The sequence below is a fragment of the Glycine soja genome, chromosome 9, assembly GCF_004193775.1.
Source record: "Glycine soja cultivar W05 chromosome 9, ASM419377v2, whole genome shotgun sequence".
In the NCBI taxonomy this organism is placed as follows: Eukaryota; Viridiplantae; Streptophyta; class Magnoliopsida; order Fabales; family Fabaceae; genus Glycine; species Glycine soja.
In genome coordinates, this window is record NC_041010.1 from 40,643,141 (window position 1) to 40,783,549 (window position 140,409).

General features: G+C 32.2%; 13 protein-coding genes across 23 annotated transcripts; 7 read left to right on the top strand and 6 right to left on the bottom strand.

The window, feature by feature from the left end:
- Positions 1–2,820: 2,820 nt before the first annotated feature.
- LOC114425760 (amino acid transporter AVT3B-like) lies at positions 2,821–4,439 on the bottom strand. Its single transcript, XM_028392716.1, has one exon. It carries the CDS (start codon positions 4,195–4,197, stop codon positions 2,914–2,916), a length of 1,284 nt encoding a protein of 427 aa, XP_028248517.1. The 5' UTR covers positions 4,198–4,439; the 3' UTR covers positions 2,821–2,913.
- Positions 4,440–7,634: 3,195 nt separating this feature from the next.
- LOC114368916 (cyclin-dependent kinase 13-like) lies at positions 7,635–10,301 on the bottom strand. Of its 2 annotated transcripts, none has more exons than XM_028326208.1 (2): positions 9,893–10,301; positions 7,635–9,417 (listed from the first exon to the last, which is right to left on the bottom strand). In XM_028326208.1, the coding sequence occupies exon 2, from the start codon at positions 9,109–9,111 to the stop codon at positions 8,044–8,046; it is 1,068 nt and encodes a 355-aa protein (XP_028182009.1). In that variant the 5' UTR covers positions 9,112–9,417; positions 9,893–10,301; the 3' UTR covers positions 7,635–8,043. The 2 variants fall into 2 exon arrangements, with proteins under 2 accessions (XP_028182009.1, XP_028182010.1); XM_028326209.1 differs by lacking the exon at positions 9,893–10,301 and adding an exon at positions 9,587–9,815.
- Positions 10,302–20,129: 9,828 nt separating this feature from the next.
- LOC114366938 lies at positions 20,130–25,358 on the bottom strand. 2 transcript variants are annotated; one of them, XM_028323976.1, is made up of 6 exons: positions 24,958–25,358; positions 24,019–24,196; positions 23,534–23,610; positions 21,802–23,418; positions 21,515–21,683; positions 20,130–20,946 (listed from the first exon to the last, which is right to left on the bottom strand). In XM_028323976.1, exons 2-6 carry the CDS (start codon positions 24,035–24,037, stop codon positions 20,312–20,314), a joined length of 2,517 nt encoding a protein of 838 aa, XP_028179777.1. In that variant the 5' UTR covers positions 24,038–24,196; positions 24,958–25,358; the 3' UTR covers positions 20,130–20,311. The 2 variants fall into 2 exon arrangements, with proteins under 2 accessions (XP_028179777.1, XP_028179779.1); XM_028323978.1 differs by lacking the exon at positions 24,019–24,196 and having other exon boundaries at positions 24,958–25,357.
- A 7,664-nt stretch (positions 25,359–33,022) lies between these two features.
- Positions 33,023–44,960, top strand: LOC114368917. 3 transcript variants are annotated; one of them, XM_028326210.1, is made up of 24 exons: positions 33,024–33,275; positions 35,705–35,838; positions 36,075–36,159; positions 36,283–36,336; positions 36,503–36,594; positions 36,678–36,784; positions 37,392–37,461; positions 37,582–37,972; positions 38,340–38,663; positions 38,769–38,972; positions 39,438–39,533; positions 39,635–39,695; positions 39,785–39,912; positions 40,492–40,738; positions 40,902–41,056; positions 41,140–41,264; positions 41,707–41,830; positions 41,911–41,969; positions 42,145–42,241; positions 42,337–42,526; positions 42,990–43,091; positions 43,931–44,049; positions 44,577–44,636; positions 44,716–44,960. In XM_028326210.1, exons 1-24 carry the CDS (start codon positions 33,234–33,236, stop codon positions 44,815–44,817), a joined length of 3,168 nt encoding a protein of 1,055 aa, XP_028182011.1. In that variant the 5' UTR covers positions 33,024–33,233; the 3' UTR covers positions 44,818–44,960. The 3 variants fall into 3 exon arrangements, 2 of the variants coding, with proteins under 2 accessions (XP_028182011.1, XP_028182012.1); XR_003657447.1 differs by lacking the exons at positions 44,577–44,636; positions 44,716–44,960 and adding an exon at positions 43,506–43,593 and having other exon boundaries at positions 33,023–33,275; positions 43,931–44,050; XM_028326211.1 differs by lacking the exons at positions 33,024–33,275; positions 36,075–36,159; positions 36,283–36,336 and having other exon boundaries at positions 35,712–35,838.
- A 569-nt stretch (positions 44,961–45,529) lies between these two features.
- On the bottom strand, positions 45,530–47,038 carry LOC114368919 (HMG1/2-like protein). Its single transcript, XM_028326212.1, has 7 exons — positions 46,877–47,038; positions 46,613–46,714; positions 46,448–46,505; positions 46,312–46,356; positions 46,108–46,188; positions 45,941–46,012; positions 45,530–45,833 (listed from the first exon to the last, which is right to left on the bottom strand). The coding sequence occupies exons 1-7, from the start codon at positions 46,915–46,917 to the stop codon at positions 45,804–45,806; spliced, it is 429 nt and encodes a 142-aa protein (XP_028182013.1). The 5' UTR covers positions 46,918–47,038; the 3' UTR covers positions 45,530–45,803.
- Positions 47,039–49,939: 2,901 nt separating this feature from the next.
- On the top strand, positions 49,940–58,528 carry LOC114368920. Of its 4 annotated transcripts, XM_028326215.1 has the most exons (9): positions 49,940–50,174; positions 51,066–51,079; positions 51,220–51,405; positions 52,650–52,729; positions 53,650–53,720; positions 55,862–55,920; positions 56,006–56,087; positions 56,787–56,836; positions 58,005–58,513. In XM_028326215.1, exons 3-9 carry the CDS (start codon positions 51,295–51,297, stop codon positions 58,077–58,079), a joined length of 528 nt encoding a protein of 175 aa, XP_028182016.1. In that variant the 5' UTR covers positions 49,940–50,174; positions 51,066–51,079; positions 51,220–51,294; the 3' UTR covers positions 58,080–58,513. The 4 variants fall into 4 exon arrangements, with proteins under 4 accessions (XP_028182016.1, XP_028182014.1, XP_028182015.1 ...); XM_028326213.1 differs by having other exon boundaries at positions 51,066–51,405; XM_028326214.1 differs by lacking the exon at positions 51,066–51,079.
- A 970-nt stretch (positions 58,529–59,498) lies between these two features.
- LOC114368921 (heterogeneous nuclear ribonucleoprotein H3-like) lies at positions 59,499–61,731 on the top strand. Of its 2 annotated transcripts, none has more exons than XM_028326217.1 (2): positions 59,499–59,759; positions 60,498–61,731. In XM_028326217.1, the coding sequence occupies exons 1-2, from the start codon at positions 59,743–59,745 to the stop codon at positions 61,273–61,275; spliced, it is 795 nt and encodes a 264-aa protein (XP_028182018.1). In that variant the 5' UTR covers positions 59,499–59,742; the 3' UTR covers positions 61,276–61,731. The 2 variants fall into 2 exon arrangements, with proteins under 2 accessions (XP_028182018.1, XP_028182019.1); XM_028326218.1 differs by having other exon boundaries at positions 59,500–59,759; positions 60,587–61,731.
- A 10,087-nt stretch (positions 61,732–71,818) lies between these two features.
- Positions 71,819–76,386, top strand: LOC114368923 (probable serine/threonine-protein kinase PIX13). The gene is made up of 6 exons (XM_028326219.1): positions 71,819–72,185; positions 72,272–72,633; positions 74,369–74,504; positions 74,599–74,741; positions 75,093–75,216; positions 75,747–76,386. Exons 1-6 carry the CDS (start codon positions 72,134–72,136, stop codon positions 76,121–76,123), a joined length of 1,194 nt encoding a protein of 397 aa, XP_028182020.1. The 5' UTR covers positions 71,819–72,133; the 3' UTR covers positions 76,124–76,386.
- An 8,796-nt stretch (positions 76,387–85,182) lies between these two features.
- On the top strand, positions 85,183–87,822 carry LOC114425608 (rubber cis-polyprenyltransferase HRT2-like). The gene is made up of 2 exons (XM_028392548.1): positions 85,183–85,384; positions 86,606–87,822. The coding sequence occupies exon 2, from the start codon at positions 86,647–86,649 to the stop codon at positions 87,733–87,735; it is 1,089 nt and encodes a 362-aa protein (XP_028248349.1). The 5' UTR covers positions 85,183–85,384; positions 86,606–86,646; the 3' UTR covers positions 87,736–87,822.
- A 5,436-nt stretch (positions 87,823–93,258) lies between these two features.
- On the top strand, positions 93,259–94,140 carry LOC114425660 (dirigent protein 19-like). The gene has a single exon (XM_028392606.1). It carries the CDS (start codon positions 93,302–93,304, stop codon positions 93,860–93,862), a length of 561 nt encoding a protein of 186 aa, XP_028248407.1. The 5' UTR covers positions 93,259–93,301; the 3' UTR covers positions 93,863–94,140.
- Positions 94,141–109,412: 15,272 nt separating this feature from the next.
- LOC114368924 (O-fucosyltransferase 39-like) lies at positions 109,413–114,507 on the top strand. Of its 2 annotated transcripts, none has more exons than XM_028326220.1 (10): positions 109,413–109,992; positions 111,220–111,282; positions 111,382–111,460; positions 111,588–111,661; positions 111,762–111,850; positions 111,935–112,138; positions 112,376–112,646; positions 112,811–113,038; positions 113,166–113,363; positions 113,993–114,507. In XM_028326220.1, exons 1-10 carry the CDS (start codon positions 109,858–109,860, stop codon positions 114,200–114,202), a joined length of 1,551 nt encoding a protein of 516 aa, XP_028182021.1. In that variant the 5' UTR covers positions 109,413–109,857; the 3' UTR covers positions 114,203–114,507. The 2 variants fall into 2 exon arrangements, with proteins under 2 accessions (XP_028182021.1, XP_028182022.1); XM_028326221.1 differs by having other exon boundaries at positions 111,591–111,661.
- A 7,628-nt stretch (positions 114,508–122,135) lies between these two features.
- LOC114368925 (mechanosensitive ion channel protein 2, chloroplastic-like) lies at positions 122,136–129,697 on the bottom strand. 2 transcript variants are annotated; one of them, XM_028326223.1, is made up of 14 exons: positions 129,589–129,697; positions 128,456–128,693; positions 128,305–128,364; positions 127,063–127,220; positions 126,548–126,671; positions 126,372–126,469; positions 126,160–126,273; positions 125,763–125,823; positions 125,063–125,212; positions 124,851–124,961; positions 124,516–124,683; positions 124,298–124,411; positions 123,500–123,556; positions 122,136–123,364 (listed from the first exon to the last, which is right to left on the bottom strand). In XM_028326223.1, exons 2-14 carry the CDS (start codon positions 128,528–128,530, stop codon positions 122,495–122,497), a joined length of 2,160 nt encoding a protein of 719 aa, XP_028182024.1. In that variant the 5' UTR covers positions 128,531–128,693; positions 129,589–129,697; the 3' UTR covers positions 122,136–122,494. The 2 variants fall into 2 exon arrangements, with proteins under 2 accessions (XP_028182024.1, XP_028182023.1); XM_028326222.1 differs by having other exon boundaries at positions 128,456–128,682; positions 129,589–129,691.
- A 1,578-nt stretch (positions 129,698–131,275) lies between these two features.
- Positions 131,276–132,651, bottom strand: LOC114368495 (uncharacterized protein At4g38062-like). The gene is made up of 3 exons (XM_028325741.1): positions 132,238–132,651; positions 131,617–132,126; positions 131,276–131,533 (listed from the first exon to the last, which is right to left on the bottom strand). Exons 1-3 carry the CDS (start codon positions 132,649–132,651, stop codon positions 131,276–131,278), a joined length of 1,182 nt encoding a protein of 393 aa, XP_028181542.1.
- Positions 132,652–140,409: the final 7,758 nt, after the last annotated feature.

A 140,409-nucleotide genomic window follows, 5' to 3' on the forward strand; every position in this document is an offset into this window, starting at 1 on the left:
CCGTGAACCCAACCTGCAAATTGCCAATAGAACTCTTTATGTTAATCAAAACATAAGTATTTTAAGTTCTTAAGAAATATCGAATTCTTACAATCATTATAAATATATGTTCGAAAATATATTCTCTATTTCAAAAGCATTCTCTTGCTCAAAAGCATTCTCACCTTTATGTTGCCTCATTTCAAACACTGCACAATTGAGAAAATGATAAATCGATTTTTCATAAACAAATTTTCTCAACTACCCCAACATAACTTTAATAAGAAATTGCATTTGCATAATAAATAAGTATGTTTTTTTATACAATAAAGAGGTATAAGAAGAGATGTTAAAAAAGTATGAGATAAAAAAAAGGGTAACGTGATATGGATAAAAAAAAGTTGCAATGCAAAAAAAAAAGTGTGTGTATGAATAGGACTCCTATAACTCAAATATACGGAAATTCATTGGTGCAAGTTGCTTAACACTAAGTCTTTTAACAAAGATTTGGGCTCGACTTATTAGACATGAAGTCGCTCGAGGTACCACTTCACTCGAAATGGGTGGATCAAGTGGAAGAAGATTAATTGAGTACCAAGTAAAAGCATCAAATATCTCCCGGCCGGTTACAAATAAAATATAACTCAAAAATAAAATTGCATTTAATGACTTATGTATGTAATTTTAAAAAAATTATACCGTTATAGTTTTATTAATATTTTAAATAATTTTGACTAAATCTTTATAGTTTTAAAAATATTTAAATCATGCTTTATTTACTATTGGTCATTAATTTTTAACTATATAAAAACATTTAAAATTCAAATATATTCGAGAAACCTTTCTACTTAATTTTTTTTCACATCTCTCCTTCCAAGTATTTCACAAAGCTAAATACTCAAGATTCAAACTGAAGTCACTGGTATTCAGTTGAAAAATCTTATGGATCTACACAACTGATGATGCCTTTCTCCTTATACTATTTTATCAAATATATATTTATAGTTTATTTAACATTTTAAAATATATTTTTTATAATTTAACAAAAATTATAATATTAACATCTGTGTACCCATAGGTTAGGAGGGGAGAATATACTAAAAATAATTAGTCAAATTTCCTAACGTTGGAGATCAGTCATTGACAAAATTAATGGATACATCATATCTAACATGGTGACTCAAAAAAAATCTTAACAATTATTCCCTTTGCTTTTTTTTTTATATCCACTTAGGTGGATAATAGAAATATTAAAAAATATAATTAATATCATGATTTACTTAAATATTATTGTTAATTTTTTTAATATATTCTCATATATTGTTTCCTTTGCATTTATGTTAAGTGTATAATTTCTGTTAAAAAAAATGTTAAGTGTATAAAGTATTTATTAATTAAGTAAAAATAAGAATAGAATTAAAAAAGATAGTAATTAATATTTTATTGAGTTTTAAAATAAAATAAATAGAAAATAAATTCATTCAAAAGTGGATAGATAAAAGGAAATAGAAATTGATTTTTTTAGGAATATAAGTCAATGTATTTTCTTAAATTATAAATATGTATATAAAAATTAGCGAGTTTCCTATGAATTAAATGAACAATAATTTTACATAATTATAAAAATAAAAATATCATTATTATTCAACCATATTAATGAATATTTTATCTTGAAAATAAATAAAGTTTAAAGAGTCAATATTTTCGTTAATAATATTAAACATTTTATTTTATTAAATAGAAATAAATTAGTTAAGAGATAAGACTTTTGAATCTAGAGAAGAAATTGTAAAAATAAGTTATTTAAATCAAAATAAATTATTTATTTATTTAATAATTCAACATGGTGCTTCAAAATCCAAAATTTTGAAGAAAAAAGTATATAATGTGTAGAGATTTAAAATTTCAAATTCAAATGATACTTTTCAAAATAGATGATTGTTACCACAAATGATATTTTTCATAATAGGCTATATTCAAATGTGGGCTATAGGTTCAAATATAGACATGACAAAATGGGTTAGGTTCTAGGATGACTCAAAATTGTCAAATGAATTGTAAGCTTGAGTTTTGACTCTACTTGAACTCGAGTTTTTTTAGTTCAATCTAATCATAATTTGAAATATGAAAACACTAAACTTTCACCAAGTTTGAGTCTTATTTTAGAAGTTTAAATTAAATTCAGAGTTTTTTTTTTGGTAATCTTACCAAAAGTAATGATACAAGGTGTGTATTTTCCTTTTCACACAATTAATTTATTCTATACCTAAAAGCACAAGCCGTTATCGCTTGAGTCAATCGTTATTATAATTTTTTTACTCATTACAACCCATAACTCAAATGTAATTAAGTTGCTAGTCTTGTTAAATCCAAAAAAAAATTGAGACAAACAATGAGGATTTTTCAAATACCTAATGCTACTATTTATAATAATTAAGAAAATAGTTTTTGAAAGGAATAAAAAATATAGATAAAAAATAGAATAAGGTATTTAATGAAAGAGAAGTCATGTGATTTAATAAGAAACAAAATATCCCTAGAAAAATAGTTTTATTTCAAAATGAAGATTAAAAATTACAAAATAGTTATGTACTAATGTTTCCTTACGTACTATTCACCCCATCTTACTCGTTTTTATCCATAATAATATAGCCACATAAGGTTTAGTTGTGTGATAGACATGATTCCTTTTTAGGATGATAGACATGATTAATTAAAATGTAAATTAATTTTAGGGAGAGAAAAAAAAGACTGTTATCCATCTTCCTTGGTAGCTAATTGCTCGTTGCACGAGCCATGCATGATTTGAACATTAATTGAATTTTCTTCATATAAGGGAATCCGAAAGGTTGCACGAAAGCAACCCCTAAATCCAATCATGTCAAACAAGACAAACGGAATTGTACACAGGAAGAGAATTTTTTTTTCGTCTGATCAAGCATTAGGGCCAAATATGTTCATTAACGAAGACCAGGTTCCTGTCACTGCAATAACCAACCCAAAAACCACAAGTAGCCCATCACACACCATTTTGCTCCAACCAATCTCTTCTCTGAACACCAAATAGTGAAACATAGCTGGCAACACAAAGCTAAGAATAACACATACACTACTACCCACCAATGACAAAAAATCTGCAAAATTAGGCACCATAAGTGCCACCAAACTCACCCCAAAAACCAACAACCACCTCATCCACAAGCAGAACTTATAGTCACACAACCTTCTCTCAACCACCTCATACACAGGATTCATCATTAGTGGGAAAGTAAAGAACAAGTTGATGCAAAGACCCAACTGCACCAAAGCACTTACCACTCCTTGTCCAAGATTGGTAGTGATAATCTCTTGAGTCCCTTCACCAAAAGCAAGGTAACCCAAAGCAGCAAATGATGCATACAACAAAGAAATAAGGAACATCCCTACACCCAAAACCCCACCAAACTTCTCCTTATCCTTGGCCTCTGCTTCCAAGGGCAAAACCAATCCAATCCCCTCAAATGCATACACAGCCACACCTAAACCATAGAGAAACACGGACCAGCCCCCAAAGGCTTTCAAAGGAGGCCTATTCTTCATGAACACAAAGACATCATCCACCATCACCACACTCTTGGCTACAATGTCAACAAAATCAGCAAAAATGCTCAAAGGAGCCAAATGGGTCAATGTTGGGATAGCATTCAGCCCTAATTGAAAGGGAAAACATCCCCACAGAAACAACACCTTTGGCGTGGCGAAACCCCAAAACAAGGAGGACCATGATGCTGATGAGGTGTCATCATCACCGGCGAGATAGGCCAACGTGGTGGAAATGAAAATAAGGTAGCTGACGCAGAAACCGCAATGAGAAAACACGATCATGACATCAACGAATAGCTTGCCAAGAGGGCCAACAATGGCGTGCCCTAAATCGCCAAAAGAGTTGATTTTGGGGAAGCCCACGTTAACGTCGTCGTTGGAATGTTCAAGCTTGCGGCGAGTGTGGACGAGGAGGATCATGCAGTGGTAAGTGAGGAACGCCACGAGGAAGAGCATGAGCATACCCGTGACCCAACCCGTTTTCTTGAAGCTGTAAGGGAGCCCTAGCACGCCAGAACCCACAATGGATATGAAGATGTTGGCCAGGGTCTTGAATTTTGAGGAGAGAGGGGGTGCGTTCGAGAGAAAAGGGGTTTCAACATTATTATTATTATTATTATTATTGTGAAAACCCATTGGGATATATGATGAATTAATCAAGGTGCTTCTTCTGCAAACCACAGGTCTCCTCTTTCACCTCTTGGACGCACACTCAGACATTAAATGTGACTATCTCTCACAGCAGAGATATTTAAACCTTAGTTGGTCACGTTGTGGGAGATTACTCTCTTCTGCTAAACCAAACCCCCCGTTGGCTGCAAAATGAAGGGTGATATGGGTGCAGAAGAAGCAACAACGTACACGCAGAGGGAGGAGAAGGTGCGTGATTATTGTGAAGGTTAATTGAAAATTATGAGAAATTTGTGTGATGATGTGTGGGGAAGAGGGTGTGGTGTGACCTTAAGTCAAGGTTTGGCAAATGCTAATAATAATACAGTAAATATATAGCAATGGGTTGTGGAATAATATATAAGATGGAAAAATGAGCATTGATTATCTAATGTGGTGTTGTTAGATTTAAATTTGTTGGGTGAAAAATAGAAAACATGGGGAAAAAATTGGAAGGAAGAATATTCATTCATCTTGCTCTCACACCGGAAGATAATCATTTGTGCCTTTGGGCACATGTCATGAAAAAACTTATTTATAAGGAAAAAAATCATTTTATCTTTTAATTTTGTGAAAGAAAAAAGGTTTTTTTAGGAATAAGAAAAAAGTTAATTATATATGTAATCTATTATACTGACAAATATCCACTTTTGTCTCCATATTTTTTTGGATTATTTTCTTCTTTAACTAACATCTTAACTATACTATTATTATGTTAAGTTATAGCTGCATATAAAAAACATCACTCTCACTCTACTAATTACATATAAAGTTTAACTAGTCCAGTAGTTCATACCTTGCACAGGTAAGTCTATAATATACAAAATTTATATGTTAAATTTTTTTAATATACAAAATATATAAATTCTTTCATACAAAATAATATATATATATATATATATTATGGTGTAATTCATTAAAAAAATTATTTAATCATGATTTTTATATTATTAAACATTTTAAAATAATATATTAGATGTGTATTCAAATATTTAAAATATAAATAAACAAGAAATAATATATTGATATATATATATATACATACATATATATATATATATATATGTATGTATATATTCAAATAATTGTATATTTTAAAAATATATATATATATATATATTATTTAAATAACTGTTTTGAAAATTTATTTTTTGTATTTATATATAAGTTACATTTATACACAATTTTAATAAGAAATATTTATAGTGAAAAATATTTAAAATTACAATTTATAATTTTTCTTCTTTAAAATGCATTCTTTCCTTATAGAAAGATTCATTGAAAAATATTAATTAAAAAATAAATACACCTAAATATTACATTTAAATTATATTAATTAGCAGTTATAAATAACGTGAGATCGACCTAGTGTAAATAACCTGTTTCTTTACATAGGTATAAGTTTATAGTTTATAGTTTTTATATTGTTAACTTTTTTTAATTTTAAAAAAAATATGTTGTGTAATGTATAGAAATACTTAAAAATATATATACAAATAATAATGAATTTATAAAATATTTATATATATATATATATATATATATATATATATATATATTATGGAAGAACATGCATTGGTATATATGTATAAAAATATTTAAAAGTATATACACAAATAATTGTGAATCTATTAAAATATATAAAAATGTAAATACATATATTTTATGGAATGTTCAAATACAATTTATTACCTTAGCTAAATATCTCATAATTAAATAAATAATTTTTTGTAACATTTTAATCACTTGGTAATTTATTACGTAGTGTAATTATTAATTATTTCATTAAATTTAATAAATTGGTTACCGTATTATATAAAAATCTAAATTCAAATAAGATTTAATGATTTAATTGATTGGCTTAACCAAAATATATACTCATTATAATGTCCTTAGTTTTATAATTGTATTTTTAATGAATTAATAAGTAAAATAAAAATTTCAACAAAATTAAGACAAGGAAAAGAATCGATAAGTAATATTGTTATATGACATCTCTGTGATATTATTTGAATGGTGAATGGATAACTAGTTTAATCAATTAGTCATTAGAGTCTGCTTATTTTTTCTATTTCACTAAATTGAGTTTTTTTATTTTTTAATTTACTATTAGAATCTTTCTATCTTTCAAAATTTATTATCTATCCCCAGACGAAAAATCAAATGTTGACTGTTAATTTATTTTACATATCTCACATTACTCAATTTGGGTTCATGTTACTAATTTTGGAAATTAGAGATTTTTGATAACTTAAAGGTTATGGATTTTAGGTGAGTAAAGTTTACGTTTTAAAGTTGGGGTAATTATTTATGAAATAATTGTTAATTACTTAATGAAGGTAGACTGGATATAACGTAAATAATTAATTATTGTAGTTATCAATAATGATATTTTTTAAACACGTAAATATCTCTTAAACGATCAATTATATGTGAATGTGTGACAATTAACCTTCTAAGCCAACCATTAATGTTTAATTTTTTCTCTGGAAAATCATATAGTAAATTTTGAAAAATAAAGGATCTCCATTAATAAATTAAAAAATAGGAACACCAATTTAATGAAATAAAAAAAGGAAAACACTTTTTGCAATTAAGCAAAAAATAAAAAGGTAAGTTGGTGTTTGATCGAAGTCAGAATGCATAAACCAACTAAAAGAGAATTGTCATTCCTGCTCTGTTCAACATTCTTAGTCAAACTGCACAGAACTTGATCATCAATGTCCATCAGCCTACTAATAATTATTATAAAAAAAAAATTCCTTCGTTAAAAAAGAAATTCCTTCGTTTCAAATTATCTATCACATTGAAAGTTTTAATTTGTTTTAATATATTGAGAATTGATACAGGTAAATCAATTTGTAAAACATTATATTTTGTTTCTATTTTTCTCTTTGGTCTTATCATTTATTTCATTTCAAATTTATCTTTCTTTTTTCTATTTCCCTCTCTTAGTTGTATATTTTAGTTGTATATTTTATTATACAAGTATAATTTCTCTAAAATATTTATCACTTTAATTTTTTAAAATGAATATTAATAATTTTTCCCAATAACATTCCATATTTATTGGTGTAACAGATCTTAACTAATTCATAACTATACTCTTACTCTTTCAATAAAGTTATTTTAGTTAAAGAAAGCTATTCTATCGTAGTAATTGATACAGCTAATGATTTTCTTTCATCTTAACAAATATACTAATTTGAAATGAAGGGAATAACAATTGTAACAGCTTACCCTATTTAATGCCAGGAAAGTAATAACTTACCTATTCAATAAGTAAGCTTCCTTCCAAAAAAACCTATTCAATAAGTAGATTATTTTGAGCAACTTCTAAATTTTTAATGCCTAGACAATCTATATTACAATATTAAAGCAGCAAATTCAAAACACAGTCAACAGAAAGTATAAATAGAAAACCAACAGGTCTTCTCTTTTTATTCTCAACACAAATGAGGAGTAGAAATAAGCAGGCAGCACAATGAAAAGGCTGCTATTCATTGTATCCTCCTATCTAAATTCAAGCTTTCCTGTCAATTGAAGTAACACAACTTTAATCTGAAAGAAGTATTGCAAGCAACTAAAATATCTAAATTTACATTTAATCACTGCAAATCCATTACAAAAACCAAAGATGAACAAAAAGATAAATTCCATGTTGTTAAAGAGAAACATCACGATTCCTACCTCGGCTATCAACATCTATCACAGTAGCACATGGGCATCCCATTGTAATATATGAGTTTATGACTGCACAGCTTTATTTTGTTTGATGCAAGCTGGTGCCTTGAAACCTTGGCATTTCCACATTTATGTAGCCTCAATAGGCATCACTCTGTCAGTGGATGACTCCACTGTAAACGAAGGCATACTATTAACAGGATTATTGCCTGTGTTCGTTCTAGTCAAGGGAGAACTTCTGGCTCTTATTTCTTCCTTTGGCTGCGCTCTATCTTTCGAGGTGCAAATGCTTAAGGGCAACTTTTTTAGCTTCACCCTTCCTCTTTTCTTACCTATAGGAGATAAATCTTCACAGTTTTTGCCTTTTGACTGACTCAACTCTGCTTCCCCGTTATCTATCTCTAATTGGCTAGGTCTATGATATTTAACCACCTTCTTATCTTTCTTACTTGAGCATACCTCTTGGATGGATCCTTCTGAATCAATCTTGCCTGCTATTGCATGTTCGTTGTTCAAAGATAAGCAATCTTGTCTGAGTGCCACACCAGATTCAGATCCCTCGGTCATTTCAAAACTTGAAGAGCTTCTAGGCTTCTTATGTTTACTACGTTTTGGGTCTGAGTTTGGAGAACTCTTAGAGATTCTTGGAGAACTGTTCATGGCTCGATGTAACTTACGAGCCAATTCTTCATCTGTCCTACAATTTTCAATTTGTTGGTTGTTTTTGTACAACAGCTGAACTGGGAGATGCTTCTTTGACTTGTTCTTTTTCAGATTTCTTTCCTTTCCAGCCACCTCCTCAGAGAAAGATGCAACCAAATCTAAAGCCCTTTTGGCTGCAGCTACTGCCTTCGCTGCTCTTGCAGCCTTTTCTTCAGCTGCTGCTCTTGCAGCCTCTGCAGCTTTAGTTGCAGAGATTGCGGCCACTTTTGAGGCTTCCACAACCTCCTCAGGTGTAATAAGGTTAGGGTTATTAGAATGGCAACTCAACAAATGCTTCAGTCGGGCTTCAAATTCACTTGAAAACAATGAGGATGAGGGGGAAGCAGCATTGGTAACACAAGAAGCAGCAACTGGAGACGGAGAGGCAGTAGCATCACTATCTGAACTCTGTTTCTTCAATCCCGCTAGAAGACGCTTCCGAGGTGGTAAAAGAACATCAGCATCCAACAGATTAACATCGCACACATTCTCCATGCTCCCCCAATAAATTCAAATTTAGGACTCCAAAATACAATGAATAAATCTACACGCGAATTATATAGCTACTCCACTGACAATCACACCATTGCAACATCGATCAATTCCTTCCCAATTCCACATCCCTCGTGATACCAAGATTTTAACAATCCTACAAGATCCTTAACAAAACCTACACAAAACTCGGAACAATTCAAAGACTATCCAAGCTGGTACCACTTTTTATTGCTAACAACCCTCCACGAGAAGAAGAAATTTGACTCATACCCAACATCGAATCCTTCCATTCCAACACTTTGATTCCTAGATAGAAAGAAAGAAAACAACAAATCAAACTCAAAACTAAATGCACTAAATACAATTCAATTCATCAGAACTAGTTTATCTATGAAAAATCGAAAACACAGCAGCAGCAAATCTCAATTCTCAAACATGACCAAATCCAACTATCCCTAGCAACCAAGAAACTCACCAAGGAAGCATAATTCAGCAACATAATCATAAGATCGAGGACCTGAATTCAATCTACCCAAGCAGCACAATACAGGATTTTTTTTGTTTTTTTTTTTCAACACCCCAATTGCCAAACGATTTGAATCAATCCGCAAAGCAATGAATCAAGAACACAAAACAATCCAACACAAGTTAAATCTGGATTCAGCAGAATCATGCAAAAATCAATGGAATGTTCACACCCCATGAGTCGAAATTCAAGAACACAAAAAAAAAGATCAAAAGAGAGTTGGGATCATTGAGAATGAAGGAGGTCCATGTGTACCTGATCCTGTTGTGGCAGAGAGAGAAAGAGGGGCAAAAGAAGATCCAGGATTAGGGTTTTCAGAGAGAGAAAGGAAGAAGAGGTTGTAATGGTGAAGAAGAAAAATCCAAGGCATGTAGAAAACCCAAGATCTTCCGATTTATAATAATAATAATAATAACATTTCTTTTATTATTATTATTATTATTATTTGAGAAAAGATGTGGATGCCGTAGAAAATTTCAGTTGGTTATGGTTGGAGAATGGTAAAGAAGCAGATCCCACAAAAACAACAATTAATTAGTTCTCTGCTTTTGAAGTAACCTCGTATAGCATTTCTTTTCATTTTTCGTTGTCAAACTGTGTCAATGACAACGTTGCAGTTGCTTTTCATAAGTTGCGGGATGGTGTCGAGAGGAAAAAATGTAATAATGTAATAAATGAAGATGAAGATTACGTACACAACTTCATCTAAAATTTAGCGTTCTAATGTTATATATCAAATTTAACGTTTCTTAGTAGATTTGGACAAGAGAGAAAGTAGATTTGGACAAAAGAAATTTTTTGTACAAATATTAAATAAATTTATTTGTCATGCGTTATTGGTATGAATTAAATTATTTTTAATAGTATATTTACATTTTTTTAATAAATTTAGTTTACATTGTAATTATTGATATGACTAGATTTACTAAATAAGTTATCAAGGAAAAAAAATTATGCTGAATTAACTTATCAAGGAATGAATAATACTAATTAATAATAATGTAAAATGCTTTTACAAATTTAAAATTAACCTAATTTTATATAAATATTTTTAAACTTCGGCTTTATTTCGAAATTATATTAAATTAACTCTTAAAGGTTAAAAGGTTCTATAAAATAAAATAAAAACTTATATGAAAGGTCAATTTCAATTCTTTTCTATGAAAAAAATTGTATAAAAAGACTTAAATTTATTTTTGTCCTTTATGATTGTGTAATTTTTGTTCCTAACAAAATTTGGAGTATATTTTTAAAAGTTAGTAATTTTGGTTTACCGTTGATTTGTGATAATAAAAAGAATTATCAGAAATTGATAACATGACATGTAAGTGATAGCATGACAGTAACATTTGACATGGCAGATGACCTCATAATCTCAAAGTTATGCCAATGTGGCTCTAGCTGTATATTGATGTCACAATAAAGATTAAAATTTGTATTATCATGTTAGCATATGTGTTAAACTAGCACATTACTTATTATGTCAATGTATCAATGCTAGGACATGACTTAATGCTACGTCAATAATTTCTATTAATAAATTATAGCAAAACAAATAATATATTAAAATTGTTAAATTTCAAAAATAAAGAGGATCAAATATGCAATACAAAAAAATTCAAAAACATGAGACTTAGAGAACAAAATTGAATTTAATGAAATTGTTATTCTCATCCACAAATTGTTATTTTCACCACCCATGTGATGATATTTTTGTTAAATTCCAAAAATACTCTACAAATATTTTTGGTAAGGAAATATGACTGTGTTCTACACATGTACAATAAAAATATATTTCTATTACATCGATTCACATAAAATAATGCAATTTTGTTTTTAAATAGCACCTAACAATTAATACATAACAATGGCCAAAATGTGTGAGAATTAATATGCCTCCTGATCAATATTAGAGGACTAAAATCAATACACATAACATAAAAATAGAAAGCAATAGCAGTATTTAATATAAGAGTAATTAATTATAATGAATCATTGATAATGTCAATTACATATTGAGATATTCTAGTTGAATGAAATGGTAGAGTTAAATTATTGTATGTGGTACAGACATAGTCTTTACCATGGACGAGCTTCTTTAGTGCAGTATCTACTCCATTTTGGTGCAATAAGAGATAAGGGACAATTATCCTTTTAAAAAATCTAATTAATGATAGAAAAAGATAGAGTTGAGTTAGTGAACAAATTTACATGCTTACATTACTAAATGGTCTCTTAAGTAGATTATGAATACCTACACAAAGTGGAAATTGTTAACAAATCCAACAACATTAATGCGTTGATGTGCAATAAATGATGGTACACTCCTAAGCAAAAAGAAAGTTCAATAAATAAGTGGACCAATTCAACATTACACCAACTAGCAATCACATAATCTATATCAGAAATGGACATCCACATCTCACGGGTTGCTATTAGGCCACTATCGACATATAAAGAGTTGATTAATTCAAACAGACTTTCTTTTGTGCCAAAGAGCTCAGCATAAAGAATGTGTCATGTCTAAAGTTTACAAATCAACTCTTGACAAACAAGCCCAAGATTCCTCACTCATACCTAGCAAAGCTACAATTGTCATGTAATTATGTAGAAACAAATAACACAAGAGGGGGGAGGGTTAAATTGTGTTTTTAGAAATTTAAAAACTTTTCTAAAACAAATAGTACATTTATTGTCTGATGTAAAAATACCTAAAATGCTTAGAGATCAGACTACGTCAAACGATGATAAAAAATAGTTTTCTTTGTAAAACAAAACAGGATATAAAATTTAACAACATATTCAAACCCTTTGTCAGTTAAAGCAAAAAAGAGAAGCACACAGAGAATTATATTGGTTCGTCTCAAATCCAAGACTACGTCCAGTTCTTGGCAATCACCAAGATTTCAGTAACTTATCAAAGTTACAAATATTACTCATTGACACTTTTGGCTCTTACACTTGCAAGTTTTATCCCAAGCTTGACTTAAACTTAGTATTCTTTGTTCTATCAAGCTACTACTAGCTTTAAACAATTCAACAAGATTTGTTGGAAGATTGCACATTGACTAAAATATATAATCGTCTTGCAAATGGATATATCACTCAATACTTTTAGTATTTTCTCTCAAGGTATACAAGGCGTTTTGAGAGCTTTGTATCTTTACAAGAATTTACAGAAAGAATAATTCATGTAGATTGTTCGTGTCTTTTATCTTCAAAGTTTTTTCTATATATAATTTTTTTCTCCAAGTATCCATTATCTCACAACAGTTGGATTTCTCACTCTAATCTTCATCTGAAGTCTTGAGTCTATTGGAGCATTTAATGCTTGTATCAAATGCACGTCCCTTCTTCATGCAAAGTTCATGTTGATAGGCTAGTGTGTCTTGTAATTCAACAGGGAAGTCACTTCTTTCATCATAATAGGTTTGTAACAACATAGTGCACCTTTTGATAAGGATGATCGTCTTTCAAACTGTGAACTTCATTTATTCTTCATAGGACTTTGACAAATTCTAGGAGAATGTTTTCTGCATGAAAGAATCTCAAAAATAGTATTAAATGAAAGTCTTAAATGGACTACTTAAATAATATATCAGATTGTCTTATGAGTGCATCATCTAAAACTTTAGACGCACAGATACATACTATGATCTAATAACATATCATACATAACTTTTATCGTTTCTATTTATTTGTATCTAATCAAAATAATTAGGAGTCTTAATTTGTCTTTAAGATATAAATATCTTTTGACTTAACAAACTACAATTTTCATCTGCTTTCAAAATAATACAAAGAATGAATTACTGCAACTCATTAGGAAATTCATCTACATAAGGCATTATTTATTCTGTTTATTGTCACGAGCTACTTAGCAAAGCACATTATGAGTTCTTAGGCTATCTACCATCATATGCATTGCATTGACTTGCTCCCACATTGAAGGTGCACATTTAGAGATTTCACATACTTTGGTGCTCCCTTTGTTTTCACATTTTCTAAAGGAAAACAATGAAGTGGTATCTAGAAACACAAATTCACAAACTTTAATCTTCATTGTGATTTTATCACACATATCAAGTTGTGAAAATATTTTTAACAATGCATCAACCTCATGTGTCAAAGTTAAGCCCCCCCAAGAATCACATGTGTCATCTTCAGTGATTCGATAACATCTTCCAAAGCACATGAATAGACCTCAAGGATATTGAACCAAATATGTTGGTATATTTAGCAAGTTCACATGCACATAATAGACCATAAGTAGTTTTAAGTGTGCAGCCACAAGAAGAATTGCTAATGCCAATGCTACTAACCCATTTAAACTCATTGATTTCGTTTTGTCATCCAACAGTATGGAATCATAATTCCATTGCTAAAAGATTGCAGTGGCTTTGTTATTAGTTATAACAGTTGTTGTTGGCTATATTAGTTGTTGCTTGGCTAAGTGCTCATGTATGGAGTGAGTTTTAGTTTTAGCTGTTGTTGACTTTGTCGGGGTTATCCTTTTGGGAGGCTTTGTATCAAGGGATTGTGTTCTTATTTATTTTTTTGTATTCCTTATTGGTTTGGTTCACATCTCATGGGCTAAATCAGTTTTAATAAATATTTTTTCTTTCAAAAAAATGCAAAAAAAACATCAAATCTTGAACACATAATGCACCAAATATAAAACCTAAAGCTAGGGAGAGGAAAAGGAGATCATAGGTGTCAAGGAAAAACAACAAAGGAGAAAGGGGTGGGGTGGCAACCAATGAGAGGATAGTCTGAGGGAGGAAGGGAAAGGAAATGGAGTGTAGAAATGGGAGGAGGATAAGTTGGTCAATTTGAACCAACAGGGAGTGATGATAGCAATTTTTGGGCTCATGCTATTTACAACTATTTTTTCTAAGTACACCACCATACTCCCTTTTCTACCAAGTGCCCAATTATTATTGCAAAGCCCATAAACACTAGTTCATTTTATTTTTCCTTCGGGGCATGTCTTTAGGCGTTAATTGTCCAAGAGTTTTCTCTGGGCTTGTCTCTCCCTAATATCAAGTAAAGTGCAGACAAATGGTATTTGAATCCCATATTCTCACTATTGGATCCTGCACCTCCTATTGTGAATTTGCATTCTGAAATATGGTCATTACATCGAAGAAGAGACCCTTCAGGCCTAGTACTTCTTGAGTTTGGTGCATGAACAATAATAATGGGTGACTCTTTTTTGTGAGTTTAGGTCTAATTCAACCCTAAAAATTAGCTTAAGAGATAAGGGTTGTCCCTCATTTATATATTTTAATTTTATTTTATTTTTAACCAATGTAGGACCTGAGTTTTTCCTAACATTAATTAAAATTTATTAGGTCTATTACTCAATTTTCCCTCTCATTTGAAGGCTTCTATAGTTAAATTATATAGCATTTTTTTTCTGCAATGACAATAATGAACATCAAACTAAAATTTTCATATATATCTACTCTGATATCTCACTAGGTCGATTCTAATGAATCTATTAAATTGTGCAGTATTGTGTAATAGTATATATAATACTATATCATGTCACCTTTTATTTGATGCTATACATAAGTTAATAAAATTAAACTCAAATAGCTAGTAATGGGATAAAAATAATAAACAAATCACAACTTAAATACTAATAAGCTAATTATTTATTTATATCCAGAAAAGTTAAATACGATGATATATATTTTGAGAAACTAAACAAAATTTTGTTTTTATTTTCATGGACACGTGATGATGATTGATTAATAGGTCCTGTTTCACGACTGGACAGCAACAAGCATCGATCACAAAACAGGCCTTTGAATAATGTACCGTATTCATGCTTGCTGCTTGCATGTGCTTGAGTACCTTATTACGTTCACTGTCTCCGAGAAAATCGATGGCCAAACGCCAAACTAGTGAACATCAATTTGTTCAGTTCAATCATATGGAGAAATAGAGACCCTCTAGATTCTTTTCGTGGACGAAGTGAAGTCTAAGAGTTCACGTTTTGTATATAAGAAAATTCTTAAATTAGAATAATTAACTTTATAAATAGGATTGTTTACTGTGTTAAGGATACTTGTATTTTCTATTAGAGAGGCGATATTGATAAACAAACTTCTCAGCGGAGCTGATTTAGCTCTTGATAGTCATGAATTATTGTAAGAAGTAAAGCAATACAAGTCAGTCTCATATATTAACAATTATGCGTGATTCTATGACTAAATCACAACAACGCTGTCAAACTTACACTTAAATTTTTCTAGTAAACGTCTGATGGGACCAAAGGCCACTTTGAGAGTCCCCATTCCTATATCATTATCTGATTTTTTAATTGAATTATACATGGACACATGACTCATTTTTACTCTTATCAATATAAGCACTTAAAAAATACTTATTCTCTCGGACCCAATACCTTAATTTTGGGTTCTTAGTTGGCTCTCACCATTAATATTTCTATTTTCTTAACAAAAAATGAACATGGACCCACCATTTTCAAATTGAGAACCGGTGCTAATTTGAGAAACTCCAAAGAAAACCAATACGGATGGCTTAATCCCTTATACTACTTTGGAATAATACATTTCTCCTCAAATACCGTGCACAAATTGGCGATGCAGATGGTCTTATATATAACCAAAGCAAATTGAGTTTGACAGAAGAAATTAATTTCCAATATAATTTTTACTCTTATACCCATGAATATTGGTTGTTTGGTAAAGAGAAAAAGTGAGAGAATATTGATTGTTTAGTAAGATGGAAGTATGATGATATATTTTTAAAAAAAAAGTGGACCATAGGAAAAAAAATTCACAGAAAGAGGTAATGATATATAAACGGTTTGAAAATGTACAACATAATTGATTTTTATGTTGCAAAGCATAACAAATAAATTATTTATGTTGAAAAACATAATAAATTATATTACAATATAGTTAATTATATTTTTTTTCTCTTTACTTCTCATCTTTTATTTCTTCTTTATTTCTCTTAAAAAATAAAGTTAATTTTCACTCTTTTTTTTCTCACCTACCTTTTCTTTCTTCTTCTTCGTCTATTTCTGTTCTTTCCATCGAACATAGTCACACACCTTTAAGTTAAGGACAACCTTAAGTCTAATTCATACATACTAATCTAAGTATTGAATTAGTCTAAGTCACAAGATGTGTATTAACCGAAATCAATACCAAAAACATAAGTTTTAATATATGTTAGTTGACTTTAAAAAAAGTTTATGAATAAACATTAGACTTGATCGAATGGCATGTGCTTTCTATATTTTTTCTTATCAGTAAATATTAATTTATTAATTTTATTAAAAATATCAGTAAAAAAAATTAATTATGACCTCTTGATTTACATTTGAACTCTCATTTCGAATCATCGATCCAACTTTATATCTGCCAAGTGCTATCTACATATATTACCACTCATCTCCACGTTGTCTCAACCAAATTCAGATCACCGACGTCAGTTTATTCAGAAGTTTACTTTCGCGATCATCCACTAGAACACGGTCTAGTAAACAGTTTCGGACACATCAATCGGAACCTTAGGAGTTAGGACATAATAAAGTTTGCATTGAACTTGCACAATGCACATGTAAGACTTTGTGTTGGATTTAAACACATATTAAGTACTGCATGTTTTGAAAACCGATAATTATTGTCTAGTACCATTTTTCCTTTCTTGGTCTAGCACTTGCCATATTTCCCTACTTGACATTCGTATCACATGCTTAAGGAACATAAATGCAGGAACTCACTAGTCATCCGTCAATTTAGGTGTTTTAGGTCCACTATATATTCTAGTTCAACCTACTGAATTTGACATATAGAAGGACCATGAAATTCAGACACGATAGTACATTTGAAAGTATTTATTTTTAAAGTATGAACAATTGAAATAAGTATTTCCAAAAGGGACAAGTTTGTGGAAAGTTTTTTTGTTGAATTTTACAATAATAATATTTTGCTTGATTTTATAGCCAAATACAGGAGCCATTAGAAATTTAATTCTATGGTACATGCATTACCATATTAATTCAAATATCTATTACCATATTATAAGTCTATGGATCTATTATATGTTATAATAATAAGTTCAAATATAATTTTGGTCTCATTTTTTTTAATTTGTAATTTTAGTTCCCTATAAAGAAATAGAAACATTTAGTCTTTCAATTTAAAAAAAAAAAAATTAGAGATTTAGTCCTATTATCTAAATTAGTGTGTTGACCATTAAGTTAGTAACATTGACCTTAAAGCCAACAAAGGCCCTGACCAAGGTCTACAAAAATACACTAATCGAGATCAACTAAGAATAGTCATGATCGAAGTCAACCAAAAATTGCTCCTGTTGACATCAACAGAAAATAACTTTGACTGGAGTCCGTCAAAAATTGTCTCATCCGGTGTTGGCCTAATATTGCCCCAGTCAAGGTCAATCGAAAACATCCTAGCCAAGATCGACAAGAAATTCCCAAGTTGAGATCGGTTGAAAACAACCTTGTCCAAGGTTGACTAAAAATTGTCCTTGTCGACATCAGATTAAACTACCCTAACTGAGGTTAGCTAAAAACAACCTTGGTCAAAGTAAAAAAAAAAAAAACCCAACTCTAACAAGGTCAATGAAAAACTGATTTACAGTCTAAAATTAAATTGATTTTGAACTATAAAGTAGTTTTAAAACCAATTTTAAACTAGTTTCAAAAAATCCAAATCAATTTTATCCAATTTAATGGATATGAATTTTAAATCCAATATGTTAGATATAAGGGAGCAACAACATGGAACAACCTAAGACTAAAGTTTGAAGCTCAAGGAAAAGTTTGAAAAAAATTTTAGAAAAAGTTTTAGCTTTTACATGTCCGACTCCTTTGAGTGACATGTAAACTTGTTGTTGCATCTTAGTACATTTTGATATATGGGTTACATTGTGCATCATCATAGTGTGAGTGAAGAAAATTTTCTATGTTAGAAAAATTTCTTCAAAGCAAAAACTTTTTATTTTAATCGATTACAACAAGTTGTCTGAAGCTCAAAGAGTTAAGTCTCATATCAGTTTAATCGATTACAGTAGTATTTTAATCGATTACACAGTTGTTTGAGACAATGACTGATTTTTTTTTAGGAGTCTGCTTTAATCGATTACCAGGTGGATTAATCGATTACTTCTCTCTCGTTCAAGTTGTTCAGAGGAGGTGAATAAGAACACTTTAATCGATTACTTAGGTCATATAATCGATTACATTGTTCTTGAGTTATTTTCCGATGTTGGATGAACACTTTAATCAATTACTTGGATAATCTAATAGATTAATTTATTGAAATGATCGATTACCTTATAGATTTAATCGATTATAAACGGTTATAATTATTTTCTCTATAAATAATCAGCTTGTGTTCACATCTACACATCAAGAGATCATTAGAGAATACTTAATACATCTCGAAAATTATTTTTTAGCATCAGAATGAGCAAGATTCCATGTTGTCATTAGGGAACAAGAGAAGAGAAGAAAAGAGCTTTATAGAAACTCACAACTTCGTAATCTTTTGATTTGGAAGATCTTTTCTTGAAAGTGAGTTTTTTTTTTAGTAGAAGAAGATCAACTTCTCAACACAGCAAGAATTTTGTGGAAAGATTGGTCATGAATTGCTTACAGCATGCTAGAGTAGGATTTTCTAGTTTGGACTAAGAGTAGGGTTCTCTTAGACTTATATTCACAAAGGGTCTTAGTGTTGGATGCCTTAGTCTCTTTTTCTAGGGTGGAAATTGTAGATTAATTGTGATTGTTTGTAAAAAAAAATTATGCATAGTAGAAATCTAATTTAGGTTGTAGATTAGATAACTGGATTAGTTTCTCTAGAAATAGAGAGTGAACCAGTATAAAAAAAATTGTGTTTTTTCTATTTTGTTCATATCTTTCTCTCATTCAAGGTTTAATTAGCTCATTCATATTTTACACATGTAAAGATTCAAGTTTTATGATTGTGAAAGAAAGGAAGTTAATAAAGGATCATGTGTAAGGAATGATTGATTAAGTTTGGTTCATATTTGTTTTATGATACGATCTGCATAGAATTTTTTTTTTTCGCAACTCTTTTTTTTCAAGTACATTGTGTTTGAAAATCAATTCACAACCCCCCCTCTCCCCCCCTTCCCTTCATGGTTTATTGAGTTTCATCATCTTTTTTCATAATCCACTTAATTGGATTTGGATTGGCATGCCCACCCTACTTTCTTCTACTCTAATTCACTAATTTTCATTCCTTTTTTTTTCACTTTCATTCTTTTTCTTTTTTCTCAATCAAACACAATGTAAAGATTATTTTCGATTAATTATATACAGTACAAATATAAGGGACTGTCATTAAAGTAACAACCTAGGGATAGCACACAGAAATTGTTAAATTATATAACCAATTGATTTTCTGTTTTGAAACAATAAACTGCATACCACTAGTGTACGTACACTATGTACTCCCCCTTTATCACACTCACAAAAATAAATATACACATTCATGCATTATTCCGTTATCACAAGTCACAACTATCATATAGAAAGTAATATTTCACTTTGGTTACTGTAGGATAATCATGTACATGCCTTGCTCCAATGCAAAGAAAACGTTATCTTAGCAAAGGGCATAATGATACTTCACACTACACCTAAAAGAGCATATCCTTTGTGAATTCTTCAACCAAATCATCAGTGATTAGACATGCCATCTCTCTTTCCAATGTATCAATCTGATCATTTGTTAGTCCAGACCAGGAAATAGATCCTAGATCTTGTGACAGCAAGCTATCAAGTGAATAAGGACATGTGTTAGATGTAGGATTTAAAGAAACATTGACAATGTCCCACACTAACTTCAGTAGTTCCTTTCCACATGGTGGAGGCTGCATGGAGGAATTGCTTAGTTTCCTTCTGAATCTAGACAACGTCAAATGTGACCTAAGAACAATGGAAAGTGCCTCATTTAACAAATCAAGCAAAACTTTGTGCTCTAACTTGTTCTTGTTCTGATCCTTTGTGGATCTTTCATCCTCCTTGATCAAATTGTTATGAGACTCTTCCACTTCTTCAAAAACTGAGTTGCCAATGGGCTTTGCAAATGTGTCCCCTCTTAATAGAGATTTATTCCATGAACCAAAGTACAAACCAGAGGCAACAAGCAGATCTCTTACATAAGATTCTGCTGGATCATCCAAGTGAACTAATTCAGACTCGAAAGGCTCCGGCTTTGTGGTGAAGTCGTCAGAGCCATCGGAATCAAGTTGACTGAGTTGCCTTTTTAGCTCTGCCAAATCAACAAGCAGATAACTGTCAGAAAGAATTTGGTCACCAAGCAGAATTGTTCAATTGTTTACAAGTTTGTAAGATTAATATGAACAATGCTTTACTAAGGAATTGGTCACCAAGCAGAAGAAGCAAAAAGCTTGAACTCTATTGTTAATTTCATTCTATTAAACACCAACTTAATGAATAGTCAGTTTCTAAATTAGTGTGAAGATTTCAGAAGCTATATTGAAATTGATCCGAACATAGAAGGCATGTTAAGGAGGATAATGAAAGGGGCAGAAACTTGTAGAAATATTAACGCATAACTTAAGTTTCTTATATAGTTTCTATGACAGAAAGTGTAGCCCTTGAAAGAAGTTATCTAGAGATAAAATTTGAAGTAAATTTAACATGATTTTTTCTTTCAAGCAGGGCCACAATTCATTTGAAGAACAGACTAAATGCTGTAAGTATATTTAAGTATATATGCACATGAAATAGAACAACAATGAAATGGCATTGACATTCTTTTTATGAACTTTCTGTGGTATCATTGCATCAAATTGAAAGTTGAAATTTTGTCTCACCATTCAAACCAGAGCTGATATCTCTGAAAACCTTGGGAATAAAAATATCATCTAATGAAGATGCATCTGGAGTTGATGTTAGACTTGAATATCCAGTCTTTCTCCAATCTTCTTCATGAACACAGCTGCACATAGATGCAGGACTAGGAGGTACCTCAGTGGAGTTCTCCTAAAGATCATGTAAGAATGAAACTTTGATGATTAGATAAAAACCATATATATATGCAACATAATTGAAAACAAAGGTCATTGAGGAGAATGCTGAAAAATGTATATAGCAAACTTACATGTCTCTCACCATATTTCATGAGAACAGTTGGTCCACTTCTGATATCTCTCAAAATTGGACCATGCTCACTGCCATGTGATTCTACTATTGACTGAACCCTTTTGCCAAACAGCTTCCCTCTGAGACCAAGAGTATATTTAAAATTGGAAAGTTTTTCTTTAATATTAAATCCATCTCTCTTCTTTTTTTTAACATCCACAGGCATTGCTTCAACAGCTTCAAGCTTCCTCTGAATAAGGGCGCCCGTTAATATGTGGCGGTCCTCTAGAAGAAGCCTTCCAAATGATGTTCCTGATGCAGGAGCAGACAAGGATCTTTCAAGGTTTCTAGGAGACAACTCCTTGTGGAACAATACATTGTCATCTAATTTGTGTCTGTAGGAACCTGTTTGTAATTCTTTTTTCTCTTTCAAAACTCCCCACTGACTCTTGTCATTTGCAAACTTTACAGTATCCTGCTTTAATCTAATCCTGCCATTGTCTAAATAACAAGCCACTTCAGGAATTTCCAAATGCAGTTCACTTTTTACAATATTTCCTAGCCTCTCTGACAAGAATCTCCTGGTATCTATGTTGAAAAATTCTGGGGAACTTGGTCCGTTGAACTGCAATTTACTTTTGTATGATCTTGTTGATTCCGAGCGGAGTAAATTTGGTTCAGCATCTCTAGTCACACTTTCTCTGACCTCTTTAGCATCAGATAGTTTTTCATTGTGAGGTGTCTCAGTTCCACTAGCTCTAATCCCTTGCAGTTCACATTTCAACTGCTCTCTCACTTCCTCAAGAAAATCTTCTATACCTTTTCTCCCGTGTAAAGTGCCTGATAAACTGATGCAATTCTGTTCATGGTTGCAATTGCAAATCCTATCAGAACCAGGCTTCAAGATAACTATCTGAGTGGAAGAAGCACATATATCTAATCTGCTTCTAGATTTCATCATTAAAGACTCCTCAAAGTCTCTACTTGGTGTTTTACTTCTTGAAGGAAAGGGTTCGTTTTTCTTAGTTGAGATTGGCTCCATCATATTACCATTAAGTAGCTTTGTCTTAAATGTGTGGCTATCTGTCTTTGAACTTGCAATCTGTAGCATCTTTTCCTTGCTCAGGTTCTCTTGAGAAAGCATTCTCCCAGAACCACTTCCAATTTCAACATTCTTTGACCCCTCCTTAAACCTTGACGCTTGATATGCTTCAAATTCTTTCTTGAATTTTTTTAGTTCCTCTTCCTGAGGATGTTCCCTAGGCCTTGGTTTTCCAAAATTCTGTCCGCATTGATCATCACCAACATCAATGTCTCGATAAAATGAATCAAATACCATATGGCTAGAAGAATTAAAGTTGGAGGAACCCCTGCCAACAGAACCCCTTGGATTCATTCCGTTTTTTGAAAACTTCCTCTCCATATTTCCATGTTTGCTTTCATCCAATGGAACAACAGATTTAGTGTCTAATGGTAATGGCATGGTGTCTATCCCCATCAACCTTGCCACAAGGTTTGGTGCATTATTTCTGGTGCCTGATTGTTTGGAAAAATCCTCTTTGTTCAATTTTTTCACTGAATACACATTTGAGTAACTATTTGTCTTTGACCAGCCATCTTCTACTTGACAAGAGTACTGAAAATTCACCACAGTACATTCCATTTAAGAAAGATAAGAGAAACATGATGTATAAGCATACGCCGGTGTCTTGAAACCCTTAACACATAAAGGTATGTGAAGAGAAACTTACTGGTAATTCTCCTTCTGAACAGTGGACCTGAGATGTTTCTACTTGCAGCTCCATGCCGTTTCCAGAAGTTTCCAGGTCTGCATGACACACAGAATGATAACAAATAAGAATTAACCTAACAAAATTAATCTAGTAGAGGAGGGATGAAAAAAAACTTAATACAAAATAACAACAACAATTAATAACAATAATCTGAGAAATATATCTTAGAAAATGCAACAAACTAATCAGCACCGATATTTACACTGCTTCACATTTAACACAATAACCTTTAAGTCATTAACTAATACAAAACTTGGCAAGCAAATAGTCACTTGAAGCTATCATTTTAGGAAAGGAATGCTCAGAAATTAGTGAACAAATGCTCAATTTAGCTTCCTTGAAGCTGTCTATCGTAGCAAGAGAGAAGTCTCTGTTCAAATATATAAAATAACACTTAACACCATTATTGTTTTTATGTGCATGAACTTTCTTGGCCATCCTACCCTGATTGAACTTAAACATTTGCAATAAGCCAATAAGCCTCCCATATATCAAAGGGTCTACCAGAACAATCTCATGTCATCAATTTCAGGATTCATGTCTCAACCAATAAAAATTTCAGGTCCTTTCCTTTCCCTCTATATGATGCGAAATGAACCAGCACTCTTCCTTTTCCACACCCTGGATTACCACAAGAGCATTTTATAACATAAAATTCAAAACACCTTAAACTTCAATTAAATCTGTTAATCTGTAAGATCCAAATTACATTTGACGCAAACAAGTTACTAATTTTTCACATAAATTAAGTGAAAGGAATAACCAATCAGTTCCTTCAAAGTAAAGCATATTTACATTTTGAATTGTGTAATAATTGAGCCACTAAACCTTGCTAATTTAAGGACTAATTTTTTTTAGATAGTATTGCATCCTATGTAAACCATAATAATGCAGAAATCTAATAAACAATAACATTGTAGTAAAGGGAGGAAAAGAAAACTGACCATGTTTTCCCTCTTTTAGATAAAAATGATAAAGAGATTGAAGATTGATATGGATAGGCCTATTAGAAAAATCAGAAAACATTGGCTTTCATGCCAACCCAGAAGAGAAAGAAGAACCTTAGCTTCTAAGCACCCCATAAATCAACAACTTCAGAATCCATTCACGGAAAATCAAATCAGAGTCAAAAGAAAACCCAACAACAGGCTTCTGAAAATGCAGGAAAAGCAAGAAGCAACAAAAACTCTGAACCTCAAAATTCCGATACCAGTTATTAGAGTTCACTGTAAACAAAATATCTTTCTAGAAAATTGTCCCATTTTTTTATCAAGACCATAAACATCGTACAGAACAAAGGATTCCTTCAATAAACACCTGAACGCCCAGTTAGAAAAAAGTGAGAAACGGAGAACATGTTACACCAACATATACATACATACCAATGAGAGGAACAAGAACAAACTCCGTATCCACCAACTGAAACTTCAGCTATGAATGAATTCAAAACAAGAATATGCGTGTGCTTGAAAAGCATCAAAGCTTCAAACTTGACATGAAAACTGAAAAGGGTGGAACAAAACTAGCAAATCCAAGATTGAGAGAGAGAGAAGTGTGTATATGTGTGGCATAAAAAGTAGAGAATTTCTGAACTGGGATTTTGTATTAAGAAAGAGAGCCAACGATGAAAACTTCATTGGAAAAAGTATTGATTGATCATAATGAGTTAATAATGATGACGACAAAGGAAAAAGCTACTATATAGTATTTCAAAGTGTAGCAAAAGGGAACAAGTCCTCTAATTCCATTGCTGGAAGTGAATGAATGAATGAAAGCGAAGGTTCCTTCCCTCTCTGCTATTTATTTAGTGAATTGGTTAATCATTCATTCTCGTATTTTTCATTCTTTCTTTTTTGATAATTCTGCTGTCACTCGTGCTGTACTATTGAGCAATTGCTCACCTTTTTTTTTTTGTTTTGGTCTAGTGATTAGACTCGTGGGTTCGTGTTTTTTCTTAATTCGTACTATCACTTTTCTTGTGAGTTTTGTGATTTCCATGTGAGTGAAACGTTTTTACCAAGTCATGAAAGTGAGTTTAGTTGAATTAAGCAGTTAGCTAGAATAAATAGTGTAAAGTTATTAGATATGTCGTTGATTGAGGGAGTGAAATCCGGAAGAAAAAAAAAAATGAACCCCAAGGACTACGTTGGAACTCAAATTCGTACATCTTCAAACAAAAAATTCATGTAAATAAAATATAGGACGGTTACTTATTAATAGAAGCCAAGTTCACAATCAAATAGGAGTCACTCGTGAGGTTTGTTTTTTATTGTATCATTATTAAAGTTTAATAATAATGCACTGATAATAAAATAATTATATTGTAATTTATTTATAAACTATCGTTGGTATAATTGTTAAAATAATTCATAGACAGGTAAGATTATTTTGCAGTGTATAATTTTTATTATTATTAAAAAAACAAATTTGTAGTTAAGAAATAAATCTCTATGCATAATGTTCAAGGAATGAAACATAGATTTTGGGGGGAAAATAATAGTTTAATCCTTATCAGCTAAGTTAAGTATCCATACCAGCCATAGCTTAATAACATAAGTAAAAGCGACCGCTTCATGAGAGGTGAAAGTCAAAGGAATAAAAGGTGTCAATAATGTAATACTATTACGTAACGATAAATATTCACATGACTTATAGTATATTATTATGGAATATAAATTGGCATCATATGATTGCATTTTCAGATCACGTAACCACCAGCTCAGAGGTTCTGTGGTTTTGCAGTTGTTCGCGCACGACGCCTCCATTTGGCCCTAGATAGTAGATATCATGGCACTTTGGAATTTTTGTTTTATTTATTTGTCTTGTGTTTCTCTTAGTTCTCGTTCTTATATGGTATGTTTGGTTTAGAAAGAAGAAAAAAAAGAGAGAAATAAATGAGAAAGAGAAGGGAAAGCAAAAAAAAATGAGAAAACTTTGTAAATTTTTTACGGGAAAATTTAAAAAAAAAAATTAGAGTTAGAGTATCTGTTTCTATTATTTAGATTTAGTTCACTATTAAATTTTTCTATTAAATTTTTCTATTTAGTTTTTTATTGGGAACCAATGGTATTTCATTAGTTTTTCTATTTATCACACATCAATAACAAGTGCCTTCCTTTAGCAATTTTTTATTTTATTTGCAGGCAGTAATCATCTTTTAGTTTCAAATGACTATAATGGATAAGCTACATGCAACATTCCACTATTTGATATCACTAATGGTATTTAAAATGATAATTTCATGTTTATATGTTTTATTTGTTCCAGAAGAAAAAATTTGGTGGCTCACACTTTACCTTCCAGCCTTTCCTTAAAAGCCTCACAGAAAAGTATCAAGAGGGAGGCATAGTTTCTGTAACTAACTGATATTATTTTTAATGCAGGAATCAATGAATATGTTTATGTCTTTTTTTTATTCAAGACGGGCCCAAAGGGCCTAAACCAAAAAATGCAAACTATCAACTGCCAGAAATAATGTCTTTTATTTTATGGCTTGTTAAAAGGAATCGGCTGTTTACTCTTGACAAAGTTGCTTTTTTGAACAAGAGTTCCCTCTGTCTTTTATGTTCAAATGAGTCTGAGTCAAATGCTCATTTGTTCTTTTCTTGCAGGAAATCTCTCCAAGTTGTTTGGGTTCACATTCGTGATTTGGCTCCTTTCCGCAGGCGTTTCACTTCTTTACAGCGCATTACTGACTCTTTAATTAGGGGCAGATCCACATCAGGTGTTCAAGGAAAATTACATTGTCTGGCTATAGCAATTACAATCTACTGCATTTGGTTGTCTAGGAACAAGCTGATTTTTGAAGATTATCAATTTTCTGTAATATGTTGCATTTGTTTTAGCATCTTGATATAGGTCTTCTTGTATTAGGGAGACTTTTGATTTTCTTTAACTGCGGGGTATGCCCCGTTTATTATTGTATCATTTTGTGTTTAATATAATTTACATTTTTTTCCCAAAGAAATAAAGGATGACAAAAATGCAACAACCCAAGAAATCTAGGCTTTTAGCATGATTGGCGAGGGCATCAGCCACTGCATTCGCCTCCATAAACGTGTGCTTCCATAGAAGGAGTGACCAAATTCCAGATTTGGTTTAAACTATGGGCCAAAGGGTGAATTGCCTCAACTCCCTTAACCAAAAAATTGAAGCATTTGAATCCTTGCATCTCCCAAAAATATTTGAAAAGGCTAAAATATTCTAACACCTCCCTCAGACCTAACACCCATGATGGCACTTCCCTCACAAGCATGCATACTCCATCGCAACGGCATCTTCTTCATCCGCGACAATAGCAACCTTGTCCTCCACATTGCACCACCTCCTTCACCCTTTCACGACTACAGCAACCTCATCCTCCACCCTCCTCAAGATGTCATGCCACCACCTTCCCCCTCCTTCCTTTGCATGTCCTCATCTTCAAGTTTGGATGAATTTCAGGTTTCTAATGTGGGGAGGGACATCTATTGTGGAACAACAATTTAGGAATGACCATTTTGAAAGTGAACTTTTGGCTCGTGGAAAGATCATTTCAGAATGACCAGGATAGAAACAAATGTTCTAAAACTATTTAAAATTACTTTCAAAATGACCATGTCTAACTAGGAACTCCTGATGAACCGGTTATTTTTGCTCACACGCATAAAATGGGAGGTGTAGGATTCAAATGCATGTTAGCAAATGTGATTCGACAATAATCTTCGTTAGGATTGGGGAATTGCTGCGATTCTCCTTGAATAGCATGGATTCTCCCGTCGAGAGTCACTTTGAAAGTCTTACCTAAACTCTTCCGAATGAATATGATGAAGCCTATAAAACAACGAGCTACTATCATTTCTTCATTATAGATTGAGATCTTCTTCAAACTTAATGCATAAATAGATGGAATAGCAGCAAATAGCATATTTCTAGCTTGCATATCCGTTTGAAAAATCTCTAGATACCACAATTTCGTTTCTAATAATCGTTTCATATCTATGCAAACAGTTGCATGCTCAAAATCTTATAAAGTCATACAAAGAGGTGATGTATCTTGCTGCTCCCATGAGCATACTTGTTTAGTTATCAGATTATCTCAAGGCAAACTATGCATGCTTAATGTCTTCTTCTTGACATTCCTTTAGAGTGGTTTTTTTATTTACTTTTTTAACCTTAAAGCTCCTATGACATTTTTTTTAATACGATCCTATGACATTTTTTTTAATACGATCCTATGACTTCATTTAATGCTACACAAATTTACTCGATGATGCCTTAAATCCTTCATAAATCAAGCAAATAAATCAAGTGCGAGGAAATTACTTAGTTGTTCATATAGGAATGACACAAACATTTAAATGTTAGACTCTTCACGGATCACAATATGATATAAAAAGCATAAATTACTCCATAAAATAGGGATATATTCATTATGTTGTAGTTTTGCACAACATGAAACATGTTCCGGATGAATGTTCCTTAATTGCTCATTTTCAATATTTTTTAACAATCTTACAATTTTTAAGATGTAAACAAAATTCCAAATAAAAATACAAAATTAATTTTTAAGCTCACACACTTTGTTCCTCCATGCACCGCGGGATCAAAATCTAGTATTCTTGATATAAAAAAATAGTCTACAAAAATTTAGTCATGCACAAAATTTAATTCAAATCTAGTATTCTTAATAAAATTGTAGTAGTATACAAGATATAATAAGCCTAAGCAAAAAATCCAACTTGCCAAAACCTATCATATTTGTCCTCAACCAATCCAATTTAAGTCCATTATATTGGACCACATTAATGATCCAAAATCCGCTGTATACTTGTATAAGGGATTACTATTGCCACTACCAAAAACATTTTATTGACACTACCAAACGTTTGCAATTACTTGGTTACCCTTAGTTTCATTTCCCCACACCCCTCCCCTCCCTTTTCCATGTTCAGCCACAACCCCAACCCCAACCCTAACTTTCCCTTTTGTTGGTGATGGGTGCGGGATGTGTGAGTTAAGGGAGGAAGAAGGAAGAGCGGAAAGGGGTGGAGGGTGGCAATGGACTCAACAAAAATGCAATTTTGTTTATTGGATTTCCACAAAACTCGAGACCGTAACATCCTAACTCTATTCTGGGCGCTTCTACGGTGAAGAAGCATTTAAATGGTCCACCATGGTGAAGAAGAAAAAAAGTTGACAAAGTGTTTTGTTTATATTAAAATATTATTTTATGTTTTATTAATTTAATTTCGGAAATTGAAGTTACCATTTGGCCCATTGTAAATATAATTGAAATGTTGTTTGTGCCCCGTAAAAGTGTCTGCATTGGTTTACTATGAATGAATGATCAAAAATAAAAAATAAATAAATAAATAAGAAGTTGTCTTAATATTTTTTTTTGGGGGTGCGTTTGATTTGTTAAAAAGACAGGACAAATAAAACACCATTGGACAAGTAACTAAGTCACAAGACAACTTTTTGTATCGTGTGTTATTTGGTGGTCGATGCACAGTACAAGTAATTTTGTATTGTATCTTATTTGATGTGCTTATATACTAAATAAAATAATATAAATTTTATTATAAAACCCTAGGTGCATTAACAGTACTTTGACGATGCAAAAAAGGAGAGGCACCTCCACGGAGGAAGCACGACCCCTAACGACACCGGATGCAGGGCCTGGCAGCGTGAGGCCACCATAGGATCAAGGCGATGCCAGCAACAACACGGTGGCGCGATGCGGCCTCGCCAGAGTTGGCCAAAAGAAGAAAAAACAACATAGTGAGATGGAGGAAGATGACAATGGGAATATTTGAATAAGTTAACAATAAAAAAAGAAATAATTAGCAAAAAAGGAATAGCAACAGTCCATACGACCCTCGCCCGCTGCCAAGGTACCCACATCGGCAGCCAAGGCGACCCTAACCGACGACTAAGATACAACATTCGGAGAGGGAGGTTTAGAGAAGGAGACGCATATGAAAAAAGATAAAATGTGTGGGATAATGAAAAGTCAAAAAATAGGAATAAAATTGTATTTTTACTTTTGTTAGACACCGAACAAAAAATTATACTGAGATTTAGTGAGTTACAAGTTTTTGGATATTTGTCTAATTCATCATTCTTTATTTTCATTTATTCCTAAGTCATTTTTTAAATCAAACGTTAGACAAATATCTTTGTGTTGTCCAGTGCCTTATTTTTTAGCGAATCACATGCACCCTTGGAGTTGTATTTGCGTCGATTTAGGAAGCACTAGGGCGATGATTTCATATACGAGGGTGTGGCCAGATCTATCATTAACGCCACCATTAGCACCGACGCACCAACCCATTGTAGAGTCATCACCATCTTCGACCCAAAAGTCACCCTATTTGAAGTTTGTGCCCACAATGATGGATGGGTTGGTTGTGCGCACGCACAACAATGGCAAAGGGGTTTTGTGCATCGGGGTTTGGTGGTAAGGGGTTTCGCTAAAGAAGCTTGCGACTTCAAGTCGGAGGTAGTGGGTCGTCGCTATTGTGGTTGTGTTTTGATGGGTCATAAGGTGTTTGGATAAGGATGGTGATGCGTTTTGGATTTTTGTTAATGACTTTAAGTAGGGACAACATAGTCTTTCAAGCATGTGACAAAAACATTCTCATTTTTTATTAATTTAAAAAATAAACATAATATATCACCATCATATGACCATCGGATGAGAGGGAGAGCATATGAGAGATAAAGCCACGTCTAGAGAGCGAGTCATCGAGAGAGAGAGAGATAACAATGTAAGGGGAACTGAGATTTAGAGTAATTTCACAACAAAACTCCATAAACCAATTTTTATTATTTTACCAACAAGAGTAAAATTGTTCTGAAAACAATTAAAAAAACCAACTCAACTCCAATTTTACCACAAGTTTTGGTTTTAAAATAGTATTTCAAAATCATAAATTACAAACTGACAATCATCCCAAACAAAAACTTAACTAATTGGATTTTTCGGTCCACGGCTGATTGACTTAACTGTACCAATGTAGCTAAAACTCAACTCTTTTTTATTGGGCCATAAACCCAAAAAGGTTCCCACATGGTGAAACCAATGTAGGGAATTGTTAATGTCACCTTCTTTTCTGCTAAGTATACTATTTCCTTTTGTTTAAACTTTTTCAAAAGAATAAATTTTATCTTAATTAATTCAGTTTCAATTAAAATTTTATTTACTGCGTATTGAATTACCTATTGAATTATTTAACCTTTTTTTCACATTACCCACCTTTTATGGTAAAAAGAACGAGAAAAAAATATCATTACTCAAGACATATGTATTTGCCGACTGAAAACATGCACCACGGTAGACAACAGGGATGCTTTTTGGGTCATGATATGTGTTTTTTTATATAAAGTATAAAGTTTAATGTTTATATACTGATGTAAAATTGTTTTGTATTATCATCTAATTATATGTTATTATTTAAATTATTTAAAATAATTATTTTAAAAATTAATAAATTTATCCTACACAATAAATTATGATTAAATAATTATATAAAACTGTATTACATCGAATTTATATTTTCCTTAAATTCTGCTAATCAATAAAGTGATTTTTGTTTGTTTCTTAGGTTATATAAATGAAGTGATTGATACGTCATATTTATTTAAAATGAAGAAGTAATTTAAAGAAAATAAAGTTTCTACAAATTAAAGTAAAGTTTCTACAAATTAAAGTAGGGAGGGTAAAGAAAATTCAAGCCCATGAAGCAAACTCCTTTTTGTGGTGCCACGTATCTTTCAATTATATCAGGGCCCATGAGTAGGGTCTTACACTGCAATTCACTCCTGACACGTGTTACTATCCACCTTGTCCAAAGAAGTGGCTAGCATTAAATGTTGCAGTAAAAAAAATAATTATCAACTACAGGTTCTTTTGCAGTAAAAAGATGATCTATAATGTTGCAGTAAAAAAAAATCTTTTATGTTTGTTCTTTTGTTGATCACAAAAGCAAGACAAATTGAGATTCTGGTCAAACAGTTGTCTATTGGACAAATCTTATCGACTACAGGTTTCTTAAGTTTTTCAATTTCTTTAATGATATAACAGAAGAAGAAAGAGGTTTTAATTAAATATGATTTTAATCCATAAATATTATTTATTAAATTAAATCTATTATCATTTAACAATATATTACTACATAATATAAAAGGTTTTTTTTAACCATATGATAGAAAAAAAATTTACTCTAAATTATATGCTATTATAATTATAATTAAATTATTTTAATAACATAACAATATATATCATTTGATGTTAATTTATATTTATGATACATAAAAAAAAATTGCATTCAATATTTGAAGGGAAAAAAAAGAAGAAGAGAGATTAAGATTTGAGATCTCATACTTTAAAAAAAGTATTATTAAATACACACAGCTTACCTTTGATTTTTTTCCCCTTATAAAAGACACTTTCTTGGTTGTCTCTTCTCACTACCGAACCATCATCAGATACAGAACAAAGTAAGAAACTGCAAGAAACTAAAGTAATTAGCAACTCTTTCTGAAAACATCAGTTATCACAAACTCAAAGCAAACAACATTCGTTCCCCAGTTTTCTCTCTTCTCTCTTCATCTCTCTGTTTGATTTCAGCAATTGAATCTCTGATTCTGAGTCTCAGATCCTCCAAAACAAGAAATGTTTGTGAAGAAACTCGTGGAGAAAGCTTCCATAAAGAAGGTACCCCAACATTCTCTTCTCTCTTCTCTTTTTTCTTTTTCTTTTTTTTGCTAATCAGAATTCTTCTCTTCCCTCATTGCTTCCATGCCATCATCATCATTACTTACTCTGCTTCATTAATTGCTTAAAACTGAAACACCCATCAGTTCTTTCTACCAATTTAAATTAAGTCTTCACTCAAAGTTTCAAACCATCATCTTTTGTCATCAATTCTCTTTCCAGTCTAGATTTTCATTTTCTTTCTTTTGATTCTGGACTTCGATATTCGGTTCTGATTTTGAAAATTTTAAATAAATTAAAAAAAGGCTTCGATCGTAGCAATACAATTTAAAAGACAAATTCGTGGATCCTATGATTGTCATAAGTAATATTTTATAGACCTTGTTTGGATGTCGCTGCTTGATTTCTTTTTTATCCATACTCTAACGTTAATTTTACTTATTAAAATTCTATAGCTCAACGTTTAAGAATGATGTAACGGATATGATGAGCATATTGGATACTAAAACTGGGTTTATCAAATATTTACATCATTTCTTATTGCTTCTTTTTTATTATGTGCGCATTTATTTTTTTGTCCAATTTAATTTACTTTTTACGATATTCCAGTTCTGGTTTTCAAAGAATCTGGATATTCTTTTATGGTGCAGAATCTTAAAGAAAACATGCCAACGTTTTTGGTCGGTTGAGTTCTTCAGTTGTGCATTTCAATACTTTTTTCATACTTGCATATTGTTTGAAATAAGAGAAAACCACTTATGCACCAATATTTTTATACGGTCTAAATATACGATAAATTACTTACTTTTATAATAATTATCTTAAAATTTATATTGTGATTTATAATTGATTAAGAGTGCACAGCCATTGAATTCATAAATTAAATGGTATTCAATTTTTAGTTTTTATAACCAAAAACTAAACGATATTATGGCAACAAACGTTAATTAGGTATAAATCGTTTTTGTACGGTATATTTTAAAATAGTAAGTTCATTTAAAATTCAATAATTTTTTTAGGACCTAAATCTTATTTATTTATTTATTATATGATAATGAAATATGATAACTTACAAATTAAGTTTCAATTCGAAAGTATTTCTTTAATCATGTGTTCTTGTACAGGGAAGGGGATGCACCTGATTAAAGAAATACTTGGTAATAAGTTATGTTGAGACTATTTATAAAATATAATTTTTTTAAAGAAAAAACCTCACTAAAAATTATAAAAATATTCGTTTTAAATCAAATTAATTCAAGCGCAAATTTTACTTGCTAATTTTCGCAAGCAGGGAAATGAGGATTTTTGCTTTTTCATAAATAAAAAATGGATATATCTTACAGAAAAGTGAAATGAGTATTTAATGCTGACCCGAGATAGGGGGGAACCAATTAAAAAGAAAGATACCTTATCTAGTTTTAAAGCAATGGATGTTTATGGTCGGTGATATATTAGTGAGTTGGTCCATGTTTGAATGCGTTAATGTTGGTTAAAATCAGTTAACCCACTGCGACTGCCACTAGAATCCAAAGCCTAGAGGGTAGTAGGGTACACGTTTTTGCAAAGGGTAAAAAATATGCATTGTCTTCTGCTGAATTAAACTCATCAAAGTCAGTGAACTGTTGCAAATAGGAAAGTGTCTGAAAACAAAGTAATTAGTTCGAGTAGAATTAGACTTAAATTTTTTAAATAAGTTTTCAATTTTGAATTTTATCTATAGAAAAACATTATTAAAAAAATCTTATTAAAAGTAATTAGTCAAAATTTTCAATTAAGATTAATAATCTTTTAAATTAGTAAATACGGAGTATTTCACAAGTTACCCAAAATAGGAAAGTGTCTCGAATGTTAATAGCCCTTTGAATTTTTAAGTTAACATTTACATATGCTTTAAATTAAATTAACAATGAATACATTTGATTTTAGTATTTTAACTGTTCATTGTAAAGAGATGTCGCTGATTTCGGAGGAATCGTACAAGTTGAGATCACTCACGGTTTTTTTTTTTTTTTAAGGGAGATCACTCATGGTTGCTAATTTGCTATGTGAATGTTTTATGTAAACGACCGAAACTAAACAGAATCAGAGTTGAAACATGTTCTAAAGTAACTAGTTTTTTATCCTAAAAAAAAAAGGTTTTAAGGTATTGTTACTTAGACGTGTAAATGGAAGAAGTGGGTGTTCTCTCTTCTTAGTTTGAGTCTGAATTTCAAATACGTAGAAACCAGAAAGTGAATAAATTTGCATGGTATATTTACGAAGATGACACGAACAAATAAAATACTTCAAATTCTTAGCTGCTTTTACTATCTTACTATAACAAAATAATATGCAAATAACGTCACTCATTTACAAAATATGAAAAAACAGGCACTGCCTTGGCAGGCAGCATTAAAATAAAAACATTGAATTTGTGAATTTTCATGCAGACTAGTGGAAACTCATCAGATGGATTAAAAGCTAGTGATGTAGATCCACGGTTGGTGTTTCATCATGGAGTGCCATCTGGTGGTGCCAAGTTCGCCTATGACACCACTCTGAGGATACTGGCTCTTGCTACCAAGTATGTTCCCCTTGCCGTTGCCATTTCTTGAGTTTTTTTATTAACTACACTGTGTCAAACTGTTAAATGAGTCAACATAAGATGTCATTATAGTGCATATCATGAATATATATACTCTCATAGTTGTTGTACTTTCTAATCAATTTTGTGTTGCACTCCTTCCTTTGTGACATCTAAATGGCAGAGAAATGAGCTTTTCATTCTTGAAACTGATTTTGTTGAGTTTTTTAAAAAAGGGATGGCCAGATTAAACTCTATGGAAAAGATAATGCTCAAGCCATGCTTGAATCTAGTGAGCCACTGCCTAGCAAGTTTCTACAGGTTAACTGCCTTATCCGTGAAAAAGAGACAATTAGCCTCTTGCTGTTGTGAAAAATGTTCCTTTGTTTAGGAATACCAAGTATGCCTGTGTACTAACAATGATAAGATATTTAATGAACGCAGTTCATCCAGAACCAAGGCGTCCTTATAAATGTCACTTCAAATAACCATATTGAGGCAAGTTATGGACTTGCTCTCATTTATTGTAATATTTCAATCTCAATTATTTTGTTTTATGTTATGTTCTTTTTTTTTCTGTGTAATGTGTCAATATGATTTTATTGTCATGTTTAAGATCAGTTTATTCAGATAATTGATTGTCCTAAAGAAATTTCACATTTAGGTTTGGGACATAGAGAAGAAACTGTTGTCTGATGTGTACATAGCTAAAGATGAAATCACTTCCTTTACAGTCATTCAGCATAGCCTCTATATGTAAGTAGTAAGTCAAATTCAGAACAAGCTATGAAGTAAAGCTCCGTAACTTATGACTTATGAGCATGTAACTGTGTTGGCAGGTACATTGGACATTCAAATGGTAATATTTCAGTTTTTAAGCTTGATCAAGAACCATCATGGCATTTGGCTCAGATGAAATACACCATACCTCTCTCAGCTTCCCATGGTGAGATATATTCTTTTTCTTTCACATGTTACATGTAAAACTTTAAACCCAAATTTGGACTTGAAAAAAATAGTACACAGGGATGATTCTATGTTATGCTGATACTTAATATGATCATTGATCAGTACTTCTGTAGCAAAAGTAAAACATGTCAGCACTGTGTAGGATGAACAATGTCCTCTTTTCATGTCTTTGGTTCTACAATAAGGAAAATTTCATTGTTAAGGATTACCTGAGGCATATTAATTCTCGTGATCTTTATGAAATTTTATACATTTTCATTGACTTGGTTCTGTTTGGCGTGTGTGGATCCAACAGGAGGAACGATTACAGCACTCAACAGTAACATACAAATGTTTTCTTTTATATAGGCATGTATTTGTAACATATGATGGATATTTTGAATTTGTATCTCATTACTCAAAATAGAAACCGCACAAGAAGTGTAAATTATCATTTGTTTGTCGATTGCATTATAGCATTATATGTATGCAAGCTAATTGTTATGATTGTCCTTAAGATTTCAACACACACACCTCCCCAGTCCCCAATTTTTCTCTTAAAGTACCTGGCTGTCAATGTAAGTTCTTTTATCATCTTTGTTTAGGGAACTCTGAAGCATCTGATGATACTGCTGTGACGCATATACTGCCTCAACCAGCAGCTGATAGCAAGAGGTTATCTCCACGAACACAGCCATCCTTTAGGATGTTTTTATATAAATAATTTGGTTCCTATTTTTTACACCATCATTTATTTGTAAACTCAAACTCTTTATCTTATGTGTTGCACTGCAGGGTTCTCATAGTCTTTAGAAATGGCCAAATGATATTATGGGATATTCGAGAAAGTAGATCTATTTTCAGAACTGGTGGAAATATGTTGCAGCCACTGCATACTGAAACAAAAAAAGTGACTTCTGCATGTTGGGTGTGTCCTTTCGGAAGTAAAGTGGTTGTAGGGTACAACAATGGAGAGCTCTTTATTTGGAGCATCCCTTCTCTAAATATAGGAAATGGTTCAGCATCTAAATCTAGTAATCAAAACACTCCTTTGCTCAAACTTAACTTAGGATACAAGTCAGACAAAATTTCCATAGGATCAATAAAATGGGTTTATGCTGGAGGAAAAGCTAGTCGATTATATGTTATGGGAGCTTCTGACTTTGCAACTTCAAACTTGCTGCAGGTATTTGAATGCTTTGCTCAAATCATTTAACAAAATATCTTGTTCTAGGACAAACTATTTGAACATTATATTTATAATGAGATATTCCGAAGTGTTAGCCCTTTTGACCTTTTCTAAAAGCATAAAGCCAGAATTCAAATTCACTATCACCACCTACATGAACTTGGGATTTTCAGAAAGCATACTGTGTCCTATGTTTATAGAGTTTGAGCTAGGTATAGTTTGCTAGTTTAACACGTACTATTTGTCACTATAAAGTTCTCTCATTTTGCTAAATGAGATGTCAAAGCAATTTGCCTTGTCCTTTAGATGTTGATTGCAGTTAGATCATGCTAGCTTATGAACCTTATGAGATTATACAAAGCAGGTAGTGTTGTTGAATGAACAAACAGAAGCTCGCACAATTAAGCTTGGACTTCATTTGTCTGAATGTTGTATTGACATGGAGATAATATCAACTTCAACTGAGCAAAGCAAGAATAAACAAGATTCTTTCATTTTGCTTGGGAAGTCAGGCCATCTATATCTGTATGACGATAGTTTGATTGAAAGGTATCTGATACAATGCCAATCTAAGTCCACACCTTCACTTCCAAAAGAAGTAATTGTGAAGTTACCACTGGCAGAATCAAGCATCACAACAGCAAAATTCATCTCCAACAATCCCAACATGTTAACTTCTGAAGATGAGGTAATAGGGTCATGAAACTGTAATTTTACTCTACCATGTTCATTCTGTTTGCAATCCACCTTTTCATAAATGTGTTGATTTGGTCCTTGTCTTTCTTTGTCACAGTATTACAGACAGCTGATAAAAAACTGTCCACTGTTTGTTCCAGTTGAAACAAACCAAAAAGATGGGATTAGCCTCAGTTCTGCAAAATTTACTGGATTTTCTAATGTTCAAAACTTGTACATAACTGGTCACAGCAATGGAACCATAACCTTCTGGGATGCTTCATGCCCCATTTTCACTCCAATTTTGCAATTGAAACAGCAGGTAATACTTTTATCAGTCACATTTTGTGCTCTCAAATTCTCTACATTGAGTGGAAAGAAACAATCAGTTTGTACAAAAAACTGCTTCATAAATGTCTTCTTTTAGAATATATTTCACACTTTCCAAAAGGAATCTGCTTTCATAAATGTAAAGCATCAGTCTACTTATTTGTCTTGGTAATTGATTTGTATTGGCTAATCATGGCAATGTTTTGCATTGAAGTGTCATTCAAGCAAGTATTGGATTAATAAATAAATTTTTAAATGTGCTTAGAAGTCCCTATAACTACATACATATTGTGTAACCAAGTATGTTAGACATCAAAACATTATTAACTTTAAGCTCAAGCAAGCTCTAGGTGAACTAAATTCATTTATTTTGTTTTCCATGTATTTAAAAAATTTACTTAGCATTTATTTTCTCTTCATGTAAATTTTATTATCTGTTCCCTTCATCTCATTGCAGAGCGAAAATGACTGTTCATTAAGTGGTATACCCTTGACGGCATTATACTTCAATAGCAACTCTCTGCTTCTTGTTTCTGGTGACCAGTGTGGAATGGTGAGGTTTCTCAATTTCGAATTTGGTAAAACATGATAATTTCCTTATTTCCCTCTCTCCTTTAATATTTATAGTATGTCTGACATAAACATGATTTACAGGTTTGCATCTTTAGATTCAAACCTGAACCATATGCCACCAACAGCTTCTTGTCTCTTACTGGTATGTTGCATAACTTTTGCTTGGTTATCAAAAGGCTAGTATGATTCATATTTTAGTCAATACTTCCCTTTTCCATTCCTTTTTTACAGGAGGTACAAAGAAAGGGACTGATCATATAATCCAAAGTGTGAAACGTGTAAAGAGTAATGGTGCCATTCTTTCTTTGAACATAGATCCCAGCTCAATGCATCTTGCTGTTGGTTCTGATCAGGGACATGTGAGATGATTTTCTAGCTTTTTCTAAAAAATTTAGAAATGTGTTTTTAGATTGCTATTCCAAGTATTCAAAGAATTGTATTTGAGGTACAAATTCCAGCTTTGAAGTTAGATTGAAAGAAATAGAAGTCATCTATTTATAGGCCAGTAGAAGAATATATTGGACTCCAGCAAGGGTATTCCACAATCATCATTGCCAGACTAATCCCTCGGGCACTAATGCAGCTAGGAGGGGCCGCCTATAAACACCATGGATCATTTGAGTTACAGAACTTCCATGAAACACATTTACAAATAATGAGGATCATTTAGCATAATAAAAAAGCATATTTTGTTTCTACTTTGAGCAACTTTCTAATAGATTTCCGAAAGTCTGAGAGTTACGTTCTATCCCTGATCATATGCTTGGGTGGTATTTTCTAAATGTGTTGTTACTTCAGCTCTGATGAATGATTATCAGATATTGAGTGGAACTAGATATTTTTGTGTTCCTTGTGCTTTGAGGTTATGGTTGTTTATTGTCTTTGCTAAATAATTTTCTGCAGTAATGTATATTAAATATTAATCCAATCTGTTGCAGGTTTCAGTTTTTAACATAGATGGCCCAACTTTGTTATACCAGAAACATATTGCAAGTGAAATTTCTGCTGGTATCATTTCTCTGCAGTTCCTAACCAGCAGTTTACATGGTTTTGGAACAAACATTTTAGCAGTTGGAACAAAAGATTCATCTGTTCTTGCACTAGATAAAGAAACTGGAAACACACTGGGCACGGGAACTATTCATCCTAAGAAGCCCTCTAAAGCTCTATTTATGCAGGTTTTGGGTAAGAGTTTGCATAGTTAGCACAACAACAAATTGTCAAAAAAAAACTGATATAAGCAATCCAAATACTCATTCTTCTGTTGAGGATCAAAATTTCAGTACTATTGTTGATTGATGTTGAAGGAAATTATTGAAAATGGTAACAGCGGTTTTGTGGTACACAGATGGACAAGGTGAACCGATCAATGGATCAATTACAGAAGATGGATTAGAGTTGAGTGAAAGGAATCATATTGAGGATGCAACAACAAAGCAACTGTACATTTTGCTTTGTTCTGAGAAAGCTTTATATGTCTATTCATTGGTGCATGCGATTCAGGTGATGCATGAATCCCTTACAGCCATAATCACGCGTCATGAATAACAAAAAAATCAGCTGATGCTTCCAATGATTTATTCTAGGGGGTTAAAAAGGTGCTATACAAGAAAAAGTTTCATTCCTCTACGTGTTGCTGGGCATCAACATTTTGCAGTCCTTCTGATGTTGGCCTTATACTCATTTTCACTAGTGGAAAAGTAGAATTAAGGTGGTGTTTTTCTCAGTCTGCACTTTATTTGAGAACATATGATGGTGCGAAACATATGAAAAGACTTAACATCATTTGTTAAAATAACGACTCAATGCCGATTTTGACTTTTGAGGATAGTATCAGTGACAAAAAAGAGGAAATTTTTATATCATTGTTTGTAATATAATGCTAATCTCCCACCATTTGCTGGCATAATCCCAGTGTGCTTTTCAAGTCAACCAAGCAAAATGCATAAATTTTATTTGAAGTTTTTTGTTACTTCTATTTGTCTTGGAGAAAAAGAAAGTAGTCCAACAAATAGCATGAGGTCAACCAAGAATGTGTTTTGCAGGGCAATCAAAGTCAGATTTCTAGTTTGTTAATTGCATGTCAAGTACTTTCATTTTTTTTCTCTCTTGTTATAAGAATTTAATACATAGACATATATTTTGAATGATAGGTCTTTGCCAGAGTTATACCTGATTGTGGAGACTTCAATTAGAGGTTTTAATTATTCTCCTCCAAAATTGAAGTCATTTTCTTACAGCCAGATATGCTGTTCATCCAAAGGAGATCTTGTTTTGGTATGAACATATTTTTCACTTGTACAAATTTCTTTAGATATTTGATTTGATTTTTGAATAAGCTCAACTTCCATTTGCAGGTGAATGGTGGCCAAGAAATTTTTGTCGTCTCCCTGTTGGTCCAAAGAAATATTTTCAGGTATATAACTATATACATAATGCACCTAGAGATTGCCATTGTGAATCTTGTTATCTGTCTCTTGCTCCTCTACTGAGAACTACTTAGATATTGGAATAATATTTCTCACAAGATGAAAAGTGGTAGTAATATTCAAGATAAGTAGCCTCATTTTTACATTTTGCTTGACTTATAGGCTTTTGGACTCTATTAGCTGCATCTACAGGAAAGAAATGAAGCTGTCACAAGAAGAGCTTGTCCCTAGCCCAGTCATCCATAAGGAAAAGAAAAAGGTAAATAGCAGTTTTTAGTAACTTCTTAATTCTTAAATTACATATCCGTTATCTTTGTGGCAAAAGGTGTTTGATCTTGTTTTTTGTCTTCTCAGGGTATATTCAGCTCTGTTATCAAAGATTTTACTGGCAGTAAAGAAAAGCATGCTCCCATTTTGGAAACAGAAGATACTAAAGAAAGCATCCTGGAACTCTCAGCTATCTTCTCAAATGAAAATTTTCCATGTGATGCTGATAATAATGATAATCTGACTGTTGATGAAGATGAGATTGAATTAAACATAGGTAAGAAAGTGCCTTAGATGTCTTCTACTGAATATTACATAGCCTTCAAGTAAGAAACATAAAATTTGTCTATTTGAGTTAATCTATACTAATGATAAAGGGAATACCCCCCATTTGGTGTCCACATTTCATTAGACAGTTTTACCTTACAGTAACTTCCCACTACTTCTATATTGTTAGTTTTTTTTATTATTTCCTTTTTTAATTAATTGCATTTAACTGTGTTTTTTTATTATTTAAAAATTTAGAGAGGCACCCTTCCCCTAGTGAATATGATGTCTTTTTATCAGTGGCCAGATTCTGCCACAAAACACAAATGCTATATAATATGACTGCTTCCTAAGACAGTTCTTCTGGTTTTCATATCTTAAGTGGGTATCTATCTGCATATATTACATTTTCTATCATATGGATAATTAAGTTTGAGACAATCAATTTGTGGTGTTCTACTCATCCTGTACAGATGACATTGACCTGGATGATCATGAAGAAAAACGCAAAGATCAAAGTATATTGGGAGCTCTTAATAAGAAGAAATTGACTGGGAAGTTTCAGGTTCTAAAAGGTTAGTGACTTTACTTTTGTAAGAGAATTAATTACTCATGGTCAATAGTTAAGCTAAAAGATAGGAACTTGAACTACTGGGATTGGGGTGAAGTATGAAATAAGATAATATTTGCTCATATGATCATTCATTTTAACATTTCATTTGTAACAAAAGGAAATAGGCTAAAATCGTCTCTCTATTTAGCATAAACATTACAGGTAATGCTTAATATACTTATCAGTAATGAGATTCTCTTACTCAACAGCACTATGTTCATATTGGAATAATGGAAAAATGCAATACCCTGCATTTAGTGTCCAAGACTTCTCATAGCTTGTCTTCTTCTAGACTGTTCTGGTTCTTTTTCTGCATGTGGACACTGCATTTTCCCTGCAAAAAGGAATAAACTTTTTTAATTTGGAAAAATTGCAGTGCTGGCTGAGGCTTGAAGCTATAACCTCCTACAAACTATTCAAACCCACTAGCAGACACCTATTATTGCCTTGCATAAAGGAATAGGGTAACATGATTGTGGCTGGACTTCAAAGTTGGACCCCAGTGCATAAAAATCAAGACAAAGAAAAATTCATAAAAAAATCCTTCATGCTGCTACCTTTCTCGATTCCCTTTTTTCAAACACCACCTTCCTACAACCAAGTAACTCTGGCAAATAAAACTGCATTCTTAAAATTTAGTGAACTACAACTGACGAGAAAATAGGAGCATGAAACTCTGCTTTATAAATTTTAACATTCAAGAACCTTTGATCTCCTATATGCTACCTGAATAGGCTGAAGATGATCAAAGTGCTTTCCCTAAATGCTGCCAGCTAAATTAGTAGCGTGTGCAATATACAGGTAGATTGAAAGAGATGAAGGGCAACATCCAGAAAACATCAAGCAAGGAAAAGCAACAAGATGAGCAAGCTGGTTCAGTCGATCAAATTAAGAAGAAATATGGATTTTCTTCTTCCAATGTAAGTATATATCCAATTATGCTTTCAGTATCATGCTTGACTTGCTTTCCATTATATAAAATTTCACAAGCATGGAACTATCCTTGCTGGTGTACAGGTGAAAGATGTTGCATAGGACCAAAACCGGCTTCTCTTACTTGGATTAGTTATGTCAAAAATAATTTCAGATTTAAGATTGATTTTCATCTAGGATCTTGAATCTACTACTCATTATCCGCTGATGTTACTTTCCAATTAGCATGCCATCTACTCAATGCCAGGAAATAAGAATTGACAGAGCAATTGCAGCACTGTAACGATCTTTTAAAAAAATGATATTCTAACACCCATTCATCATTTTATTTGTTCGAACATCAATTTTTAATTTCCATAAAAATAAAACGATACCACAGAATAGTAATAACTAATAATGCAGACTAGATACAATTTTGCAATTATTTAAAATTTTGACATTTTGTTAATTCATTTTTTGGAATCCATTATTTGTTTTTTAATGTGGTGAAACCATCCTTCAATCGTGAATGCAGGAAACAAGCGTCGCTAAATTGGCAGAAAGCAAGCTACAGGAGAACATGAAAAAACTGCAGGTATCCTTATTGATAAAACACTAGAGTTTGAGTTGGTATATTGTTTGTTTACCTACACATCATTCTTCGGATTTGGCAGGGTATCAACCTTCGAACCACAGAAATGCAAGATAAAGCAAAATCATTTTCAACATTGGCAAACCAAGTGCTGTGGACTGCAGAACAGGAAAGGCGAAATTAAGAAGCACCAACCTCATGGATTACACCAAAAATTACAAAGCCCCCCTTTTACCCCTCTTGTACTTATGCTTCTTTATTTTGTGACTGGATTCTCATCTCAGTTTTTGGGTTGATATTGAATGAAAGTAAATTAAGAACAATGTCTTCCCTTTTTTGCCAATTACATAATTCTACCGAGAATGAAGTGAAAAGCACTACTACAGAAGGGGTCAAGTATAAACATTAATCAACCATTTCCACCGTAATCATCAATCAAAATATAAAATGAGCCGCAAAAGACAAGTTCAAAATGACTAACGAAAGCATGAGGAATCGACTACATCTTCATTCGGAGTTCAAGATACACAAGCCCCCTGACAGATATATTAGCATAATCAACCACTTACTTTACGCTTACACTGCACGATGCTCGTAAATAAAAAAACCAAAGAAGAATGACGATAGAACAGTTGACCATACACATTGTTCAAAGTTAAAACACCAATGAAATTTCTTAAGGACAAAACACTCGAATCAAATTGCAATAGACAATTTACTCAGTGCACGCGCGAATCCCACAAGGTGGGGACATTGGTAACATTGCGTGAGTTCAACAAAAAGTTCAAACGCTTCCACATTTTAAAAAGTCAACAGAAGTTTAGATTCTTCGCTGTCGCAGAACCAAGAAACGATGCCACGTAAAAACATGTAACGACATCAAACAAACAAAATAATAAAGTTGAAAGAGGCTGTGGAATTTCTTCGAGAATAGAATTGAAACGTATCATAGCATTGACTTTTAAGTACATGATCATGATACTGAACCCTAATTACGATTGTGCGCTAATCTAACCCTAGTAAGGGAGGACAAAATAAAAATTCAGAAACTAATTATCATAAAGGGATGTGGGTTGGGAACCATCCTATGAAATTCTAAACCCAACAACTACTATGCAAAACAATTTTCTTTTCCCACATCCTCCTACGCTTCATCTTGTATCACCATCTTCACTCGTCGTCATCATCATCCTCCTCCTCCTACAGAATAAACAGCAAACAACACATTAATTATACAATTAGTTATACAAAGGAACAAACTAGTTAAACAAGACACAAATCATAACAACAGGTTAATCTCCATCTACCTCATCTTCCTCATCGTCATTGACTTCAGACTTTGACTTGTCAGACTCGTCTTCCTCTGAATTCTTCCCCTCCTAACACATCAAAATAACAAGCTCAATCAATTATTGCATTACATTACATTATACTATAAAATAAGAGTAAGTAGTATAGGGTAAAAAGTATTCACCAATTTCTTATTGTAAGCCAAAATAGTTTTCTCATACTCTTGTTTCTTCTTTTCGGCCGTGGCAACGAAGGGGGCCTTTTCCTGAAACATTAAATGAACGCAAACTAGGTTACAAAAAAGTAGATATGGTCAATAAATTAAATCATATAGAACCATACGCAAAAACTAATAATGAAAAAGAATTCTCAAAATCTTAATACTCACAGCATCAGACAGCGATTTCCATTTGTCACCACCAGCTTTACCGACCTAAAATATGTTCACAGTGAAATTCTATTAAGAACAAAAAAATAGCGTCAAATTTTCACGCGAACAGTGAAAGTAAGGCGAAATCACTCACAACAGCGACGGATTTGTTGTTAGGATGCTCCTTCTTAAACTGCTCTCTGAACTCGGACCTAAAAAAACAATCACAAAAACTTCAATCGCCAGAACACAAAAAAAAAAATCAAAACGAAACGAAACGAAAACAGATTCGGTATCAAAAGCAAACGAAAATCCGTACATGAAAACGAAGAAAGCGCTTGGAGGTCTCTTTGGCTTGTTAGGATCCTTAGCAGCTTTCTTCGATTGCTTCCTTCCAGCACCAGCGCCCTTGCGCTTCAACCTAAACGACACATCGCAAAAAAAAAAAAAAAACGTTAAGCGACAACCAAAAAACAAAAACGCAGAACACAAAACGACGAATGACAGATCGGAAAAACCAGATCTAAAAAATATATATTAATATTTAAATAGGTGATTTCGAGGAGAGATGGAAACACGGTACCGGCTATCGGCGGCTTTGGCGTCGGATTTGGCTTTCGGCATGGCGAGAATCGGCGAAACCGCGAAGAACGATAGGGTTTTTGTGTTAAGAGAGAAAAGAGAGAGTGCGCGTTGTGTTGCGTTGTGTTGTGAGGTTTGAGCGCGCGAGCGAGGGGATAAGAAGGGGTTGCGGGAAGGGCAGTGTAGAGAAAACGCAAACAAAAAATCGCTTCGCGAAAAAATTGAAGTTTCGGGTTTACGCGGGATTTCGACGATCTCGCGCCACGTCAGCGATCCGTGTGCTGAGAAAGCATTGGCTCTCGTGTGACCCCTCGATTCGCTTGTGTTTCCTCTGTGTGTGTGTTTCGTAGATGAGGCGGGTTCCTTTGGAGCGCCAGGACCTGTGCAATGTGTTTCGGGAAATTCTTGCCACGTGGCTGTGGGTGAGTAGGATGACTGTTTTGGCCTTGTGAGGGTTTGGGATTTTACCAAGATGCCACGAGACTATGAGCGACGCGCCACGCGAAGTTGGTGTGGATATATTTTGGACCTCGTAGGGGTATGTTCGTAAATTCCTGTTTCTTACTTTCTGAAGAATTTTTAACTTAATTTAATTATTTAATGGTCGTACTCACTCGCTTCTAGAATCTGGATCCTTTTTATTTAATTTAAAATGAAAATTATCAATAGAATTTATTTCAAAAAAAATCCATAAAATAATAACGATAACTGTTAATTTATATTTGAGTCACATTTTCCATATCTTATTATTCCCCTACATGAGCTTTTTTGACAAATTAATACGATTAGTATATTATTTAAGTTTGTATATTACACAAAATAAATATTTAAATATATAAATATGTTTAAAAAATGTGTACCAAATATTTTTTTAAACATATAAATTATATTATAGATTTATAATAAATAATTATATTCATATTGTGATACAATTTTATTTTTATTCAATGATAATTTCATTTTAAAAAATATTGAAATAAAACTTAATATGCTATAAATGATAGGTTGAAAAAAATAAGAGGTTTGAAAAAAACCCTAAAAATACTCTTGTAAAACAAAAATAACTAAAAATGTTCTTGTTGAATAATAGTGACTCAAGAACCTTGTTGTTTAAGATAATTATTCTAACTTTTATATAAAGAGAAATTTAAAGTTTATTATTTTTAATTAGAATTTTGAATTATTTATTAAATAATATGATAAAAAAATGTGTGCATTTTTTTAACTTTGATCATGTGAGAAATTAGATTTTAATTCATTCTCCATCTCTTCTCTCTTTTCCTCCATTCATCTTTTCCGTTCTTATTCATAGTTTTTTAAGGTGGTGAACTTGTTATTCACTTGTCTTCTTTTTAGAGTAGCTTCTCCAATCACCTTTCTTCATTCTCCATCCCGTTATCATTGATCTTTAAGAAGCAAAAGACTCAATTGGTGATAAAATTCAAGGCCTACAAGTTCTACATGGAGCTACATTAGTTTGTATGAGTTTTAAACTTAAAATTACAATTTTTAATCGAAACATGTGTTAATTATTTTAAAAAATAACATTATAATTTAGTATAAATGATTTTTATAATTTAAAAAAATATAACAAAAATTATACATTTCATGTATGGTTTACTTGTATGTTTAAACAATTAAAGTGCTAATGTATGCTATATAATTAATTTTCTTCTTATTTTGACCAATGTATCTTAGGATAATATATTTATGTATATTCCTGTAATACATGTGTGATTACTCGTGTAGTAGACTAAAACCCACAAATTGGGCCTCTAACAAACTCAAAGTGATGTCCTACCATGGGTTGTGTGACAAATTCATCAAAACATGTAGTATAAAACTTGTGATTTTGGTATCCCATTTTTTAAGATCTATGATTTTAGTCCAATCCTCAACTTTACATACATTTATTTCTTTTATCTTTTTACAATTTAATTAACATATATGAAGTTTAGATATGGGTTATGACATCAGTATAATACAACAATAATATATGGATATGACAATGCTAAGTGAAGTCGTCACATCTTCCACCTTTGCCACCGTACCACCAAGATAACTTCCCCCACGAGCCGCTCCCTTGCGGCCAAAGAAATCCCTTCGTCGCCCTTTCCCTTGAACCCTTGTGATTACTTCCTCTAGTGCAACCCCATTTGCAAGGCCATCCATATCCTTTTATCCTTTCCCTCCACTCTCTTAGACCCCTTATCCTCCCTCTCCCTCACTCATCTCGAAGTCTTTGAAATCCTCAAGGCTCTCAACACACCCCTTCTTCGCCCTTTCCATTTCCATCTCCTTTTTTAGATCTCAAAGGTCTCTTATTTCATGCATGATATTCCTTCGAGGATTCCATCCACAAACCACCACCAATGTCCTTCTTAAACATCATCATCAACTTGACATCTTAAACGACTGTATTGTTTTCGTGAAATATGGACTAACGTTGCCAATGATTTTGGATCAAGGTTGTCACTAGTGATACAAGATATGAGATTTTTTAATTTTTTGAATTGCTTTTCCTTTTGGGTTTGAGCTTAGATCTAACTATAGATTTGGATTTGATATGAATATGTTATGTGTTTCTATTTTTTTTTTTTTGAATTGAAAGCGAGTTTGATTTGAATGAATTTGTGGTGCATAGTGTTTGAGTTTTGTTGTTTATTCTTGGGTTTGTTTGGAAAGAACACAAATTTGATTGTCATAAAATGTTTTTTAATTTTTTTACAAGCAATTTTTATTATGAATAATTTTTTAAAAGTAATTTTTCTAATGACTTTTAGCTACCGAAAAATAAATCACATGATTTGCATTAAATAATTTAAAAAAGATTTGTGACGGTCACAACAACATATCATTTAACACACTGTAAGTCTTAATAATAGGGATTAAAAGTTATGAATGAAATTTTTTTAAAGAATTTTAAGGAGTCAACCATTTATTTAAAGATTAAAAGTAAAAAATTTAATGAATAAAAGCTCACTTATTTTTTTTTTAAATCTCAGCATTTTTAAAGTATTTATAATTTGTAATTATCTAAAAACTTATAATTGTAAATTCTACACACATCTAATCTAATCTAATAAGAAAGGAAATCTAAAATCCCCGTTCGATCTCACGGAGACGGACCTCTCTCTCGCGCGGACGCGTTGCTGTAGCTCGCTCACTCTCAGACTCTCGCGCAACCCCCCTCTCGTGGACGCGTTGTTGCAGATCCTCGTTCGTTCTCGCTCTCTCGCGTGAGTTTTTGAATTTGTTGGTCTATGTGCAGGACCAGCCCCGAACTCCTGCTCAATCCCGTAAGATCCATCTCATTTCACATCACTATATAGTAATTTCTGCTTGCTTTTGAATTTTTGAATTTTTTTATACTTGCTTTGCTAGTGCTAATTGGTGTGAGTTAAGATTATGTAACTAGGTTGTTCCTATGTGCTTGGAATTTTTTTATTATACCTGCTTTACTAGTATTAATTCATGTTAGTGGAGAAACACGCATTTTCTAATAGATCAGCAGCCAAAAGTATTATGATTGCATTTGAATGGAATTTTGTGTGAGCTATGAAGTTTTGTGTTATCCTGGGGAGAGGAAGTGAGGAAACATCTTTGATACCCACCTTGGACTGGTTAATTGAAATTTGTTTTGAGGATTGGCAAAGGGGAATATACTTCAAGATGCTTTTGTTTTCTATGTTTATTTTGTGTTAATCCAGAGATGTATAGAAGTTTGCTATCTAGAAATACCTTTTGTTGTGGGTTGTGAATGCCATGTTTTTAATCCTTTTGTATGACTAGCTAAATGCTGAAGTAAAAGTGTCTCTCCCGCAAAATCTAGAAATAGAATTTCAGTTGTCTAACAAGTACCTCGAGCTTTCAAATCGCAACGTCAAAGATCAAGCTGGAAATAAATTTTTGGGTTTCTTTATTACATCATGTGTATATGGCTGTTGTTTATTTTTTGTCAAAACAGATTCTTATGTCATAATATTCTTTTGTAACTTGATCTTTCATTCCTAGGATAAACACTAGGGGCATGATTTTGTGTCTTTGCATGTTGTCAATTTAAAGTGAAATAGCGAGTCTGTTTTATAATTTTTGCTTTGGGGCTTTTATAAGTTAAGTACGACGTAGTATAACTATTTGACACTAAATTGAATGTAAAATAACAATGACAAAGATTGTTGTGCTTGCAGTGTGGATCAGCTTGGTACTCATCCATAATGGAGCTTGGGCTTACCTTTACTTTTGACTGCTTGATGTTTTAATGTTACTCTATTTTGTTTTCCATTGTTTTTATTAGTTGACCCTGAAACTTTACCATTTTGTGGTTTGGTCTGGTTTTCATAGCATCGATTTATCCCTGGAAGAAAGTAAACAAAATCCTGTAGAATAGCTCTTTGTGGCTTTTAAATTGAATCGAGGATGGGAGACGAAGCAAGTGAAGAGCATCAAAGGTCGCTAGCAGCTCCTTTCATATTTTTCGTGGTTCTCGCATTTCAGTTTGCTTCTCATTGGATTGATCACTTTAAGAAGGTCATCTCCCTCTTCCATCTTTTCGTTTTTCAATATTCTAACAATTTAAACATGATTCAGATAATGCCTCTAATTATTGATTGGATGACTGGTCTGAGTCCTGAGATATATTTTATTTGGCTCACCTTGCTCAATTGGAACTTTGGTTATTGGATTTTTATGCTAATTTCTTTAAATGGTAAAGATATGTGGCATCCATTTCACATTTATAATAGGGAATTGGAAAACAGTTTACTTATATGCTCTTGGTATTTTTAAACAGAACATTTAAGGAAAATAGTTTTGACTTTTCAAAACTTGTCTAATTCCATGTTTTGTGCAGTTGTTTCCTTGAAAAAATAGATAGGATGGGTAACTGGGTTCTAAATTCCCATGTTTGGTTACCTTATTTAGTGAAAATGGATAATAGGTCACCAAACCAGAAAAAACTAAAAATAAAACCATAACACTCACACGGAAGATGCAGAAATCTAGTAAGATAGATAGGTGTCAGAAACAGGGAGCAAAGATACCTTCACCCCCGAAATACCCATGATTCCCTCTGTTATCCGCATCTCTCCTATGCACCCCTTTATCATTGATTCATTTCCTAGTAACAAATTCCTCAATGTGCGTAACCATCTGCTCCGCTGACTGGCTGCCACATGCCCCCTTCCCTCTTCTTGATATGCCCTCCAATCTCTTGGACCACAGTGATTCTGGTCCAGCATTTGCTCATGGGCCGTATCAGTGGAGTAGGATGACCTGACATTAGACTAAGATTCATCTTCATTTTGAAATTTCTACTTGTTTTCCCATGTCCAAGAATGAAGAAAACTTTCATGAAAGTAAATCCGTCAGTAGGACAGTTTTGAGGCTGTTGTAGGATTGCTGTCTTTAATTTCAGAATGCAATATAGCTATAACTAGGGAATGTTTTATTGCTTTCTAGACTAAGGGCATTAATGGTAAGTTTGTTAGGACTCCAATTTAAATTCACTACTTTCATCCAAATGTATGGTTTATAATTTCATCATTTTGCTGTGTCACCAAATCTTATGATAATGGCAAGCACACTTGGGCCAAGTGTTGTTAATCTATCCATTAAAAGATTGCTGGCTCTTCTTGCACAAAATTGACCCTTTGCATGGTGCCCAGTGATTTTGCACTCTGTTTCTATGATAATTTTCAATGTTCATTACCTTTTCTAACATATTGACTATTGATTATGACATTAAGTTTTTTAGTGTTATGCTTTTGCTTCAGAGTGGATCTGACAAAGAAAAAGAAACTAAGTTGCGTGGAGAAATAAAAGAGCTTTTGAAGGAGGCAAGCTCACTGTCACAGTAAGTTACTCATGCTTTGGCCAATTTCTCCTCCCTGAAAAAGAAATGTGTCTTACTTGGAATTACAAATTCAATTGTTTTTTTTTTCTATTTATGGTTAGAACCAATTCTGTCCTTCCATATTTTTGTCTCAACTACTCCTTACAGGGGTGGGCCTACAATACATTTTACATGAGGGGAGAAGCTAGTTACACCCCCTCAATCAAAAATTTGTTTTATACTTTTGGTTAGATGTACATTAAAAAGATTATAAATATATTACATAATTTTTAGAATATAGGAAAATATCTCATCATATCTTAGCTTATCCTCTTGGAATAGTTTTCTTATGTCTCCATTATATCTTAGAATTAGTTACCATGTTTCCTTATCATGATTTGCTTCCCTAATTAGTTAGGATTATTATTTGTATAAACAATGGTTTGTACTCTAGGTTTTTGAACTTATCAATACATTGTAATCCATCTCAGTTAATACTTAATATCAATTCAGTATTTTATTCTCTTTTATCTCTCTTCCTCCTTCTATACCTTAAAACCATAATTTCAACAATAATGATATGTTTTCTATTGACACACTGAAAGAATACATGTAATTTTCATGTTCAGGCCAAGGAACTCACTCTCCTAATGATTGATGTCAATCCATACTACAATCAACTAAGGATTCTTTTACCTTATTAGTTGCATCTTGAATCAAATTATTTGGTGAAACCTGAACCACCATTTATTTTGTTTTCTCTATGTTTTTGTGTCTACTTCCAGTTTTTAACTAAGGTTTCAGAGCAGATGTGATGCATTATGAAAATGTTTAAAGAGCAATGAAATATATTACATTTAAATCTAATATAAAATTTGAATATTATATGTTTATGTTTGTGAGAGAGATAGAGTACATGAGTCATTTCATTGTCCTCTCAGGCCATCAACCTTTGCACAAGCAGCGAAACTCAAGAGACTGGCAGCTGCAAAGGAGAGGGAACTGGCAAAGTGTTAGTTATTTACTTGAGTCATCTCATGTTGCATATTGCTTTCTGTGTAAATGTAGCCTAGACTGACATTGCAAATTTAAATTTTTGAGTTTGCTTTGAAAATAAATTTGTTGCCTGCTTAAATTAAAATGTAATAGTTGTTTGGACTTAGGAAGTAACAAATAGTAGTAACTAAGATGATTAGGCACTAATAATGTTTGCTGTTTAATTTAACTAGGTCATCCGAATTGTAGTGCTCTTTTCATAATTAATTTTAAAAGTGTTATTTTAAACTCATTATTTGTGTTTTCCCCCAGTATTACATAATTCTGAGCCAGAGAAAGTAATATCATTGAAAAGCCTGGGGAGTAGAAGCTCTTTTGAGCTGATCATCGTGCTTTTCTGTGTAATGTTTTCCTTATCAACCATGAAAAGGAAAAGAGAGTCCTCTTGAGCTGACTTTTGATGTTATTTGTCTCTTATCCTTTTGCTGTCTTGTTTTTTTTGTTTTTGTTTTGGGAGGATATCTTATCATCTGTCTCTGAGATGTTGGACAAACAGTACAACAAGGGAAAGGGAAAAAGAGTTGGGGAGAGAAAAATATAGACAGGAGAATAGAGGAAAAAAAATAGTTAACTGAACTCAACTCATGTCAACTCAAAATTCTAATTCTAAATTCTTATTTCTAAATAAATGGCAATTGGATAATTTGGATGTAAATAACAGGCCTTAAATAGACCAAGCCAATTAGATAACTAAGCCATCTTAAATTTCTAGGATTTCCCAAATAACTCAAGTTTAAAAATATTTAATAAGTTTCAAAATGAAAAAACACTAAAAATCTCATTTACAATTAATTTGCTGCTAATTAAATATATTTCTCCTGTAATCCCTTTATCCCTATCACTTCTCCAAGTATTCTTATCCTAGTCACCATCACTTTGTATTCTCAATTCATCTCAATAAAGTATTTTTTGTGTGTATTTGTCTCTCCTATATGAACATGTTGTGTACAAATCACATTACCATAATTATCAATCTTAGATAGTGGTTGACCCCAAAAATGCTATAGGGGTATATACAAAAAAAGAGAAGGATAAAAAACTCACCCTTAAATACAGGAAAAGAGTGGAAAAGAAGTTGAATGTGGTTGAAGTTTAATAGTAATGAAAGGTATTTTTAGAGTAGAGTATATAACAATCTACTTTCACGAAATAGTTCTGTTACTATCTTTAGAGTGATATAAAGGGATTATTTGCTAATATTTTTCTGCCCCTAGGCTTATGCTATATATTTGGATAAGAGGTAAGAAGTGTAATGTACTCACCCTCAAGGACCCCAATCCTTCCCCCCCTCAATTTGATGTAAATGAAAGTAAATGGCTTAGTTCAATTTAAATAAGAGGAAGTAACTTTCATTTCCTCTGCTTTAACTTTTAACAACCAATAAGGGAAAGAGAGTTCTCATTTCCTTGGTCAAACTAAACATACAAACAAGGGAAAATTATCCCACTCCATTCCCTTCCTTCCTCTCTTTTAAAAAAAACAACTAATTAAGCACAGCACATTTTTTTTTAAAGAGCACATGGATTTACAAACATTTTCCATATTTTATAAAAAGTTTACACTTGTGTCAGTTTTGTAAATGTTGCATGAGAAGTTTAATTGCCCATATATCAAATGCAAACATTTAGGCATGCAAATATTATGGTGCTTGGCATGATGGCATCAAAAACTGTACTGCTTAAAGTAACAGATTCTTACCCTCACTAAACTTTGATTATAGAATGCATAGGATTCTGGTTGAGACAGTGATGCAACCACTTGTAGATAACTTTTATTTTACCTAATTTTTATGAATATAAAGATAAATCTGATATCTGTACAAATGCAACTTAGAGACAATAATCGTTTATCAAAATATTGCAAGTGCTACTTAATCCATTGCAATACAGATTCCTAATGGTTGGAGATGAGACTGCTTCTGAATTAGATCTTTTTAAGTTGGATCCTTAAGTAGGTAGAATTAGAAGTAGTCACATCAGAATTTATGTATTATTTGTGCTGAGGTTATGGTGAAAGTAGCATTATTCTAGTTTATCTGCCTATTCTATTTAACAAATCTAGCATTTATAAAAAATTATAGTTTAAACTAACACGCAGGTCAAAATTTACATCACAAGGATGATGCTTTGTATTCAAAAGTTCTGCTCATCTCAAAGGTATTTCCTGATCGAAAATTTGTAATAGGTTTACTTTTTTTCTTTGCAGAGGCTGGTATGATACTGATATGATTATGTGATGCAGGTTTTAACATATTTAATTCTGCTTATCTGGTTTTGGAGTGTTCCTGTCTCTAGCATATCTCAACAACTTGTGCAACCATTTGGTAATGCAATTATCATTAATACATTAATTTTATTAGATTACGTTACAAACTCTCACTCATTTGGATTTGGCTGCTGGGTTGCTTGCTGTACAAAAATCTGCCTTGTGTGTTTTTTTTTTTTTGGATTCGGATATTTGTATTCTACTATACTTACTAGTTGAGAATGTTAACTTGTACCATTCGGGTACCTTACCTTTCATTTTAGGTATAGGCTATAGATATAGTTTTTCTATTGGCTATAATTATGGATATGTTAGGTTTACTTTTAATTATAGATAGACACAAAATGAATTGTAGTTATAGATATATTTTTAGAAGTCTTGGTTGAATAGACATAAGTATTCAGTTTTTTTTGGTTTATATTTTTTATTTAAATTTACTTCGTACCCCATTGTCCAGAGACTCTTCGCTATGCGAAGGTATGGGGGAGGAATATTGTACGCAGCCTTACCCTTGCATATGCAAAGAGGCTGTTTCCGGATTCGATCCCATGACCAACAAGTCACCAAGGCACAACTTTACCGCTGCACCAGGGCTTGATACCATTTTTTAATAATAAATGTAATTTTTATTTCATTTAATGTGCTTAAAACCATGTGTTGCATGGAAAAATACATTAGTTTTTCTAAATAAGGACCTAGGAGACAAATGCATTTCTCATTGCCTCTTATTAATTGTTTATTTTACATTATTTTGCAGGGAGATTATTATCTTGGAGGACTGGAGGGGTTCAAAATAGCAATATTATGGTAAACAATTGCTAGTTACATTTTAAATTCTGTATAGAAAAAGATATACCAAAAGCAAATGCCACTTATTAGGTTTTAATTATTGAGGACGTGTTTGCGAACAATGCAATTGACGTTGAAAAAAAAGCTTCCCTCACATTGCTTTAGCTTTTGTGCCTTGGAATGCATGTTTTTCTGTTGAACATGGGTTCCAATGCTTAACCAAAACACACTGAATGTGCTGCTTGCTTCAATTTGGATGAGTGAGGATATATGTAGTACAATCTCCTGATGCATGTCATGTTATAATAATAATAATAATAATAATAATAATAATAATAATAATAATAATAATGTCTGTGGTGCATTTAACAAACTTAGTAGGTCAGTTGAAGGACCGGAGCTTTCTATTATTAAGAGATACTAGTAGCACATTTTCTAATTATTGGTTGAACTTTATTAGGAATCATAAAGTTGTGTAAGTTGCATTTCTTATTTAATATGTCCCAAGTCCCAACTCATGATTTTGTTGTTTCCAATCAATTTTGAGTTTTTGACCAATAGTAGTGTGTTAGAAGGTGTAGGTTAGAAAATATGTTAAATACTCTTCAAAAGAAAATAAGAAATCATGATCTCCTGATTTTGAGAGGTAATTTTAAATTGGTGTCTTGCTTGAGTACTTCAATAAATTGTGGAGGCAATGTGCTTATCCAAAGCACTGAAGCAAGTTTAACATGCAATCAGACTACATTAAGTTTAGCTTCTTCACCTCTCAGTTTTTACTTTTAGGACCCATTTGTTGGTGCTTATTTTTTTAAAAGCGTTTTTTTAATAAAATAACTAGTTTTATGCTTTTTCAATGTATTTATCTAAACTGTTTTTCTTTTTATTTTAAAAAAACAGTTTTATGCTTCTTTAAGAAGCAAATCCTATCTGTTTATTAAAAAATTACTTTTTTAAAAAGAAATTTTTTTAAATAACTTTTTTTAAGTTTGAACAAACTGGCCCTTAATCTTCAGGTGAAAATTGGTAATATTTTTTATACTTACATAGATTATACAGCGCACTCTACTGTTTTTGCCCCCATTAAATAATGTTTAGTATAAATAAACAAATAAATATTAAATAAATACATATGAAGCATCTAACAGTTTATGAATGTCGTTACAACTGTTTTATATCTTTGCAGGTTGGGATAATACCTTGGCTGATAGTGTCTACCAGGGTTAGCAGATTTATTTGTAGACTCACCTATGGCAAATAGATTGTCATGATATTCAATTCTTCATCTAGAATGACATAAAATTGCTAGCTGCTTGGGTTGGTATCCTGCATTTAAAGTGGAAGGGACATATGAAGCATCTTGAAATTCGTTCTTTCGCTCCATGTCTGGTTGATAAGTTTTTAGAGTTTCATTTTATTTTAGTACAGACGTGTAAGATCCATTCTGCATATGCAAGCAAAATTTCATGCTTGTAATATGATAGCATTAAGTCTCTTACAACCTCCACCCTCAGTTTTGGTCTTTATTAAGGAAATTTGTCTTTAAATGCTTATGGATTAATCATATTTATTTATTCATTTATTTTTGGTGTTGAATAATGGGTTTGTAAATTTTGAGCATCTGTGATTTGTACTTTAGACTAGAGCTATTGTGATTTGCTTCCATTATAACCTAAAGATAAAGGTTTGGTGCAATGCACAATTGCGTAACAAGTATTTCATGACGTTACTTCTATGTATACTGATACAATATCCAATTTACTAGGATATACTCTTATTTTAAACTATAATGATCTGTTTTAATTCCTTTAATTATTCTAAAATGCATAAAATGATGAATGTTTATGATTAATTTGTAATTATTCTAAATATAATTAAAAAAAATTAAATACTAAGCTTGTGGAAGAAATAAATAAGTAAATGTCGAGAAATATTGTATAGAGTGCACATAATCGCAACAAATTATAAGTACCCTGAATGATTTGTCCTTAATGAGTATCCAAAATTATATGATAAATGAGCATAATGGGATGAAATTAGTTTATTATTAGATACTATTTTTATTTGAATAACTTCATTCAATGATAATTTTTGTGTTTCTCTAAGGGTCAGTTTGAAATGGAAAATTTGAGAGGGACTAAAGATTTTGGAATGAAAATTGTGTTCCTTTCGTTTGGAAGCCATAAAAAAGAGAAGGAAAGGTCCCAAAGTATATGGTATGGGACCCACAAATTTTAAAATCACGAAGGGAAATGTGATACTATAAGAAAATACAAAAATATCTTATTTTTATATATTTTTTTATTAGAAATATTTATGTTAAATAGGAAATAATTTTGAAAGTACAGAAAAAAACACCCACACAACATTGCAGACTGACAGTGTTTGGTTGGACCCTTTCTTTTGGGTCAGGCTCATATTTTTGGTATCTTTTTTTTGGGTGAATATATTTTTGGTATCTCTCACTCAACTAAGTGATACAATAAAAGGGTATTTATATTCAGCAAAAAAATAAAAATAAAAGAGTATTTATTTTGACAAAAAAAGGAAGAAGCTGCATACATGTTTCCTAAAATACCCTTTCATCGAACGGTCAGGGATCCACACAGCAGAACAAATTCGTCATTGACCTCATATCCCAGCACTATATTCTCTAGTATTAACTATTAACCCGTCACGAGAAAGAAAAACATGAATAAATTCGAAGTCGAGTAAAGCAAGAAAAAAACGAAACGTTAAAACGGAAAAACGGGTGCGCAGTGTTCCACACCCACCCACGCAGAAGCAGAAGCGCGTGTAACCCTAATTAGGGTTTGGAAGCCGATTTGAGATTCACCTTTCGCGTAATCACAGCGCTGGATCCGTACCGTGTTCCTCCGTCTACGGAAGCGCCTTTTGCTCGGTCCTTCGCTGAACACGGAAGCATGTACGGTCCCCGAGGGTATGTCGACGCACCTTCATCTTTCTCCTTTATTCCTTTTTTCCCTTCAATTTTTTCTTTTCCCTTTTCGTAATTTTCTGGGGTTTGGTTTCTGTGTGGTGATGCTTATGATTAGAAATCGTGTGTCCGTCTAAATTCGTTTGAGATTAACATTTAATTAGGGTTGCGTGTAACAAATCGGGGTTGATTATTGTATGAATTTATGTTTATTTTTTTTTAAGTTTGTGTATTTGAATAATTTGTTTTGCTGAGAAAACATGGGGTATCTGTGAGCATGCCTAATTTTCTTTCAACCTTGTGACTAGGGTCTGTACTGTGTTGTTACGCACACCCATAAGCTTTTGCTTTATTTTTTATTCTTTAATTAATTAATCTTTTGAGTTATGTTAGTGAAGCATTAGGTATATTGCTCCACTATTTAATCTTGAGCTGCATCTTTTTTAATTTGTATGGCTTTTTTCGTTTTCTCTATTTGATTTGTTTATATATGTTCGGCTTAATGGATTGTGTCTTGGATAGAATTTTATATGGTTGTGGTTCATCTGTCATACTCTCTGTTGTTATAGGCGGTCTGGTTGATATTTTTTTTATATGTTGTTTGGTTGTGGGAGTTGTGATGAATATGATAGATTTATGAGAATAGGAATTAAAATTAAGTGTCAGGGAAAACAGGGTTGGGTTTGGCTTTATTAACGTATGTTGAGTGGGGGATTTTTTTTTGGGTATGGAAATTTGAAGGGCAATGTTGGGAAGCGGGGGGGTTTCAGACGGGTACGAGGTTGGCTCAAAGAGACAAAGAATGATGGAATCCAATCCATACTTCGCAGTGAGCAGCGGAACAGGCAACTTACCTTATGGATATGCTGGTGGCTTCCAGCCCCCTCCCTTTCCTGTGGTTCGTCTCAGGGGGCTTCCATTCAACTGCACTGACATTGACATCTTGAAGTTCTTTGCTGGACTGACCATTGTGGATGTGTTGCTGGTCAACAAGAGTGGACGGTTCTCGGGTGAGGCCTTTGTAGTCTTTGCAGGAGCAATGCAGGTTGAGTTTGCGTTGCAGAGAGATCGCCAGAACATGGGTCGCCGATATGTTGAAGTGTTCAGGTGTAAGAAGCAGGATTATTATAATGCTGTTGCTGGTGAGATCAATTACGAAGGAATATATGATAATGACTACCATGGTAGTAGCCCTCCACCCTCCCGGTTGAAGAGGTTCAATGATAAAGACCAAATGGAGTACACTGAAATATTGAAGATGCGCGGCCTTCCTTTCCAAGTGACAAAATCTCAAATTGTTGAATTCTTTAAAGATTTCAAGCTGATAGAAGATAGGGTACACATTGCGTGTCGTCCTGATGGGAAAGCTACTGGAGAGGCATATGTGGAGTTTGTTTCTGCTGAGGAGGCTAAGAGGGCAATGTCCAAGGATAAAATGACCATAGGATCAAGGTATGTGGAGCTGTTTCCTTCTACACCAGATGAAGCTAGACGGGCAGAGTCAAGATCAAGGCAGTAATCGTGGTATTTTACCTTGTTTTAGGTCTTTTACCTTGTTCCTTCTGGTGCTACTATAATGTTCTGAATTTTAGATTATGTACTTTATTTTTACTAGTTCGACTTGCTGTTATATTTGCATGTCTGAACTGGATGCATTAAATTAATTAATAGAAAGGGCCTTTGAATATATGGTTCGGTGCATGTGAGGAAGGATCCTATCAGTCAAGGCAGAGGCTTGTCTGGATTTTGATAGATAAAATTGTCACTGCCTTCATTGGGTACCTTGATAGTTGATACCAAGTGGAGATGAAATACTGAGATCCAACCCTTGACCAATGTAGTCACTGCTTCGTGGAAAGTTGGGGAAAAGGTCATGTCTCATGACAATAGTGTAGTCTAATCCCTTTCTATTTCGTCATTATTCAACTCCGTGGAAAGTTCGCTAACGAGGCAGCAGAACCTGCTTTATTTGCTTTATAGTCTTTAGTATGTTTGGGTTTCACGTTCGCATATATTAGACACGCATTAACTTCGTGTGTGTTTGAACGTATTGGTGTAAAATTGATTTCACAATTGATTTTGGTTTGGTTAAAATTGATTTTGAAGTTTTTTCCTTGATAGTTGAGCGAGAGATTTTCACTAGTCTTGTTACTATTACCTTGTAAGTCATGTGTGCTAGAAACACTCAAAAGGAACAGACCTATAGAAAGTGTTTGGTAAAAGTAAATAAATTTTGATATACTAATTTACTATGGTTATAACCCACGATATAAATATAATATGAATACTGAAACATGACAAATATTAAGGCGTAATTATAATATTATTATATATTATATGATAAAAATTTAAAATGTCAATAGAGAACTTATATTTTAAAAATAAGGATGAGTTATTTAAATGTAATAATAAAAGGTTATAGTTTATCTAGTTATTATTATAGTATTTCAATTTTTATTTATAAAGTTACAAAATACAGTTAGAAATACAAATTAGATTTTAAAAAAAAAGGTGAAGGACACACAATTGAGAGAGGACGCCAAATGATAGGGAGAAGAGAAATTGAAGAGATTAAGGAGCTGGAACGATGCCGGAGAGAACACAGTTCAAGAAGATTCAAGTTTTTTAAATCTGGATTAGTTTATTAGAATGTTAGTCTTATTAATAGAGAGAAGAGTGATTTTTTCCCCCTTCTCCCTTAACTATCTAGCATACCTTATATTTCCATAAGAAAATTTAATGAGAAAATAACAAGAAAAATAATGATAAACGAACAAGGAGCGATGAAGAGGCGATAGCCAGGATGCATTGAAGATGCTAAAATGTTAAACATAAGTTGAATATATTTTACTTTAATATTCGATTAAAATTTATTGATGTATAGTATTTGAGAGGCTTTAATTAATGCTTAGTTTCAACTTTCACATTTGGAAGGTGTATTCTTAAACCAAATCTTTCAGTATTTGTGTTCTCTATATTTTCCATATGTGGTCAATATAAAGTCTTCGCTCTTAGCTTTTCTTCCCTTTAAAACTTCATCGCGGGTGAGGGACTCTTGCACATAAAAACAATTTTTGGAGCATTGATTTAAAGGGTGGACGCCTGAATGAAGAGACAAAACACCAACAATTGGAGGACAATGTTGCAGCCATTGCAATGACAAAGTCACAAAGAGGAAACCCTTCATTATTTGACATACAAAGTGAGACTAAAAGAGATTAAGGCAGGTACGTCTTCAAGATAAGGCTAAGAGTCAGGTTAGAGCTAATGAAAAAGCATAGTTCTACTGCACTTGACACCTTAGAAATAATTTCAAATTTGTGTTTGACCCTGAACCCATACAGCTTTACTTCTAATTGTCAAGTTGTCGTTTTTGAATTTACTACACATTGTAGCTATTATTAATACCTAACACGACAATCTAAAGTATCTTTCTAATTGTCTTCTTTCACTTTCTTCCATTTTGGTATGCTTTAATTTTAGAATTTAGACTTAAAGACTTCTTTGTATTGACCTGGTGACAATCAGAATGGTAGTAAACTTCGAACAGATCTAATTAGAAAATATGGTAAAACCAGCAACTAGTTGGTGTTTCTGCCTTTCAAAAAAATAAATTGGTGTTGAACTTTATGAAAGCATTTCCTAATAGGACCTCCCCCAGGTAATGTGCAAAATGTAAAAGTATTAAAAATTTGAATTTAATTAGATTAATAAATAGTGTGAAGATTATTTTAAATTATAATTCAATCATAAATTGTTACATGTTTGAAAGCTGTTAACCTTTAAATTAATCACTTCCAAGGTCATATTTAAAATAATTTCTAATTATTTAGAAGTATAAAGATCTTTACATCGTTGCCATCACGGGTATATCAAAATTCAACTCTTTAATTTTTCATTACATTGTTTCTCTATTTACGGGAGAAATCTTGTAGGAGATAGTATTTGTCTCTTACTGATCTCTTTAATAATGGAGAATATATTTTTCTCTCTCATATATATATATTCAATAATCCAATTCCATTCCTTGGGTCCCTTCATCTTGTGGATATATATATATATATATATATATATATTCAATAAGTGCGTTTAGCTAAAAAGGCCTAGCTACCATTTCATAATAATTTCATAGTAGAAGATTTAGTAACGTGAGTGCTGCATTTGATGTGTTACTCCACTCCAGCTTTGACAAATAAAATTTCTCACAATTGCGGTCAAATTTTAGTCAAGTACTGCCTTGGTTTCCCCACTTTTGAATTTGTTTCTCAACCATAAAAATAGAGAGGGAAGACAAAATACTCTTCCACAAGTTAACAAATTTCTAGCTCTGGAACAATGCTAGAAAGTTCCCTTGTATAAACTTTTGCTAAAAAATCGTCTCTAATGTATGAACATCGTTGCTTCGTTTGGTTTGAAGTGTTTGTACTGCATGTCCTATGAGAATGATAACCTATCTATTCTATACAGTTGGAATGATAGGAGTATATATGTTATTTTTTTATAATATCTTTTTCATATATTATAGAAGTGTTGTGCGGTGGAAAGATTCCTGCTTAAGCGAGTCCTGAGTGGATGATGCTTTTTGGAGTCACTTGGGTAATCTCCTCAGGACAAAGTCGTTACTATTATTGGGAAATACTTGTTATTGTAAAATGTTAAAGTATTAAATAAACATTAAAATAATTCACATATCAATTTGTGGTCAAATTATTTTAAATTATTCAATTTAGTTTCCAAATTTTAAAAAGTTCATTTTGTTCTTCAAATTTTTAAAAATAAATTAATTTGATTTCCAAATTTTTAAAATGTTCAATTTGATCATCAAATTCTTAAAAATAAATCAATTTGGTCTTCAAATTTTTAAGAACTTAAGGATCGAATTGAATAATTTAAATAATTTGGAGATCAAATTACTTCATTTTAAAAAATTAGAGGAATAAATTGAATCTTTTAAAAGTTAGGGACAAAATTGATTTATTTTTAAGAATTTGAGGATTAAATTGGACTTTTTAAAAATTTAGGGATCAAATTGAATAATTTAGAGACTAAATTGATAATTAAGCCTTTATAATTTGGTACTAATGAAAGTTGAGTCTAACATAAGGGACTAATCTTTTATAACGTAATGAATAAATATTTTGTCGAAAGAAGTATCTATATTTAATTCTGAGTGTGCATAAAACAAAATTATCTTTTTGAAGGAGGAGGAGATTTGTAAGAAAAAATATATCAATTGTAATTGGTGAATCATGGGTGGCTCAAAATTTAACTTTATGACCCTTTAGTAGCCCATGCAAATAATATATATGAGAGAATTTTACATGGTAGAAATTGAACATAAATTTTGGGTTAAATTAATTATTCTCTCTCATATGAATGCAACTGTGCTTTGCAATGCTATATTAGTCCTAAGGGTTAAACAAAAGGTTTATTTAATTTGAGAAAATATTTTTCCAGTTTATTATTTTTAGAGAGGATTTGTGATGATTTCACTATTTCTAAAATTAAAAAATAAAGTGAAAATAAGATGGCATACTAAACATTGCTGTTATTATCTAAGAACATTTATGTTATTATTAATAACAAGAAATGAAAAATAGACATAGTTTTCTTAAACCGGACAGGTCTTAATGTCACTAGAGCAATCAATGCTTCGTGGAAGATGAATTTAGGGGAAGAGGCAGACTAAAATAACGAATAGCGTAGTGTTATGCTTTGAGCCACCACAAACTAACATGGCTTTGAATTGTATTAATATTTCAACAGGTCGCTTGTATGTGAAGAGTGATGTCTACGGATTTGGCGTAGTGCTTCTTGAAATACTGACAGGTATGCGGACATTTGGCAGAAAACAGCCAACAGGGCAGCAGAACCTAGTTGAATGGACCAAACCTCTTCTCTCTTCCAAAAAAAGTTGAAAACAATAATGGATGCTATGATACATAGTCAATATTCACCCAAGGCAGCGTTTCAAGCAGCACAACTTATTCTAAAATGCCTAGAACATGACCCCAAACAACGTCCTTCTATGGAAGAAGTGCTTGAGGGATTGAAAGCCATTGAAGCTATCCATGAAAAATCCAAGGAATCCAAAACCAGCAATTCTTATCAACTGCCTCGGGAGACAGTTGTGAGAGTATAAATAAATTTGTATACAAAAAAGACCACTAGAAAGTGAAATTGAATAGCAATATGGTCCATTGAATAGGGTGTTGGATCAGTCACTTAATAGATGTGTTTTTTTCCCTGTGTTGCTTCGAAGGAGAGAATTTTACCAGCCTTTTTACATGTATGATTTTTTTTCGAATTATTCACATTTTTTTATAAAGTGGAAAAATATTTTTTTTGTACCTGTAATAAGGGAACATAGTTTTGATACTAATATGTCACTTTTTTTTAAGACTTTTTTTTTCCATCAATTGAAAGTTGACCGACTCAAGTATATTTTTAATAATAGAATAATAAAGAGTCATGTGAGCGAGCATTGTTATGTACCATACAAGTTACTTTTTAATGTATATTTTTATACAAAGAAATTGAACACGATATTCAGACAACTTACTCAATTAAGACTCCCTTAGTATTTTTTTTAATAAATAAAACTAAGTGTTTGAACAACATCATAATATATAATATGTTGAATGATTCCAACTAAGTTGACACCACCAAACAAATTGATCTCAAGCAACAAACACTTAATTTATAGAAAAAAATGGGAAGAAAACAAAGGAGAACATAAATTAGGGGTCTGATGAGCATTTTTTGTTGACAGAGCCAAGTATCCAAGCTTGCTAGGAACCACGAGTCTGATGGCTTGGAACTGTCGGGGTCTGGGCAACCCCCGGGCAGTTCTTTCTCTGCGTGACCTTGTTTGATCTTTTATAGTCTTAGATTTTTTTTCCCCCGAAACTATTGTACTTTACAGTCGCATTGAAGAAATAAAATCATCTTTGAATTACGATTATTGTTTTTCTGTAAATTGTTCTGGCAGAAGCGACATTTTAGCCTTGATATGGAAGTAACCATTTGATTGTTTGCTCATAAACTACTCACAAAACTTCATCAACGTTGGGATCTCTGTGATTGGTAGCCCTAGTTGGCGCTTTACTAGTTATTGCGGCTATCTTTACAGAACTCGTCGGAGGGACTCTTGGAATTTTTTAAGAACCCTTTCGTGTGACAACACTCTCCCGTGGTGTATCATGGCTGACTTCAACGACCTACTCTCTCGTGATGAAAAGTAAGGTCTCAACCCTCACCCAAATTTTCTTATAACTGGATTTAGAAAAGCAATGCACGACTTTAATCTGGTTGATATCCCCTTGACTGCTTGTGCTTACACTTGGACAAAAAGGAAAGGTTCCCCCAACAAAATTCTTGAGAAGCTTGATCGTGCAATGACAACATCAACCTGGCTGGACAACTTCCCTAACTGTTGTCTCAAGAATCTCATTTGCTGCAGATCAAATCACTCTCCAATTCTGTTAAAGCTTAGCCGCCATACTCGAACTCGAAAAACCAAAAGATTTCATTTTGAAAACTCTTGGTTGGAAGAGGGACGTAAATGCTTGCAAAGTCTAGATGGAGACGTGCAGAGAGAGAGAGAGAGATGACCCTCCCTTAATTGCACGTTATTTAGAGTTGGAAAACCACCTAACTTCACTACTTGATCATGAAGAGCAGTTTTGGAAGCAAAAGGCCAAAGCATACTGGTTACATGATGGTGATTCCAAACACTAGCTACTTCCAAAAGACAACGAACGTGAGGAAAACGAGGAATTTGATGACGCAACTTCTTGACCAGAACACTTCTTGACCATAACACTGGAGACCCGCTCACACTCCTGAAGAGATATGCAATGTTGCTAGTTGTAATACCTCCACTGAATCACATTAGAATGAGAGAGATCCAGAAATTATGTAAATATGAGACTATGATTTAAAGAAATTAATTGATACTTCCTATATCAACAAGATGCATATACTTTTTGATAGTCTATCACTTAAAAACTCTACAGTTAAACGTGTTTGGATATAATTAGTTATGAGATGAGTGGACTTCTAGAAAATTTTTCAAAAAATGTGTAAATGAAGACAAAACACGTTGAAAAGTCTCTTGTTGATTTGTGGGAACAATCATTGATCTTGAAAGTAGTCGATGATGATTGTCAAGGTTTTGGAAAGGACTACATGCAAAGGATTCTGACCAACAAGAAATTGAGTAAAGTACCATTGTGTGAAGTGTCGTAATGCGTGAGTTGTCGATAAGTCAAAAATCAAGAATGTTACACTAGTCGTCACTTTACCACACTTTATACTGAATGAGACATTGTACCCATGCCACCATCTCGCACATTGAGAGGAAAATCGATGATGAAGACAATTCTTTTTTACTGGATGTTTTTGTTATTGACGAATTTAGGGCAACCTTCTCCCAGATGCATAATGACAAGTTTGCAGGTCTACATGGACTCAACCCAACAATTTACAAAAAATTATGGGATGTTCTTAGTGATGAAATTTTCTCAACAACAACAAAGTGGCTCAGCGAAGGTATTTTTATTAGGAATGAAAGAAATAAAAAATAGATGAAAAACAGTTTTAGGATTCACTCAATTCATTCATTCATCAAAGTATTACAAAGTTGATGTATTTATACAAAAATAGAAAATAACTAATTTGAGTAACCAACACTAACTTACTCAAATAACTTCTAGTAACTATAACTTGAATAACCAACTAACTTACTCAAATAACTTCTAGTAACTAACTAAATTAATTTTTTCTCTAATACCCTTGCAACTTGGAATGTGTTGAAAACACTTATAGCTTGGAGAATACAATACATCAACATTAAAGAAGAAAGAGAAAAGAAAAAAAATCTGAAAACATGAAATATAGCGAAATATGTCGAAAATACATCAGTCAAAATAAAAACTTCGAGAAATCTTCGATCGACTTCTACTGCTTCCAAGAGTCCAAAGCAAGCATCAAAGCTTGTTGGCAAAAACTTTGTTGACGAAGGACAAGAAATTGTAACCGACACACTCGAAGAGGTACCACAATGCGATGACATAAATGAGCACCGCAACCGCTCCACGCCAATTCATCCACAACACCACATCAACAACTAAGCCTTTGTCGAGAACACGATGAAAGGATGAGAAACTAAGGCAATGCCAAGATTGTTAGAAGAATGAAGAATGAGGGGGTTAGAATCATCAATGGCAGCCATGGCCATGAGAGAAAAAAAAGAATCAACCAGGCATCCGAAAGGTTTCCTTAAAAAACGATTCATAAGGGGGTGACTTACTCGATTATATAAGAACTTAATCATCAATGACATCCAGGGCCATGAGAGAAAAAAAAAAAGAACCAACCAGGCATCCGAAAGGTCCCCTTAAAAAATGATTCATAAGGGGGTGGCCTACCCAATTATATAAGAACTGAATCATCCTCGTGAACCACCCGATGTGAGACTCACAACACGCCCCCTCGAGTCAAGACTCAGCGCCACAAAGCGAGGGCTTGCAGCACTATCCACACCACCAAGCAGAACCATAAATAGCTTCAATAGGAAGCAAGTGACACGGAAGCAAAAACTTCTGATACCATATTAGGAATGAAAGAAATGAAAGATAGATGAAAAACAATTTTAGGATTCACTCAATTCATTCATTCATCAAAGTATTACAAAGTTGATGTATTTATACAAAAATAAAAAATAACTAACTTGAGTAACCAACACTAACTTACTCAAATAACTTCTAGTAACTAACTAAATTAATTTTATCTCTAATAAATTTTCCTCCAAATTTGAACAATACTGATGTTGTTTTAATACCAAATAAAGACAACCCCTCAACTATGCTTGATCTGGGCCCATCTCCTTGTGGAATGTCTTGTATAAAATTGTTTCCAAAGTCCTTGCAGGCTCAAGCCTATATTATCAAAATACATATCTTAGGAGCAATATGCTTTTATTGAAGGAAGATCCATATTAGATAATGTTTTGATTGCCATGGAAACAATACATCATATGAATTGTAAAACAAAAGGAAAAATGAAGAGCTTGCCTTAAAAATTAACATCAGCACAACGCTTAACAATGTAGAATGGAAATATTTGCTTGTTGTCTTCTTGAAATTGGGTTTTGACCATAAGTGGATTAGATGGATGGAGAATATCATGATTAATAGTGTTGTTGTGGACCTGATAAATCCTAAGAGAGGCCTTAGACAATGTGATCTTTCATAAATCCTAAGAGAGGCCTTAGGCAAGGTAATCTTCCATCACCTTATCTGCATGACTATTTCGTTTTATATTACATTCTAGAAGTCTTAAAGAGAGTAATATAGAATGCAAAACAAAGCCATGGGCACTTGAACCTATTGAATTTGATCAATAATCCAAACAAATTAAACTAAAAAGGAGAAAAATAGAGTGGAAGAAAAATGAAAAAAGTGTGGATCTCACTTTTTAATTTCCTCACTCATTGGGTGGAAATGTAACTGGGAGGGCGTCTAAATATCATTTTTATGGCAGTTTTATTTTTAGCAGTTAATTTACACCTTAACTATATTTATTTATTATAAATTTTAATTATATAAAAATAAATAATTTATCTTATACATTACACACCTTCTAGTTAATGATAATTTTGTTGCATAAAATAGTAGAAATGATGATCACACTGATGTATATTGGTTTTGTTCATTCATTGCATGGAACGAGGAAGGTGTTCGAAGGTGAGCTTAAGCCAACTTTCCTTACGCGGTGGTTGACTTTGTGAATTCAACTAATCGGTGTGAAACTTCCTCACCGTTGTAATGGTGGCAGAATGAAAAGTCAAAGATGGGTATATAATCTTTCTCTCCAAAAAAAAAAAAAAAATATAAGGACTCTCTTTATATATCTATATATGTTTTTTTTACACCCTACCCACCAATTAAAGGGTGGACATAATTAGGAGGGGACCGTTCTCGACTAATGTCTCACACAGAGATTAACTATATGGACAGATTTTTAAGGTTATGTCCCAATCTCTCCCCTCCCACCCAAAAAAACAATGACTTCTATTTTCTATTTATTTTATTTATCATTTTTCATCTATCAAACAATTTTTGTGGTAAGAAATGAGAACTATAAACATAAATCATAAATATTAATTGAATGATCAAGATTAAAATTAAGATAATTACACATAATTTTTTAAAATAATTATATGATTACTAAATAACTTTTAATATTGATCATTCATATATGATTATATGATATGATTTATATTCTTATATACGTATTGTTAGGATTGATTTAACATATTCTTAGACCTAAGAAGAATTTTGAGGTGAAATTTTTTTAAAACTAATAAAAGTAACGTAAATTAAAGGCCTTACAAGAAGTAAAATTTTATTTTCTCGAGTAGGATTCAAACCACATTTTCCAAGGAAAAAACACACTTTTGGTTACTTGATAAAAGTTATAAATATTAATATTAATTTTTTTTTCGGGGGCTTAAAGTAAGAATTTGGACTGTCTTATGCTTAGTTGATCTTGTATATCATATAAAAATAACTTTCTTATGTGATAAATAATAATGATGAATCTCAAACTTTAAATTAAAATAAAAAGATAAAATTAAAAAAATTTCATTCTCACTTAAAAAATCTTATTAATACATCTCTCTCTATATAATTGCAAACGACTTAATTATGAATTCATTTAATAAATTTTATATAATAAAAATTTGTCTCATTTTTTTAAAAAAATCATATTATTATAAACTAAAAATTACCTGTAAGAGTCATAACGCCATGTTTACAAGTTCATACAAGTTATGAAAAAAATTTCTTATACGTCTCTTATTAATTAAGTACAGTCCATGCATATTGATCATAGATAATGCATCAAATTAATGTATGGTTCAGTTGAGTTCAAATAAAAAGAAAAGAAAGTTTTAAAAAATTGTTTGGATCGTACACCTTTTAACACTTTAACTGTTTTAATTTAAATATTTTTTCTTCACTCTATTAAACCAAACTCATTCCAAGAGATTTCTTAAAATGACCAAAGCAGATCTTTTTTTGAGTGTCATAACATCGAAGTTTCTATAGAAGCACAAGTAAATAGCCAAAAAGAAAAATACGCAATTACGAACACAGAAAATCATAGCCCCCAATGAAGAAGACATAACGAAATAGACAAAGACACATCTGTTCTTTCTCTTCTCTCTATCTCTTTCTACTAACTCATTATTCACTTGTCTTGTATCTCTCTTTCTTTAGTTTCTTATTCAACCCACCAACACAAAACCAAAACCCATCTTTTTTGGTTGGTCAAGTAAGTGGCAACCACGCCAAAGAGAAGAGCTTCCTCACATGGGTCTCTGCTTCTCTTCCTCTTCCCCCAACCCTCCTCAGCAGTACTCAGGCAAGTCTTCTCCAAACACACACGCCACATCTTCCTGCAGCTTCTCCTTTTCCTTGGCTTCGTTTTTCTTATATTTTTATTTTCAGGGTCTGCGAGCACTGACAGCAAGAACGTGGGATTCTCCGCGACCACGAGCAGCGCCGGGAAGAGCCAATTCTCGGAGATCGCGAGCGGGAGCATCGACAGCAGCCAAGGCTCTCTTCCTCTTCCTTCTCCTCATGGCCAGATTCTGGAAAGGCCGAACCTCAAGGTGTTCAGCTTCGGAGACCTGAAATCCGCCACCAAGAGTTTCAAGTCCGACACATTACTCGGCGAAGGTGGCTTTGGAAGAGTTTACAAGGGATGGTTGGACGAGAAGACCCTCTCCCCTGCTAAAGCTGGCTCCGGAATGGTCGTTGCCATCAAAAAGTTGAACCCCCAAAGCACCCAAGGCTTCCAAGAGTGGCAGGTAATAATAACTTTTTTTTCATCATCTCTTTCGTTTACTTTCTTTTTTCAACAATAAATATTCCACTGTTTTAGAAACCCCAGTACTCAATTGTATGAATATTTTCATCTCATCCTCTCAAATTTATGATACATGTGTCTTGGATGTATTCTATCTATCTTAGCCTGCCCAACAGATGTATTAGAAATTATTTCTTAGGATAGATGTAAAGCTAAACAAATTGTTTGTGCCCCAATAACAGATGATGGCTTAGTTGTAAGAGGTGTGAATCCACACCTGTTATCGGTGGAAATTACTCAAATGTTTCGCCTTTGATTCAAACTTTTCCAACTTTCTTTCATTTGCTTTTCCTATCGATCTTCTAAAGATTGCAATCTGGTTACAAATTATTATTATTATACGTATAATAAATTTATTGACTTTTATAAGTTATATCTCAAAAGTTTTGCATTTTAATTGATTAAAAGTGAAAATGTTTCTTGAAAGTTTTTATGGATATATTTTAATTAAATTCTTATATCTTTTTTCTTATCGGTAGTAATTTTTTTTATCTTTGTTTTTTTCAATTGAAGTTTACCTAGTTAATAATTAACTGGGTTACCATTATTCATTAATTAATATTAATTGCACTGTCAGTGATGCTACGTTATTACATTATTATCTGTGGGTCTTTCTGTTTTTTCTATGACTAATTGGTAGTACTTTATTTTTTAATTTTGTTTGTGGTTGAAGAATTGAGAAAAATTAAGAAGAATTTCCAATTTAAGTTTTTCTAGTTAGTAATTAATGCTGTTCAATATTGTACAGTTAGTAATGCTATGTCCTTACATCATTATCTGCTGGTCTGTGTTTTTTTTGTTGACTGAAGACTTAGTTTTGAAGGTAGTTTTGAATTGGAGTGTTAATTAATATGATGGTGGTGATGGGGATCTTATTCTGCAATGTCGAGTCACAGCTGTGGGTGATGCTGGGGGTTTGATATTCCCCCAAAAAAAAAAATTATTAAATATTAAACAATCGAGTCTGCAAGAGGGTGTTGGAAATTTTGTTGTGGGGCCCACATAGATGACCTGTTTTTCTTCCATTCATTGGATATCCACGAGTGAAGATGGGTTATTAAAATACGGTGCCTTAAATTCCACACTATTGAATGCTTGACTCATGATATGATATACTATTCAAAACGGGCGTTTACCTTTCACTTTAAAAATTTGGGATCGTTTTGGCTGTTTGTGCTAGCTATTTTCCCCTTGACTTTTCCCTTCAAATAAGGGGAAAAAAATTATTCATGTTCCGTGCATCATGTTTGAAAAAGTATGATGCCATGACATCACATTACCATTTCGCAAAGGGTACTATTTTTCTTAAGTTCTTAATTCTTATACGCGAGGTAATCCAGCCTAACAATTTCTTATGAAAACTAGTTAATAATAGTATGTTTGCTCTGAGATGTGAATTGGGATTTATGTTGAAGATTTTTTTGTCAGGATTAGTCAATGCTAATGAATCTGAAATTAGATAACTCTTTCTGTTCTAAAGGACATACAAAATTAGATGAACTCGTTCTGTTACAAAATCAATACAAGGCATTCTATCATGTTGTGATTTCAGTTAGCATATTGCATTTAAATTTATAGTGTAACTGCTATCAACACAACATGGTACCTTCCATGTGATAAATTCAGCATAGTTATTTGATTATCTAACATGTTTTTCTGTTGATTGGAAAATGCAGTCAGAAGTGAACTTTTTAGGAAGACTTTCTCACCCAAATCTGGTCAAGTTGTTGGGTTATTGTTGGGACGATGATGAGCTTCTTCTAGTGTATGAATTCTTGCCAAAGGGAAGCTTGGAGAATCATCTATTCAGAAGTATGTAAATTAAAGACCATTAAAATGAGTATAAGAAAACTCATCCTCGTGAATTTGAGTTTAATTCATTCTCTTTTGTCATTTTCCTGAGCAGGAAATCCTAACATAGAACCACTTTCTTGGAACACCCGGTTTAAAATAGCTATCGGTGCAGCTCGGGGACTAGCTTTCTTGCACGCCTCCGAAAAACAAATCATATACAGAGATTTCAAGGCCTCAAATATACTTCTCGATGTGGTCAGTTATTTTTTCTTAGTTGATTTTCTTATGTTATTTGTTAGTCTACCTTTTCCCTTTTTCCTTAGAGATGGAAGCTAAAGCAAATGTAGTATCAAGTAGGGATGAACAGACTGTTTACAAATTTGGACCCCATTGTTGTTGAAAAGGTTCACTTTATCTGTTAATTGAATATCACCTGAAAAGTGCAATGTCTCTTTTTTAGTGCTGTCAACATAGACCCGAATACTGGATGACTAGTTGAAGAATATTATTACATGATGTTATGTGTTTTTAAAGTAAGAATTGATATTTATTTATTGCTAAATTCCTTAGATCATTTAGATAACCAATTTGTTTTGTGTCTTACAGAATTTCAATGCAAAAATATCAGATTTTGGCTTGGCAAAATTGGGGCCTTCTGGAGGACAATCACATGTAACTACCAGGGTCATGGGCACGTATGGTTATGCTGCTCCAGAATACATAGCAACAGGTAACTATATCTTCACATAATTGACAATTAAAGCAACTTTAAATGTATGTTTTGACTTTCTTAATGACTCACAAGACATAATAGGAGCCAAGGTTTACATGCTATGCTATTTAAGAAGGAAATAGAAGTAAAGTGTAGGAAAAAATGAACGGCTTATTTGGTTAGAGAAAACATTTTTTGTTTTTATTTTCTATTTTCATATCTAATTACTAAAACTGCACTTGACTTTTTGATTTCAAAGACTTGTACAGGAAAAAAAAAATTGTGCTGTTGTTCTTATTATTACTAAAAGCTAGAAATAAAGTGAAAATAAGACATCATACTCAACATTTTTGTAGTTATCAGTAAAAATAAGAAATGAAAACAGACAAAGTTTCCTTAAACCAAACAGACCTTAAAATTCTAAAGCAATCAATGGTTTGTGGAAGATGAAGTATGGGAAGGTGGACTAAAAATATGGAATAATGTAGTATAATGCTTTAACCGACCATAGACTAACGTGACTTTGAATTGTATCAATATTTCAACAGGTCACTTGTATGTGAAGAGTGATGTCTACGGATTTGGTGTAGTGCTTCTTGAAATACTGACAGGCATGCGGGCACTTGACACAAAACGGCCAACAGGGCAGCAGAACCTAGTTGAATGGACCAAACCTCTTCTCTCTTCCAAAAAAAAGTTGAAAACAATAATGGATGCTAAGATAGTGGGTCAATATTCACCCAAGGCAGCGTTTCAAGCAGCACAACTTACTCTAAAATGCCTAGAACATGACCCCAAACAACGTCCTTCTATGAAAGAAGTGCTTGAGGGATTGGAAGCCATCGAAGCTATCCATGAAAAATCCAAGGAATCCAAAACCTGCAATTCTTATCAACCTCCTCGGCAGAGAGTTGTGAGAGTATAAATAAATTTGTATACCACTAGAATCTGAGATTGAATAGGGTGTTGGATCAGTAACCTAATGTGATTTTTTTTTTCTTGTGCTGCTTGGAAGGGGAGATTTACCAGGCTTTTTACATGTATGATTTTTTTGTTGAATTATTCACATTTTTATAAAGTAGGAAAATATTTTTTATCTGCCATAAGGGAACATAGTTTTGATGCTAACATGTCACTTTTTTTTCGAGACTTCTTTTTCTTTCATCAATGAAAAGTTAGCCGGCTCAAGTATATCTTTAATATTAGAATAGTTACGAGTCATATGAGCATTGTTATATATCATACAAGTTATTTTTTAATATAGTTTTTTTATTGGTATGAATTAAACATGATATCAATAATTTTATAATAGTCATGCATCCTATTTAACCAATTAAGTTAGATCCCTTGATTTTTTTTAATATATAAAGCAAGAGTTTGAACAACATCATAATATGTCGAATGATTTCAACTAAGTTGATACCATCGAACAAACACTCAATTTATTAAGAAAAGGAACAAAACAAAGGAGAACAAAAAGTGGGGGTCTGATGAACATTTTTTATTGCCAGAGCTTAGATATCCAGGCTTGCCAGGAACCATGAGTCTGATGGCTTGGAACTGTCGGAGTCTGGGCAACCCCTGGATAGTTCTTTCTTTGTGTGACCTTGTCCGATCTTTTAGTCCTGATATTATCTTTCTTTTATGAAACTATTGTTTTTTCCAGTCACATAGAAAAAATAAAATCATCTTTGAATTACGATTACTGCTTTTCTGTAAATTGTTTTGGCAGAAGCGACAGTTTAGCATTTGATTGGTAGCCCTAGTTGGCGCTTTAATGGTTATTACGGTTATCTTGACATAACTCATCGGAGGGACTCTTGGAACCTTTTAAGAACCCTCTCGTGTGACAACACTCTCCCATGGTGTATCATGGGTGACTTCAACGACCTACTCTTTCATGTTGAAAAGAAAGGTCTCAACCCTCACCCAAATTCTATGAAGCACGAACATTTCAGTCCCTTGCCGTGTTCGATGTTCGACACGCGTCCGTGTCAATGTTCGACACCGACAGACACTCATACTACATTCTATATTTTGAACATTACAGATGTCCACATGTCGTGCAGGTGTTTCATAGCCCAAATTTTCTTATAATTGTATTTAGAGAAGCAGTGCACGACTCTAATATGGTTGATATCCCTACACTTGGACAAAAAGCAAGGGCTCCCCCAACGAAGGAGACATTGATACCCCATGCCACCATCTCACACATTGAGAGGAATATCAGTGACGAAGACAACTCTTCTCTATTGGCTCCTTTCGTTATTGATGAGTTCAGAACAACCCTCTCCCAGTTGCACAATGACAAATCTGCAGGTCCAGATGGACTCAACCCAGCATTTTACAAAAAAATCTGGGATGTTCTTGGTGATGAAATTTTCTGATGCAAGCTCCATTGGAGCTTGTAGGCCTAGGATCTTCTTCATCAATGGATTCCTTTGCTTCTTGGAAGATGAATGACAGCGGAATGGAGAAAGGAAGAGAGAGAGGAGACGCCACTTCAAGGAGAAGATGAGTTTAGAAGAAGCTCACCACCATAGGAGGCCATGGATAAGAGCTTGGAGGAAGAAGGAGATGAATGAAGGGAGAGGGAGAGAAGAACACGAAATTTTGTGCTCTAAATGAGCTTTGAGATCTGAAGTTTAATATTCAAATGATCAAAGTTGAAAAAAATGCACACACATGACCTCTATTTATAGCCTAAGTGTCACATAAAATTGGAGGGAAATTCAAATTTCACTTGAATTTGAAATTGAATTTGTGGAGCCAAACTTTGGAGCCAAAATTTCACTAATTATGATTAGTGAATTTTAGTTATGGTTCAGCCCACTAATCCAAGATCAATTTCAAGATTCTCCACTAAGTGTGCTTAGGTGTCATGAGGCATGAAAAACATGAAGGACATGCACAAAATGTGACTATATGATGTAGCAATGGGGTGTAGTAAGCAAATGCTCACCTCCCCCTCTAAATTTTAATTGGATTGGGCTTCTACCAATTCAATTAAATTTATTTCCAACCACACACATCAAACATCCACTTAGTGCATGTGAAATTACAAAACTACCCCTAATACAAAAACTAATCTAGGTGCCCTAAAATACAAGGGCTGAAAAATCCTATATTTCTAGGGTACCCTACCTACATTATGGAGCCCTAAATACAAGGCCCAAAAATAATGAAACTTTAATCTAATATTTACAAAGATAAGTGGGCTCGTACTTAGCCCATGGGCCCGAAATATACCCTAAGGCTCATAAGAACCCTAGGGTCTTCTCTTGCATCTCTGGCCCAATCTACTTGGAGTTTTCTATCCAATGCCCTTGCGGGGTAGGATTGCATCATTCCCTCCCCCTTGAAAAGGATTTGACCTCAAATCCCGAGGTTCTTGAAACTCTGGGCTTTTTCCTTCAACACCTGTAAAAATAACAAAAACATATGTATTAGTGGTGTTTAGTATGTTGAAGTAAGGTAAGGTCTGAAAACTCATTTCCTGGGCATCTTCCCATGAAAGAACATGGTTCCTCACCAACTCAATGAGTGGTGCTACAAGTATAGAAAAATACGGGGCAAACCTTTTGTAAAAGTTTGTTAAGTCTTGGAAGCCCCAAATTTTTCTTACACTTGGTGGAGCGGGCCACTCAGGAATGACCTTTATTCTCTTAGGGTTCATGGGAACCCCTTGATCACAATTTAAAAAATTAAGAAAAGTAAAGCAATAGAACATACATTTTTCTGTATTTTCATGTTGATTATTCCTACAAAAAAATATGACAAACCTAAGGTGTCCCATATGAGTGCCTAAGTTTGTATTGAAACTAAAAATAAGAACAATCCTACCTAACGAGTCCCTATGTACACAAATCATGAAGATGTTGGGTGCACGAGTGATTTTACAAAAGAGTGTTGCACCACCCAAAGCATTCATCACACCACCTATTTTTGGGATTTGGTACCTAATAATACCTATTTTGGGCACCAACAAAGCACAAGGATTTAATCTCTTGCGAACCAAACCCTCATCCAACAACTCCTTTACTTGAGGAATAAACTCAAGCCTAAGAGATGTGGCAATGCTAACAAGTGTCTTTTTACAAAGGAGAAAATGTGGAGGTTGTCTAAGAAGGGAAATTTCTTTAATATTTATCTTTATTTCAAAATGTCTTTCCTTCTTAGCTAACCTCTTGGAGGAAACACTTACCTCCTTACACTCCTCCTTAACCATTAAAGGTTGTCCTTCTTCTTGGGGGTAGATCTCTTCACTAGATTCTTCCCCTTTTGTTCTTCACTTTTACTAGAGGAAGGTGAAGTAGTAGCCTCATCTTGGCTACTATAAATGTCTTGGCCCCTCATAATCATGGTTTTCTTGGTGGGGCATTGAGAAGTAATGTGTCCTCTTCCAAGACATTTAAAGCACTTCATGGAGCTAGTCTTCTCTTGCATACTAGCCTTAAGGGGTTGCTTTTCTATTGTCTTCCCCTTATCATCTTTGGGCTTAGAAGGTCTCACCCCTAAGATTCCTTGACCTTGGTCTTTCTTTGGATAAGAGTGAGAGCCATAAGATTTTGAAGTAGACTTCCTTTTAAGTTGTTGCTCTACCCTTATTTCCCAATCTAAATTAGCCTCTACATTGTCCTTCCCATGGAAGTATGGGAGTTTAATGTTAACCTCTTGAGGCTTTCTTTCATTTTCTCTCCTATGGGAGTGAGGTCTAAGATGTGACCTATGCCTTCCTTCATAATAGTCACGAAGTTCTTCACTTAGGCTCTTGCAAGAGTTATGACTACTATAGGAGACATGTTTTTCTCTTTTCATTTCTTTCATTATTTTTCTTCTTTCTTCCTCTCTTATTTTCTCTCTTTCATCTTGACTTATTTCTTCCACTCTTTTTTTACCTTTTTCTTTTCTCTCTTGTTTTTCTTTCCACAACTTAAGGGATCTCAACTCATCTAATATCTTATACAAGGGGTCCTTAGGAGTAGAACCCTCACCATTAACACTAGATGAAGAATGAAGACTCATGTTGGTTCCTAAGTTATGGTTCTTTCTTGTTGGGGGTTTGAAAACAAAAGCTAAAAGAAACTATGGTTGAAACTAGCCAAAATAAACACTAAAAGAGGTGTGAAAGATAAGGTAAAAACTAATTGGTAAAAGGCAAGCTATCTAGGCGGTTTGACAATGGAGGGTAAAGGAAAGAAGCTATGAAAATAAGCAAGAAATTAAAGTGCAAGAAATGCAAACTAGACGGATCCTAAGAGTGTTTGGATGACCTCATTTAAGGTTTCCAACAAAACACTCACTATCCTAAGGGGAAATTGCCTAAAATTATTACACACAAATGGAAGTAGGGTGACCTATTGGAGGCTCCCAACTTACTTCCAATGAAAGGCCTTTTTGTTACAAAATTTGAAAGCAAAACAAATTGTCAATTACAAAATTAATAAAAAAAAAAAGTCCTCAATTGTGGTGGCTATTATATCTTTAGTATTTCACTCAATTTGGAGTGCTTCTTAGTCCAATAGCTCTTAAGGTGGTTGGCCCCTTGCTTCTGGACTCAAATTCTTCAAGATATGGCACCAATCCTCCTTTCCAATTCCCTATATGGCAACTCACAAGCAAGGAAACAAAGAGACAAGCAATAACCAAAGACAAAAAAAAAATGAAATGAAAGCTAAACCAATAGAGTTTTAACAAGACAAATTTCCAAGGATTATTCAACAATTAAAGCAATGAAAAGTACAAAAAAGCAAGCTAGGACTCAAAGAGAAACCTAGAATGACTCTAGAGTAGAGTAGAAAAACTAAAAAAAAAAGACTCAAGAAACCTCTAGTTTTGGCACTTGTTTTCACAATAATTTTCAATTGAAATTTCAGAACTAGGATTGATATAAAATAGGCACCAATTATAGAACAAATTTTGAGTCAAAACAACAAGCACACTTTCCTTTCACTTTTTTTTTCCTGGACACTGATTTTTCTGCCAACTTGTAATATTTTTCTTATTTTTTCCTTTAATCCAAATCGCTTGGTTCTTTTTTTATAATTTTGTTCCAGATGTCTAGAAAATTCAGTAAAAGTTTCAGCTCAAAAAACGTAGTGACAAATTCCCAGTAATTTATACAAGTTCGTATGTTCAAGCTGCCAGCACCAGCGATTTCAACCTAGAAATCAAGAGTAGTGTTTATGTTGCTTAAGGCTTGGATAGTTAGAATTTGTGTTTGCTTATGCTCAATTATCTTGAGTAACACAATTAAAGAGAGCTTAAGACTTATTTTGATTCACAAATCCAGCCACAACTCAGCACCACAACTCAACTTCATCATAGGCATCATGTAGGAAACTTAGAAAACAAAAAAAAAAGTTCAAGAACAAGACTACCTCTAGGAATTGATTTAGAACATGTTATGAACTAAATAACATGCATGAATTAGACTCAAAATTCAAAAGATAGGCTAAGAATGACAAGAATACATGAACAAATGTATCTAGAATTCAATCAACAAAATAAAATTCAACACAAACTTAGAACATAATGTGACAATTACTATGACTAAACATGACTCTAAAACAACATGGATTAAGTGATTTACACTTAGATTTTTGTGTTTTTTTTTCTAATCAATATTTTTGAACAAAATTTAGATCTAAAGGTTCAGCACAAGAATATTATGAATGAAAATTGATAGAACCTAAAATCAATCACAAAAACAAGATTCAAGAGTAGATCTACAAAATTTGAACCATAGAAATGCAAGAACAATTGTAGATCTAAGATTTAATCGGTTTATTTTTTTGAATATACTCTAAACAGCACCAAACCACAAGACAATGGAGGATATACATGGAGAATAAGATGAAGAACAAGGAATTAAAGAGAATTCACCGAACAAAAAGATAGAGGAAGCAAAAGAACATCACCTAGATGAAGATGCTCTTGATACCACATGATGCAAGCTCCATTGGAGCTTGTAGGCCTAGGATCTTCTTCATCAATGGATTCCTTTGCTTCTTGGAAGATGAATGGCAGCGGAATGGAGAAAGGAAGAGAGAGAGGAGACGCCACTTCAAGGAGAAGATGAGTCTAGAAGAAGCTCACCACCATAGGAGGCCATGGATAAGAGCTTGGAGGAAGAAGGAGATGAATGAAGGGAGAGGGAGAGAAGAGCACGAAATTTTGTGCTCTAAATGAGCTTTGAGATCTGAAGTTTAATATTCAAATGATCAAAGTTGAAAAAAATGCACACACATGACCTCTATTTATAGCCTAAGTGTCACACAAAATTGGAGGGAAATTCAAATTTCACTTGAATTTGAAATTGAATTTGTGGAGCCAAACTTTGGAGCCAAAATTTCACTAATTATGATTAGTGAATTTTAGTTATGGTTCAGCCCACTAATCCAAGATCAATTCCAAGATTCTCCACTAAGTGTGCTTAGGTGTCATGAGGCATGAAAAGCATGAAGGACATGCACAAAATGTGACTATATGATGTAGCAATGGGGTGTAGTAAGCAAATGCTCACCTCCCCCTCTAAATTTTAATTGGATTGGGCTTCTACCAATTCAATTAAATTTATTTCCAACCACACACATCAAACATCCACTTAGTGCATGTGAAATTACAAAACTACCCCTAATACAAAAACTAGTCTAGGTGCCCTAAAATACAAGGGCTGAAAAATCCTATATTTCTAGGGTACCCTACCTACATTATGGAGCCCTAAATACAAGGCCCAAAAATAATGAAACTTTAATATAATATTTACAAAGATAAGTGGGCTCGTACTTAGCACATGGACCCGAAATCTACCCTAAGGCTCATAAGAACCCTAGGGCCTTCTCTTGCATCTCTGGCCCAATCTACTTGGAGTTTTCTATCCAATGCCCTTGCGGGGTAGGATTGCATCATTTTCTCAACAACAACAATGTGGCTTAATCAAGGTATTGTTCCTCCAAATTTGAACAATATTGATGTTGTTTTAATACCAAAAAAAGACAACCCCTCAGCTATGCTTAATCTGAGGCCCATCTCCTTGTGTAATGTCTTGTATAAAATTGTTTCCAAAGTCCTAGCCAAAAACTAAAATATCGTGGTCTATCAAGGTCATGATACATGTTAGTACATTTGATTTTTTTCTTCTCAGTTCTCAACTTCCTGCATAGTGCATGAGTGTTCTATTGTGCTAAGCAATGTAGTGTGGCCAATGGCCATTGCCAGTATGAGAAATAAGAACTATACTTGTGAATATTTTTCTTTTCCTCTAAATTTTTGCATTTTTATACAAATATGTCGTGTTTTTTGAGTGCTAACTTTTCAAGCATTCATTTATCTAAATTTTTCTCCATTTATTTATTTAAGTTTAACACTTTAACCAATAACCAGTACCAGCAGTCCAACATCCATTTTTTCGCGGTCAATTTCGTTAGTCAACTGCCGAATGGGTCTCTGTTTCTCCGGCTCGGCACCTCACTCCTCTTCCCTCAACCGTTCAGGCAAGTCTTCAACTTTTCCTCACCCTTTCCATATTTAAGTTTATCTATTTTTTCTTTCTTTTTCTTGTGTTAATTAGATATCCGATATTTATTTTCTTTCTATTGAGGTTATGTTTCACTATTGTACTAAAAAAAGCTAAAGCTGTCTTTTCTTGTATCAACATGTAACTGTACGTGAGCATATCTCTTATTTCAAAACACAATTCAATATCACTTAGTGCTTAAGCTATCTTGTCTGTTGCTTTCAATATCTTATTTGCATGCCAGTTGATGCAGTACGTAAATCTAGATATTTGACTTTGTTAACTTGAAGGATGAAACATCCGAAGCTTTCTTGATATGCTTTATAACTTATGTGATAATCTTATTCTTCTTTTTATGGAGGTATCATCTTCTAAGAGCAAATAAAACAAAGAGAGAAGTTAGATGGGTCAATAAAATTCAACTCAAGCTGTCTTTAACCTAAAAAAGGGATTGAATTGGGTTGAGCCTATTTTAAAATAAGATTGAAATTCTCAACCTAACTCAACCCATGATAAATTATGGATTGGGTTGCCTCACCAAAACTTTTAAAAAAATAATTTTTCTATTAAAAAGGATAAATATAATATAAATAATTTTAAACACAATGATACAATTACAAGAATAATATCTTACTTTTTATATAAGAATATTATCTTATTGAATTGTCTTTAACACAAATTCTTTTAAAAAACTATGAGTTAAATAAATGTAGAGTAAAATATTAAAATAATATGAAATTCATAATACCATGTTCAACAAAATGGTATTTAGTTAAAGTTATGTTTGGTAAAATTAGATAAAAGATGATCTGAAAGCTAAAAAATTAGTTTATTAAATTAGAAGTGTTCGATAAAATTAATGGTTAAAATAAATAAAAACTATAAAATGATAAAAAATAATAATAATACTATAATTTGTTTTAAAAAGATAACAAGAAAAATGAATAAATATATTAAAAATAAAAATAGAAGAAAATATAAAAAACTAGAAAACATGTTTAATAATAATGCCATAATTTTTTTAAATGTTAGTTTCTCACTTCTAATTTTTTATATTTTCTTTTACCCTTATTCTTAATATATATATATTTTTTATTATCTTTTTTTATTAAATCATGATATTATTATTTTTTTGTCATTTTATATTTTTTAACTACTTTAATTGTTAATTTTATTAAAAAAATCATTTAATAAATTAATTTTTCATCTTTCACGTAACACCGTCTAACTTTTAATTTAATAAACTAATTTAACTTTTCTACTACTTTTATCCAAATAACCTAAATAATTTGTCCAAACATCTAATAAAAAAAACACCAGCTTGGTGGGTCAACTAAACACCAACATCTAATAATTCTTTCACTGTTGGATTTGATTTGACTTCCGATGGGGTTTTGTTAGTATTATTAATATTAATATTATCAAACGAACAACTCCACATTGAACAAATTTATGTTATTCCCTTTCACCAAATAAGATCCACCGTAAACACTTTTTTTTATTGCCACGTCACTTATGATAATTATTCACTTCGTTTTGGGAATTAAAACGATGGAGTGAGCCAATTGGTCTCAAAATCTCTCGGCTTTTGCTTCAATTCAGACCACACGTAAATGACACAGAGGGGACAATAATTTTTATTTTTTGTTATTTCTTTTTTAATTTTAGGTGAGGAATTTTCCACTGCTCTCCTTCAAGTTTCTAAACATTATTTCAAATGTTTTCTTGTCTGATGATGGGTTTTTCATTTTCTCCCTTTTAATTTCTATAGCATGTTATGATCTGTTTTCTTTGCATATTCTTATTATTGGGCTGTTTCTGTTTTGATCTATGATATCAATTATTAGGTCACTAGCATTTGCTTAAGACATATTTCTAGAGCCTGTGGGATTGATTTTCGTCTTTGGAACTACTTGGTGTTGATTTTATTGCGCCTGTCAAGTGTTCGAAGGAATGCATGAATGAAACTAAAAAGTGATTTTCTTTAATAGTCTGGTTGTAGACTGCAGATTTTTTTTAATAGCCTTTTATAGGTTTTTATTAGTGTACAGTATACTGGTACTGGTTTAAAAGGTTTTTTACTATATATTTATAGTTTCTTAGGGTGATTGGTTGTAAACCAACAATGTTGGAAGCAATGCGATTGCTAGTTTTGTCGTTGTAATGACCTGGATTGCCTTCTTAAAAACACTGCCAAACTTGTCATGTACTACTTTGCCTGTTTGCCAATGATTCTAAACACAGGAGTTTTGAATTTTTATTGGCTGACAGTAGTTTCCGCCTTTGAAAGTTAACATATATGATTATTCTTAGGGGTTACCTTGTACACATTTTTTAAACAGCAATATATATTTTCTGCTTTCTATAATGCATGAAACACCTTAGAATTTTGATTTTTCTATAGCAGCAATTTTGCAAACTGATGGAGGAACAGGTAGCTGGGAGTCCTAGCTCTTATAGTTCCATCCAATTTTGGAGTATTGACGCTTAAACCCTCAACAGAAGATGATATCATTTGTTGACGGGGAAGCATTACCGTTGATTTACTGAATATAAGTAGTAGCAGTGAAGCACCATTTTCATTTAGTGCATGAACTATGCCATTTATGATACCCTTTTTTTATAGTTTTATTTGGTCTGTTTTTAACAAATTCATGAATTGACTCAATATGGTCATAATTTCTTCTTACAATTAGATCAGGCATGAGACAACTAATCATATAAGCTTAATTTGTTGTGGGAGTATTTACTGTACTGTTTGACGTTCTTGTTTAACAATGCAGATTTAATACTTCAGAGGTTTTTGTTGAGCATGTATATTGATGTTCAACTATTGTTGCTTTAACTCTTCCTAGTGCTAACTTTTAATGAAAATTTCTTCTTAAACAGGTTAATATTAGACTCTTAAAGTCTCATAACTGAACAGTTCAATGCAGAAAACTTCTGGAAATATTATAGGCCATTTTCTTGGAGGTTTATATTATTATCTAAGAAGATGCATGTTTGCCATTTTATCTGTGGGTCCTGTGCCAAGTCATATTGCTTTCATCATGGATGGGAATCGAAGGTATGCAAAGAAGAGAAACATGGAAGAAGGTGATGGCCATAAGGCTGGATTTACTGCTCTCATGTCCATCCTTAGATACTGTTATGAATTGGGAGTGAAGTATGTCACTGTCTATGCATTCAGCATTGATAACTTCAAAAGGAAGCCTAACGAGGTTCAGTCCTTGATGGAATTGATGCGGGAAAAGATTGAAGAGTTACTTCTACAAGAAAGTCTTATCAATGAATACGGTGTTAGATTACATTTCATTGGAGACTTGCAACTATTGACTGAGCCTGTCAGGGCTTCTGTGGAAAAAGCAATGAGAGTTACTGCTCACAACAACCAGAGAGTTCTTTTGATTTGCGTAGCCTATACTTCTCGTCACGAGATTGTGCATGCCGTTCAAGAATGCTGCAAGGAAAAATGGAATGAAGTTCAAGCATCAAAAGAAGCAAAGCTAACAAATGGTGCATTTGCAAGAATTGATCAGGGCCTGAAAGGAAATGGTTTTGATTTGCTTTTTCAAGATTCAAGTAAAGACTATCAAAATGTAACCAAAGCTTGTAGCAGTGTACCTAAAGGAGTGCAAGGTGCTGGAGAGAAAGATGGCATGTTGGAGCATACCGTAGAGAAACATAGCGAAAACAATAGTGAAGCTGAAATCACATTATGCAATGAACTGTTTGAAATGACTGAAGAGAGGAAGTATAAGCAGGGTGATGTTCCTTTAATAAAACTGGTGGATATTGAGAAGCACATGTACATGGCAGTGGCACCTGACCCAGACATCTTGATCCGAACTTCTGGAGAGGCTCGACTCAGCAATTTTCTTCTTTGGCAGACTAGTACCTGCCCTTTGTATGCGCCAACTGCACTTTGGCCTGAAATAGGCCTAAGACACTTGGTCTGGGCAGTATTGAATTTTCAGAGACACCATTTTTATTTGGAAAAGAAAAAGAAACAGTTTTAATTGTATCCTTATTGGCCAAAATTTTGAGTGTAGTTCATGTGATGACAATTTCTTTTTCTTTATTTAAAAAAGACTAATTTTTGCTTCTTCTTTTTTTATAAAAAGAGTTGTTGAAACTATAAATATGTAATATTGATGTGTTGTGCAATGATGTCTTATCAGATAGAATGCACTATAAATATGAAAATTATACTTGATCATTTAAAATATTTTAAGATACAGTATTAAATTATGATTTTTTAAGATATTTTATTAAAAGTATTACATATTTTATACTACTTCATATGCTCACGCTGGACACCCAAGACTAGGCATGGCAATAAAAATCAACCTATGAATATCCGTTCTATTCCGTTCCGATTTTGATGGAAAAAATTCGATTTAATTGGGTTGAATTTTTTCCGACTTGGAAAAACAGAATCAGGATTAAATTTGGGTGTTATTTCCTGTTCCGCATCCACTACATATATTTTTATAATTATTAATAATATAATCATATATTTATATAATTTTTCTTTATATATTATATATAATTGTTAATTATGTAATTATTTTAATAGTTAAATAAATAATATGATAATTATATTAGTAATTATAACAAAATTAAAAATTATATATTTAACTGAAAATATAATATAATTCTTAATCACGTTTACTTATTTTTTTATTAAATTATATATAATAATTTATTAAAATATAATTAATAACTTAATCTATGATTTATTAAAGTATATGAACAAATAATTTTTAAAACAATTGTGAAATAGGTTGTTCGCGGATTTCTTTAAACTTAATAAAATTCAATAGAGATAAAGTTGAGTTTCATTTTTTTCATCCGTCTTTTTGTGGGAATGGGAATGGGAATGGGATAGACAAACCCATTCTATGTCATTTCATATTTACGATTAACTCTTTTTCTGTGTATAAATGGCATATACATCCACCATCCAGTACAGTTATTAAATAGATGAGTTTGATAAGTATGTTACAAAAATGTTCCATTTCTCATGATGTGAATGGAAGAATTTGTCCGGAGGAACAAAATTTATTTTGATGATTTTTTACACTTTAAAAGAAATTAATCTCAGATTATTGGATGGGAGTTTTCCACCCTCAGCTGAGAAGATATCCTTGGTGTAAATTAAAAATATAATATTCACACTCATAATATAAGACATTTTTTACATTGTTATCTAATTAAAATTATTATATAAGATTAATTTATTGATTTTATAATAATTATTTTAAAAATTATATTTTCTTATTAATATATATATTTTTATACTGATAATATATAAAATTAAGCTATTTTTATTGCTGTTTTTATTTCGGCTACTTTACCAACCATTTGAAGCTTGTGTGTTTTGAATTTTTATCTGAATCTGACACAAACGAGTAATTTACACGCTCTGGCCACCATCATTGTTCCTGTTATGATTTATGAACTCAAGTTTGCATTGGATGTGAAAGTATGCAAGAAAAGCAAAACAAACAAACACTCGGGTCTATTCAGATTAGTGTTGTCACCCCTCTTATATGTGAAATTAAACTTTGGTCAAAATTGGCATTCTGCAGCATTTCCCCCCATAAAAATGTAGAAAAGTGTCATCCAGACGATCATCCAATTTTTAGGTCGTAGTTTTCACACCATTCGTCTAAAAGGTAGCTAATATTAATTAATATGTATTGAAAGGATTTTGTACCCTCCCCTTTTAATGGAAATTGTAATTTACTCTTTTTAAAATAGCGGTGATAATTGCATCTATTTTTTCACTATCATAAATCAAACCAATTTGACTAATTATAAGAATAAAACTTAATGGAATAGATGGATTGGATCAACAATTATTATAAATGATTAACAAATTGTTTTTTAAAAGCAATGTGTAAAATATTGATCAATGATGTGCTGTAATTTAGTGATATTATGAAAGGCAAGAGTCTCACATTTTTTAGTTATACATTGTCTTAAATATAAATAATTAAAAGACTTAAATAATCTTTTTGGTCCTTATAAGGTAGAATGTTTTATTTATTTTAAATATTTTTGTTTTGATTTTAATTCTTCAAAGATTTTAATTTTATTTTAATTTTTATTATCAAATAATAAGGATATTGGCTGTTTATTGACTTACCAGGTCATTAATGAGATTAATGAGTTTGATAGGATAACCGTATTTAACTTTTTTAAATTATGTTTTTTTGAAGAAAAAAAATATTTTTAAATCTTCATTTATTCAAACTAGTTTACAACGTCAAACTAGTTGATTATAAATTTAAAACACATTTTATCCAAAAAAAATTATACATGATTAATCTATTAAACTTCTTGATGACATGATAAATTAATAAAAATTGGTTGTTAGTATATCATATGATGTTACTTAACAATATATATGAACTAAAAAAATCTTTAAAGGATTAAATTATAAAAAAATAATAAAAGGACTAGATAAAAAAAATCCTGTTTTATAGGGATAAGAAGGTTATTTAAGCTTGATTAAAATTACTTATTTCAGTCTCTAACAAATTGATTATTTTAGAGGATGATCAAAGTTTCGTAATAGAATTTCCTTTTCTTAGTCAACACATTTGAATTATATATTACTGTTAAGAGTGGGCAACTTTGAATTTTGTCATTGTTTTCTGATTCACCACTAAACTGGTTTGCATGGTTATACTCACTTTTGAAAATCACATCTGACCTTAATTCACATTTTTTAAAAAGTAGACGTGGACAGACTTTTAAATGCAAGTTTTACGAGGGGTAGTTGATCATAATTACGATTTTTTCTACACGCTAACGTTTATCTCAGATAAATTTTAAGTGATTAGCCCAGTGGAGTAATAATAATACCAATAGTTAATTTTGCTATTAATAATTGAGATTTATTATTTTATTTTTAAAGTGATTTTTTGACTGATTTTTTGAAGTGTTTTAGTCACTTTAAAAAAGCAAATCCAAATTTTACATATATACAATAGTATTAGAAAAGTTTTCTCAATCGCGAAATAGGCATCAATTTCTCTCCTTAAAATACATGTATAAAAAAATATGTTTTATTCATGCCTTGTTTTTTCTTCTTTCTTTTTTTTAAAATGTTTATTCATATTTTGTTAGTAATTGTATTTGAAAAAAAAAGTTAAATATTTATTAAGATTAGTTTGGATTAGCAGTAAATAGTAGAACGATGAGATATTGAGTAAAAGGGAAAGTGGTTTCATATTTGATTTGTAAAAACTACAAATAATAGAAGATAAATCATGATTAATTTTATTTTATTGCCTAATCAAAATTTTCTTTCCTTCAATTTGGGTGCACTTGATGAAACAAAGCTTCTAATGTTTAAATCTTTGACTGACTGGTTGCATGTAGAAAATCAAATATAGTATTAAGGAATGGGTAGATAGTCATTTTTATTCTGAAAGTATAATTTGTTGACAAATGTGTCCCTAAAGATTTAAATGCAAAATTTAGTCCTCGAAAATGTTAAGAGTGTGACAAAAATATTCCGCCGTCAACTTTCTTCCGTTACCGTTAAAAAAGTTGCCTACGTGGCACAGATGGACAAATTGTCACAATATTGATTGCCAACGTGGTCATGCTGACTAGATTGGACAAAAATATCAATAAGAAATCATTTTTGGACGTAAACGTCAATAAAAATTTTATGGATCAAATTGTCAGTATTTTTTTGTTGGAGAAATTTGTTAGTAATTTTACTTGGACTTAAATGTCAGTGTCTTCTTTTGGAACAAAATGTCAATTTTGTGATATATTTTGGTCATTTGGATGAAAATAGTTACCAATTTTTTACTACAATGTCAGTAATTTCACATAATTGCGGCAAGCTTTGCATAATTCTTGGGGTGTCCATACATTAACCAAATTTGTTTCAACTTCTTCCCATAATTCACCGTCGACATACTCGAGTGTCTCATTTACATTTTGTATGAATTTACTATTGTGGTGCAAAATAAGACTAATTTCATCATACATTCTATAGAGAAACATAACAAAAATTAATTGTATATTCACAAAAAGAAAACATAAAAAGTTTCATAATAGAGAAGAGAAGGCAAGTTTCATAATAGAGAAGAGAAAAGAAGAAGTTTGAGAATAAAGAAGAGAACACAAGAGAAGAGGTTTGACGGCAGAGGCCAGATGAACAATGACCACCACGAAAAATGCGATGGCGACGACGTCGTTACGATTATCGTCGAAACCCCAAAACAATCGTCTCTCGACGACGAAGACACTAGTTGACGACGGTGCCATTACGACCAACCAATAAAAGTCATATGCGTAGAAAAAAATAAAAAAGCATACAAAAACGACACAACATATGATAAAGTTCAAACCTAGGTGTGCGTCGTTGTGGTCATCGTCGACGGGAACGATTGTATGGGTGTGCGTCGTCGTATGTCGTTGTGCATTGCCGTGTGTTGCTGTGCGTCACTGTGGTTGGGAGATTTGCCCGCGTAATGAGGTTGTGGAAGTGTGGGAGATAAAGAACTTCTCTTGTAGAAGTTTCTAAAAGTGTGGGAGATGAAGAAAAATCAAGAACGTAGCTTTTGGGAATGAAAAGTCAATTTTGGGTTGTGTAATCCTTTTGGGAATGAAGAAAATCAGCGCCAAAAAATCATTTTTCCCACCGTAAGGGAAATCAAAAGTCACTACATATGTAGTATATGACAAATATGTCCCCACGTTACTGCATCTGGCTATCTAGGAACAAGTTGATTTTTGAAGATTATCAATTTTCTGTAATAGAGGTTATTAGCAAGATTAAGTTTCTTATGTATAGACAAGCGCACCTGTTGCATTTGTTTTAGCATCTCGATATAGGCCTTCTTGTATTAGGGAGGTTTTGATTTTCTCTAGCTGCGAGGTATGTCCCATTTATTGTTGTATCATTTTGGGTTTAATATAATTTACATTTTTCCCAAAAAAAAATATGTCCCCACGTTGGCCGCCATGTGAGTAATTTTTTATTGACAAAATTGTCCCTATGTGCCACGTAAGCAACTTTTTTAGCGGTGATGGACAGAAGTTGACGTCAGGATATTTTTGTCGCACTTTTAACACTTTCGAGAACAAAATTTTGTATTTAGATCTTTCAAGGACACATTTATTAACGAATTACACTTCTACGAATAAAGGTGATTATTTTACTCTTAAGTAATTCTCACAAATTCCTAACATCATACTTCATTGGATTGGCGAAGAGCAAATGCAGCATAGTACTTTTTGTCTCTTTCTAGTTTCCTTCTAGAGACAATTTTTCAGTCAAAGCAAAGATAGGATCTAATACAATGAAAACTACAAAAGACTGAACGACCTTAAATGACTTGGCTATATTGTTTTCATTGACTTCATCACCCTCAAGTCATCGACAGTTTTCATACCATAATGTGAACTAAGTTTTGTGCCACAGAAAAAGAAAAAAGAAAAAAGAAAAAAGAAAAAGAAAAAGAGAAGAAACCAAGTCTTGTATATTGTATATAATGCAATGAGATATCACCCTTCTTTGCATTCTAATCACAACAACTAACCAACGTAGTTATGGCTTCCTCTCTACACAACTATGTTCTTGCTATCTTACTTTTGGCCATAACCCAATTCAAAACCACATCTGCGGGCTCCCATCACCACCTCCAGCACCTCAAATCCCTTCACTTCTCTCTGTTTCAACACGAGACCATAAACAAAACCGGATACATCATAGTGGATGGTATAAAAGGAGGAGCAGGGGTGACTCAAACCACAACCCCTTTTGGCACCTTATTTGCCTTTCAGGACCCTTTGACTGTTGCAGCCAACAGGTCCTCCAAACTAGTTGGGATTGCAGAAGGGACTACAGTCACATCTAGTCTCGACGGGCTTCGGAGCATTTCGATCGCCAAGCTAACCCTGCGTTTGAAGCACCACAAGGGCTCCCTTTCCATTGTTGGTGTCACAAACAATGTCAAACCCTCTGATCTTCCAGTGGTAGGAGGCACTGAAGATTTCATGTTTGTGCAAGGCTATATTAGTACTTCTCCAGTTGATCTCAAGGGTCTTACTGTTGTCTACAAGATTGAGTTTCATCTTTACTGGCCCCCATATGCAACTCAAGCCTCATGAACTATGTTGCATGGGTAGAATTTATGTATGTTGTGAATTTTAAGGTATCCCTGTATCTATGGTCATGAAGGTCCTGAACAAGAACAGCCTAATAATTTTGTTTGGAAAATTACCACCTGTAGCGTTATTGTCTTCGTTTAAATTTGTTCTTAGTAGTCAGTAATTTCTATTGTATTTCCAAGATGTTGATTCAAGTGGTTAATCTTCCATTTTCTTGTCTGTTTGTGCTATTATTATTATTATTTTAGTACTGAAATGAAATAATGATTTAGTATCAACAACCTCATTATTATTACCGACTTTTAATTGTATAGATTTCAGAGTCTACGCAAGGGCATGGATTTCGCTACCAAGTTATTTGATCTACGAGATGCCGGATGCTTTAATTGATCTCAATTTTGTAGTAACAAGCAACAATAACAATTAGAACTGAAAATGCTAAAAGACAAAGGTTACCAATACCAACACACTCTTTTAACGCAACTATTTAAATACACCCTTTATTATTTGGTGAAATTTGTGTATAACTCACTTAAATGATGTGGAACCTCACTTTTTATTTACTAGTTTCCGCTCTTTTGTTGTTGAATGTGTTGTTATACTCATAGGAGAATGATGAGAGCAAAAATAATCCTAGTGATTCCAGCAGAAACAACGATGAAACACAGCAATGTCAAAGGAATGAATTCTCTTAAAAACGTACAAAAAGAATCAACTGGATATGAGATTCCCAAGAACTTGGAGTTCTTCAATCTTATACAAGAACAAATAAAACCAGCATATACAAAGGAGAAGGCAGAGCAGGAACTGCTGACAAAGCAGCAATCGCTATAATGGGATATGAATCAATTTTAGAAGCTATAATAACTACAAAATTGTTATAATAAGAAGTGTGTAAGGAACCTTGTGCAATTCGTTGAAGTGATCTAAATGTAGAACTAAGACTCCTGCAGGTTAATAGCCAAAAAATGATCTTATATGGAAGTCAACACCGTGGCTTGTGTAGGCGAGGTCTGTTGCATAAAAGCCGACCATTGGCCTTTGCAAAATGCTGCTATACCAACACTAAGTGCCGAAAATCATATCTAACTGCAAGAACGAATAAGTGATTGTCAATGGAAAACCTTGACACACCATATGATACTAGTTCATTAACATAGCACTTCGATTGTAAAGACATTTTTACTTTAGTTGATTTAACTTTTTTATGACAAATTCTTACCTATCACATACACCTGTATAGATCGCACAGGAATTCTCATAAAATTTCAGATCACGTTTTTGCTTTAGTTATCTTGAAAGACATCATACACAGATCAGGATCTTTGGGAAAGCTTTTTATGGAGCAAATAATTTTCTTTTTCAAAAGCTCACTCAAACGGCTTCATACAATAACTACTTCAAAATGTAGTGAAAGATTATACTCTCGAGTAATGAAGTCTAAACTCTTGTTCCTATAACTAGTGTTTCCATCTGGCTAGAGTATCAGGGGGCAAAAAAAATAAAATAGGATCTGATAGAAACAGGAAGCAAGAATGAATGATTCTTCAATTTTATCGGTTGAATAAAACGGGAAAGTGATCAGCTATTTTGCCCAAGTCACTAAGAAAACGAATGGAGAAATAGAATGCTAATAACTATTGTTTCCAGTAATCCAAAAGAAAGGTGAGATAAATGGTTCCAAGTCACAGGTTTTTCTTAATAGTTTGTGGGTCAGCATGCACATGCAGTTAAAAAAAAAAATCGTTTAGACTTCAGGTGTACAAATACTAGTTGAAGAAGAAATGATGGATAAAGTTTCTCAAGGATATGATCCAACACAACATGAAAAATCAGAATCACCAACAGTACAAATACTAGTTTGCTATATATAGAATCAAAACATAAATAGAACATTAAATGGGGATGTAAAAGTAAATTCAAGCATTAGAAGGATCAGACGTACATGATAACAAGTTATGACAGCATGCACCTACGATTTCTACCCAAGCATATAATGAGATGAGATCCAGACACCTGCTTTGTTCCATCACAAAAGTTATTCAAATAATAGCGCATAAGAGCATTCCAACCATCATTTAGTCCCTGAATTGTGCGATGCCCAAATCTGAATCCATACAAAGTCTTAATGAGGAGGGGATCATAAGGTTAAATTTTAAACATGGTAGCCTCATTATTGAAAATTACAAGAAATTGTTACATCATATAGCTAGCATTTTGATATATAAATTTTATCTGATAGATACATAGGGAGGTCATTCAACGTCGCAGTATAAAACAATTGTATGATTGCATTTTGATGTTCTTTATAATTTACAAGTATTTTGATGTTCTAATTAATTGAATACACGTGTGATTAAAATAGACAACAAAGAATAATTATAGACAAATATGAGAAAAATTGAATGAAAAATCCCTAAACAAGGCTATGGTAAAAAAGAGAAGACATGAATCAATTAGGAGGGATTAGGTTACATTGAATTAAGTAAAGAACATACTTTCTCCATTCATAACTTTATAAGAATGAGACTTTTATCAAATTTACCCTTTAATTATAATTATTCATTACCCAGATTGTTTGTGAAAATTTGTAAAAATTAAATAACAATAAAATGTAATTAAATAGTTCTTATTTTCATATATTTAAATGTGTATATACGAAGTGGCTGTTTGGTTGAGCATCTCTGATCCATGTTTGTCCAAAATTCGCAACAAATATAAAGCAAAAGCAACTATAAGTTGCTTCAATGACTCACATTCAAACTTGCAGGGATCCAAACACAGAGAAAGCCAATCTTAACAGTTGACATATACCAATGAATTATCATATAATTTCATATTGATGTGAAATTTTAAAGATATGATCTGTATGATCATAATTTTCAACCCACCAGTCGATTTAATTAGTAGAAAGAATTACTCAATAAAAAAGTTATCAAATGATATAAAAATGCTCGACTTACATTTATACGAATGTTGGGAATAAATTTGAATGCTCACGATCTAAGTCACCATGTAATCAATTTTAATGTTAATAATAAAATATTATTTTATTTTCATTATCATATTTCACTATTTGATCAAATGGTCCATTTGATAATGTCCTGATTAAAATTAAAGGCTTGTTATTATAATAGAGATTATGATAATGAGAAACAAGTTTGTTCTAATTTTAATCTAAACTGTTCTTGATCATATGATTATTGTAAATAGGATATCAATAATCCGGATAGATTAATATATATGTGATAGTATTTATTGGATAAATATTAATAGATCCCATTTATTAATTTGCATATATAGGTGAGTCACATGTTTATGTGATCATTGAAGTGACTCAATTGAAATTTTCTAATGGTTAAAATTTATCATAAACTGTTAATAGAAAATTCTCAAAAAGAGGTATAATAACTTTCTTTAACCTAAGATTGTCATAGCAATTAATATGTTATTTGTTGTATTTTGATTCCGGACACCTAATGCTTTGGAGCACTTGTTGAATGGATATTGGATGTGATTAAATACTTGTAAAATTAATGATTAATCAAGGAGGAATCCCTCAACTCTTGGTAATGAGTTTGAGCTCTATAAATAAAATTATATCCTAATCAGGACAATTAAATGAAAGAAGAAATGAGTTTCTTAAGTCATTATGAGTTAACTCAAAAGGGTTTGACAATAATATCATACTCTAGAGTTAATCGAGAGTTGTAAAGATGAAAGAAATTATTATACTATTCTTCTAATGATTCTTGAAAGTAAAATATTACTTCATGCTATCCGGACATTAATGAATGTTGTTAGACGCCTACATTGATTAGTACATTAATTTGATTAATATATTACCAGTTTAGTATTGAATTTACGGGGTCACACATAAACAAATGTTCTAATCTTTGTTAAAGAAATTATTTTAATATTTGATGATTAATTAAATTAGAGAATTTAATATGATCAAATGATTAATTGATTTCAAAAAGGTTGAATATTATTATATTTTTACTAGCACTGAAAATATAAATAATATGAAAGATTTGGTGAAAGAAAAGAAACAAACATGTATGATTTTGTATTTGGAATTTGGATTGAAAATGTGACTAGATACAAGTTTGAGATCAATTATTATTTCAATTTTAATTGCTAAATGGTTAACAATAAAAGGTAACAAGAAATAATATAACTTAGAAAAAGATACTATCAATAATGATTTTGATTTGATCAGAAATTTGATATTTTTAGCGTGTTATAAATAGAGCTTTAACTGGACATTGAACCAATCCAAAAAAATAACTTCTCTATTCTTATTTGTTCACTTGTCAGAATTGTTGACGAATAAAGGTCAGTCTCTCGACGGTGTGAATACACATAGAGTCTTATTCACACTATTGAAGAATTTTTATATTTCAAGAACTCATCAATAGATATATTTTTTAATATATCATATGTTTATAATATAATTTAAAGATAAAATAGATCCTTTTATTTCGTAATGTGTGTTTTTGAATACTTTTTTCCTACAATGAATTGATCCGAGGTTTGCATCAATAGATTTAGTCCTAATAGTTAAAATGTCGTATACTTCTCCTTTATACAATGCAATTATGGCCAGTATACAATTTATGTGATTTTGCAACTATCCTATGCTGGTGTAATTTCAACCAAAAATAACATTTTGTGGATGCATCGCTTCTCTATGTTTTTTTACATGTGATGAACATGGAAAAATTCATGGGGAAATACCGCTTCAGTACAGTGCCAGTATATTGAATACTTATATCATCCCCATGATTTGCCCACACTGATAATAAAGAATCAGTTAGAATAGAATCTAGGTTTGATGTCCTATGAAACAATCTAAATAAGAGAAGAACGTGCCAAATGAAAATAAATATATAATGCATATGCCACATATATTTATACTCCAAAAATGTGTAACTTGAAAAATAGTAATATACGTACAGATCTTAAATTTTTCATCTAGATTTGGATGTGAACAAATGGTTTCTTCGGCACCAAAGATTCCAGTCCTTCTAAGCTGGTATTCTAGCATATTTCGGCCTATCATGCTTGCATACATGTAATAATATTATTAAGTGGGAAAATGATGCCATAAACACACAAGTATGCATGTGTAGCTAAATTGAAAAATAAAATAAAAAATGAAAGCAATTACAGAGGTTGAGTGCATGAACGCACACATACGCAAATATGTATATTAGAGTATCTTTCAAACACATTTTCAGAGATGTAATGCATCACTTGATGCCTTTGCTACACTGCTCTCGGTTTGCTTCGCTTCAGGGGCTGATTTTTTTTGTACAGTCCCCTAGTTTTGCTCTTTCTATTTTGCTGACGGAGAAATCAGCAATACGAGAAGAAGGGGTGTAGGTGTGTTTTGAGGATTTTTTTTTTGGGGCTGTTATGCCCCTGTAAGTGAAAAAAAAAAACTATTATTTTAAAGTTAGGAAATTAACTCCGTGTGTCACCGGAATCTATCGTTTTCCTGGTGCGTTGGTACTCTATCACAAGCAGGAGTACATCACGGTAATCATGGGTTAAACCGTTGCAATTAATTATTGTGGCATGTAAAGATATGTTGATGAATGTTTGTTTATGAGGCATCTATTTATTTTAGTAATCGATGCAAGAAAATTAATTTGATTGATCAGTGGACTGACACTTCAGAGTTCGTCTGAGCTCCAATTAGGTTTGTATACATTTTTCCATAAGTATTTAGAAGAAAAAAAATTAAAAATGAAATAAACATCTCCCATACAAAATAAAATTAAGTTTATTATGCTTAAGTTAATATAAAATTTTGAAGAAGTTAAATAATTATTTTTTACAAATTAACTTATAAGTTTATTTTCTTTTATTTTACTTTACTTTCTTATTGTTTCTATAAATATTTATGGAAAAAATTATCCAAAACACAGCACAGTAAGTTCTATTATATTTCTAATTCAAGTTATTTCAACTGCCACTGAGAAAATCTTTAAGCGTTTAAACTTGCCTAATACAAATCAATTATCTGTCACCCATCAAAAGGTGAGTTAATAAAAAAATTTAAATGTGGGATAATGAAACGAGTTCATATCTTATGAAAATGATTTTTGTGAGCAGATTATATAATCATTTTGTTTCTCCCGGTATCAAAATGGATCGAACATTTAAGATATATACATTCTTTAGGGGAAAAGAAAACGACATCGACCCCTAATCCAGATTAAGGGAAAGCCGAGTCCTTACACACTTCATCCATTCTTAGTTAAGCACGAGGTTTGATATACCAAAAAGAAATCCATTATTGTTGGGAACTTGTACAAGTTAATTCAGTTTCAACTTGATTAAGATTTAAACATAATTGTATAAAACGAATTACGATGTCGCTATTGGATGGTCTTTCTTCTTACAACCTATGCCTGCCACAATAACATATTCCAAGAAAGTTTACACAAAAATAGAAAAAATATATTCGAGTTGTTATATATATTTTTTAAAATTTAACAGAGGAGAGATAATATTATTCAAATTCCAAAATCATCCCACATGAGAGGTATCTTAAAGCATAATAGATACCAACATGTGATTGCTTTTAGTGATATTGAATTCGATTTTTTAAGTAAGGCATGCTTCAATTTTGTGGATGAAAAAAAAACATAATTAAATAAAAAAAATCTTATTAAAAGTGATTAAATAAATTATTTTGATAAAGATTAATTATCAATAAAATAAAATTGATAAAGATTAAAAATGATTTAAAAAAATCATACAACATGTGATTGATCTTAAGGACCTTACTATGTCAATACTCAATAATTATAAGAATAAAATATATATGCTTTAAGTTTATTTTTAATGTTTATGAGGTAAAGTAAATCTTGTTCGTGCAGTTTTTGTTATTCCCCAAGTCTTTTTTATTCATGTAAATTTGATAGGATTTAAGTGGATTTTATCTGACTTAATTTTAATTGCTCAAAATAATATTTTTGTTGCCATTAGTTAAGTTATTTAACATATTTAATTTAAATAAGCATAATACAGTAAATTATTGACACAAAATTTATTGAATTTAGCTTTAATTATTTCAAAGATTTGAAAATTGGTTTCAAATTAATCCAAATTATTTTCTTTTCTTTTTGCAATGAGTTTTACAAAGACAGTTGATTTTCTAATAAAACAGAATTGATTCAAATTAAATACACATTTTTTTTAAAAAAATTCCAAACAAAGAGGATTCGTGTTATCTCACTAATTAAATAAATTATTTCCTCATATAAGAAGACAGTAAAAGCTTACACCGTCGTGTCAATCTTGAATTATTTATATATAAAAAGAGATTGCTTGTAAAGGTCTTTAAAAATAAAACAAATTTAATTAAAATAGAAAAAAAAACCAAATAAAAATTGAATAAATAATAGTCATACAATTAACTAATAATTATATATATATATATATATGTGTGTGTGTGTGTTAGAACAGTAAAAATGATTTTTAATTTAGAATTATACTTAAAGTTTCAATCAATATTTCAACATACTCGTTTGTTTAATTTAAATTTTTTGTTATTATATTTTCATGATTTAGTTTATAATTATATTAATATATTTTGATAAAATTATTTTTCTTTACTTTTAAAGTTATACAATGAAAACTTCTAAAAATATAAAAAAAAAACTGATTTAATTTAGACCCATTTAAAATATATTATATTAAATTCATATTTTAATTTAAACTAAATGGAACTTACAATCCTTACCCAAAAAGCATCGAACACATACTAATGTAGTAAAAACTAATTAAATTCTGATTACTTAGCTTTTTTTTTTTCCCTTTACAATTAATTCAATTCGGTCTGTAAATTAACATTTTAAATTATGATTGATAGTTGATAGTTTAGCACTATACCACAAACGCGGTATTGAATTGAATATAAAGTGAATATGATGTAAAGTATAGCCAACCAAAGGGACACAGCTTGCAACAAATTGACCCGTCAACCTCCATGGCAGTGTCTTGAATAATCAAAATCCTGAATCCTGATTACGATAATTGATTATCACTGCTCTCACTCTCTAGTCCTACAAACAGGACCCATTAACGTTGTAGTTTTGTTTTCTGGACAGGGACGATATCATGTCATCAAGATTTTCCACAAACAAAAAAAGAAAACACACAACATTCCCTTTTCTTATATATAATATCGATAATCCGTACCACACGATTTTTTCTACTAGGAAACTCCTCGTCCTTGCATGAACCAATCAAATTACAAGTGACTTCAATTCAATCATAATGTTTTGCAATTTTTATTTATTTATCTGACTAGCCTTTTTAGCATTCAATTTGCGCGAGATCATCACTGATTTACTACTTGTCTGGAAATCATTATTGTGTCTTTTTGGGGTTATAGTGTTATTAGTGTTTTTATAATAACTATTCTTTAACATATAAGTCATACAATTTTTTTTATTTATAAAAAAACATACTTTTTTAAGTAGTCACTAGTGATAAAAATATGATAGGATATAAAAATATAACAAAAACATGATACAATAAGAGCTGAATCGATAAACTTTAAAGTTATTAAATATTTGATCCACATCATTATCCATTATATAATAATAATAGGAATGATAACAATATGATAGGTGATAATGATAATAATAACAACATGAAAATGATAATAGTCATGAATATATATATATATATATGAAGACAATAATGTTGATCAAATGGTGATGGCATCAACTCATTCTACACGGTAAAAATATGATGGAAAAGAGTTAAAAGTGCTCCTGCTTATTAATTGACGCGAAAGCTAGCAGTAAAAAACAATAACAGTGGAAAAAAAAAATAAAGGATGAATTTATTTAGTTTTATTATATAAATTGTGGAAACCATGCATTTGTCAGCATTTGAGGCGCGTATAATTTACTATTTAAAGCAATACAATGTCCCTCGCGTCCGCGGATTCTAAACGAATCCAAGTTTAACGAATAATTATTTTTTTTAGCGAATTTAACGAATAATTTGACATTCGCGATAATACGAGGGATTGATTCCCGTGAGAACTAAGTTCCCATAGACGAGCTCAAATAAAGCAGGGAAATTCTTATTGTGAGATTGAATATGGAATTGACAACATTTCATGTGATGACCTTCTAAAGTGCTTTTCAATCAGGCATAATTATTAAATTATATTATGTTTTTTTACAAGCAATTATATTATGTTAATAATAAATCAAAGTGATTTATAATATATGCTTATTTGCCTCATAAAAAAATAATACTTCAAAATAATAATTTAATGTGTTAAAGTCGATAATTTAAGATTCATACATACTAGTACGTCTTTTACTCGTCCAGTAGTACAACCAGGAATTGGATTTTGGTTCTTGTGGACAAAGTTATAGGATTGGCAATGACGTTTTGTACTTTATTACTAAATTGTTATATAATATAAGGATAACAGTGAAAGAAAATTATGTATTGCAGATATGGATGCACCATGTGTTGCGAGATCACGGGACCTCTTTAGAGTTTTTTTAAATCGGGGAAAGTTTTGATTAGTTAATATTTGTTTTTAGACACTTACTCCATTTAATAGTTATTTTTATCTGACCAGTTAATTTTTAATATATAGTATTACGGTATTATTTAGATATAGATATATAAATTCTTAGTGTGACTCCCCTTTAAAAAAAACAAAATATTGTTAAGTGTGACTCCACGACTCAACACCAGGTCAATATTTTATAAAGTACTCAATATAATTTTTTATTTATAAAGTACTTAAAATAAACATCTTTTAATAATACAGTCGTTTTTCTAAAAAACAAAAAAAGTAATACAGTCATGACTCAATCTTGCTTATTAATGTTACACATTATATTATGTGAGGATGTCAATACATCACGTAAAATCAGATCCTGACATAGTAATATATATAGTATTTTCCAAAACCTATTTAAGTCACCTAACATCATGCATCTTAAGAGTTATAGTGACATCATTAAAATAAATCTAAAAAATCATTGCCTCGCATGAGCTAATTAATAAATATCTCATAACATCAAATGATGTTAACACATGTAATTTATTATAAATTTCTATACATGTTTTTTATTCTTACGAATAAAAAATAATATACACAATATTTTTAAGCAAATATAATTTTTTAATAAATAATCAATTTGTTTTGTTCTTTTAAATTTTAACTATTATATATTTGAGAAACAAAAAATGTAGAGACAATAAAACATTAGAGTATTATCTATAAAAAAAAGTTTCAAAAGTAATTAACGAAGTTCATAAATCTACATGACAATTATATTTAAAAAAATCTATTCTAGATAGATTGGACAACTATATTTAAGGTCAAATACTTTATCAAAATTTCCAATCATTTGTCTAACTCAATGTTCATATGTTCAACTCTTTATCTAACTATTTTAAAATAAGATTTCCTCCATTAGGTTAGAGGTTATCTATCCATAGCATAAAATATACTACGTGATGCATCTATATCTAGTGTTCATTATATAGGCATCATCAAACTACTATCTTATCATATCTTATTATCATAATTTCAGGTCATAAGGTTTGATAAGATATAAAAAAAATATTTTAAGATATGATTAAATTATAATAAGAAATTATATTAAGATATGATATAATAATATGGTTATATATGGATATAAATCAATTTTTAGGAGGTTTAATATTCAAACAATAATGATCTTGGTGAGTAGGATCCTAAATATCATGGTAATCTCAAGAATACACAACCTTTTAACCTTAAATATATAACATGAAAAGATTTAACATTTTAAGATCGACCACATATTGATAAAAGAATATAAGTATATAGATAAACTTGCAGGATCAATCTGACTCACCATAGGTTTAATCCCATGGGCCACCAACTTTTTGCTACTGTTAAAAAAATTTAGTCCACCTGGAGCCAAACCATAGTGGACAGAGTTCATCCACGAATTTTGACTTATTTTAATAGTTCTAATGATTAATAATATAAAATTATTTTATAATTTAATTGTTGATCACTATTAAACTCATTTTATTTCTATTTTCGATAAATCTTGACTATGAATGTTATGTTGCTATTGCAGAATGCAGAAGCTTCGCGCATTGTGCTTGCTAAAAGGTAACTGGTCGCAGCAGATCTGATCGGGTTTGCATTTTACTCCAGCGATGAACTATGGACTATGGAGCCATAAATGTGCCAACTTAAACACATTGTATACAATTAATTCATAACGTTGACAATTGTGGATATGGATATTCATATAGTAACTTCGTTATTGATGTAACGTGTACGTGGATTTTAAGTTTAATAATACTAATATTATTATTGTTTATGCATGGAGAAAGATCTTGACCTCCCTTTATTTTTCAACGCACAAAACACTGAAGCTAGTCAAGCAATGAATGAAATAAAATTAAAATATATACAAGGAAAGAACATGGAAAAAGAGATGTGTTTTATTTTAGACTTAAAAAGAATGCTTCGGATTCCGATAAGTTAGTTTTTTTTTTCTCTATGTAAGATTATTTTTTCTAATTTTAATTTCAATAAATTTGTATTTTTTAACTTTGTTTATTTGGCTTGTTTTTAGTTCTTATATTGTATTTTTGAATTTGAATTCCTGTAGCGTATGAGAACTATACGTGAAAAAAATTAAAATCTTAAAAGAAAATAAAATTAAAAAATATAAACTTACAAAAGACTAAAAATTAAATGAACAAAAACTTACAGGTTAAAATTAGAAAAATATCAACTTAAAAGACTAAAATTTTAAAAAATAACTAACAGAGATTAAAAAATTTAAAGAAAATACTGATTTACAGAGACAAAAACATCAAAACATATGTTAAACCTTTATTTTATTATAATGAGATCAATTCAAATGTATTTTTCAGATCCAATTTTATAATTTACAAGATTTTTTTTTACTTTAAATAATAGAGTTATATGCTATTCTTCACTGTCAACAATTTTTTTTTACTTTGAAAATTAATAATAAATAACTTTTTATGAATTCAAAGTTTGAGTTTTAGTTAAGTTATTTTTGGGTCAGCCTTAATAATTTTTGAGGATTTTTTTACTGAATGAATGGGACAAAAAATCTCACTACTCCAACTAAATTAACTTGAACATGACAATCGTGATAACTTAAATCATTTTCTCACAATACGATAATCGTCGTTGTAAGACGTCTGACTCTTTACATCATCTATTACAATGACGCGTGTCATAACCAATGTAAAATAAGTCATAAAACTGATATAAAAAATTTATTTTCTAGTAGTGTTCAACCACAAAAAATGATAAAATTTAAAAAATTATCCAACTCACATGTTTTGATTACTTAACTTTTTACCATCTTTTCTATAAATAGAAAGTCATAAAATTTAAAAATATCACGTATTTTTTACTCACATATTTTTTAATTCTAAAAACCTTGTTAGGTGGGGATTTCTTGTTTATGATAATCAAACAATTTTTTCACAATCATAATTTTCGAGTTTAAGTTAGGTGGGGATTTCTTGTTCCAGTTTAAGTTAGGTGGGGATTTGAGAATTTATTTTTTTGCAGTGTAAGAAATTATATTTATTTTGCTCTTCTGAAATTTCATCTCATTAGTTTTCCTACGTAAAATTAGTGATATAAATTCACAAAAATTCATTATTTTTGCTTCAATCCAAGTGCGTTACAGTATGATTTGTCTAACTTGTGTCCGTGATTGAGCTAGTGATCTAAGTAATAGGTTACGTTCCTCATAGTGTTGGTTGACTATTTGTAACTGTCAAATTATTGAACCATTTTATTTTACTTTTATTGAACCGTATGGATTATCTAACTCGTGTCATTTACTTATTATTACTTTAGTTTTATTGATATTGACAAATTTATTACAGATCTTTTGGACTCAAAGATAATTTCTCCATACTATAGTTTTTTTTGAACTCATATCTAAGTTTTTTTTTCCTGAATGAACTCATATCTAAGTTGTTTATGTTTAGAACAATACTTGACTTCAGTCAATAAAGAAGATAGTCATTTCATTCAAATTCATATAGATGTAAGATAACTTCAGCAGAGTCGATTTCATGCTTAAATAAAACATTATTTGGTTTTCGAGAAATAAAGAGAATTGTCCTTATACATGGTCTAAAAATCTAGCAATTCCCATTAGTAAAAAAAAAAATCTAGCAATTAGTATTTAGCAACCATAAGACAATTATTTACATAAATGGTAACCAAGAAAAATAATTAATTTTATGCAATCTTTCATTAAGTTCAAAATATAATATCTTCCAAATTAGAACTAACAAATTCACAAAAATATTTTTATCTATAATATTCAACAATAAATTCTAATAATGAAGGAAATACATATTGGAAATATTACGAAAAATTTATAATAAAAATACAAAATAAATTAAAAATTACATTAATACAAAATAAAAATAGTTATATAAAATCATCATGGACAGAAAGGGAGAATAAAAATGTTGAAAAATAGAGAAGAGTAATATCTTATTTTAATAAATGATAGATGCAATTTATGTTATAAAGTATTTATTGTTATTTTGTGAATATACTTTATATTATCCATACATAAATTATTTACTCTATTTTTTTATAGCATAACTGCTTATTATTATTTTTCTTGTTTTGATAACTTTTTCTTATTTTTAGAGATTTTATTCTTAACAAGATATTCCTTTTTAGATAAATATTATTTTGTTTGGAATGGTACTTATTTTCCTTACTTTATTAATAATTTATATCTTAGAAAATTAATTAAAATATCTTGTGATGTAATTACATCACGCCGACCTATACACACATGTATATGTTAGTATTATTTTATTTCTTTTTTTATTAATAATAAAAAAAACACACTTGTGTCCCAACAAAGATATATTTCGGTGACCGTATGGAATACGTTAAATTGCAATATAATGCATTGGAATTTTTCGAATCACAATATTTATATATTTTATGTTATGCACTGAATTGTTAATGTTGACTGTCAACTCTAACCGACCAATGGAAAGTGTAGAGAGTTCGTCTTTTATGTTTCTTGTCCATATCCAGTGTTTCTCGTGTCCACTTCCAATGGTAAAGCCCTTCCCAGAAGAAGAAAAAACAAAAAAAAATGACGTTAATAAGATTTAGTTAGAATATATTTCAATTTTAATATTATATATTATCAATTATCTAAAATAAAATAAATATTTTGGTAAATATCAATTATGGCTTATTTATTTGAAGAGAAACTAAAATGAATAAGAATTTTCTCTATTTTTTTATCAGTATAAAAATTATTAATATAAATGTAAATTAGTTAACATAAAATAGGGAATATATTAAACCATTTTGTAACGCAATAATGAAAATACTGTTATCGTGTTTCTAAATTTATACACTATAAAATATAAATAGGACTAAATTTTGTATAAATACATAACATCGTTATCGTTGACGTAGTCAATTAAAATAGTGCACTTGTAAAATAAAATAAAAAAAGAAACAAAAAAATAGGTCCACAATTCTCAGTCTCAATTAAAAAAAAAAAACAATTACTCCTTGTGTTGTACTGTTGCGTATATTCTAATGTCAATATATATTGGCCATCAATTCACTAAACAATTACGCAAATACGTTAAGTATATCAAGAATATAATCAGATCGAGAAATTCTCATAATTAGAGTTGAATGTTATTGCCATAAGAGGAAGACAAGTATTTAGGTTCAGAAAGCAATGTAATGTAAATAGACATGTTTGTGTTTAAGAATAAAAGAAAGAAGAAGAAGAAAAAAAACAACGAAGCCCTAACCAAATTCTAATTGAGATTTTAATTTTAATTTGTTCTCTTTTTCATTTTTAATTGAGATTTACTAGCCTTACTTTTTTATTATTATTTAAGATTCCTTTCTTTTTTGTTTTTATTTCACAAATATATTATTTTAATTAACTATACACCTAAAAACGAAACCATGTATTATAGAAAGGTGGATATTGTTGGTAAGAACTGCAATGTGAGAACGAAAAAGAAAAGAAAACGACGTATTATACATAAATTACTCTTATAAGTAGATTTGTTTCTCACTCACTCACTTATGACTTATGAGTGATGAGAGGTACTTTACTACTACTTCTGATAAATCCAAAAACATGGTGAATTGTTTTGCTTTACAATCCTTGCACGGAGGAAAAGGAACAGCAACCCTCTCTCCATTTTGGTTCCTATTTCAGTGATTGGTGGGAGTAAAAGGTAGAAAGATTCTCCATTTGTTGGTGAAGAAGAAGGTAGAAAGAAAAAGAAAGGACCCAACCCAACCAAGCAAGTTTTATTTACCTTTGAGGTTGTCGGTGGTCACACATTAAAATAAAATAAAATACCTTGCACACATTAAAAAGAAGAAAAAAAAAAGGTGCGGCGGCTATTGAAAAAGGTACTACCTTGCACACATAGCATTACATTAGTCCATGATTTTGCTAATGGCAACAACAAATACTACTACAACGGTTTCATCTACCACTCACTGCATGAGCATTCAACACCTGTGACCCTTTCTTTATTCTTCGTGATTCTCACCTTTGTTAACGTAAAAATCCTAACTTTGTTTCCTTTATCAATTGGGGTCCCCTTGAAAAAGACGCCATCCCTCATCATTATTCAATTCGGTGAACCAGGCCAGGTGTCCATGTGAACTCCTTTACTCTCTCTCTCTCTCTAATGCCCTTCAAGCCCAGACACATATCTGCACTTCACAACCCTCCAAACAACATTTAACTATATATAAAACCATCATTCTGAACACCATGTTTACTCTCTTCTTCTCTCTTCTTCTACATTAGTTCTTGTTATTCATTATTCATTCTCAGCTTCTTTTCTTCTGGGGGGCAAAAGGGGTCACTTTTCAGATCCGAGATTGAGCTCCTTTACCCATCATCATCATGGAGCTCCTCGGGTACCTGAATCAGGGTCACCCTTCTAGAGGAACAACACTTGTTATTACTCTTTCATTGGTGCTTTCGACACTTGTGTCCTTCTCCACTTTCACACATGCCTTCTCTTCTTCTGCGTTTCCGGTAAGTTATGTTTTTTTCTTTTTTTTTTTAGTTTTCGAAAGTTTTTCCCATTTCCGATTTTTGGATGAGCAGGAATTTTTTTTCCTTGATGTTTTTTCTTTCTCAATAGTGCTTTTTTTTTTCTTTTTCTTGAGCTTTTTTCATCTGTCGGTGTGTTTAATCACTGTTCATGGAGAAGATACTGGTGTGTTTTGCTTTTTTTTTTAAAAAAAAAATTAATCTTAGTTATTTGCTTATTGTAAGGAAATGTTTGGAGTTGCATACGGAAGTTTATTATAGGAATTGAAGCTTGATAATTTTTTCTTGTGGGGGGTGGGGGTTAAGAAATTCCTGTGTTGAGGTTTGATTTTAGTATAATTGAGAAGAAAGAAGATGAAAAGATTGAAGTTTCTCTCGTTGAGATTTTCTTATTGGTGAACGTTTTGGTACCTTGAAAGAAATAAGAACTTTTTAATGTACTAATTAATGAATTCAATTGACTTGGTTTGGTTGGTTACACTTGTGAACTTAATAAAGAGGCCATTAATTATAGATCACAGATTTCAGGACCGCGTTTTTTCATTTTGGAAGCGGCGGGTGAGGATTTTTTGTCGTTACGTGTTAGAATTTTTAGCAAATCCAATTAAAAATAAGTAAGTTATTTTTTTGAGTGAAAAATATTAAAATTTTCTTACGCGTCACGATGTGCAATGGAAGGATATTAAATTACTTGTTTTCATCCACACTAATTAAGTTTCATAATGCTCGGTTGTGCCTTGTGGTTAACTTAACATGTATATTGTAAGGGTCTAGCTGAGATTAGTTGGTTGAACATGGTATATAAGTAAGTTATTGTAAACTCTTGACAGTGTCTTCAATTTCTACCAATAAAAAAAAATTTAACATACTGCGGAAAGTGTCTTCAAAATCTACCAATAAAAAAAAAATTAACATGTATACTGCGGAAAGTTTCTTTCAATGAATTTGTTAGGATGGTGAATTTATTGCATTTTATTGTCATGGACATGATGCTTACTTCTTAGCAGTCTTGTAACTTGTCAGAGTCCCTTAATTCCTATGAGCTATGGTGTGCCACTAGAATGGTCATCGAATTAGAGATGAACCGGACTCCGGAACATGCTTATGTTGATGCCACCTAGTACCTAGGTTATTTGGTACCTGCACTTGTTATCATTTTTTAGTTTATTGGCTTCTAGTGCCTTACACCTTGCAATTAACTATGTGCAGGAACTGAATCCTATAAAACCTAGGCACTCACGTCTTCTCAGGAGTGCCGTGCAACATGAAACTGTAAGAATTAATTGAGCAGTGAATGCATTTCAATTTTCAAGTGACTTTTACGGGCTTGTGGATGTTGATTTTGTATTTTATTATTTTCTCCTCGTTTAGCCTACATCACAGCTTTCTGAAATATGGTCACCTCTGGAAAGCCAAGGATGGAAACCTTATGTTGAATCAAATAAGCCAAGTGAGTGACATTATTATCATTTAATCTTATGCTCTTATAGCTTTGAGAGAATACATGAACATTTTTGGTATATCTACTGGGAGTTCTGGCTCATTTGATCTTTCTGTGACTTACAATTGAATTAAAGCAGCATTACCAGAGAAGTCCGAGGGATATATCCAGGTCTTTCTTGATGGAGGTTTGAACCAACAAAGGATGGGGGTAGGTATATGAAGCCTTTTAGTTAGATCAAAAGTTTCCTCGTGTGTATGTGTGAAAAATGATGTATAATTTGGACTTAGTGTTTAATTATTTTGTGTAGATATGTGATGCAGTTGCTGTGGCAAAGATACTGAATGCTACTCTGGTGATTCCATACCTTGAATTAAATCCTGTATGGCGAGATTCAAGGTAATTGCCGACACCATCATTGCGTTTATTTGTCCCATGGATTGTGTGTGATGAAATATTGAGGTTGCATATGTTTGTTTGCAGCTCCTTCATGGATATATTTGATGTGGATCATTTCATTGATGTATTGAAGGATGATATTTCTATAGTTAAAGAGCTGCCTAAAGAGTTCAGCTGGAGCACAAGAGAGTACTATGGCTTGGCTATTCGAGAAACCCGAATCAAGGCTGCGCCTGTGCATGCATCAGCCCATTGGTATCTGGAGAATGTTTTGCCTGTTCTACAGAGGTTGGTATCTACCTGAATTTGTTACATTAAATACTAATGCATGACCTAAAAGTTCTGGTCCAAGTATTATAACACTAGTTGATTCAATGATTATGCTGGATATTGCTGCGGACTATTGTATACTACTTTATTTATGAAGATGTGGTTGAGTTTAAGGTGTATATTGTGCCGAAGCCATTATGGTATACTCTCTGAATTATGAACTTCTAATGTATTATTATGTTTTATTTGGTGCAGTTATGGTATTGCTGCAATCTCTCCATTTTCTCACAGACTGAGTTTTGACAACTTGCCTATGGATATTCAACACCTACGCTGTAAAGTCAACTTCCAAGCTTTAACCTTTGTTCCTCATATCAGAGCACTTGGAGATGCCCTTATCAGCCGCCTTCGCTATCCTGAAGGCTCAGCTGGAGAAATGGGCTCCAACTACCTTCAAGAGGTCACTGGTGCAGGTGCTAGGAAAAATGCAGGGAAATTTGTTGTTCTACACCTCCGATTTGATAAGGTATTACTCTTTCTTCATTTGTTTGATAATCATCTATGTGTACAAGTTTGTAATGTTCGCATCTTTGTTTTATCCTTTTATTTGTGAAAAAACATTGTTGCTCTACTAATATATGCATTTATCTGTAAGTTAATAATTTGGGTGTATAAATTGTTTTATGGCAGGATATGGCAGCCCATTCGGCCTGCGATTTTGGTGGAGGAAAAGCTGAAAAATTGGCCCTTGCAAAGTATAGACAGGTTATTTGGCAAGGGAGGGTTCTTAATTCCCAATTCACTGATGAAGAGTTGAGGAGTCAAGGCCGTTGCCCTATGACACCGGAAGAGGTTGGATTGTTGCTAGCAGCTATGGGATTTGACAATAGCACTCGTTTATATCTTGCCTCTCACAAGGTAAAACATGTTGCTTGGTTTGACACAGTAGAGACTCATTCATCTGAATTAGTTCTTGTATTTTCTATAATTTAGGAAATTGATTATGTTTTCCTTGGTTTTAAGTTAAGTTGGTTGTGTTTTTCAGGTCTATGGTGGAGAGGCAAGGATTTCAACTTTGAGGGAATTATTTCCTCTGATGGAAGACAAGAAGAGCCTTGCTTCATCTGAAGAGCGTTCTCAGATAAAGGGAAAAGCTTCTCTATTAGCTGCACTTGACTACTATGTTGGCTTGCATAGTGACATCTTCATCTCTGCTTCCCCAGGAAATATGCACAATGCATTGGTGAGTTGTGCTATATGCATTTTTAGATGTCTCTAATTGAAGGTTAAATTATTAACTAGGTCTGTACTATTTGGGAATTTTCAAATAGTTCTTTATACTTTTATTTTTAATTGAGTCCCTAAACTAAAAAGGTATTCCCTATAGTTTTTTGGCAGTTTCAAATCGTCAGAAAATGACAATTTATGGCGTCTTAAAAAAGACTAGTGACTCAATTAAAAAAAATTACAAGATCGAGGATCTAATTTTAAAAAAAAAAAAGTTTAGGGACTTGAAAATCATGAACTAGTTCAAGGGTTTACTACTTGAATCCTAATTAAATTAGTCTACAACTTAGACTTATTCCATTCCATTAGTAAACTAGTCTACAACTTATACTTATCCATTCCATTTATTTCATGTTGGCCCCAAAATAAATTTTGAATTAATTATGTGGTGCATTTTGGTCCATGTCATCAAATGTCATTAATGAATTTGTCATTTGGAATTTTACTTAAAAGAAACCTGTAGTTGAAACTTTTCAATTCTGATTACGTTAACAAAGCTTCTTGTTTTGGAAGTTTCAATAAATATCACCACAATATTTTTATTTTCATGAATTAATGTTTTGATGATGATGATGATGATGATAGGTTGGACACCGGACATACTTGAACTTAAAGACTATAAGGCCAAATATGGCATTGATGGGTCAGCTTTTCCTGAATAAAACCATAGAGTGGTCAGAGTTTCAGGATGCAGTGGTTGAAGGTCACCAAAATAGACAAGGGGAACTAAGGCTGAGGAAGCCAAAACAATCAATATATACGTATCCAGCTCCTGATTGCATGTGCCAAGCTTAGTAGTGACTAGTAGTAGTATATACTTAAATTATTATTATTGCTCACGGATGTAGCCTGTGTATTTTATAGTTCGGTGTCTTATTATTTAACATTATATCTAGTGAAAATAAAAAAGCTATTTCCACTCCTATTCCTAATGGAGTTTGTTATGTTGTTCTTGATAAGAGTGCTTGAGAGTTAGTTGTGTATTGTGTGGGAGATGTATTTATCAGATGATGGCATTCTTAGCAGGAGCCAGCCATATTATTAATTTATAATTTTATAATTCAATAACATGAGCCATATTGTTGTTTATCATTATTCAATTATTATAAACTAGATTGTAGCTTACTTTTCATACTAGTGGTGTTACTATAGGAGAAATTATTGTATGGTTTAGGACTACTATGATCTTAAGTTATTTGTATAATGTAACTGAGTGTTATTAATATTTATTTTTTCTGGGAGTGATAATTTTTTATTACTATGAACCTTGATTTCTTAATCATTATTCTCTTATGAAATAGCTATTGTGATTTGTCAGCCCTCATTTGCGTGTCTCACGGGCGTCACACTAGGCTAATCAATGTCGGGTCTACAAATTTGGACATTTCAAAATGGTTGGAATACTTGATGTTAAGTGTTTCATTTTGGATAGTATTTTTGCCTGACCCCTGATAAAAAAGTATTGTCTTTTTCTTTACTATTCGTGAGTCAATTGAATTTGTCTTGGGCATTTCAGCCAATTGGTGAAAACGAAGTAACTTTCACTAGCTGTTAAATGAAATTGTTGCCTCTGCAGTTCATTTTTCATCTGCAAAGGATCCAGATTATTTTGCGGATGAAATAATTGATGTGAAGCCTTATCTAAAGTGTGTTCCATTTGGTCCCAATTTTTTCCGACTGGCTGACTAAATAACCAAGTCTTTGATCAGTTCGTTTGTCTTTGGCATTTAGCCACTTAGTTGAAAATAAAGGACGGGTAACTTTCATTAGCTGTGTGCAACACTAGTGAAAGATACTGGGCTTTTTGTATTAATAGAAGCTACAGTATATTATGATATCACTTCTGAAATGAAATGCCAGTAACGTCACGCTAACTAAGAAGAGAACTAAAACCAGAGGGATAGAGACGTAACAAGGAAATCAGAGGAAGAATAGAGGTATCAGAGAGAAGGTTTCTATTCTGCATGCTCCCCTCACTTTTTCGTAACAAATTTCTTATATAACACATTCGGCCTCTTAATTCGCATGTTTTGCCTGTCTCCCTTAATTTCTGCATTAGCTGACACGTGTCCATTCTTCCTAACCAACTTTGGCGCCAATCTCTCTCTCTCTTTCTCATATGTTACATTATCCTTCCCTTTAAGAACAACCTTGTCCTCAAGGTTGAACTGAGGATAAGTTGTCCCCACCCAAGTAACATCTTCCCATGTGGTCCTCTGGACTTGCAAGCTCCCATTGAATCAACACCTGCTTCACTTGTGTTGAACTTCTAAGTATAACTCTTGAATCCAACACTGTTATGGGTTGTACTATTGGACCATTAACACTCTTTGTAAGTGATAATGGTAAGTAAGACTACTTTGAACTACCAACAAACTTTTTAAACACCGAAACATGAAACACCGGATGTATACGAGTTGTTTCAGACAACTTTCACTTGTATGTTACTGCCCCAATTCGCTCAATCACTTCAAATGGGCCAAAGTACTTTATACTAAGTTTCTAATTTTTCCTCAAAGCCACTAAATGTTGTCTATATGGTTGCAACTTTACTAAAGCCAATTCTCCAATTTCTAACTTATAATCCCTTCTCTTCTTATTGGCATTTTGCTTCATGTAATTCTGAGCTCTTAGCAAATTGAGTTTCAACTGCTACAACAAGGTATCCCTAGTAGTCAATGATTCTTGTTTAGAGGCTGGATCCTTTGAATTGCACTCATAAGGAACAACTGATGGTGGATCCCGACCAAAGACAGCCTTGAAAGGAGGCATACCAATGCTATGATGGAATGAAGTATTGTACCAGGATTGAGCCCAAGGAAGCATATCAAATCATGCTTTAGGATAATCAAATACAAAGCATCTCAAATACAATTCCAATGTCTTATTCAACACCTCAGTTTGGCCATCCGACTGAGGGTGATAAGCAGAACTCAGGGCCAAAGTTGTGCCTTATGCTTTGAACAGCTGCTGCCAAAATGAACTGATGAAAACACGATCTCTATCAGAGACAATTGTCTTAGGAAACCCATGCATTTTAACAATATTAGCAATAAAAACATCTGCCACAATCTTACTATTAAAAGTAAGTGCTATGAAATGAGCAAATTTTTAAAGTCTATCCACCACAACTAAGATAGTAGAGTAACCATGTGAAAATGGAAAATTAGTGATGAAATCCATATCAATATCCTCCCAAATTCTTTGGGGAATAGGCAATGACTGTAATAATCCTACTGACAATGCTTGTTCTACTTTAGCTCGTTGGCAAATAATGCACTCTTTCACAAAATCCCTTATGTCTTGCTGCATTTTTGGCCAATAAAACTGCTTACATATCCAGGATACTGACTTGGTAACTCCCTCATGACCACCAATCTTTGAAGCATGAAACTCCTGCATAATCTATTGTTTTAATGCCTGATTCTCAGGAATCATCATTCTATCCTTCCAAAATAACAATCCATCCTTCACTATATACTTAGTGCCTTGCATAGTACCTTTCCTGCATTGCTTATATATTGCAGCCAAATTATCATCCTCTTGTAACAATTCGACTACCTGATTCATCCATACCCCTATTGCCTCAGACCAAGCCATCAATAAAATTTTTGATAAGGCATCAGCAGGTATATTCTCTCTACCCGGCTTATACTGAATAACAAAGTCATATCCCTAAAATTTGGGAAGCCACTACTGTTGCTTCGGAGTTTGCAATCGTTGCTCTAACAACTTCTTTAAACTTTTCTGATCAGTTCTGATAATGAATTTATGGCCCAACAAATAATGCTGAAACTTAGCCAATGCTTGAGTAATAACATAAAATTCTCTAATGTAGGCAGATTGTTTTTGCATTCTAGATGACAATTTTTTTGAAAAATATGCTATTGGGTGCTCAACTTGACTCAAAACTGCCCCAATTCCAATTCCTAAGACATTAGTATCTAACATAAAGGGTTCTTTGAAATTCGGAATAGCTAAGACTGGAGCTAAAGTCATAGCCTCCTTCAATTGATTAATTGCATTAGTGGTGCTTGCAGACCACTTAAATGAATCCTTCTTTAAAAGATCAGTTAAAGGTACTGCTATTGTAGCATAACTTTTCACAAACCTCCTGTAATAACCTGTCATGCCTAAAAATCTTCTCAGCTGCTTGAGAGATGTAGGTAATGACCAATTCAACACAGCTTGCAGTTTCGTTGTTTCCATAGCTACACCAACTCCTGAAAAAGTGTGACCCAAATAATCAATTTCTCTAACTCCAAATGCACATTTAGAGAATCTAGCAATTAGCTAATGTTGCTTCAAGGTATTTAGCACCACTTCCAAATGAGACAAATGATCCTTCCAGTTAGAATTGAATATAAGGATGTCATAAAAAAAAAAACAAAACAAATCTCCTCAATGCTCCTTTGAAAATATCATTCATCAAACTTTGAAAAGTTGTCGGTGCATTGGTCAAGCCAAAAGGCATAACCAATCACTCAAAGTGACCATGGTGTGTTCTAAAAGCAGTCTTGTATCTATCTTCAGGATTAATAAGAATTTGGTGATAGCTAGATCTCAAATCCAACTTAGAAAAAAAAAACTGCTCCATATAATTCATCAATTAATTCATCAACAATTGGAATTGGAAATGTGTCTTTGATAGTGATGGCATTTAGTGCTCTATAATCCGTGCATACTCTCCATGATCCATATTTCTTCTTGACCAAGATTATTGGAGATGAGAATGGGCTTTTACTTGGCTGAACAATTCCTTCTTCTAGCATACCATTCACTTACTTTTTAATTTCCTCCTTTTGACTGTGAGGATACCTGTAAGGTTTGACCTTAACAGGTTGAGAGCCTTCAACCAATGGAATATAATGATCATGAGACCTTGGAGGGGGTAATGAAGTAGGAGTTCCAAACACAACACTATAAGAATGGAGAAGCAATGCCAATTCAGGTTCCATATCATTGGGCAATTCCACCAAGGGAAATTGCACTGAATTAGGCTCAATTAATTGCATGGTGAATATCTCAGCAATAACATCTGTATTCAACATTCTCCTAATGTGATGTAATTGAGCCTAGGCAGGAATCATATTAGTTTCTCCTTGTAAAGTGGTGAACTTGCCATCATACATAAACTTCAACTGCAACTTATCATAGTCTGCAATATGAGGACCAATAGTTTTCAACCAACTAGATCCCAAGATGAGATCAGCTCTTGATATGGGTAATAAAAACACAAGTAATTGGAACCTGGCATTTTGGGCCTTGATAGTCTACTTGCTAACCTCGCCTTCAATAACCATGTAATTTCCATTCTCCACCATGACCTTAAAAGAAGGTGTTGGTTCCACAGGTAGCTTGAGGACTTTAGCAACTCTCGGCTATAAAAAATTGTCCGAACTACCTCCATCCACCAAAACCTTAACTGGAAGCTTATCAACATAGGCCGTAAACCTAATTATGCCTACACCCCTACCACCCTTTAATGCATTCAGTGATAAGTGATGATTTTCAAGAATCACCTCTGCATTACCATTCACATTATCAATTATGTCTTTACTATCATGACCTTCAAGCTCAACATCATCACTCTCATTTTGCAGCAATAAAAGTTGTCTATTAGGACACTTATGAGTGAATGAAAACTTCTCATCACAAAAATAACAAAGGCCTTTCTCTCTTCGCAATTGCATTTCAGCAGGACTAATTTTCTTAATAGAAGTGTTTCATTAGGAGCTTGAGCAACAACATCTCTACGAATGTCTTTGTTCAATCCACTAATAAAACAATTACGCAAAGCCTCAGGAGTCAAACCTTCAGATCTATTAGCTAATGCCATAAACTTCAAATAATAATTAGCAACTATACCAGATTGTTGAAGTTTGAATAATTCTGCCATCGGACAATCGAACAGTGAAGGACCAAATTGTGTTTCCAAAGCACGCGTTAACTCAGCCCAAATGCTCACAACTTGCATCCGTTGCAACATCTGAAACTAAGGAATCACATCCTTCTCAAAATGAATAGAAGCAATATCAACTCGATCCAGATCTGGAGTGTTATGATAATTGAAGAACTTCTCTGCTTTGAAGATCCACTCCAAGACCGGTGTATTGCCATCAAAATGCGGAAAACCCAAAGAAATGTCTCGAATTGCAGAAACTGTCATAATCAAAGTAACCGGAATGCCGTTAGACGAACCTGGAGTACCACGATTTGAGTTCGAACCACCAATGGTATGAGATTGACTTTGAATCAACAAATCGATAAATCATTGCATGAGATCCATCCGAGCTTGGTTTGAAGCTTGAAGTTCATCGAGGCGGTCCTATAATTTTTTTATCACGAGTATGCTGATCCTCCATCCATGTTTGAATAGCTGAAACTTGAGACTGGAGATGCTGTAATCGTGTGCGGTCGTTGTGCTCAGCCATTGATGACAATGAAAGCACCAATGCAACATTAGTGAAAGATACTAGACTTTTTGTATTAATAGAAGCTACAATATATTATGATACCACTTTTGAAATGAAATGACAGTAACGTCACGCTGACTAAGAAGAGAACTAGAACCAGAGGGATAGAGACGCAACAAGGAAATAAGAGGAAGAACATAGGTATCAGAGAGAAGGTTTTTATTCTGCATGCTCCCCTCACTTCTTCTTAACAAATTCTTTATATAGCACATTCGGCCTCTTAATTCGCGTGCTTTGCCTGCCTCCCTTAATTTCCGCATCAGCTGACACGTGTCCATTCTCCCTAACCAACTTTGGCGCCAATCTCTCTCTCTCTCTTCCTTGTAGGTTTTTTTTTCATTTTTATCTAGTTTTTACTATTAAAAGTTGAGTTTAATTGTGAAGCCTTTTACACCTCATTCAATCATAATTTATAAATTATCAATATAATTTTTAATATAATCTTTTTTGTCTTTTAAAGTTTGTATATTTTGGTTAAATTTAAAGTAAAATTAGTCATGAATTTCTCAGACCAAAATTTACATTTAATGACATTGTTAAAAATAATAAATATTAATAATGTAAATAATTAAAATTATATATTGTGTAATTATATACTAATAATGTAAATTAGGCAAATTATATAATCTAAGTAATATATTTTCAATTTAAACAATTAATTGGATAATATTTTTAGATAGTCACCCAGAGGTCTTCCATTTATGCGGTGTATGTGATTTATATGATCGGTCTTCCATTTATGCGGTGTATGTGATTTATATGATCTACCTTGAGAAGAATTGAAAATAGAGGAGATTATAGGTTATGTAATTATCCCTTTTTTTTTCTATATAAATTGGAATAACTATCTTGAATGAAAGTTGTTTTAGGAATTATATTTCGATGATAATATTTTTAGGATGTTTTTTTTAACTTATATTTTTCAATCTATTTTTCATCTTTGTTTCTATATTCAATTTTAATATTTTTAAAAAATTATCAATAATTAAAAATAATTTTGTAAGGAAATAAAGTTACTTACCAAAAAATTAAAGCATAATTTAAATGATTAAAAAGACTAGTTAGGAGATACACCGTCTCATCTACTAGAAGCAAATGAGCCATGCTTGAAGGAACATTGAGCAAAACATTAATTTCTTTTTCTCCAAATATGAAACAAACAGCAATTCAAATCCCATTGCAAATAATATTTTATCATTTGCGCTTTATCGCTTTAGTGATGGAAAATAGAGAGTTCATCCTCAATCAACTAACTCAATTATGTGCTGAGTCAGAGTAGCACACTGCCTTATTAAAAGCCATTATCACACCATACCTTAGAGACCAGCCAACAAAACATTAGAAACTCCTACATACTAGTATTTGTAAAAGCCTTTTTTTATGAAATTTCCATAATGATCTCTGATTAGACCCGCCCACATGATAAGGGTTGGTAATAGTGCATTAGTGCTCCCATACACATTTAAAACCACATATTTTAAGGGTGGTTTTATACAAGATACTTGTATAGTACTCCCATTAGCACCGCTGGAAAGTATCATAGGCACATGAAAAATGCAACCCAATAACACCTGCGCCTTACAACTCAACGCGGTGACATTTTTTGAAATTCCCACAAAGATGAGTTTATTTTATTTATAGCACATGAACACGGGAATAATAGCAACGAATCTAGAGAGTTTTCCATCCAATGCAGCCAGTTTTCATCCACTTCAAAATTGAGCGTATATTGTTGTTATAATTTGAAAAATCATTAAAATATTTTTTTTATGAAAATATTCAAAATTTGTTTCTTTAAAATTTTCCTTACATTTTTTGTTTTTGTTTTGTAAAATTAAAATATACCATTATTAGAGGCGAAACAAAATTTGAATTGTCTAAACCTCCATATATTATTTTTGTACATAGGTTATATCACATCACTAATATGAAAGGCGTCACATTTATATTAGTAAAAAAAATTTACCACCAAAAAGTGATTTGTTTCTATTTTGTGAGGAGAAAAATGCACTAAAAATTTATAGAGACAATTCCTGAATATTTTTATATTTATGAGGATGAAAATCATATTTTATTCTTGAAAAATAAATTATATTTGTTCAGAACAATTGACACTTATTTACACAAAGGTTGTGTTTACAATCCATTACTTTCTGATGTTCTTTAAAAATGAAGTGTACATCCAAATTTTATAACTATTCATTTGTGGATGATCTTCTAGTAAAAAAAAAATCCATAATAAACAATTTGACAGTATAATCCAATAATTGATGAAAGCCATTTTCCATATATTGCTGAAACAGCAAAAAATGAAGAGATATGACAATACAGCTCGAGTCCTTTGTAAAAGGGGTGTGACACATGGAAGTGATAATACATACAACTTCCTAGGGGTGGGAAACTGGTTTAAAGCAGTGTAATGTTGGACTTGGAACATAGCTTTCAAACAACTAAGGATGTGTTTGGAAAACCGTTGTAATCCCGTTGAACAAACATTTCCCACTTTCCAATGTACAAAAGTAGAAACAAGAGTGGTGTTGGATTGGAGTTACATTGGACGTAACTGCAATGCAAACACGAGCTAACTAGTCGAACTCGCTGCTTATAATAACTAGTTGTCATTTCCATCTGGAGCCTTTGGAGATCCATTTCCACTCTGCAATGCAGCCATTTCCTTTGCCTCTCGAGATGTCACATTGTCAATCTCTTCATCAATGGGAAGTGTCCTCTTTGATCCCTCCAATGCAACACCTAGTACTATATTCTCTTCAAGAACAGTCCTGGATGCATGAGGCTGTGCAGCAGGTTTCTTTTCCCCTTGCTGTTTCATTGGCATATTCGTATTAAATCCACCAGTTTTGTCAGCATTGTTAGTTGAGGAGGAGGACACTACATTGTCAGAGTCAATATTTGGCTTTGTGTTTTTAGTGGTATGAACCTTGGCTTGTTTGACATCTACGTCCTTCTGGGCTGAATTATCCACTACCAAACCAGTAACTTTGGATTTAGAAGGAGATTCTGGCACCTCCACGTTCTCCCTGCTTGAATCTGATTTCAGTGGCTTGTTTTCACCCACTTCAGGATCAGGTTTGGGTGTCACAACTGTCTTAGTGTTTCCATTTGCATCAGAGTTAGGAGTCACAACTGTCTTAGAGTTTCCATTTGCATCAGAGTTAGGTGTCACAACTTTGTTATCCCCCTCAGTGTCAACTTTGGTTCGCGTAGCTGTCTTGTTATCTTGATCAACAGCTGGCCGTGCCGATCGACTTTTCTTATCATCTCCATTGATCTTATAAGATGGTTCGATCACTAATAATGGACGGTTAGGTACTGTCCCAGCACCACGACCAAATGTCGAATCTGCAAATGGTATGTTCTCCAAGTCAGCATCACTGTATATTTTCTGCAGGGTACGGACTGGTGTGGCAAGTCGGGCTCGGTGATGGCCAATAACTCTAAGAAGATCCAACAGTACAGCTTCCTATTTTTCAAAATTCAATAGATGAAAAATCAGCTAAATCCTTGATCAATAATACTAAATAGAAAGAAATATTATAGTTTATGAGATGCCTTGTCTCACAGCAGATATTCTAGATAAATATGGAAGTTGTCATACCTTAACACACAGATATTCTTCAAAATGTGAGGTCTTAACAAAACAAGACACCAGAATCTGAAAATCATAGATAAGAAATGTAATAAATATATAATACTGCTGGATATTACATAGATAAACGTGGCAATAGTCTGGTTTGATGAAAGTTCCAATCAGTTAAATGTAAGCATGGAAATCTAATTGAACACGATAGATGCACATGTAACAAAAGCAGGTATGTACTTAGTCCCTTATAGTACTTTTATTAGGTTTAGACACTAAACCATGTAGACTATCAACTTATTTGTTTTAAGTATTCGTTAACTATTTTTAAGGTTTAGGGATGAAAATTTTCTAAAAACCCTATTTTGGACAGTGAATACAGCATTAACAAAAGTATCCTAAGTATTTAAACATGATATTTACCATGAAACCTCAAACTAAATTAAAACTGATCTAAATATAAAGCATAAATAGAGAAACTGATTGCTGCTCTCTTATCATTTTTCAAATAAGTGAATAACAATGAAGTCCAGGGGTAGCTTTTAAAGCATGAATCATGACTATAGAAAGACACATCTGGAACTGAAAGCCAAGTTAAATCACAGATTAAAAAAGACACATCTGGAACTGAAAGCCAAGTTAATCTATAAAATGCATAGTACAGAATGAATTCTTCATCGATAAATTGTTTATGGCATATGATGTACTGTAGCTAACTATTTATATAATAGAGGAATATAGAATAAAATTGTATTTAAGATCCCCGGTAATTAGCACAGAATCATTGGTTTGCAAGATTAAATACTTCATACTAACCAAAAGTGCCTGATTTTCAGGATTTATGTTGTCCAAAAACACTCTCCTGTGCAACCTCTGCTGCTCAACTTGAGGATTTTTGGCTAAGACTTTCCTCATGTCAGCAACAATGTTCTGCAGAAGCATTAAACCATTTGTGACATCACAGGGAAAATTATCATTAAATGCTCAATGTTGGTGAAAAACAATTAACTATAAACAATAAAACTGTTTCTTACATTAATCTTATTTACATCCAAATGACTAATGGCTAGATGGGTTTTGATTCGCCAATGTGTTTTTTGACTAAGGTTCCGCACAACATTCACTGTAAATTTGTGGTTTGGAATGTGAACAGCTTCACGATCTTCACCTCTAATAATTGTTGGTGACCACCAGCCAACATGCTGCATAGCATGAAAACATCAATGCTCAAAAGAATGACTCAAGGGTATCAAGCACTACACCATATTTCATAATTTCCATCAGTTAAGTTATTACACAAAAACATATGGTACATATTTAATGTAAGTAATTCCCACATTCAAAGGTTAAAAGGTGCAGTATAACACACCTCGACGGTACCAGAAACCTCATATCCTTCAATCTTTGTTTGAATCCATTCATTAACCACAAAAGGCCGGGTTGCATGAATCATCACACTCGAAAGGAAGTTTGTAAATATCTAAACAAATATCATTTAACATCAACAGGTGCCACAATAACATTTTGGCCACTAAAATACAAGTGAACTGTGATGTTTAGAAGCAATGATAAATCCCACACCTCACGACCAGCAAGGGTCAACAAAACTGTCCCAAGACCTCCTGCAGTAACCCATTTCTGGGTAGAGAAGCCCAGCAATTCCATGAACAGTGAAAAGGCAGCTATCCATACCGCAGAGTAAACAGCTTTGCCAGCAAATTGGAATCCCATCTAACAATGACAGACAATTTACTATGTCATTGAATTTGACCATAACTAATAACAAAGCAATACACCAAAATCCAATTTTTTACAATTATCTTCAATTGGCATTGCAGTTGCCAAGCTATTGGTCTTCCATAAATGATATATTAAATAAATACATACTCACCCATGATGAGTTGTTTTAGCCTATGTACATAGAAAAAGATATAGCCACCATATATTCAAAAGTTCTCAGTTCTACATATTCTTCTGTAGATAGAAGTTTAGCAGATTGATAATCTTCAGAATGTGTAAAACAAATTGATAGGGAGAAATGCTAAATCCAAAAGCTGAAAAATTTCACATCATTATATAGCTGGGCAACTATATTGCCCAACTAATGTCACTGGCTGACTGATTGAAAAATCAAGTTTCAATAGAGTCATAATAATAATGGCAATTAAATTTATGACAGCCAACAGGTAATAACATAAATGGAGTTGACAATATATTTATCATGTTAAACTTCATACAACTATAATATCAGCTGTCTATTAAAAAAAGAAAAGATACAGACATTTCTCGTCTCACTTGCATCAGTACTCTCTGCTAAGAATTTCTGCGCTTGCTGAATTACACTGCACAACAGTATTGCACAATTAGTTTATGGAAGAAAAACTTAGTAAGCATTTTAAGTTTGAACCCAAAATCAGACTGAAGTACTCAAGCTGGCTACAAAAATGATAATCTTGAACGAATTATAGTTGAATGGTTCCATCATAAAGCAAATAAAAAGCCATGAGACAATAAAAATGTAAGGTATCACAATTTGTCATAACAAAAGAAAATCAGACAAGTTTTCTCCTAAAAGAGGAAGAAAAGCCCAAAGAACTTAAGTGCTTAGGTGCATAATTAGGTGACCAAATTATTCATCAGTTTCAAGAGATCAAATGAATACGAGAAAATAGGTGCACCTTGACAAACAATAGGCGAAGGCCAGTACTGTTGATAATGATCTTACAAAATTCAAAAGTCGTTCCTTAACAACCTGGCTAGTTTCTGAAGGTAGGATTAATGGCTCCAATGCTCTGCAATTTGTTAACAATTCAGTACAGGAGAATAGGCACAACAAAGAAAAATATAACGTATTCAGAATCTGTTAAAGTTATTGTCATAACAGAGAAACCTGCAAATAAGTATTGCTCCAGTCCATAACAGTAATGGCTGAAGGTAAGAAGTTATTATATAGTAAGTGGTACTTCTCTTCCAACTACTATCACTCCTCTGCAATATCAAACTTAGGTATTAATTACATTGAATCAGCTAATGCAAGGATGAAAAGTAGAAGATCTGCAATATAACCTGAAAAAGTAATTTCCTTGTCTGAAACAATAATGGACCAACACCCCATACTGCAAAAATGATAACACCAACTGCAGGAATCAACTTTACTATGGTAGGACTATTTTGTAACACATTACAAGACCTGCATAAAAACACATAGCATAAGTGTATACTTTAGAATACATGGAAGTATCCAATAATATATCCTTTCATATCTTAGATTATCCTCTAGAATTAGTTCGTTATTTCCTTATTATCACTTAGGATTGGTTACCATATTTCCTAATCATATCATGATTTGTTAACTTAGATAGGATTATGATTAGTAGCAATAAGGATTAGTACTCTTAAGTTTTATGAACACATCAATACATTGTAATACATCTCAATTAATTTCAAGTATCACTTCATTCTCTTTTATCTCTCTTCATCCTTCTATATCTAAAACATTGTAATCTTAACATATACAAAAAAAAAAAAAAGTAGATTGCTTACATTTGTACACTTATTGACAGTAAAAACACAAAAATTACCTAGCCAACACTGTAGCAGCCACCTTAACAGCAGGAAGCTCATTTGGTTGGCCTAAAAAACAATGACACTTAAAAGAGCGGGATTTGCAAGATAATGTATGTGCTGGCCTGTTTATATGACGAAGGTGTTGAAAACCCCTGCATTCCTGTCTCATGAACTGCAATAGAAGATGTCTTACAATAGAATCTAACAAAAAGAAAATGAATGTATAGTTTCTTAATTTTGAAAAGACATTATCAGGTTATCTTTAATACTATAAAGTAAACATTCAGTCATCAATGAATCCAGGCACACAATGAACAACTTCAACATTATTGCCTGACAATATTGCAGAAACAGGTAGAATGCTAATGAATAAGAGAACAAGAGCCAGTTTAGGTAAACTTCTCCACAAACACTTATAAGAGATGAAAACAAAATGAATCAAGGAGAAAAATGAATCAAACTTCTCTGATAAGTTAAAATTAACTTCCGTGCCTTGACTTTTTAAAGAGCTCTCCCATCTAACTACTTCATAAGCACCTATAAACTTAACAAAGCTTTATATTCTTACCTTAGAAAAGTTTTAACAGTTGGGCTTTATAATTGAAAAGCTCACATAAGCTAGAAGCTAATACAAACTAGACCTAAGTCATTTACAGAAGTAAAAAGAAAACCTAGGATTTTAAGCCACACAAAAGACCATTTGCTGTTAAGTGTATTATAGATCAACAACAACAAAAGCCTAGTCCCACTAGGTGAAGTCGGCTACATGGATCACACAGTGCCATTGAGCTTGGTGAAAGTATTATTCACCATAAAATCCCCTTACCCATTTCATAGGACTACAGCCATGCAAACTACTTTGCTCACTGGTGCTTCCAGTGGTCTTTATTTGTCACCATTTCTTCTATTGGTGTCATACCAATACTTCATCGTGTACAATCATTTCATTGTATGTCCTTTCTTATGTGGTCACACATCCATCTTAACATTCTCATTTCTACTACTTTCACCTTTTTCTCTTATTATAGATCAAACCACAAAAAAAATAAAAACTCCCAAGACAAAAACATGATAAAAGACAAGAAATTGTATAGAAACAAAACTCAACAATAACAAGTCTATAATTCAAAAAGTAAAAAAGAAATCACCGTGTCATGCTAAAATTTTATAACAATACCATGAAAATATTTTGGCACACCAATTCCACGAGTTAGCAGCAAGCAACAAGACCATATCACTATATTTTAAGAACATACCGAAATAGGATATGAAGGACCTGCACTATATAAATGTAATTTGCCACGATCCGCAGCCCTCTGTAAACCATAAAGTGATATGAAGGTGAAAACAGATGCAAAAATAATGAACCTTGCACAAAGAATACAGAATTATAGAGAACTTCTGTACCGAATGTTTACTGCAGTCCAGGTTCCTGCAAAGTCCCAATCCATGGGACAACTGCAGGGAACCGGGAAGAGCCATTATTGTATCGAAACAGATATCCAAGAAGGTCTCACTAGTAGCTGGAGAATGTATAAATATAGTATAGTATTTCAGACTTTTTACACAATTGGGCACGTTCTATGCAGATCAAGTGCTGCTGACGGACTTTGATAATCTCTCAACTCAGCTACCTGCAGTTAAACTGATATTGATTATATGACCATCAAAAGGTTAAGGATACCAAATATGTACATATTTCTGAGCCGAAATTCCAGTAAAGCTCTAGAATTTTGATAGCAGGCATCACAAAACATAGAATAAGAGACCTACATCTCTAATTATCTCTAGCATCTAGGGAGGTTTAGGTGTACAAGTTTTGGGCCAACTAAATCCACTATCCTTGCACCACCATCTCTTATGGTGTGTTTGATTTAGAGGATGAAAATAGAAGATAAATTTTTTAATTAAAGTAGAGGGTAAAAGGTGTGAGTCCCACTTAAAAAGTACAAAAATCCTCTCCAGTATTATTTCCATCTTCCCTTCCAAACGTTTGGGTAAGTATTGACAAAATTGATTTTGGTTAAAATTAACTTTGAAGTGATATAATTTATGTTTAGCTGTTTTAATTCTAAAAGCAAGTTGGTCAAAAAAAGTACCTAAAATTACTTCAAGTCAAAATCAATTCCTCAACAAGAAATCAAACTGTGAACATTTGGCTAAAATTATTGTAATTGATATTTCAACGTGATTCTGGATAACCAAACATGAAACCAAATATGTACTAATTTAGCATTAAAACCCTTACACCTTAAAATTTTAAGTCAGCCCTGAACTCACAGTTTCATCACCAAAACGGCAAAACACTAAAATTAACCCCCTCCCCCCCTCCAAATGAAAAAAAAAAACTTGATGACCCCTTCATAAAAAGAACCAGAATTTGCTACTTACATCAGAATAATTGGGATTTGGGAGAGGGCAGGATTAAACAAACAAAACAGCGATTAGACTGTGAAATTCAGATAAAGCTGAGCTGGGAAAACTAAGATATACACATAAAAGATTAGAAATTTGGAAAATTTGGAGAATGGGTTAGTTACCTCTGACTCTCTCAAAGCTTCCACCCGCTAATGGTTTTTTGTCAGTCAGCCTTTACGAGGCGCAGCGCAAAGGAACAGAACAGAGCCATTATTTTTTGTTTTTATTTAAATTAAAAAATAAATTGATTGAAGTTTGATTTCTTGTGGGCCCGACCGAATGGCTCGCATTTGTGCACCAGAAATTCGCATGTTGTCTTGTCAGCCATAGTTTTGATTTCCACGTGTCCTCGCAGACATGCGCTGCATCCATCCGCACACACACCAGTGGTCATTTTTTCTCTCTCTCTTATTATTGGTGTTTTTGTTGAGATTAAATTTAAAAATAAAAAAATGTGAGTCTTTTATGAAAACAAGTGGTAAAAGGAAGAGACATCTGGGATAGTGAGTGAGATAGGAAAACGAAACTCTAATTTTAAAGTATTTTTGTGATCTTCATGGTTGAAATTTATAATTTTTTAATTAGAGTTTCATTTACACAATAAAAAATATTAAAATTTAGCATACATTATTAAAGTAGAATTTTAATTTTAAATATTACTACTATAACAGTATTATAGAAAATATGTGTAAGTTGTACGTAACTCCTTAGTAAATTAATCAACATTTAGCAATTGAATTGCTTGAGAAATTTTAAATAATAGGAGTAAGTATGTGAAAAGATAATGTGGAAATTTTAAAAAACATTGTTTTATAGTTAAAAATTACATAAATGTTTTACAAACTGTGAAACTCTATGAAAAAGTAGGTTTAGAAGCTGTGTATAAATATACATTGCAAACTTATGGAAGATCAATCATGAGGGTAAAAAATATTAGCTTATATAAAAAAGAACTAGGTGTAATTTATGGAAGTGCATTGAAACCCAACAAAAAAAATACACAAGGTAAAACAAATGGATTTCATATACAATCTAGAAATGTTCATGCTTCAAGTTGAATTACGTTTCTGCTAAAAATCTTAGAGATGCACTTCTCATTCCTCTAGCTAGCATATTTATTCCCTATTGCAAGCAACTAAGTGTTGAGCTCCTTAAATAGTGACCTTATATCAGAAAATGTTTCAAGTTTCTTTATCCCCGTTGGAGAATGCATTATCATATTCTCTTTTACAAGCAATCCATCATCCTTCGTAAAATTTATTCCTACACTATCATTCTCAAAACACTGCACTATGCTTCTCAATGTGTCCATTAGTTGAGTGTCTGCAGACTGCAGTAGCGCACTCACATTTTATCACCCAATCCTAAAACAAAACCCAACAAATTTTACCTTTCTAATGACAATCTAGTAACATTTTCAAGCAAACTTCTATTCTCTATCTTGAGTTTTTGAAGAAAAACATCTGAGCCTCTTAGCTTGTTCTCCATTTGATCAATCAACTTCTTTATTTGTAATTGTTTTGCTTCCATTTCCTCTTCAATATCCAATGCAAGCTGTTCTGATTGCCTCCAATTTTCCTCTTGCAATTTCAGTTTCTGCTCCATATCATGGATATCATACTCAAGTTCCACCATCATCAACTTCTCTTCAATTTCAAGTGTAGCTAGAACCTCAGCTGCTGTGATCTTATCACAAACTTCTTTGACATGAATAATTTAATTTCAGCCTGTTTCTATGCAAGCTGTGAGGAAATGGAGGTTAAGGAGCTAGTGAACTTCTATTCCAGTGAAGTCATCTGTTGCATGATTTCATCTGTTCTCATATTCCTTCCCTTTATAATTTGGATAGGATTCTCTCTCAAGCTCATTGGTTCTCACCATGTTGCCTTTTGCAATCATACTACTTTCAAATTCTCTTCTATGTGACTCTTGTTCAAGCCTTATAACCCCTTTCTGGAGCTCCTCTAAAATATTGTCCTTCTCCTCTATGATCTGGAGATATGTCCCTTCAACAGTTTCAGAAGACTCAGATGTTTCCCAATTTGCTGGAACAGAAGCTTCTGTTTCCTTTACTTTTGATTCTTGTTCAAATAGTAAACATGTTGCTGCAGGCATTCTATTTTATTCTCTTTCTCTTCTAACTTAAAAACCAAGCTATCTTTCTCTTGCTTGAGGCTTTCAGTAAAATCTACTTGTGCAAGGAGTGAATTTTCCAGTTCTTTGCACATGACAAGATTTTCTTCAAGACCGTTCCTCAAACGTTCAACAAATGACTTCCATATTCTCAATTCAAACTCCATTTCACTTTTTTCACATATTCTCTCATCCAATTCAATGTTTGCCCTGTCTAAAGCATCATAAACTTCCTTAAGTTGTTCTTTGAAACCATCTTCCATATGCAAATCCTTGTGCCTATCAAGTTCGTTGTGTGGCAAATGCAGCAGTTCATTGGCAAATCCATAGGACTCAACCTGCCTCATCAAACATGCTGCTTTCTCTCGCTCTTCATTGATATATTTCTTGGAACTGATCAAAACAGCATCTTTCAACTCCAACTGCTTCATCAATTGAAAACACTTCTTGTTCAAATTGGAGACTTCATCTTCCAGACGCTTTCTCAGGCTTTCTTCATGAGCAAGGGCTTGGTTGCACATCTGTAACTGGTGTTGCAGATCATGTCATTTTATTATATGATAGTATAACAAAGACTTCAATGAGGAAATCTCATCAAGCAATGTAGATTTTTCCAACTCCCACTCCTTCTTACTTGCCTTAAACTGATCTATAAGTTTTTCATGCACGTCTTCTAGATGTTTAAAATGTTCCTCCTTCCATTTTATTTGTTCTTCCTCCTCTAACGCCAATACATACCCTCTTTTTTCATCTTTCCACTTTCTAAATTTATCATCACAAATTGCTCCAAGTTCATCATCTGCAGCACTGAGATGTTTGGTGATGGACTCTTTATTATTTAAACTCTCGCTGACATAATCGTTGATATCATCTGCCTTTTGAAGCATTTCTTGATTCAGCTTCTCAACTTTGAAAATAGATTCCTGTATCTTATTGGCCTGTGCATCATAGTATTTCTTTAAGTTCTGAAGTGAATTTGTCTTGTCTCTTAGTTTTACCGTAAGTTTCTCAATTTCAGCTTTAGCTTCTTCCATTTCTTCATAAACATTCATTGCTTGGTATTTCACATATGTGACATTCAAAAAACCTGTTTGCCAGCACTGAATACAAAAAAGGCATGAAGAGCTACATGATTCCAGACCACAACCAAGATAAAAGATAAGTACATAGACAACAGGAAAAACATTGCAGTTTGCATATAGAGAGATGTTGGAGTAGGAATACAAGCTGACATTTCAATTGACTTGGGTTATTTCTTCCTCTATAAATCACGACATATAGTGCCAAATATTGCTCAAGATTTGATCATTCAAGAGTATTTCCAAGGAAAACTATATATGATCATGGCAGTAAAATGTATTCATATCATTTTTAGGTCATTAAAAAGGCACACCCCATGATACGTTGCTGCTCTCCAAACTCCAAAGTTATGAAAAATTAAAAATTAGAACATCTAATTGTTGATGTTACAAAAACAGCATGCTTGGTTATTAGATAGAATTACGATATCATCAATGGCAATGCTACATACAATTCGTCATTATAAGCTAATACAATATCAAATCTAATTCCCCATCGAGGCTTGATTTATTCAGCCTTAACATAGTGCTACCTTCATTTTCTATTCGCTTCCTATGTTTAATTTTCCTGTTTACATGTATGATATGATACCCTCTGAATTGAAACTAAATATGAGAGGTTTCATTTTTCATTTCAGCTTGATTAGATTGCATTTTACATGACACTGAACCATATATTCAATCAACATTAAACAATGCTAACAATGCAATAACATGGGCTAAAACTGTTTCAACATGTTAACCAAACACTACAACAAAAAAAAGAGAGAGGGAGAAGAAAGAAACACCAGAAACTGACCTGAGTTTGAAGGAGAGAAATGGGAAGGTGGTTACTCCATAATCCATATTACGTTTCATAACCATAAAAAGACGTAGCCACTTTTTTAATCACAACAAATGTTGAACGAGCTAGCCGTTGGATTGTACTTGGGAATTTCTTTGTGCACCAGCGTCCCTACGACTTTAAAGGTTATTAGTAAATGTTTTTTAAGGTTCAAATTTAAGATTCGAACCTGCTAATAAATGGTTCAAGCAGAGGATTGGAACATATAACACATATAAAGTTATATGTTCCAATCCTGCATGAACAATTAATTTGTAATATAATTTTTTTAAAAATTGAAAAAAAATGATTCAAGCAAGATTCAAATATGTAACTTTAAGGTTTGAATCTTGAGTCATTAATTTGTAAAATATTTGAAAAAAAAAAATAAAAATCTGTATTCTATACATACGGATTGTCAATCCATATATGGATTACAAGTAAGCCTCTTAAGAATTATGAATTTGTAAACTTAATCTTACAGATTAGGAATGTATTTATTAGCAAGGATAATTTTAAAAAAAACGAAAAGTGTTGGATGTAAAAAAAAAATATTGGGTGTACAAAAATATTCCCATTTTACTTATACGCTTTTTTCGGCCCAGTCCAAAAACTACTTTGTTCGGCTGTATTGTTTAAGGGCCCAAAATTTTTTCCATGACAAATTAATATTGGGCCTCACTTTTCACACCCCTTCTTTTTAAACTTCCGATTTCTAATTTTATCGTTAACATTAACTCTTCAAATATTCTCTTCTTCCCGAGTTCCCTTCACTTCTAGTTTAGAAACACAAGCCCTACCCTGTCTTTTCTTTTTCGTCCATGTTGGAGATCTCATTGTAACTAGTGATATGACCAAATTAAAATATATAAGTGGGAACAATCCTTACCTTATAAGTTAGGTTTGTATGGTTGATTTAGAGCTCATTTAGAGTATCACATCTAAGATTAATGACCTAAACAAAGTTTGGTTGAGTTTCCAGAATAAGTGACATACCCCCATCCAATTCTGAGTATAGGAAATTTTTTATTTTTTTTGGTGGAATGAGTACAAGAAATGTTATTCTCCTTATTTGGAGATTTTAGTTTTAGTTTGTACTTGTTTCCTTGGTAGATAAAGGCAAATCCTTTATAAAGATTGCTCTAAGATGGGGTGAGAATTCCTTTAATGCCTAGGGCCTACTAGATTCTTGTGGAGGCCAACCAAGTCACTATGGAGGCCAAATTTTTTTTGAGCCTTTAGGCCCCTCCTTGCTAGTTGTTTCCAAATAAAAATCATAAACATGTTAGGAGACGAGACAAGTTCCTTTATCCAGAATTAATTTTTTGATGTGAAATTAAACATATAAAAATTTATCTAAAATCATATTAATTAGTATTTTAATATGAATTATGAAAATCTAATATGAAACCAACCACACACTAAGCATGTGTTTGGAAACATGGTAGGACATAATTTTTCACGTTCAACAAATAAATAAAAAAGGCAAAAGCAAGAGTTGAATGCTTCAGACATGTGACTTTTTTTTTCTACGTCAAATAGGTCTTTCAAGCCTTTCCAAACACATTGTAAATATTTACCTAAGTCATCCTAACTAATAATTTTTGTGTGCTGAGACTTGTGTTTGTAAAATGATTTTGAGTCAACGTGATTTTGTAGAATTGATTCTAAATAATTATTTTTTTATAACGTAGTTTTTATTTGGATAATAGATATTAAAAAATTAATTTTGACACACAATGTTTGAAAAATCTTGAAATTAAAATTGATTTTGGTTGCATAATTATCAAAATATACTTAAGTCCAAGTAAGAATATACATGAAACAAATAACATAACTCATGTTATATATAGTTGGTGTAAAATCCAATAACTTCAGTCTAAAACTTTGAATCATGTTTCTAACATAATATCAAATATCATGGTGAGTAGAAAGATCATATTTAATTCATCCTATACTCAAACTGAAATGTGTCATTCGGAGATCAAACACCTTTCAATGTGAATCTAAATATGAATCGAAACACACAAAAAGCTAGGGCCTTTCTACAATTTATAGAGTAATATTATCATTTCATTTTTTTCATCTCTTTCTTACCTTATTCATTTTATTTGTTCTTTTCTATCACATCTTCCCAAAATTGGAGCAGAACTACAACATTTTCGTGTTACAACAGATCAAGAATTAGTTAGCCAAAATGAACTAGCTAGAAACTAGAAAGGATAAACAGGTGGATGATGGTGCCCAGACAAAGAAGCCATGTGTAGGCCAAGGCCCCTCCAAAGCATATATATATATATATATATATATATATATTGCACCCTATCACATGCATCCTCAGCTACATGTAGCTATATGTCTAATTAGCACGTACTACTACATACCTTGATGTGAGCCATTCACTAACCCAAATTGTAATGAAAATGACTACCTAAGTACACGCGTGAACACATTCCTTCTATCTCAACCTTACTTTTCTTCCACCATTGCCAATTGCATCCTTCTTTTCACTGTTCGTAAGTCCTATCATCTATGGTATATAGCCGTCTCCTTCCTCTATGACAGTAATTCGAGGCTCTCTTTCATATTATCCACATAAATAAGAATAGGGGCCGGTTGCTAACTCATCATAATATATAATTGGAGAGAGGCTTAACCTATCTCCTTAATTTACTCAATTTATGGCAATCATAGTTTATGTACTAATAGATTGGTGAATCAGAAGATTGAGGAATCAAGACTTTAATAACTAGGCAATTTTAACCAAACTTATAAATACATGTTTGGAGGAGAGTTAGGAGAATTCAAAAATACTTTTAATCTTTTATTCTTAGAACAACAAATTCTTTCTCTTTTATTCTATATCTAAACATAGAGTTGCTAAATTTGTGAGACATTGGCTCTCTTTCCAGCGCAAGTTGCAAGCATAGAGGAACGAAAATATCATGTTATATAGTACAAAATTCAGTGCTCCAGCATTTTGTCTTTTGAGGAAAGAACATAAAAGAAGAATCATCATGATCAAATAAGGTCAGAAATCTCTTCCCAGAACAACCGTGAGCGACAGGGTGGGCACCATTAGCATTTTCTATTGTCTAGCTTCAAATGATTCTATGAACCATAGCATATCCTATAAATATAATTATATGAACCCAGTAATACTTTTAGTCAGGATGCACTTAGAAGAGTTTTCTGTTTTGTTTAAATCAACAATTTGAAAAAAGTATTAGTCAAGAATTGGTCAGTTGTGTTGATCATACATAAATTCATACTTGTGAATTTATCCCACGAATATTATTGGTGAACATTACAGGATTTGACAAAACAAACTTAATATACAAATACTCCACTTGTCCATGGGAAATAAATAATATTATATAAATTCGCATGATCTTTGAAAAAAAAATATGAAGTCAATATTAAATTTAATTATTTATTTTATTCCCTAAACATATGTTATTATATACCGTATTATCTTTTAAGTCGACATTACACATTTTTTTAATTAATGTGATATGATTGTTAATTTACACCTTCAGGACTTTTTTCTTATTATTCAAGAACAAATGTCATAATGCTTTTTAAATTCAAGAATTAAAACGACAGTTCACTCAAAAAAAAAATATCCAGCACAGACAATGCTAAAGAAAACTCATAGAAAAAAAAAATTAACAGTTTGCTGAAGTAACAAGGAAATAGAAAATAAATAAATAAAAATCTTGTGTTGTCGTTCGGTGTCTTGAGCACATGGAGTGGCCAAAGGGGGGAAGGTAAAGGGTTCACCTGCGAGTTAATTAACATGAAGTCAGGCTCAAGTACAAGTGGGTAACAATTCATGTAAATCTGAGTTGGAAACTGTGGTTACGTGCGTTCTTTTTCAGTTTTTCCTAGATCAAGTGATTAATCAAGATTCTACAGCACATCAACGGGAAATAAAAAAAATGAATATGAAAAAAAAATTGAATTAAAAACATGGTAGTTGAGTAATCTTAATCTTGTAAAAACTACTTTCCATACACAAGTCAACGTCACAAAACATGTACAGTGCACGCGATATTATGAAAATATCATGTATGAGACGATGGGCAAAAGGAACGTTATCAATATTTGAAAATACACAAAATCATTTCAAAATTAAATGAGAAATAGGAGAAAGACAAATAAATAAATCTTATTTATAGAGAGAGGAACTTCATTAAAGATAAGCCATTTTACAATTTCAAGTGTTCCAACCATAAAGTGAACAATTCATCATTTTTTTAGCTAAACGTGAACATTTCATCAATGGAGTTTGATTAGTGGAAAGATGAGTATGAGAGCAAGAGAAACGGTAACATGATTAATTTGTAACTGAATGATGATATACTTTTTCCTATGAAACGGGAAAACAACCCTTTTAATCTGCTATCACGAAAAAGTTTGATGCTACTTTCCCCAAAGAGTGATTGTCATGATTAAGTTCATTTGATATGGTTTTTCCTTTTCTTTTCAATCAACTTCTTGATCGTAGATACTGTAAAATGTGTGCATTATTCTCTAATTTTCACCTTATATAGGTCCCATGTCAGTCTTTAATAAGGTTTTGAATTTGCTTGTGAGGTTGGATAGGGCTCTAAAAAAATAAGATTAGAAAGTGAATTAGCCTAAGATTCTTGGTGCATTTAGTCAAGGATTTCTCAATAATTTGAGCAATTCAATTTTACTAGTGCTGAATCAAACCTCACATTCTCCACTACGAAATATGCAAGAGTGAAAATCTCTAATAAGCGGCTTTTTTTTTTATTGTTTGTTCTCATCTTTTTTTTTTTAAGTTTGAGTTTGTTTTTCATCCCTTTTCAACTAGAACTTCTAAAATCTCTTCAGAAACAAGTTTTGAATTTGAATTTTGTAAATAGAAAAAGATATAATTAACATTTAATAATTGTATTTGAAAGTTATATCTACTGTGAGGTTAGAATTTTTTTCTTCTCCACTTAAAATGACATTTTTTTTCGTCTTTTTCATTTTTCTTCGTGGTAATAATAAAATACTTATAATTATAAAAATACTTCCATGTTAAAGTCATTAAACAAAAAATAATAGTTTTATACAAAATATATCAATGATTACTTTTAAAAAATAAATAAATAACATAATCTAATTTATGTTTATTTACAATCATAAATAACTTTAAAAAAACTGTTTTATAATTTAAAATGCCTTCTAACTTTAATCACATTTTTTATTCTTTTCAGTTTCTAATTATTTTGAAAAATTAAAATAAATGCAAGAATAAATTTTAAATTAATTTTTTTAATGACATTTTAGAAAGAAAAAAAACCGTTTCAAGTGAACTTATGTCTCTTTAGGTCTGTTTAGATGAATTTCTCCAAAATCACTTTTAAAAAAATAAAATAAGTTTTATTATAAGTTAATTTGTAAAAAAATTCTTATATTAGTAATTTCTTCGAAATCTAACTTTTAACTTATGCATAAGTTATTTTTAACTTATGAAGAGGTTTTTTCTTCTTTTTTTTCTTTTTTTCTGTTTTATTCCTATAAATACTTACGAAAAGTTTATTTAAATAGAACTTTATCATATCTAGTTTTTTTTATCACTTCATTGTAATCTTTTTATCTCTGTATCTTCAAGGAATAATAACGTCAATTTTTGTGACATCCATTTTATTTTGTAGTTTTAGTTCTTTTTTGTGATTCACGCAAGTGCTGCATTATTTATCTTATCAACCCGGCCGTACTCTTACAGGTGAATATATTCTAATTCATGAGTTCAATTCCTTATCAATGACTTATAATTAACTACAGTGTTAAAAAACATGAAATTACATAGCATGATTTGTGGGCGCCACGACATCACAAGACCTTGGCTTCCTTTGTGGAAAATACATAAATTCACTCACTAAATCATTTGTAATCCGACCTTGTTTTATTAAGCCTATATCATTCCTTAACATAGTATATAATCATTTGAAGAAAAAAACTAAAACTGTTCTTTCAAAAGTATTAAAAAAATGGAAAATCAAGTGATTAGAAATTCAGGTTTATATCCAAATTAATAATAATTAGTAGTAGTATATGCTAGCAAACCCTTTGGCGGCTTTAGGTATATTTTTAAAATAAAAATTGATTTAGTAAACTAAAAAAAATTAAAAGGGTGTTACAAAAAATCATGATTTATTATTTTTTTTAGGAGAAACAAATATTATAGAAAAGTAAGAGGAAAAAATAAAGATGATCTAAAGAGATGTGAATTAGGGCTTGAAGACTCATTAAGATAAAAAAACATGTCTTAAGTCTCACTGAATACTTATAGAAATATTTTTAGATCGTTCACCAATAAAATTTTCACATCGATAAGAGAATTTAAATCTATAAAAAGATATAGACATTATCTAAAAAATATGTTTAATTAATATTTTTTTAAGAGTTAGGTTTGTTGAGACTTGATACTTGATAGAGATAACTAACTACTAGACTTATCTTGCATAGGTAGAAAAATACATAAATAATTAAATAAGAATTTAATTAGACTAATATAAGATTATTAGTTTTTTATAATTATTATTTTAAAATGTGTGCCTATAATTTTTTGTGATTAGTTGGTAATATGAGAAAGAGTTTAACGTTTATGAAATAGTTGTATACCGTTATTCAATCATAAATTATTATTTGAATTACTTTAAGATAATTATTTTAAAAATTAATAAATGCATAGTGATTGTGACTAGATGATTGTGTAAAAAATTTATATTATTAATGCATAAATTTTTTTCTATAAAAAATATTAATAATATCATTGAATAAAAAATAAATTCAATAAATAATATAAAAGTTTGTGGAATTTTTTTCTCCTTTTCCAAAAGTTTTGATATTCTTTTAACATGTACAACAAAATTTAGGTCTGACCA

What these genes read in the sequence shown, in the direction of transcription:
- LOC114425760 (XM_028392716.1), bottom strand. Translation starts at nt 4,197, where the DNA reads ATGGGTTTTCACAATAATAATAATAATAATAATAATGTTGAAACCCCT.
- LOC114368916 (XM_028326208.1), bottom strand. Translation starts at nt 9,111, where the DNA reads ATGGAGAATGTGTGCGATGTTAATCTGTTGGATGCTGATGTTCTTTTA.
- LOC114366938 (XM_028323976.1), bottom strand. An exon ending in GTTCAGAAGGAGAATTACCA is followed by an intron (nt 23,419 to 23,533) that starts GTAAGTTTCTCT and finishes GTGAATTTTCAG; the next exon opens with TACTCTTGTCAAGTAGAAGA. An exon ending in TATCAGCTCTGGTTTGAATG is followed by an intron (nt 20,947 to 21,514) that starts GTGAGACAAAAT and finishes TTGATTTGGCAG; the next exon opens with AGCTAAAAAGGCAACTCAGT.
- LOC114368917 (XM_028326210.1), top strand. Translation starts at nt 33,234, where the DNA reads ATGTTTGTGAAGAAACTCGTGGAGAAAGCTTCCATAAAGAAG. An exon ending in AGAAAGCTTCCATAAAGAAG is followed by an intron (nt 33,276 to 35,704) that starts GTACCCCAACAT and finishes ATTTTCATGCAG; the next exon opens with ACTAGTGGAAACTCATCAGA. An exon ending in TGAGATTGAATTAAACATAG is followed by an intron (nt 42,527 to 42,989) that starts GTAAGAAAGTGC and finishes CATCCTGTACAG; the next exon opens with ATGACATTGACCTGGATGAT.
- LOC114368919 (XM_028326212.1), bottom strand. Translation starts at nt 46,917, where the DNA reads ATGCCGAAAGCCAAATCCGACGCCAAAGCCGCCGATAGCCG. An exon ending in AGCGCTTTCTTCGTTTTCAT is followed by an intron (nt 46,506 to 46,612) that starts GTACGGATTTTC and finishes TTGTTTTTTTAG; the next exon opens with GTCCGAGTTCAGAGAGCAGT. An exon ending in ATGACGATGAGGAAGATGAG is followed by an intron (nt 45,834 to 45,940) that starts GTAGATGGAGAT and finishes TTTATTCTGTAG; the next exon opens with GAGGAGGAGGATGATGATGA.
- LOC114368920 (XM_028326213.1), top strand. Translation starts at nt 51,295, where the DNA reads ATGGGAGACGAAGCAAGTGAAGAGCATCAAAGGTCGCTAGCAGCTCCT. An exon ending in GGATTGATCACTTTAAGAAG is followed by an intron (nt 51,406 to 52,649) that starts GTCATCTCCCTC and finishes CTTTTGCTTCAG; the next exon opens with AGTGGATCTGACAAAGAAAA. An exon ending in AAGTTCTGCTCATCTCAAAG is followed by an intron (nt 55,921 to 56,005) that starts GTATTTCCTGAT and finishes TATGTGATGCAG; the next exon opens with GTTTTAACATATTTAATTCT.
- LOC114368923 (XM_028326219.1), top strand. Translation starts at nt 72,134, where the DNA reads ATGGGTCTCTGCTTCTCTTCCTCTTCCCCCAACCCTCCTCAGCAGTAC. An exon ending in CCCTCCTCAGCAGTACTCAG is followed by an intron (nt 72,186 to 72,271) that starts GCAAGTCTTCTC and finishes TTTTATTTTCAG; the next exon opens with GGTCTGCGAGCACTGACAGC. An exon ending in TCCAGAATACATAGCAACAG is followed by an intron (nt 75,217 to 75,746) that starts GTAACTATATCT and finishes ATATTTCAACAG; the next exon opens with GTCACTTGTATGTGAAGAGT.
- LOC114425608 (XM_028392548.1), top strand. Translation starts at nt 86,647, where the DNA reads ATGCAGAAAACTTCTGGAAATATTATAGGCCATTTTCTTGGAGGTTTA.
- LOC114425660 (XM_028392606.1), top strand. Translation starts at nt 93,302, where the DNA reads ATGGCTTCCTCTCTACACAACTATGTTCTTGCTATCTTACTTTTGGCC.
- LOC114368924 (XM_028326220.1), top strand. Translation starts at nt 109,858, where the DNA reads ATGGAGCTCCTCGGGTACCTGAATCAGGGTCACCCTTCTAGAGGAACA. An exon ending in GTGCCGTGCAACATGAAACT is followed by an intron (nt 111,283 to 111,381) that starts GTAAGAATTAAT and finishes CTCCTCGTTTAG; the next exon opens with CCTACATCACAGCTTTCTGA. An exon ending in TGTTGAATCAAATAAGCCAA is followed by an intron (nt 111,461 to 111,587) that starts GTGAGTGACATT and finishes ATTGAATTAAAG; the next exon opens with CAGCATTACCAGAGAAGTCC.
- LOC114368925 (XM_028326223.1), bottom strand. Translation starts at nt 128,530, where the DNA reads ATGGCTCTTCCCGGTTCCCTGCAGTTGTCCCATGGATTGGGACTTTGC. An exon ending in TGGACTGCAGTAAACATTCG is followed by an intron (nt 128,365 to 128,455) that starts GTACAGAAGTTC and finishes TATGGTTTACAG; the next exon opens with AGGGCTGCGGATCGTGGCAA. An exon ending in TGGATGTAAATAAGATTAAT is followed by an intron (nt 124,412 to 124,515) that starts GTAAGAAACAGT and finishes ATGCTTCTGCAG; the next exon opens with AACATTGTTGCTGACATGAG.
- LOC114368495 (XM_028325741.1), bottom strand. Translation starts at nt 132,651, where the DNA reads ATGAATGTTTATGAAGAAATGGAAGAAGCTAAAGCTGAAATTGAGAAA. An exon ending in AACTTATAGATCAGTTTAAG is followed by an intron (nt 132,127 to 132,237) that starts GCAAGTAAGAAG and finishes CTGCAACACCAG; the next exon opens with TTACAGATGTGCAACCAAGC. An exon ending in AGCAAGAGAAAGATAGCTTG is followed by an intron (nt 131,534 to 131,616) that starts GTTTTTAAGTTA and finishes TCAAAAGTAAAG; the next exon opens with GAAACAGAAGCTTCTGTTCC.